This window comes from Drosophila subobscura, chromosome A (genome assembly GCF_008121235.1).
Source record: "Drosophila subobscura isolate 14011-0131.10 chromosome A, UCBerk_Dsub_1.0, whole genome shotgun sequence".
Taxonomy (NCBI): domain Eukaryota; kingdom Metazoa; phylum Arthropoda; class Insecta; order Diptera; family Drosophilidae; genus Drosophila; species Drosophila subobscura.
In genome coordinates, this window is record NC_048530.1 from 20,763,828 (window position 1) to 20,901,343 (window position 137,516).

The following is a 137,516-nucleotide window of genomic DNA, read 5'->3' on the forward strand; positions in this document are numbered from 1 at the left end:
ACAGTTGCATGGCTGCCTGCTATGACACTATTAAGTCTGCTTAACTTTAATAAATTTACAAAATTTGGGGGCTCATTTTCGAATGCATTCGTTCCCCGAAATGTATTACAATAAATAAAATTAACTTTATTGCGATTCATATACAAAAAAGGGAGCCCAAACAACAACAAAAAGTTAACTAAATACAGAAAGAAAGGTTAACAGGCAAAATTACTACGAGTATATGCAAAATATTTTGTTTAATTCGGTTTTGGGTTGGGTTTCTTTTCGCTAGGAAATTTTGGGACAGTGCGAAAGGCATGCGCGTGCAGGTATACAAAAAAAAGCCCTCAGAGAGAGATAGAGAGGGAGAGAGAGAGGGCTATATAGATAGATTGTGGAGTGGATTGGATAGAGCTAGTCGGAGCTGGAGCTTTTCATATGTACGTATTTATATACAGAGCCGATATCCGAGCAGAGATCTACGGACTTCGACAACGTCCAACGATGGATCTCCTCTCCTCCCTCTCTACTTTCCGTAGTTGGCGCACCCGCCGCTGGCATACTCGGGCTCCTCGCAGGTGAGCGTGTGCTCATCGAAGACTTTGTCCTCGCCGCAGCTGATGAGACGGGGATAACCCTCCACGCAGGTGATCAGGCGATGGCAGTCCCCGGAGACGGGGAAACGTGGGAAGGGCCAGAAGCGAGCGGCCACCGAATTGGGATCCACCTTGGTGGGGCACTTGAAGCCAACGACAGCTGTGGATGCAACACAAACACACAAGAAAAAACAGATCGTAAAGAGAGTGCGGGGAAGGCAGAGTTAGAGCTGATCTTACCCTCGGGATTGCAGTGGTCGAGGAGCTGGTCGGGCCAGTTGCAGCCATGGATGCGCTCATCGTAGGCCAGGCCGGCATCGCAGTCCTGCTCGTGGGGCTCGCCGTGGGCGCACTTGATGTACGTGGTGGCACAGTCCTTGGACACCGCATACAAACCGAACTGATACTCACAGCCCGGCGAGGAGATCGGAGTGGCTGTGTGTGGTTGTGCGAGGGTAAATTTAAAGTTCTCCACGTAGAACATAACGTCTCTACTCACGATCCCACTGGCGACCCTTGCAGTCGACGGCCCAGTTGTAGTTGCAGTGATTGTGGACGGCGCCCTTGCCATCAAAGAGCAGTCCATTCTCGCAGGTCTCCAGGGTGAGGGTGCCATTGGTGCAGAGGAAGAACTGGTCGCAGTTCTCCGTGTGGGCATACGCCTGTTCGCCGTACTTCTCGGGGCACTCGGGTGAGCCCACGGCCAGGGCATGTCCTGGTAAATGGTAAATAATTCAAAGTGCATTAAAAATCGTTGAAAAGTCAGCACCGATCTAAGTGGGGCTAACATTTCCGAATATTTTATCGACCCATTTTGACAGCTGCGTTGACAGTTGCGGAAAGTGTCAACAGCATGTGCCATCCACTTTCTTCCGGCCTTCCTTCCGCACTTGGCAGCGCGGTGGCGGCGGAGGCGGAGGCGTGCAACTGGTTTCGATGGGAGTGCAAGTGACGCCACCGACACTCGACACTTTCGCGCATCTTCGCGGCGCGGCGGGGCGCGTCTCGCGTCTAGCGGCAAATGTGCGGCGCCGTAACGTGATGTAACCAGCGGGCGCTTGGAATGCCGATGCCACCATCGAGATCGGGTAACAGGTTGATTGCCTACCCAAAGCCGACAAAAACAAACACAGACGCACACTCGCACACTCATGCTCATACTCATACTACAATGTGTGCACGAGTGGAGTATATTTAAATCTTCGAAGATTTCCGGTAATTTGTCTGGGACAAAAAGTGTGTTGGGAAAACTCTCTCGAGTTGAAAATGCCGAAACGAAAGTTAATCGTTGGTGCAACAAACGCCAGATGATCCCAACTGATATAATCTGTACGCAGATCGTAGCACGATCATATGGAGATACCCATCTGGATTCTAGAGTGATCTTTGAAGCTGCTTCTAACCTTTTGCTGCCTGAAAACTTGTCGCGTCGGTTGGGCAATATCTGGATCGTATCGAGTGATTGTGTTTGCAAGTCTTTTGTTTTATTTGTATTCTTAGCTAATTGTTAACTGGTTTGACGGGCCCCAGTTCTACTTTGGCATTTGTTTTATCGCAATTCCTGATATATTTATTGAATACTTGTGTGGCTGGAAATGATCAGAGATTTGGAATCGACAATCAGTTTCATAAGGTTGAGGATCAGTTTGAAGCTTGAGGATCGTTTGGCCCAACCCAGGCCCAGCGTCTGCGTTGCGTCTGGGTCATAAAAAGCAAAAGTGATCGAGCGCGCATGATCTGCATGCCAAATCAGCCATAAGCCACTGTCCCCGCAGGTGTCTCAGGGTTAAGTGTCTACCAATTGGAGCAGTCAGGTAACTAATCTTTGGCCTAGCCTTCGCTCCAAACCAGTAATTAAACTGGATTTGGATTTGATATTTTTCTTATATCGGCCTGCCACTGAGCTGAGAACAAAAGAGCCTAACGGTGGCTGGCATGTGTGTGTGTGTGTGTGTGTGTGTGTGGATAGGGTAGGTCCACGGTCTACGGTCTGGCGACCGTCTATGACCACTTCACGCGATTGCAATTGGAATTTTTGAAAGTAAAAGCAAACATGCTTCGTAATTGAAAGGTTGCGCTAATTGCGAATGCTTGGGGGAATGGTTATTATTATTATGTTAGCCCCCAAGGCCCTTGCGGCATATGTACTTACCAGCTGTTATCCAGGACAGCACCAGGATACTGGATACCAGAATTCTCTGCATGTTGAACACTTTGTTGTGGCTTTCTTGGATCGTTTGGCAAATGGCGGAAATTCAAAAAAGGAAATGCACCCACAACACACACACTGAGAGAGAGAGAGGCACAGAAACAATAACAACAACAACAACAACAAAAACTCAAATATTCAACACGCGCAAAAAAAAAATGTGTCGAAAAACAAACTGAAACTTTCGCTCCAGGTGGCTTGTACGTTTTAACGGTTACGCGTTCCAAACTCAACTGAAAAGATTTATACCGGACTCCAAGAAGAAGAAGCAAGCGGCGGTAGCGGTAACGGCAGACAGCGACAGCGACGTCGACGGCGACAGAAAAACAGAAAAACGAACGAAAAAATACAAAAACAACCAACAAGCGACAAACAAAAGTTTTGCAAAAGCTTTGGGTTTCGCGTTGCTGTTGTTGTTGTTGAGATTTTTGGTGGGTGGCTGAGATGGGAAGTGGAGAAATACGACAAGAAACCTAATTGCTGTTGGTGTAACTGTAACGGTTATCAGCTGTGGTGTTGTTGAATCTATTGTTGTGTGTGTTTTAATGTTGATAGAATTTCTTTCCTTCTTGCTGTTGGTGTAACATTTGTTGTTGAAACTATTGCCTATTGATAATTATTCCTATTATTTTTAATGCTGTCGCTGTTGCTAGTGTTGTAATATTGCCACTGCCACCACTGCTGCTGGTGCTGCTGCTGCATGCAAAACGTGATTTGGGGTAAGCTTCCAGCAGGCAGGCATATGGCATGCACGAATATGTGATTGAAAGTAAAAGGCAAAGCTCGAGCAAAGCGCAGGCAAGCTTCATTCATGATCGGCGCCTGTCCCGTTTCTTGCCGATTACCGTTACATTGTTAACTATTGCAAAACTTTTGGCCGCTGCTGTTGCTGTTGCTGCTGCTGCTGCTGCTGCGGTTATTGCATAACCCAAAAATCTGCTGCTCTGCTCTGACTGCAGCCTTTAAGTTGTTGTTGTTTCGTTTCGTTTTTTGCTCTGCTGCTCTTGTGATTTGTTTCGCTTGCGGCAATCCGCTTTGCCCACTCAGGTAATTAACGGCTCTTTTGTGTGCCCTGTCTCAACAAAGGGTTAATAGATCACCCTCGGCCCCCCACCGCCTGACCGTCTGTGCTGCAGTGTTGCGTCCCAAGTGAAAGGTTTGATTGATTATTCGACACGCAGATGAGCTCCCCAGATAAGCATCCCACTTATCCCACACACTTACATATGTGTCCATTTCCAAACAATAGATCAACAAAATACAACAGGATTTACCATAGTTTTGAAATAATGTTTTAATTAAACAAAAAATGAAGTTAAAGTGTGTCTTTGATCCACTAAAATGGCAGACCAACAGTCTTAAGTTTTAGATACAAAAAGATATAGAAAAGTGAAATAGATGATAGATATAGAAAGATAAATATTATTCTGAAGAGTGCTTAAAGCAACGCAGAAAGTTCAGAGCGTAGTCTTAAGGTATGATGAGTTCTTGGATAGCTTTTGGGAATAGTTATGCCAGAAGAAAAGACTCTTCGAAAAGGTATAGAACTCCCAGCAATAGTTGCAGAAATCGAAAAGAGAAGCAAGAAGAAAGTTATGCATAAATTATGTCATAGAAAAATGTCGAATTGTCTTTCAGCAAAAAGTTACTTCAGTTGAATAGATAAGATAGAAATAGATACAACGATTTCTTAGATACGAAAGAGAGAAGGAAGTTGTTTAAGAGAAAACAATTGTAGTGCTTAGAGCAAGTGAAATATCCATAGATGTAGTCAAAACTTAAAGACTACAGCATCAAATGATCAGAAAGATCTCATAGCCAAGAAGGATGTCAGAAAGAACTAAGGGAACGAAGGAAAGAATAGTAAAGAGAAGTGAAAGTGACAGAAAGTGCATAGATAGAATATAGAAGAGGTTGCAGCTGTGGTTTATATAAAAAAAATCAGTTTATTTTCTTGTATAATAATTAAATGAAAGTCAGAAAGAGTGAGGAAATATATACACAACAATTTGGCAGTAGATTCAGTTGGGCACAGAGTGATAGACAGAGGGGCGGCAGAGGTAGGCACAGAAAGTGAAGAAAATAGCTGGATAGAACGGGATCGAGAGAACGAGACAGCCAGACAGTCAGACAGTTGGACAGAGGATTATAGTTTTACTGCTACGTTCTATAGGAAATGGGCTAGAAAAACTAACTTTAAGTGACTACGACGCGAATCCATTTTTCTCAGTGTCTATTTTTGTGTGCATGAGTGTGTGACTGTGTAGGTGTTGGGTGTCATGTGTGTGTGTGTAGGTGTAGGTGAAGATGGATAGCAGAGAGACAGAGAGAGAGAGAGAGAGAGGAAGTGGGAGACGCGCATGTGGAGCTTATATCGGCGGGCAGCGCTGAACAACAGCCGGCTTAGTCCTTCTTATCATCGACGTCCTTGTACCAGTCCTCGCAGCCGGGCACATTCTCGGGTGCGTCACACATCTCTGTGTTATCGTTGTAGACCTCGCCCAGCTGGCAGCCCAGATCGCGCGGATCCTCGCCGTTCAGGCAAACGTAGAACTTTTGGCAATCCGTGGGATGGGGATACTTGGGATGGGTCACAACCTGACCGCGATCATCGGTCTTTGGCTGATCCTTGGGGCACTCAAAGCCAGTCTCAGACATTCCTTTAATAAGAAAAACAAAACCAAATTATAAAAGTCAGTCAAAAGCTCAACTCGGAGAGGCTCAAAGCTCAAAGGACTTACTCTGCTCGGGATTGCAGCCCTCACGCTTGGCCGTATCGGGCCACACGCAGGTGCCCGAGTACTCATCGAAGTGCAGGCCGACGGTACACTTGGTCTCCAGTGCGTCGCCCTCGATGCAGTTGTAGAAGATGTTGCACACAGCCGGATCGGGATGGGCAAAGAACCCGTTCTTGCGCGGACAATACTTGCTGGACTTGGGCTCCTCTATAAATGGCAAGTCAATTAAAACCAGTTCGATGTGGCTGGACATCAGCAATTTATCTTACGCAATTCCGTACGATCCTCGCAGTCTACATTGAAGGGCTGATCGCATTTGTTGAACTTGCGATTCAGGGGATCGAAGACCAAACCGTCTGGGCAGAGTCTCGCCTTGGGCACACCATCCTCGCACACGTGGAACTTGTCGCACTGAATCTCATCGGCGAACTGGCCATTGGGCTTGGGGCACTCGAAGCCGGCTCCGGATACAGCTAGATCGAGGAAGAAATAAATGTACAGACGGGAAGAGTTCAGTCAACTTGTTTTTCACACTTTCACTTTTTCCATGGCGCGGAAAAGTGTAACGAACAAACGTGATCGACCGATGATCGGAACAGTCGATGGCAATTCCGCCATTGCGGTTTCCTGCTTGTGGGTTGGGGAACTTTTCAACAGAGTAACTTAGCGGTGGGGGAAATGTTAACGTGGGACATTTCAACAGAAGCTGCTTGGGCTTAGGGGAACATTCGAGAAGTAAAACGATTCTTGAATCGAATCTCGATTTGAAGACTCAAAGTCACAGTCGTTGGTGCATCTCTAGGCAATGGCTGCACCTTCATGCAGTGACGACTGCAAAAGTTTTGTTGCATAATCCACAATTTCAGCCAGACAACGACACGACCGCTTTTTAGGCTTGGCAGCAGCCAGTTTTCCGAGACCACCGGAGACCGAGCAGACCCAGTTCCAGTGCCAGTCCCAGTCCTAGTCACCAGCCAGCCGGTTTTCACTCCTCATCTCGTTATGCCCCGCCTCGAAGTCGTTTATGGATCTGCCGTCTGTATCTGGGAACTCTTCTCGAAAGGTTGGTCACTTTAAATGTCATTCGTTCGTTTGGGCAGGAAAAAAAAGCGCTTAAGCGCTTAAGCCTAATCTTGATTTGGTGTCAATGTCAAAATAATTAGCAACAAGTTGCGATTTCTGCGGGTGGTTTTAGATAAAAACAAATAAACAGACAGACAAATCGGACACTCGACACCAGCGACAGCGCGTACACCGTTACCGAAATTTCCTTCCTTTCGATGCCATCCAACTGCGATCATCGGTTACCGTTTAGCGATTCTGTTCAACACTCACTTGTCGCTGCCAGACAAAGCGTCACAGCCATGGCACATAAAAATAATTTCATTTTGTGGATTTATGCAGATTCCAGGGTGGTAAAGTAAAGCAAAAAAAAACAGCACTCGGTTTTTGTGACGGCGGGTCCTTTCAGGAAGAGGGGAACTGCTGAGCAACTGGATCGCGACTCAAGCGGTGCGATGGTTAAACTTAAACTAACAACGGAACGGCAGAGAGGCGCACTTTTCAAGACTTTTTCACCGGCCCGGGAGGCGCTGCGACGACGACGACGCCGGCCGCGGCAGAGCAATGGCAGAGCGCCACTGCTATGACGTGGGGCAGGGGCAGGTGCCGCCACTTAACCTGGGCCGATGGAAACGACTGGGGTGCGGTAGGGTAAGGGAAGGCAAAGTAAGGAATGGGAAGGTGGCAAAGAAAGGCGAGACAAAGATGTAATGAAACCAAATAGCGCTAAGAGCAAGCCGAGCTTTGCACACCCTTCCGCCTCTTGCCAACTGAGCCAGGCAGCCCACACGGCTGCGCAAGGCGTGTCAGTGCAGCAATTGGGTAGAGTATTCCCACAAGGAAGTAAATCAGCTTGGGTCGAAGAGTGCACACTCATGCGTTCGCATGACTTACGAGCAGGTACGTGCACACATACATATGTATGTACATATGTATGCATGTACATGTGATCAATGCAGCTTTGGCTGAGGGGAGACAATATGTGATTTGCGAGAGCGACTGCGCCCATGCACCTTACTCTCTCTCTCTCTCCCCAACACATTTTCAATGCAGTAAACTCCCGTTAGATTATTCTCTAGGAAGTCATGTTGTGCGAAAGGAGAGTGGCGATAAAAGGCGAGAGAGCTAGAGAGCGTAGCCTGGAAATCCATTGCTCTCACACGCCAAGACAGTACAACTCCGGGTTAGGGTATTCCAAGCATGAACACTAACCGCAAGCACATGCTGTGGATGTGGCCGAAAGAAAAAAAAAAACGCCAGCAAGCGACGACATTCATATGCGCCAACGCTACCAGCGGTTTGATGGGCCGCATGCAAATGTCGTTTACAGCAATAAAAACCCAAATCACAAAAGCCCCAAAACGAATTAAGCCAAAACGAACAATCAACGCATACGATAACCAAAAGAAAAAAGCAAAAAGAAGTGAATGAAGGGTGCAGCCTTTCCATTCCCGAACCGGTGCAGGCCTTTCCATTAACAGATGACCGCACAGAGTCCAGCAAATTCACAGCCTTGAGGAGGATCTGCTTTTTGTTTTATTTTTCGAGAGGGTGAGATGAATCGAGAGGGAGAGAGGGGCTCCTTGGCTGGTGGAAAAACTGTGTCACAGGGGAAATCGAAACGAAATGTCCGATAGTTGGTAATATACATAATATATACATATATATGCTAAATATACGACACGCAATGTTCCCAAAACCAGTTGTCCTTGAGAGATGCGATCCGATACGAACCAATACGATGTGGCATCTGTTAATGCGGCGGCGGCGGCGGCAAAAACCAGATGAGATAGAAACTAGTTTAGGTTCAAACTTAATTAACCGGACACTTTTACTCTCAATCGACCAACCGACCGACCGACCGCCCGGCCCGATGGATGCCATGCCGTTGATATTCTAAGAAACCAGCAAAAATCTAAATTTCAATTGGCAAATTAATTTGTAAACTAATCACGAATAAAAATCGTATTAAACGAACCGCTTTGGTTTGCGTTTGCAGTTAGCAGAAAACCTACAACAACAAAAACTACAGCTCGCATTAATACACACACACATACATACACACAGATGTACGCATTTCGCTTCTTCCATCCCGATGGAGACACAGGCCAACCGGCACATTGGTTGCCCCATCCCGATGGAGAGAGACGCTGATTTATCAGCCTGGAGCGAAAAAATAAAATCATTTAAAGATTTGGTAATTCAAGGTTTTTACTGGCAACATCGGCTCGGATGGCTGGGATCGTCTTCCAGTCCGGTTTGTCCAATAATGTTACGAAATTAACGAAAAGACAAAACAACAGAAACCAAAAGGCATATTTGGTTTTATTATGGTTTATGGGTCATCAAATGTTGGCATTTAAATGGAAATGCGCCAAAAATAGTCTCTCCCCCCCCTACTCTGAAGACAAGTTTCCGATGCATTTTGTGGCATTTTGGGTTTGGTAAAGGCAGGCAATTAAGAGGTCATTCAATTTTAAAGACAAAACGCCATTTGTTCACGCATGCACCGACACACACCCACACACGCACACAGCATAATAACGGTAAACAGGTATGCAGTTTGCATGTTGCCGCTGAATTCACAGCATGACAACAGCTGGTGGGGGCGCTGTGGCATTGATGGCATAAATTAAAGACAGCAATTAAACAATTGTACATTGTGCATTCTTAGTTAGCTTTCTATTTCCAGTGGCAGGTTCTTTGGGTTTCACTTACCCGCCCCCGAAACGAGCAGCGCATATATTAACTAACAGCAATCAGAAATGGTAAGGCTTTCAGCTGTTAAGTGCACTTAACATGTGCGTAACAGTGTGCTGTTAAACGCCAAATTGGTTGCTAGATCTACGAATTATGCTGGCTATGATTTTCTTACTTGAACAAGAATGTAAAAACAGCATTCTTTTCCCCGGCATAACTTATGTTCTAATAGAGGGCGGTTAAGTGGGCAAAGTGCGTTTTCTCCTCTATACATATGCAGTATATTTTGACAATGAGCAGGTATACTTCGGTATATTTCTGAGGGTCAGGCGAGTATATTTGCTTGAAAAATCCGCAGTCACACTGGTCAAAACATTAAAGTCGCATTTTTACATGGTTGAAAAATGTTAATTTAAGTACTTAAATTGCCAATATTGAACGTTTAAAGAACGCCAAGAGGTGGGTCCACTAAGATAGTCACCGAATCATACATGACTAGAGTGCAACAGAATCTGTGAAACCAAAAACGAAGTGAACAAGAAAATATCAGACACTCATTTTGTGGGGTGCATTGGATTTATTGATTTTCTTGCATCAAAGAAAGGGAATGTGTGTGCGCGTACTGTGTGACATCTGTTCTGATTAGAATTCGACCCAAAGACCAATATGGAATGTGCAAAAGCGCACAAAATGACTATTTAAATGTGCAATCGAACAGAAAAACAGACAGCCGACACCAACACACAGTCAGTGGACACGCACACACACACAATAACGGAGAGAAGGTTTTTTTGCTGAGCATTTGGCCAACTGGTGACATCATCAAAGCAACCAATATTGGTTAAGGCAACCGACGGACATAGCCATAACCAAAACCGAATTGATCATTCATTAATCATTAATCATCGTGCACCACCCCCTTGCCCTTGCCTTGCAGAGTAACGCGCTACACAAGCCGCTTCGAACCGACGACATCCCTCCCTCAGGTAGCACCAATCCAACAAATTCCAAGTGCAATCCACAGAGAGAAGAATCCACGAAGTAGTTGAGTAAAAAAAGGGCCAACAAACAAAAAAATGGATCGCAAGGCTGAGCTGGAAAGAAAAAAGGCCAAATTGGCGGCCCTGCGCGAGGAGAAGGATCGCCGGCGGAGGGAGAAGGAGATTAAAGACATGGAAGAGGCGGCTGGACGCATTGGCGGCGGCGCTGGCATAGACAAAGATCAGCGAAAGTGAGTTTTCGTTTTTGTTTCTTGCGTTGTGATTCCCAAAGTGCACGCTGAAAGTTTTTGCTTCTGCCTTCCCTAGAGATCTGGATGAAATGCTTTCATCGCTGGGCGTGGCACCTGTCTCCGAGGTGCTGTCTTCTCTGTCATCGGTCAACTCAATGACGTCGGAAAATTCCAATACACAAACACCCGACGCCAGCCTGCAGGCGACGGTCAATGGTCAAAAGTGAGTCCCCACAGAGCCAGAAAACTTCTGTTGTATTTTATTGCTTTGTTTCTGCCTTTAAAGCAGTGGCGGCAAGAAGCAACAGCCCTTGAATCTGAGCGTTTACAATGTGCAAGCAACGAACATTCCACCAAAGGAGACGCTGGTCTATACGAAACAAACACAGACGACCAGCACCGGGGGACATGAGCGTGATGGTGCGTACACACAGCATAAGAATAAAGCATAAGGATAATCATAAGCATAAGCATAAGCATAAGCGGGAATCCACTGTACCATGTACCATGTACCATGTATCTACCGACAGTAACCACTATCCATAGTTTGTTTCCATCTATCGTGCTGCTGTCTTGTTCTTGTTCTTGGTTTGCCTTGAATGTCCTTTGTACTATATTCTCGCTCTGTCTCTATCTCTATCTGTCTCTCCACACACACACACACACACATGTGTCTCTGTCGCTTAAAGTCTGGCTGCTGCATGCTAACCTTTAACCTTCCCTCCCCACCCAACGCACACACACACACAAATTCGGCATTTTGCGCTTTAGAACGCTTTCCCCCTCCTGACCCAGTCCCACAAAAGACAAATCATAAACGAGCAATCCATAGTGAAATAAAAAATAACAAATACAGTTCTTTCTTGCCACTCCTCGCCTCTGTCAGGATATATGGAGGATTGGTGGCGTCCACGTAAAGGTACTAATCTTAATTATAAGCAAACTTAACCACCACACACACATGTCAGCATCTATATCTGATCAGCACCAGCGATTATTTTGGTTTATGTAATGGTGCAAATTGAGTTACCGAACTTCAATTGGTTTGGCAGATCATTTGGGATCGTATAAACATTGTTAAATCATCAGTTTTTCATTATCTCTGACCCGCGGAACCACCCACAAACCATCATTAAATCATTTTTGATTTTCGTTCCCATTCCCCATGCCCACAACTCCACGTTGTTAGCGCCCAATTAGAACAATTTTTGTAGCGCATTTAATAATTTGTCTATTTAATTTCTCTCTCTTTCTCTCTCTCTCCCCCCTTATCTGTTATTGGCACGCACGCAAAAAAAACTGCAGCTCATGCTACGGATTACTATGGTGAGTAGCCAACGTTCCTATCCGTAATATTTGTGTTCCCAACAAACTTTTCAGACTCTCTGTGTAGACGTAAAAGCAAAGTAACAAATCGTTCGAAATCGTATCGTATGCGCCTCTTAATATAATACTCTATGTAGAACCTATGTCTATATCCCATCTGTCTGTATCCTTCCTACATGTATCCTATATTTTGTGTGTAGTTCTTGTTGCGCTCTTCCCAACACCCAATGCCAATCGCCTTGCGTTGCCTTGCTTAGATTATGACTGATAAATATATACAAATATTTTATTGTATATTTATGGTATTTAGCATATTGGTTTTATGTTTTGTTTTTGTAGCCTATCGTAGTTAATGCCTTCCTTCACTTTGATCTTCGTTTCCGATCGTTTGATTTAATTTTGTATCCCCCTCCCATAACTGATATCTGATCCTTAATACATATATATATTCTATGACATATCATCTATGATTTATATATCTATAATTGATTTGTTTTTTTTTTCAAATTAGCTCTAGAGCCCACATCGCAACAGATTCAGTTTGTATCAGAGCCATTTGATCTCAATCGTAAATCGTTAAAAAAAAAAAAACAGAAACCCGAAAACAAATTGTTAAACTCCACCCAATTTATAAGTTGTGTGTGTTTTTTTTTCTTATTTTATTTTTATGAATTTATATTTTATTTCGTATAAGTAGATAGATGGACTTTCGTATGCATTTTTCTCTCTCTTTTAAGATCATCGAATTTTCTGCATTTTAGTTTATGTATAACAGTTCTTGTCTAGGGCTATATTATGTTCGTATAACAGCTATAATTGTATGTTTTTTTTCTTAGTTTATTTTATGACAGCTTGCAGAAAGTTGAGAACTAGTCGATGATTATTTTTCACCCAATTCCTCCTAGGTCTATGATAATTTGTAAGCCAAAACACCAAACATTTTGCATGTGTAAGAGATGCACAGAAGAATGGAGAGTACCCCAGTTGATAAACTTATCTATATATAATTTACTGTATGATAAAAATCTCTCTTTACCCATGTCCCCCCGCCCTGCCCTGTCCTGCCTCCGCTAACCTATATTTTTTTTGTGTGTACCCATTCACCATATAAGGCCAGGCTTGTGTGCTCTTTATATACATACAATATACCCAATATATTCATATATAATCGTATATCTTTTCTATATGTGCCCGCCCATGTGTGTGATCTCTCTCTCTCTCACTCTCTCTGTGTCTCTCTCTCTCGCATTTTACCAAACAGCAAAATTCAATTAAAAGCACACACTAAAAACATTTTTCCTTCTCACTTCTTATACGTTATGCATTTAGCTTAAAAAAAAACATTGACTATTCGATCTCTTAATTAATTAATGGGCGGTATGCAGAGCCAAAACTATATTTTGTTTTTACTCTCTTTCGTTTTGTTTTGTTTTTTTTTTTTTTTGACAAAAATCACAACAACAACAACAACAAATCATAAGCAAAAGTAACCAAATCAAAAATCAAAAAAAAAAAAAAAAAACAACCAACTAGAAACAATGTATGTAAAAATATCATTTATTTCTTTATATTTCTTCAAGATGAATACAATCTTAATCCGGGTTTAGAGTGGGAGGATGAATTCACAGGTAGGTACAGGCCTCCACCTCCGGGCGGCCTATGCCCATATTGAAAAAAAACAGTGACGGAATCGACATGAAGCAAAATAGGAACGTACCAAATTCTATTCGCAAAAAGAAACAATAAACAAAAGTCAAGTCAAGTCAAGAAGAGAACTCAAATGATCATCGAGTGGTTGTCAGTGTTGGAAAATAGTGGTTTACGTAGAGAGTCAGTGTTGCGAAAGAGTCAGTGTCGAAAGGCAAACATTTACACAGACACACGCACAACACACAAATCATTTGTGCTTCCATGTCCTGCGTCACGCCCCACCTACTAGGCCCTCCTTCTTCGGTGTGTGTGCCTGTGTGTGTGTGCGAGTCAATCATCCTGCAAACCGCCCCGTCGTGCTGTTAAACCCATAATTTTCCTCAACTATATACTAACCGCCTCTCATTCAAAAGCAACATCAAAGGGTTAACCCCTTGCGAAATGTGTCACTAAGACTGGGGGAAACCCTCGAAGGAAAGCTCAACTTTCGTTTAGCCAGTGCTTCTCTCTCGCTCTCTCTTTCTCTCTGTCTTCACACACACATCCACACACACTCTCATTCTCTCAGATGTTGTGATGAAGCGTACCCTCTCTCTATTCAATTTACAGCACAGTAACACAGATAACAATCGATCGCAAATCGATCATTAATCGGCAATTAAACTTAAAATATTTCAATATACGATGTATTATATTTAATGCTAGCATAAAAACTAAATAATTTTAAGTGCAACAAAGCAAGCAAATTATAAACTGGGTGGAGAACAACAACAAAAGCAGAAAAGCAAACGATGTGTTAACGATAAACGATAACGATGGCTGGCGATATACATTTAGAGTTAATCGAAGCATTAGAGGCGTGCAAATTGTTATATTTTTTATTTGTATAATTGGCTTTGTATATTAATTAGGTGGATAAACGAATCACACCATACCATACCATACCATACATTTCCCTGCATAAATTAACATTGTAATATATATAGATAAATATATATATATATTTTTATGCTGCGTTCGTGTGTCCTTCAAGAACTAAGGCCACGACGTGTGTACACGCAAAGCACCCCACTAATCACCCAATCCAAATAGCAGCTCCAAGCACACTTCACCCCATCCAACACTCCAGACAAACAGCTCCAGAGACGTGCTGCCCTGCCGCCAAACTAACTTTACCCCCCAACTCTCGTGCTCTCTCCCTGTCTCACTTCTTACTGTATGTGTCTGTCATTTGTGTCTGTCTCTCTCCCTCTCTCTCTGTCTTTCTCTCGCCTAACCGCAAGCACCCGTAAGCTTCAGTCCCACACCACAAACTATAAGCATAATCTGATCAAGCAGATCGCATCGAATCCCTGCCGAAAAAACCGAAAAAGACAAAGCCAAGAATCAAAAAGAATTTATGCCAGTAAAGAAAATAAGCAAAAGAAAAAGGATGAAAATGAAAAGATGAAAATATGAAAAGATGAAGCAAAGATATGTAGAATTCTGTTCCTGTTCTGTCGATTGTCATATTCCTCTAGCTGTGTTAGTTTTATACCTTAAACAGTGCTTGCATTTGATGCCCAAGGAGATGACGAAGAGAGCTCCCTGCCCCATTTGGACAATGGATTCTCGTCGAAGCTGCCACCCGGCTTTCTCACCCACGGCCTGCCCACGGTGAAGGATGTCGCACCGGCCATCACACCACTCGAGATCAAAAAGGAGCACGAGATCAAGAAGGAGGGTGAGTGACGTGATGACAATCACTTTAAGGAATATTCTCTGATCAAAAATCTTCTCTCTCGGTTAACGTTTCAAGTCAACGAGCTGTCGGAGGAGCAGAAACAGATGATCATTCTATCGGAGGACTTTCAGAGATTTGTGGTGCGTGCCGGGCGTGTCATTGAGCGGGCCCTGTCGGAGAACGTGGACATCTACATGGACTACATTGGCGCCGGGGACAGCGAGGAGACCAACGATGAGCGCTCACACGCTCGTCTCTCACTGAATCGAGTGTTTTACGATGAGCGATGGTCGAAGAACCGATGCATTACCAGCATGGACTGGTCCACACACTTCCCAGAGCTGGTCGTGGCCTCGTATCACAACAACGAGGAGAGCCTCAATGAGCCGGATGGCGTGGTGATGGTGTGGAATACGAAATTCAAGAAGCGCACACCCGAGGATGTCTTCCATTGCCAGAGCGCCGTGATGTCCACCTGCTTTGCCAAGTTCAATCCAAATCTGATACTCGGCGGCACGTACTCGGGCCAGATTGTTCTGTGGGACAATCGTGTGCAGAAGCGCACGCCCATACAGAGGACGCCGCTCAGTGCGGCGGCGCACACACATCCCGTCTACTGTCTGCAGATGGTGGGCACCCAGAATGCGCACAATGTCATCTCAATATCGTCGGACGGCAAGCTGTGCTCGTGGTCGCTGGACATGCTGTCGCAGCCCCAAGACACCCTCGAGCTGCAGCAGCGCCAGTCGAAGGCCATTGCCATCACATCGATGGCATTCCCGGCCAATGAGATCAACAGTCTGGTGATGGGCAGCGAGGATGGCTATGTCTATTCGGCCTCGCGGCATGGCCTGCGTTCGGGCGTTAATGAGGTGTACGAGCGGCATTTGGGGCCCATCACGGGCATCTCAACGCACTACAATCAGTTGTCACCGGACTTTGGCCACCTCTTCCTCACCTCGTCCATTGACTGGACCATCAAGCTGTGGTCCCTCAAGGTATGCCAAGGGAGATGCAAAATATTCCAAGTATTTCTCTTATATTTTCCCTTCCTTTCTCTGCTTGCAGGACACAAAGCCGCTGTACTCGTTCGAGGACAACTCGGACTATGTGATGGACGTCGCCTGGTCGCCCATTCATCCCGCACTTTTCGCTGCTGTCGATGGTAGCGGTCGTCTTGATTTGTGGAATCTCAATCAGGATACCGAAGTACCAACAGCCTCGATTGTCGTTGGCGGTGCGCCGGCGCTCAATCGTGTCTCCTGGACACCGTCCGGACTGCATGTCTGCATCGGTGACGAGGCCGGCAAGTTGTATGTCTATGACGTGGCTGAGCATCTGGCGCAACCGTCGCGGGATGAATGGTCACGATTTAATGCCCATCTCGGCGAGCTAACAATGAACCAGGGCGATGAGGTCTAGTAGCCTTATCCAACGACGACGATAATGATGATGAATGATGATGAAACGGATAGTCGATGCTCGATTTCTGTAACCTCCTCCATGGAAAGACTTCCTTCCCCAGCCCCTCCACCCTCTGCAGCCTCAAGCCCAAGTGGAATGTATTTTATATATTGTGAGAGTGTGTGTGTGTGTTTTTTTTTATATCCCTTATCCATTATGTCTGTGTGATCCCGCTCCATACTTGTGTATAGCCCAGAACCAATCAACCAGAAACGAAAACATAAAACAACAAACAAAACCAGCAATAATGTGCATTAGAAAGAGCATTGAATGAAATTCGAAAACAAAAACAAAAAATATTAAAAATGGATTACATGGAATACATATATGAAGAGATAAATTATGTAAAACCAGAAAAGGGAAGAAATGAAAATGGAAATGAAAATGCAAATCATTTGTGAAGTAGTCCAAGGTCTCAGCCCATCCTTGATTGATATTGTAATTTATTTTTGTATTATTAGTTACTGGTTTTATTAATTATTCAAATTCTTAATTCACAAATATCTGTGTAGACTTCGCTTATTATTTTCGTGGAACTAATGAGAATGAAGCGCAAGCAGATCAGATCTATGATTCGAGAGAAAGCAACATATAAATTAAATACTATTATATATTATATATTCGATACAAAACAAATTAAGCTTAAATCGGAATGTAGAACGAAGGGAGAGCTCCAGCTTCTCGCAATTGAAAGACACAGAGAGCGAGTGCGAGAGCAGCAGCATGTAAATGTATTAGAGCGAAGAAGCCTATTTAACGAGATTAAATAAAAAGATAATATCTACTATATACGACAGACACTGGCGCCGCCCCAGATAATTGTGTATGAGTGGATCTGTGGTACAGTGTTAGCTGGCAACGCCCGCCATCCAGATGATTCCATTGCTCTGGCATGCCAGAGTGCACTGTGCAACGGCACATTCCATAGCGTATCAAGACCGCACTAAAAGCTCGCCAAGTCGCGCTCTCAAAAGCTTTGCACTTAGCTTGCGCTCTCAGGTGGTGCTGAGACAGCGGTAGTCGCCTCTTCTCTCCCATAAGTAGACAAGTGCAAACGAGAAGACAACACAACTAAATGCACGAGCGGCTACATCGGCAGCAGAACAAGCAGCAGCAAGCAAGCAGCATATAAAAACAGCAAAAGAGAAACGTTGCGAAAGTTTGCAAATCACATTAAATTAGAACAGTATTTGCAAGAATCTCAATGGATTACAAGGTAAGGGCTGTGGCAGTGACCATTTATGAATTATGTACCTCCAAGTGGCATTCCTACACACTCCTCCATATCGATTGGCGCACAAATGAATAACAAAAAAACTTATGCGTCATCCAGCCAGTGCCGACGGTTGTGGCTGCCGCCCCCTTTGATGCGGCCGCCGATGCCCAGACACTGAGGGCCGCCATGAAGGGTTTGGGCACCGATGAGCAGGAGATTATCGATGTCCTCGCCGGTCGGAGCAACGCCCAGCGGCAATTGATTCGTGCGGTCTACGACGCAGAGTTCGAGCGGGATCTGGTGGATGACCTGAAGAGCGAGCTGGGCGGCAAGTTCGAGGATGTGATTGTGGCCATGATGCTGCCGCCCGTGGAGTACCTGTGCAAGCAGCTGCACTCGGCCATGGCCGGCATGGGCACCGAGGAGGGCACCCTCGTCGAGATCCTGTGCACGAAGAGCAACGAGGAGATGCATCAGATTGTGGAGGCCTACGAGGACAAGTACCAGCGTCCGCTGGCCGAACAAATGTGCAGCGAGACATCGGGCTTCTTTCGCCGTTTGCTCACGCTGATCGTCACCGGTGTGCGGGATGGACTCAACACGCCCGTGAATGCTGACGAGGCCAAGGAGCAGGCCAACCAGCTGTATGCCGCTGGCGAGGCCAAGCTGGGCACCGACGAGGAGGTCTTCAATCGCATCATGTCCCATGCCAGCTTCCCCCAGCTGCGGCTCGTCTTTGAGGAGTACAAGGAGCTCTCCGGCCAGACCATTGAGCAGGCCATCAAGCACGAGATGTCCGATGAGCTGCACGAGGCCATGATGGCCATAGGTACGAGCACCACACTCATTTTATCCTCCCATATCCCGAAACATCTCTTACATGTCCATCCCCCCAGTGGAGTGCGTTCAATCGCCGGCGGCCTTCTTCGCCAATCGCCTATACAAGGCCATGAATGGCGCTGGCACGGATGACGCCACGCTCATACGTATAATTGTGTGCCGCTCAGAGATTGATTTGGAGACGATCAAGCTGGAATTTGAGCGCATCTACAATCGCACCCTGCTCAGTGCCGTGGTGGTAAGTGACTGAACCATTTCCCACCACCCACACTCCCTGTTAACGTCTTGCATTTCCGTCTTCCATTTCCATTTCGGTGTTTGTATTGTGCTAGGATGTAAGTAGTTGCCCCTCCAAATTGCCACGATTGTTGCCGCGGTTTGAAGTGCTCTAATCCCCAGTCTCCTCCACTCTCATTCTCCCCTTTTCTCTCTTGCAGGCGGAGACCTCGGGCGACTACAAGCGGGCTTTGACAGCCCTGCTGGGCGCTGCCTAAGCCACTGGTGCGGAATCGTTTATGCTTATACGTAGTGTGCCTTCCTAGGAGTAGCGCTTTTAATATCTGCAAATATTCTTAATCAGTTAATTCCATCTTAAATAAACTAGACACAATGAAAATGTTTGAATTTGTAGCATATGTAGTTGTAGTTGTGGATGTGGGTTGGTTGGTTGGCTACTTGAAGGATAACTTGTGCATCTGCTTGGAGAGCACCGGCAGGTAGTTCTGCATCTCATCCGGATTGGTCCAGAAGGCCATCGAGCTCTTGAGCTTGTCGCACGGTGCCTCCCGGTGCACAACCTCCTTGAGTATGTAATCGTTCTCGATCTCATGATGAAAGCGCGTATCGTTCATCCGCATCAGGACATCGTCGATGCGCAGGAAGTGACGGAGAAGTATGAAGAATCCCGAGGGCATGACACGCTGGAAACATCAGCAACAACGTCAAGCAGCAATCAACAAGCTGACAGTAAAACACTCACAATGCGCACACTCATCACCGAGATGCCGTGATCGTGCAGCTCATCCTCGAACAGGGTCAGATCTGTGTAGAAAATGATATTCTCGCGCTGCATTAACTTGAACTTGTTGAGCGTCATATCGGTGGTCTCCGATCGTATCTTCTCGTTCATGGTGCCCTGATAGGTGGACGTGAATGTCCAGTCGAACGGCTTGAACTTCTCCTCCCTTGTCTGCTCCGGACTGAAGTGCACAGAAATGAGTAAGGAATATGATGAGTCGCCCTTCCACTCACCACCGTGTATGTCGCCACTCCTGGGCACAGGCAACCTCCAGTGGTTGCGGCTGTTTGCCATTGTCGATCAGGGCCAGGGCATCCATCGGCTGGAACTCCATCAGAGCGCCGTCCTTGTGCTGCAGCACCAGTTTGTTTTTATGGAACACCATGTCGGGCAGGTGGGGCAGATCCAGCGAGTATTGATAGTGGCAGAGTTCGCAGCGAGCGGCGTCGTCCTTTTCGCAGCACTTGGTGCTGCCCTGCTTGCAGATGCTCTTCAATATGTGCGACTTTTCGTAACTTATGTTCCAGTCATTGAAGCGAATCGACTCGCCGTCAACCGGCAGGCGGGGTACAACGCACTGCGAAAGCGCGCGAAAATTAGTTTTCGCCAAGATTAGGCGACTGAGCTCCTGCCATTACTTACATCGTTGTCCATTTTCGTTAGCTGTAAGTTTATATTCGCCAAAATCAAATCCGAAATTTTATCTTATCAACAAAAGACGGCAAAGTGAATATGGGTACTCCTGCAACCGATTTGAAGCTCAAATCAGTCGCAAGCCAATACAAAAAATACCAACTAAAAATCGACCTAAACGTTATTGCTAATAATTAACATACATTTTTTTTATGTTTCTATACTATGAAAAATTTGACAAACATTTCCAACTATTGATTTTTGGCGAACCTAAATTTGATTGGAGTACCCCAAATGTTTGCGATCGATAGGTGGACAAATAATGCGCAACTGCATTTTGTGACAAAGTGGCAACTAGAGCTGCAAAATTATCGACGTTGGAGACACTGCTGAGACTCTTACTAACATGAAATGCTCATAAATTTCAAAAACCAAATCGAGAAAGCATATGCTTTATGTGTTTAGCGCCAATAAATGCAGTAAAACATCGATGATAAAAAAAAACCTCGATACATCGGACAATCGTTTGCCTTAGTGGCAACCCTGCCAAAATCAACAGCTGCAGCCGCCGGTAATATTTGTTTTTGATTCAACATTTCGCCGTCCTGCCACACACAAACACCGAAGCCATTGAATCACCTCCCGGTTAGAATCAGGATGTTTGCCCTGACACGTTTGGCGCGTTGCAGCGCGATTCGGAGACGCAGCCTGGCGGAGATCTCCACATATCTGCAGCCGCAGAGGTGCCGGTGCCAGGCCAGCAGCACCAAGGCAAGGCTCAACGAGCTGGACGGCCCCAGGCTGGGCCAGCCCACCAGTGTTAGCCATCCGCATCTCATCCAGCCCCACGAGCTGGTGCCGGGCCTGGCGCTCGACGAGTTCCAGCAGCGGCGCAACAAACTGATGCACAAAATACAGTCCTATGCGAGCACCTTTGGCGACAACTACAACGGCCGCTCCACCAAGAATCACATGGTGAGGGAATGCCTCCACTCAGTCGATCCCTTTCCATAGCCCGGTCTCGGCTCTTTGCAGGTGATTGTGGGCGCCGCCTCGAAGAAGTACATGAGCGGCAAAATTCCGTTTGTCTTTCGGCAAAATTCGGACTTTTACTACCTGACTGGCTGCCTGGAGCCGGACTCGATTCTTGTGATGACCATCGACCAGGGCGCCAAGGTGGAGTCCATGCTGTTCATGCGCCCCAAGGATGCGCATGCCGAGCTGTGGGATGGCCCACGCACTGGCCCCGAGCTGTCCGTGCCGCTGTTTGGCGTCACCGAGGCCCACGACCTCGGACAGTTTGAGACGATACTCGGGAAGCTGGTGAGCGGCCTGCAGCCGCATTTCTGGTTCGATATGAAATCCTGCGACCTGCAGCACGTCAGGGAGGGCGTCATCAAGACGAGCAGCACGGAGAATATTCAGCTGCTGCCCGTGCACACATTTCTGGAGGGTCTGCGCCTGCTAAAGTCGCCCGCGGAGATGGAGCTGATGCGTCGCACGTGCAGCATTGCCGCCCAGTCCATCAACGAGGTGATGGCCGAGACACGGCCCGGCCAGTCGGAGCACCATCTGTTCGCGTCCGTCGACTACAAGTGCCGGCAGCGCAACGCCAGCTATCTGGCCTATCCGCCGGTGGTGGCCGCCGGTCGGAATGCCACCATCATCCACTATGTGGACAACAGCCAGCTGCTGGGGCCGCAGGATCTGGTGCTGATGGACGCCGGCTGCGAGTATGCCGGCTACACCAGCGACATAACGCGCACGTGGCCGGCCAGCGGCAGCTTCACGGCGCCCCAGCGCACGCTCTACGACATGGTGTCGGTGCTGCAGTCGGACATCATCCAGCTGATTGGCCGCATGGGCGGCGAGACGCTGGACCAGCTGTTCCAGTCCACCTGCTACCGACTGGGCAAGTATCTGCAGGAGATCGGACTGGTGCCCAAGGAGTCGGATGACTACAAGACGCTGGTCAGCCAGGGCTACAGATTCTGTCCGCATCACGTCTCCCACTACCTGGGCATGGATGTGCACGACACACCGAATGTGCCGCGCAGCCGAGCCCTGGAGCCGGGCATGGTCTTCACCGTGGAGCCGGGCATCTACATCGGGCAGGAGTGCACCGATGTGCCGCCCGAATTCCGCGGCATTGGCATACGCATCGAGGATGATCTGCTGATCAATAAGGACAGCGCTGTGGAGGTGCTCACAGCTGAGTGCATCAAGGATCGCCGCAGCTTGGAGCAGCTCTGCCAGCAAGCCGAGGCAGCCACCGACTCAGCCTGAAGCCAGCGAAGACACACACGAAATTCCTAGTCAGAATCTGCACTTTTCTGGGTGTGAATATGGAAAATTATAATTGGAAATTGTATAAATGAAATGTCAGCTTAGAGCTTGGCAAAGATTGGCTTCTCGTCCTTCGTCAGCTGAGCGGCCACGGCCTGGGCAAAGTCCTCCGACTGCAGGTTCAATTTGTTGTACCAACGCTGCAAGAGATTACAAAAAGAATTGTGTACCAATGGGTTATGGGTGGGGCCGTTGGCAACGTACAATATGATCGAGCCCCTGCTGGTTGGTGTGCTCCAGCGAGTAGACCATGCTCGCCTTTGTCGTCTGCACTGCAATGGGACTCTTTTGGGCTATTTGCTCGGCCAGGGCCAGGGCGCCGCTCACCAGCGACTCCTTGTCGGCGAAGACTCGGCTAACGAGGCCACAGGCGTGCGCCTCGGCTGCCTCGAAGCGGCGGCCGGTGAAGCAGAGTTCACGGGCCAGCGACTGGCTGCCAATGGCCTTGGGCAGTCGCTGGAGCGTGCCCACATCTGCGGCCATGCCGATTTCGACCTCCTTCACCTGAAAGAAGGCGTCCTGCGTGCAGTAGCGTATGTCCGAGGCCGTTATCAGATCAACGCCAGCGCCAATGCACGCCTGATGGACGGCCGTGATCACGGGCTTGGGGCACAGCTCGAGGGCACTGATCGAGTCCTGGTACAGCTTGATGAAACGCTCCAGGATGTGGCCCTTGCGAGCACAGTCATCGGTGTCGGCCAGCAGCTGGCCGAGGTTCATCATGTCGCTGAGATCGATGCCGGCCGTGAAGTGCTTGCCCGAGGCAGAGAGCACAATGGTGCGGCAATCGGGATTCGTGGACAACTCTTCGAAGCAGTCTTTGATCTCCCTATGGGCGGACACTTTAAAGCATGTACATCTAATGACCCTGGAGGGGGATTACTCACAGCCACATCTGCTTGTTGATCGCATTCAACTTGTTGGGCCGATGCAGTTCCACATGAAAGACGAATGGCTTGGGCGTCGTTATGGCCAGCGTCTTGAAGGCTGTGTGTCCTGCCGGAGAGTCGGCCGCCTGGGCGCTGTGGGATGTGTTGTGGCGTTGGGGCTGCATCGCAGTAGTATATCGGCCGCTGGCTGCCAGAAGATAAATGTGAAACGGGGATATGAGCGCGGGTAAAAGTTCAGTGGTTCAGTGGCACTTCGGACTTTGAACCGCCGCTGTCCCTTTGGACTTGGGGGACAATAGTAGCGTCCTAGGGACACGACAATGTTGGTTATCCTATTACACACCGGTCATGTTGGGTGCTAGCCGGGTCAGCTTGTTCAGGCGATACACTGACATGTTGAACGAATTAACAAATTTTAAATGTTTTCTTTTGTGCGGCAGCAATTTACACAGTTCTACCAGGGTGGCAACTCTGTAGTGTCGATTAATTTTCTTTTCTGGTATTTTGTGCACTCAATGTTTATTTTCTGATTACTACTATTTACAAACAAGTGATTCAGAAATGCTTATAGTTAATTATAAATAATAGTGTTCTATATAATAAAAGTGGCTTCTTGGTCAGCACGAAAATACAAGTATTGCCCTTTAGAAAAATACCAACTGACCAAAAATACCAACCTAAGCTGCATATCGACGTTGCCAAAGTTATCGGCTGAGCTCGTTCATTTGGTTTTTCTATCCAGCAGGAGTTTGCAGGTGTTACTTTAAGTTGTGTTAAATAAAAGTGAAATACATTAAACAACAGGTAAGTCATACGCCTTTAACTTATTTTTCGTGTAGGTTGTGTGCAGATATCAAGAGAGGGAAATTAGGTGTCAGAAAATAGCCAAATCTCGGTCTTAAAGTTCTAGGAGTTCCGCGACCGGCGAAATTTGCAAAACTGCTGACAAGTCACTTAGCTTTTTCGGGGGACATTTGTTTGTTTACTTAATAATTTCGACAAATAGGCATATAAAAAGAGCTGCAGGTCTACAGATCACAATATCTCTCTAAACTTTTGTCTTGCGGATGAAAATTGTCGACCCAAGCTCGGGCGTTTTATCCGTGTGCGTGCGTGTCTCTCAGCAGGTAATTTCGCCAGTTGCTTTTCCTATATTAGGACTATAAAGGATTATATGTGTGTACATATATTACAAAATTTGAATGCTGAATCAGAATTTGAATACTTATTTAGCACGCTTTAAAGTTAATTTCCATTGGCAGAAGAAACATCGAAAAGTTCCATAAGCACGCTGCGCAGTCTGCAGATCTGCCGGCAAGGCGGCGCCCCTGCCCGCGGTGTCTCATGCAAGTCTCAAGTCTCAAGAAGCTCAAACATAAACACAGCTTACAGCTGCGCGACGGATTCGTGAACTTATAAACAAGCGCCAGCCGGCGCCTTCCAGTGAAATTTGATACACCAGGCGGCCATATTGTTTACATTTGGTTTTGCGTAGCGGATGCAATTCGCAGAAAATTTACAGTTAACCAGAGCTCCCACCCTCTGAGAATCTGATTTGATTGCGAAATATTGTTGAGCCCCGCATTAATTGTTTATACAAAAAGCCAGCGCTATTTCTCAGGCATATATTACGGCTGTTATCTATATTATCAGAACAGCCGTTTAAAAAAGATTTCCATTTTCTTTTTTGTTTTTGCAGCTGTGGCAGCACGAAATACCAAAATACAATTTCTGATCATCGCTTCCCGTGTGGGACAGATATATCGATATACCTGTAAATCTCTTCATTTTTGCTTTGGCGCGGCGACGCTGTTTTCCCGGCAAAAGAGAATTTGTGCTAAATATAATATAAATAAGAAAACTACCGATTGCGGATAAAGGAAACATGGTGAAGTGCTTGCTGTGTGGCTCCTCGGTGGAGAATGTCCGTGACTACGGGCCATCCTTCCATTACGACAAGCTGCATAAGGTGCATCGGAATTGTCTGGTAGGTCCTCAACTCCACCGCCGATCCACCCTGACAAAAACAATAACAAGCGCTTTGATTACATTTCTCCGCATTTGTTTTTGCTCTATTTCTTGTGTGTTGCTTAGTACTTGAGCTCGAATCTGGTGCAGCGTGGCGATGACAACAATGGAATCTCACGTTTCCTCAAGGAGGACATTCTGGCCGAGGTGGAGCGTGCCAAGAAGGTGATGTGCCACTACTGCGGCAGGGCCGGCGCCTCGATTGGCTGCTGCAAGTCCACCTGTCGCCGCAGCTTCCACTTCAGCTGCGGCCTGGAAAACCTGGCGCGCAATCAGTTTTGCGGCTCCTATAAATCCTACTGCCACTCGCATGTTGGCAAGAGCAAAGTGCGCCCACCGGCCGACGAGGCATGCGTCATGTGCCTGGAGCTGGTGGTGCCTGAGAAGGAGAAGTTTAGGCAGGTGCTGGCGCTGCAGGCTCCGTGCTGCCGCAACGGATGGTTTCACAGGAAGTGCGTGCAGGAGTACGCCCACAATGCCGGCTACTTCTTCAAGTGTCCGCTGTGCAACAGCTCGAGCAAGTTCATGGACGTCTGCCTCTGGGGCGTGTCGGTGCCCAACAGGTACGTATGTGAGCAGTTAATGGCATGGCAATTAATCCCTTCCACTCGCTCCTTCTCGCCCGCTCCAGGGATGCTTCGTGGGAGCTGGAACCGAACGCATTCCGCGATCAGTTGGTCCGCGAGGTATCCTGCACCGCCTCCAGTTGCATTGCCATCCATGGGCGCACCTCGGACACGCGCAACATTTCGTTTTGCCAACTGTGCGGCTCCAATGCGGTGCACAGCTACTGCGTTGCCCGCACCTACGCGGAAATCTGCCAGACGTGCAGCGTCGTGGATCCGCCCACTGATGACTCCGAGGACGAATTCGAAATGTTTGCCAGGCGCGAAGCCCTCCGCAGTCGCAGCCCGATTAACGGGCAGAATCGCAGTCGCTACCATGACAAGCTGCGTGCTCCGAGCTCCGACGAAGACGCTGATGATGATAACGAGGATTGGGATTTCATTGGCGGCCACATATGTACACAACGCTCCACGATAAGACCCGTGTCGTCCAACACTAATGCTGCGTCCCCGCCGTTGGCTGCACCGGCCGCTGCCAGTGTCGCTGCTACTGCCACTGTCACTACCACTGCCAATGTCCGTACAACCGATACTGGCAGCATGAGAACTGACACATCAAGGGAGCAAGCTGCCGCCGCAGCAGCACCACCAGCGAGCGCCCCGATGCTGCGCACACAAACACAGCTTGGATCGTTGACACGCGCTCGCGCTGGATCGAGCCGCAACGTTGACCAACCCATCAACAACTCGCCCCCACAGGCCACTGTGACCTCTTCTGCTGCTGCTGCTGCACGCCAGAGGAACGCATCGCTCCGCCGCACCATGTCGACCGAACGTGAGACTGGAGTACAGCGCATACGACAACGGCGCCGAACGCTGAACTCTGAGCCGATCAACGGAGAGCTGCGTCGTCGTACTCTTCGCCGCCAGGGTGAAGCTTGTCTTCGCGAGAGTTCAGCAACGGAGATTGGTGCCGCCAACATCTCGTGTGTCGCCAGACGCACACGAAAGCGCACAGCCGCAACGGATGCGGAGCCAAAGAATTAAATCCATGAAAGTGGACGATGTCACATTTAATTCCTATTTAGATAATATCCATAATGGCAAGGCCATAAACATAATATTAATTTTGTTTCAGTTTTATTATTTTTTTTCTTTCCTTTTTTAATACTATTCAGTATTTATCTTCCTTTCTGGATCTCCTATGAACTTGAAATGAAAGAACTTTAATTAAGTTTTCCAAAAAAAATATATAATATTGCGAAGATTCGCAAGTGTAAACCCATAAAAAAAAAATAAAGGGAATAACAATATTCTGCAGAGTTATGGAATTGGGAAATCTTTAAAAATATTTAAAATCCCGCCCTAGCGGCCATTGGCATGAATATGATCAAATTGTACACAGGCTACGTGGCGATAGTGCAGCATTTGCAAAAACGACCACCTCTGGTCAGACTGTTTGATGCAGAAATATCGATGACAACGATTACCACTATCGATGTTTCTCCAGCTCCACAGACTATAAATAAGGTTATTTTTTTATATGTGTTAGTGCGTTAGTAATAGTTTATCCAGAATATGATTTAAGGACTGAACCAGACGCCCCCGAAATCCGTTCAACGTTCCGCAACAAATTCACAGCTTCGCAGGAATACGATTCGAAACGAAAACTGATGTCACGCACACAGAGCGAAGCTAAAAACACACAAATTAAACAACAAGTCTGTCATTGAGTAGGTAGGCAAGTGTGTGTGCCAGTGTACATGTATGTTCGTGTCAGCCGTGTCTAATAAATGAGTGCAAATCGGGCGAACATTCTAATTTTTCCATTTTCTGTGTTATAATAACTACTCGTGGATTCGACAATAACTAGTGCATAAATTCCGCTGTGCTTCCTTCCCTCTCTATCTAACGAAACCAACAACAATATGTCTTTCACACACACATGAAACCGTTGCTGATACGAAGCAGCACCAGCAGCAGAGCCCAAGGGCAGCGCAGCAGCAGAGCCAAAAAAAAGAATCATTTTAATCCAAGAAAATTGAAACCGCAACGCAACATCCAACCAACCACACAACTTACATAAATTAGAATTTAGTACATCAGCACTAATAACAATAGCCAGCTTATCACAAGAGAGCAGCAACAATTAGGAGCAGAAAAGAAGCAGCAGCAGCAACAGAAAAAGAGAAGTTGGAGCAGACACAGAAGCAGAGGCCAGTGGCAGAGAAGCACTATCAGCAGCAGCAGAGCAGAAGCAGAAGTACAAGCAGCAGAGAACAGTTTATCTCAAATATTCATAAAAACCAAGCCGGGAGCCGCCTAAGTGCGAGCGAGAACAAAACAGCTCCAATACATCTCTTGCTTCAGTACGTGTGTGTATGTGTGTGTGTGTGTGGGAGCAAGGCATAGAATTTGTTTTTGCAAACAATTATTTTTGCATTGTTCAAAGCGGCAGCTCTAACTGTAAATAGCAGCAGCGGAGAAATAGTAGACAGCAACAGCAGGAGCAGCAGAGAGCAGAAAATGGCACGCGGCTTTGATCATCTGTTCAAGCTGCTTATAATCGGCGACAGCGGTAAGTGCAAAAACGAAAGAAGAATATGACAGGGGGAGAACCGCAATGATTGTAAGATTAATATGCACTCTACACACGCACACTCTCTCTCTGTTTCTCTCCCCCTCTCTGTCTCTCCTGTGCAAAGGGTTTTATAAATAAATATGAATTTATATTTAATTTTTTCCTTGTCCCCAATTTGCCAGCATCCCTCGTCCAACCCGATCAGCTGTTTTTAGCAATGGTTTTTTTCCGTCTGTCCCCGTTTTCTTTATTTATTCTCGATGGAGATTTATGGAAACGACTAATCTGCATATCAAGTGCATCAAAAGTGTCGCCCTTCTGAGATTACATTTCTTTGTCGCCGTGCCTGTGGCTGGCGCTGGGCCGTGACTAATGGTGACACATCCGCAGGGCAGGATTCGCACTTGATACCCAAGGAATGCTGGTGGTTTCTCAATTGCTTACTCTTTTTCCAGCTGCATGTAATTAGATCATCTGCTCGGGATAGAAAAATAATGAGCCACAACATTTCCAAACACCCTTCCACTCTCTCCAAAGAACATTTTTCCTACAAATTGTTTGTCGAGTTTTTGCGAGTATTAATTAACGATTTTTCCCCCCTTTTTATCGCCAGGTGTTGGGAAATCCTCGCTGCTGATTCGATTCTCAGATGACACATTCTCGGGCAGTTATATAACCACCATTGGAGTGGACTTTAAGATCCGAACGGTCGACATTGACGGGCTGCGGGTGAAGCTGCAGATATGGGACACGGCCGGACAGGAGCGATTCCGCACCATAACGAGCACCTATTATCGGGGCACCCACGGCGTCATCATCGTCTACGATGTAACGAACGGCGACTCATTTGCGAATGTGCGCCGATGGCTGGAGGAGATCCAGAACAACTGCGATGTGGTCAACAAAGTATTAGGTAAGCAGAGTCTGGAGTCTGGAAACAGCTTTTGTTAACATTTAAAATGTTTTTAATTGCGTAGTGGGAAACAAGAACGATGATCCCGATTGTAAGGTGGTCATCACCGAAGATGCGCAAAGGTTTGCGAAACAAATGGACATCGAGCTGTACGAGACATCCGCCAAAGACAACATCAATGTGGACAATATGTTTCTGTCGATAACGCGGCAGGTGCTCAACCACAAGCTGCGCACCACCTCCAATGAGCAGCAGAAGGACACCATTAACTTGAAGAACAATCCCGGTACTAAGCGTAGAAAATGCTGCAGTTGAAAGCGCGTCGTGGGCATGGGGAACTGGCACCAAAAGCTGCAACAGGACCGAACCAGGATCGGTGGCGCCCTCGCTTGCGGAATCAGTTAAATAGTTGTGGGGAGCGCATAGTATATAGAATATAATGTGGGTTATTGGCGTACATTATGGTACACACACACATACACATAGACATAGCTAACACCAATGCACCAACAGCGACACCAACAACAACAACAACAACAACAACAACTAAAACCACAACAACTTCAACACCAACACCCACATAGAGACGAAAGTGTTTTTTTTTCTGGTCTGTTTTTGGTTTTAAAATCCTATTTTATTCGGAATCAAATGCCAGTTAGCCGTTAAAACTAAAATTTATATGTGAAAAGCGCAATTAAATGTATTTAGAAATTTATATACATACAATACAATATTTAATATATATACATACAAAAAGAAAAACAAAAAAAAAAAACGAAATTGAAACAGATGGCATATTTATATACACAACAAAATATACATATTTATATCGCGAAAATTGTATTTACAATTGCATCAAGCCCCGAGCCCAACAACAACAACAAGAACACAAAAAGGTCTCCAATATCTCACGAAAGCAGAAAATCAGAACAATAAATTATACATGTGAAGTTTCTCATAGCCGGACAGACAGACGGACACGCTCGCAGTGTGGGAATTATTTTTGTATGGAAAAATGTCCGCAATGAACAACAATTTCATTGTATATATTTTAAGAGGAGCTGCAACGCCACCACAGCCGATACTTTTCTTCCCCACAAGCAAAGAACATGGGAGCATTGATGTTTCTACATGTATTCAGGTTTTTTTTTTTTTTTTCTACTTTTACATTTACAAATGTGCACCACATTATTTTTTGAATGAATTTGATGGGTAGACAAATCAACAAACAATACCAGTACCCAAAATCATATAATTTACATTGTATTCCAATTGTTTGGTATTGAAAAAGAAATGGCACAAGCAAAATTTCGATTTCCAATCAATAACAAACAAAATGGAATAAATCGAACTACTATTAAAGCAGAATTAAATAGAGAAGAAACAGCCTGCCATGGGGGCGAACACGGTGCCGTTGTTGATGTACATTTACAGATTTCAAAATTTGTATTTAATTGTGTTCTAATAATGCAACTGATTTATTTGGATAACTTCATCAACACAAGAAAATGTAAACTCCAAGAATTTTTGTAATTTCCTTCAAAGTTGATATTTTAAATGGGTATGCATTGACTGTATGTGCAGTACGTTGAAGCACCATAAGGTAGTTGGATAATGACAATAGTTCGTTGAGTTACTAAAGTGCTTCATGACATCCAAGATTGTATTTGATTTAGAGCCAACAAATTAGAAAAAGTTCATTGATAAATCCGATAAATCCAACATTCATTCAGTGATTTTTGCATTGGATTTTAGCCAAGAAATAATGCTGATTCTTTTTCTGATTGTGCTCTAATTGCGAAATATATTTCCCGCCTCTCGATCATTGATATTCGAATTGTTTTGTGGCAAAATAACGTACTGCATGCATAAGCCCAGGTGTGTATTTATATCCAATTAGACATTTATTTATGTATTGTGTTTAAACACCAAATATAATTATTTAGTTATTCCCTTTTGGCTGCATAAAGACTTTTAGAAAGTGTGGCAGTTCCATAGTTAAAGCCTATACATAGACATACCTACATACATACATATATATGTGAATCCACTGATCAGAATGCGAAAAAAATGATATATATTTATATATGTGTATATATTTAACGACTACAATAAAGAAAACAAATTAAATTTTGTAAGCCAAAAATTGTTCACATCTAGAGATGAAAGAGACGGTTCATACAGAACGGAACCAGCTGAGTTCCAACTCTGTTATCTTTGCTGGCAAATTATTAATCCTTTTGGTAATTAATTTTCATATAATTTATTAATATTTATTTGTATTACTTTGTTTCGAAAGATTTCTGTTCGTTTTCCACTGTATTAGCGACTAGTATGAGAAGGAGAAAAAAAAAAAGAGAGAGGGAGATTGGGATAGACAGGGTGTACATATAGCGATTGAGTTGACTGTATTTGGCAGGCAGTGCGGCTGAACGCTCCACGGCTCTGTGTTACGTTAACGGTAACGGTATTCAATGATACTTGGCCACGGGAAAGGTGCGCGTCTGGCGGCAGGAGACGAGTGCATCACCCGACTGGCCGGGCGGACAGCGGCAGACGGCCAAATGGGCCTTCGGCTCACAGCTGGCGCCGGTTGCGCACTTTCCGATGCAGGGATCAATGCACTGATAGTTGATGCAGGCCCTATGGTCGGGGCACTCGTTGTTGCTCAGGCACTCACCCTAGATGGAGACACGAGGAACACAAATGAGAGAGATGCGGGAGATGTCCGATATTGCTGAAACTTACCCGAGTGCAGTGTGTCAGTGGATTGCCCGTGTGTCCGGGCAGGCAATTGCAGACGGGACGTTCGCGTCCAGTGTTGTCGTGTCCCGGCACACAGATGGCATTTGTGCCGCACGGGTTCGGGTCGCACAGGTCCTCCTTGGTGAACGGGCGACAGCGCACAAACGGATCGCCAGTCATGTCACGCGGACAACTGCACACGGGCGTCAGGCCACGCAGATTGCAGTCGGCGCCCACGCCGCAGGCGCCCTCGCAGGTGTTCTTGCAGATGCCGTAGAAACAGGCGGGCCGACCGGCCGGACAATCCACATCGCCATAGCATTCCGGCCGACACTCAGTGTACGCACTGCCGATATAGCCCTTGGGGCACTCGCACACCGCCCGATGGTTGGCCACAGTCTTGCAGCTGGCGCCCGAGCCGCACTGGCCGCACGATGGCACGCACTTGAAGTTGCTGCACATGTCGCGGCTGCTGCAGTCACCGTCGTGTTCGCACTCGTGCCGGCAGCCGCTCAGCGGATTGCCCAGATAACCATGATGGCAGGAGCATGTGGGCACGCCATTGATGATCTCGCACTTGGTGTTCACGCCGCAGGGGCTCGGATGGCACTGTTCCTCTGAGGGAGAAAGAGAGGGAAACAAGTATGTAATCTCATTCAATTAAGTTTAATTTAATTTTAATGGTAACATTTTATTCTTCTGCCTGTTGTGAAGAAAAGTAAACATGCCGCTGCGACGGTTCCACACTAAGCTTTTTTGCTGTGCATGTGCCGACTGCGCTGCCCGAGAGCTTTTGCTTTGCACGGAGACAGAGAGAGAGCAAACGACGCTGCCGGCGCCTCTGCTTTTATTTGATCGATTTCATATTTTCTAGGCTCTTGAATTTCGTTCTCAAACTGCTTGCTGATTGCTTCTCAAAGGCTACCGCGAAATCGTACGAAAATGTGGAAGCACCCGAATAATGTGGGAGGAAAGAACGGATAATGGTGCAACTTTGCCCATTGAAAATGGAAAACAAGGGAATTGCTTGCCCCATCCACCATCTCATCATCATCCTCATCATCATCATCATTAGGTGTGTACCATCAATGGCGGAAAAGTCAAAGAACAACAATTGGCATAAAAGTAAAAGAAAATAATAAGTAAACCCCAAAAATATGCGCATAAATGGACTTTTGCTATTTGATTTTGATTTTCTATTCATGCTGGCTGTACTTCAAGCTGAGGGCTGAGGACTGAGGGCTGGGGTTGTGGACAACCTTAGTATGACAGGGCACATAAATCACATGGCAAGGCATAAATCAGGCATTGGAGGGGCAGCAGCGGCAGCTATGGAGTAGGCAATAGGGAAGGGAATACAAATTACCGCCAAGTAGGCGACTGGGAGCAAGTGGGCTTTAATTGGGGGCAAACTGTTATGCTGCAATGTCTGTAGTGCTGTACTCTCAATGAGAATTATTTGACTAAAGCTCAGCCGCAATGATCTCTTTCACAGCCAGAGCCAAACTCTTTGTGCGCATTCGAAATATCTTTTCTGTCTTCATATTTCCGCATTTAATTTGCTAACAGCATACGTTTATCGGTGCCCTGCAATTTATACACATACTTTCATACATACATATGTATGTATGTACATTCGTTTAACCATAAACGGATGTCGACTCAACGCCTGGGGTCTGCTGTGCTTTGGTGTCTGGGTGCTTGGGGTTGTGGCTCGCCTTCGGCTTCGCCATTCGGTTGTGCTCTCTCGCCCACACGCCCTTGTCCTTGATCTTGACAATTATGAAACAAAATGCTTAGCTAATTACCATAACATTACAAAGGCCCCGAGAGCGCTGCTGGTCGGACATGGGGCGGACACTGACACTGTTGTGTTTGTGTTTATTATGGATTATTATTATCATTGTTATTATTATTAAGCGCGAAAATTTTATGCAAGCCAAAACCCACACGAACAGCCCCAGCTGCTGGGCGGGGCACCAAGTTTTGTTTTTGTGTTTCTGATTTTCTGTTGTCGTTTCGTTTGCCTTCTTTTGGTCATCGGATTGTCAAACGTCAGAGCAGAATACACAGCGAATGCGATGTAGTCATACGAATTATTGCTAATTATTAGGGGAGCTCTAAAAATATGTTCATTCTGACACAATTTTAGGTTTCGTTGCTGACTGTTTGCTATTTGCACTGCTCACTGTACCTCACTGTAAGCGTTCTAGCACAAGCTTAAACGCAGCGGCGGCCGTTCTTTCGTCTATTTATCCCCCTACTTCGCTGCTGCAATTTTTATTGCCTCTCGCTCTTAACTTAACAGCAGCGTATGCATATCTGCTCAAATACTCTCTCTTAATCGCGCTCTCTTGCTCGCTTTCTGCTGATCTTCATCCGATTTGACCTACTCTTCGGCTGCTATACATCAATAAAGCTTTGGCTGGCTTTGACTATTATTTTCTTATATTCTTTCTTCGCTTTTTTTGCACATACATATGTACATCTCTGCTTAAATTGATTATTCACTGGCCTTGGAATTGCGGAACCAGTTTTTGCAAGGCTAAACTGCCACTTGATGATTTCCTTCTTTAGATTGATGGCCGGGCAGGGAGGCAGGGAGAGCGGGGTACGCATGTACATATGTGGGTCAGCAGGTTCCAGTTTTGCAGCACAGAGAGGCGGCTTAAGGTAACTGGTTCTACGAATAATAAGGGGATGACAGACACTCACCTGGATCGTTCAGATGGCAGGCATGGTAAGGGTCACCATTGTAGCCCGCTGGACAACTGCAAACGGCCACATGGTTGCGGGCCTGCAAGCAGAAACAAGAAGAGAAAAATGAAGCACCAGAACACAAAGAGAGAGAGAGAGAGAGAGAGCGTAGAGTATCCACTTACATCACAATTGGAGCCAATGCCGCAGGCACCCACACAGGGATTAACGCAGCGATTGTCCTTGCACTGCAGGTCGCCGCGACAATCGACGTTGTCCAGGCACTCGCCGCGATTGCAGTGCGTGAGCGGATTACCGCTGTAGCCGGGCGGACAGGAGCAGACCGGACGGCCGCCGGCAGCCTCCTGGCACACGGCATTCACGCCGCACGGATTACCGCTGCATCCGTATGACTGTGCGGCTGTTTGCGGATAGGGGGAGGGCACAAAATGGAAATACAGGTGGGTAATGCAAATGTACGTGTACGTGCAAGTGTGTGTGTGTGTGTGTGTGTTTGGAGTGCTGCTTCTAAGCTATTCCCCTGTGTGTGTGTGTTAGGTGGGTTATTTTTTAGGGCAATTAACTAACTGTACGTGTGGGTATACACATATATACAGGTGCAAGAGAGAGAGAGAGAGATTGTCACAGGGCTCTTTTTTTGTATATACATTTGTTTGTTGGTGCAGTAAAAACTTGGTTATGCTGTAAAAGTTCTGTGTAAATACCACGTGTGTAGACCGGATCTCTATAGACAACCCGCTGCAGGGAGCGACCATCGCCGTAGGTGTAATACGTACGATACGAGCAGTTGAGACAACGCTTCTCAATCTTTTTACCTATTGCCAGCTGGGGCAATGCCACTGCGATTGCCAGCACCATGAACGTCAGCCCCAGTAGGCCCCGCTGCCGCTGCTCCATCTACAAACAAAAACAAAAATCATATTAAATAAAGTCACAGTCAAGTGATGGCAGCTATTTATATATTTTATATTTGGATTGAAATCTATTGGCATCGCCTGATCGTGGCCAAGCTGTGCTTGAGGCACACAAAGCAAAAACATTGCAAACCATTCAAAATCACTCTGTGGGCAGGCACTCGAGCACCGTCCATCCATGTGTCATCCAGCGAGAACAAACAAGAAACAGTAAAAATAAATGGGTTCTCAGTCAGTCAGTCAGTCAGTCAGGCAAACATTAGTTTGGACTGTTTAATGGCATTTCAGCAGCCGCTTGACACCAAACTTGGTTTAACCCGTTGGGTTAGAGAATGAGATAACGATCGAACGGGCGATGATATGACACTGCCACTGAGACTGCCACTGCCACTGCCTCAAGGTGAGGATGATGACACATCCGTGAAGATAAAACTCGTTGTCCGCTTCTTTGGAAGTTCAATTTCCACTTAAATATGAATCAATTCGATAATACAATGAGATTATGCAAATTGTTCCGATTGCCTTATTAATTTGTACGAACCCAATATGGACTGAGCCCGAGATTCGCTTTCGTCTTAATTTAGTTCTCGATCGAGCACTCGTATAAGGTGCGATCAGGTATGCCCAGAGGAAATTGGATTTCTTTATTGGAATCTTTATTTAATTATGGTAATCGCGTAATCGGTTCTGAAATGTGAAGGGTCTTGCTGTGCCCATAAAAGCATCATCGATGCTTGCCTTTGGGACTACTTATGATGATGGATTTGTTGACTTGTTTCAAGTCTTTCTGCGGCATAACTTCAGCACGATCGATCTTCGCCTATGAGCAACAAATTTTGAGTGCTTTCTTGGATTCTATTCAGGATTATTACTAATGATTCTTGATTGATGTCTGAGCAGCGCACAAACCACGCAAATATTCTCTGTGACAGTGTGTGTGCCAAATTATTAATTGTTTGCCGAAGACAAATGGATTTAAACACCGATTGAGACTCTACATAGAAGCTTCTTCGGTTAACAAAGCGGGGAAATACTTCAACATTTAGTTGGAATTCATTTATGGAGTGGACTTTTGTTCGTTGAGTGCTGTAGAAATGTTCTTGGACCGCTCTTGGAGTTTTATTCTTTTGCCACAGCGATCATCTTGTGTTTAAATCACAGAACGATCGAAACACTGAATCACAGGCTTAGCCGGAAGCCGCAACATAAAGCCAGAAACATTCCAACAGATTTCTTTTTTAATGGTAAGTAAATTTATATATTTTTTTGTTGCTTTTCAATAAATATTTTGTATATTCCATGCACGTAGTGACACTCTTTACGACGACAACTCGTAGTCCCCTCGCTCTTTGTGCGTAATTTGATGTATCAAAAAATGAATAAATGAAGTAAAGATTGGATTCATTTCCACTGGCTGCGACTCACCATTTTGCTAGACACGCACACTAAACAAACAAAACGAAAAAAAAATAAACAAAAATTGCAATTGGAAGATGAGTTTATGTGCCACTTGTTATGGCTGTGCTTGATATGAACTGAAGCGACTTCTAGTTGTATCGGGCCTATTTATAGGAGGCCCAATGACCAGAAAACAGCTGAGCAACGTTGGCGTCATCGTCGTCAACGCCGTCAACATCCTCCCTCCACTCTGCTCCAGGTCTCACAATCCGAATCCGATCCGATTCTGGCCTGGGCTTGGGCTGTTTGTTGACAAACTTGGTACCCGAGTCGGAACTACTTTTGTTGCTTTCTGACTGATCGTTTTGTTGTTTGATTTTCAGCTAAAAGTCATTTGCTGTATCTTTGCGGCACATTCAGTGATTGAGTCAGTCGCTCACTCGCTCATTCATATGTTCGTTTGGGCATCGGGCGCTATTTTTGAGCGCGTACTTGACAACTTTTGCGCCCCACTCTGGCCCAGGCATGAGCCGAGCTGTGTGCGTGGGCCGTTCCGTCCGCTTGCCTCAGCTCTGAGCTGTCGTTTCGCGCTGCAAGATGAAGCGCGGAGAATGTCCTAGAAGGGCATCCAAGTTGAGCTTTGGCTTGAGCTTTCCTCACTGCATTTTTAATCGCAGAAAGTTGACTTCAATGGATTTCTTCCTTCCTCTTATAATGTTTGTTTTTTAAACCAAAACCAATAAAACTTTTTGTTTGACGCATTCCACACACTCTTTTTTCAGTTTCAAAAATTGTGATATTTAGAGAGAGATTTTTGAGATTCTTAACAACATTTCGAAGCACATTTTGAGCTCTTAAAATAGCTTTAATAATTTATTTTACTCACAAAAATGGCAGCTGTCAGTGTGCAGTCTTTGTGGTTTATCGTTATAATATTTATACAATTTATAGAATTTTTACTTAATTAAACTATAGTGCATTTTTCACTCCTGCTCAATCTCCAGCTTAAAAATCCACTAAAATTATAGAAAATAACATTCAAATATAAATAATTACTGCAAACACTTTGGCATAGGGCACGCCCAATTCGGTTTTTATTCGCTGACTAGTTAGTGGCCCACACCTGTCGTTACAAATATAGTTAGAGCAACCAATTCGCTGCAGATGCGCATTATTAATTGTACCTACAGATAAATAGATACAGATACAGATACAGATACAAATGCACCCACAATATGGTAATTAAAACAAGTCGGAGAAGCGTTTTATATAATCTCGCATGGCAAACAAATTGTGTGTCAGTTTTGCTACATTTCGATCCGTTAACAAATTATTTGCCCACATTCGCAACTTAATTAACTTTTGACTCCAAAAATGAAAACTGTCGGAAATGTGATATGTGAGAGGGGAGCATATAGAATTTCTCATTTCCGTCGGCCCAACAAATGTCAGCGCATAAAACAAATACAATTAAATGCGAACAAATCTGCGCAACAAATAATTTAAATATTAAGTTCCACTCAAAATGTCAGGCCATAAATGTTGATGGTAATTCCATTCCGTGAAGTTCATTTATGTCGCTCAATTATGTTGAATAAATGGTTAAGAAAAAGAGCGTAAATATTGCATTAATGATTCTTTAATTATTGCTAAAGCGGAAATTAAAGAAGTCTCCAGAATTAAGGCTAAAAATAAAGCCTGCCTAAACGGACTCCTACCGAAAGTAGATTCGGGTTCGACTACCCACAGGCCCAATTAAATTTAACATTTCTACCTGTACGTGTATGTGTATGGCTGTGTGTCTGTGTGTGTGTGTGTGTGCAGATTTCAGGACTCAGTTCTAGCCGTGGGTTCAGAGTTAATAGGCTGGGTGGGTCACCCAGCCCCCCCCAATCACACCCAATTGATTTCCATTTGGCCGCATTTGTCATCCGAAATGAATCGATATGGGGGATATTATAAATTGAACTGACAATTGCAAAGTTTCCTTAACTGCAGAGTGGCACCGGCGGAGATTACAGGTATTGGGCTGGATGGATTTTGGGCCAATTGCCTATAATTGAATGAAAATTGACTTGTCCGCTTGCCGTCGTTTGGGGCGTCGGCACCTGGGAACTGACAGGCTGCTGGCAGGCTGGCAGGCTGGCAAATTTAATTATGCCCTCCTGGTCGAGCAAATCTTTTGGCTTACGCAGCTCATTTGTCAAATGCTCAAGGTCGCGACAGGCTGTCCTGATGGATCAGTGGACCCCATCAGTGTCGTGTGTACCATTTCTTTTCCTCTGTTCCTCTGTTCCTCTTTCTGCTTGCTGTTCATAATTTATGCCGCCCAATATCAATCATATTCAATCATGATGGACTGCTTCTTGCGTATTGGTCTATTCTGCTGTGTCTCTAAGCTTACCCAAAGCCCATTCCCAATCCCATTGCCATTGCCATTGCCATTGCCATTGACAAATGTTATATAATCAATTTGGCATTATTAATTTGAATACACGCCACCTGTGAGCCAGCCACAAACTCCCAAATGGATGCTGGATGGGGTCTCTATGGGCTCCGGTCAGTGAAACAGGTTCTCCCAAAAAAAGAGTCCCCAGCGACAAGGAACAGAGAAGCAGAGAAAGTCGCAGCTGTTGATACTCTTTGTTTGAATTGGAACAGACAAACCTGTAAATAACTGTAAAGCTCTTAAGAGAATCTCCGACGCCGCTAGCAACCTGCTCTCTCCTCTAGCAGGTAGAAAAGCGCCAGAAGGAGATGGCAACATTTGTTTGTTGTTGCTGACAAACGGTTGGCACGCAAAAGAGAGCGTGGGAGGTGAAGAGCGAGAGCGCAGTCAGCTCATAGAAAAAAGCACCACTGCATTGGTATAAGTGCGCGTGAATTCTGCGTCATGCAGAAATGCAGAATCAGCATTTTGTACAGCTTACTGATCCCCGCGCACACAAGAGGCAAATCATACAAATAAACAGTTGGCGTGAAAAGTATATGCCTCTTTATAGATGCATAATGGTGATGCATCAGTTGACAAGAAAACCAAAAACCGGATGCCAAATATGACCTTTTACTCTAAATATCAGCTTAAAATTAATCAGAAAAATTTAAATACAAAATATGAGTTTGGAGTACCAAAAGTATATCCAGCTTTTGGTGTTTAAGTTTAGAGGACTCTGTGAAATTTAACACACAACTTTTGTGGACCAGAAAGTGTACGTAGTTTGGATGTTTGTGAATAGACCGATAGCAGGCAGGAGCCAGGAGGAGGCACCTTTTGTGGGTGGTTTAATTTCCATTCGAATCGATTAAGTGGGTGCCAGCAGTGGTGTGAAATATACGAGGGCCGAGAAGGCGCAACAACTTTTTCGGTCTAATTTGCAGCAATTTGCATAATTTGCGGTTAAAGGAACGAATTGATACCCGCACGATGGATGGATGGGCATTTTGGCATTTTGTGTATAAAAGGGTCTGGCCCAGCTGCGGACTGCTTAAAGTACTGGACCCGGGACGGCATGGTGGACTCGTCGAGCGCCTTCAGATATCACTGGCGGATATGGCGACTGATTGGAGCGCATCCGGCAGACCCGCAGACGTTGTGGGGTCGCCACTACACAGTCTATGCGATAGTGTGGAGCATAGTCTTTCGGCTGGGCCTGTGGCTCTCGCTGGTGGTGAACTTTATGCTGTCGACGTCACTGGAGTCCTTCTGCGAGAGCCTGTCGGTGGCCGTGCCCCTGACAGTCGAGAATCTGAAAATGTTCAGTCTGTGGCGCATGCGGCGGGAGATCCTGCACACCCACGACATCCTGCATCATCTGGATGGCCGCATTGGCTCGCTCACCGAGCAGAAAATCATTCTCGAGGGCATTGAGCGGGCTAAATATATATTTATGTGCCTTTTCCGTGCGATCGCCGTGATCCTATCCATCGCCCTTCTGTTTCTCTTTGTGTCGAAGGAGCGGCTGCTGCTGTACCCCGGCTGGATACCCTGGGACTACAAGACATCCTCCTTCACTGTCTACTTGGCAACGGTCATGCTGCACAATATCGGCTTCTTTGAGAACGCCATGATGGTGGGCAATGTGGACACCTATCCGGGCTCCTATCTCATCATGCTGGCGGCCCACACCCAGGCACTGGCCCATCGCGTCTCTCGCCTTGGCCATGATCCGCGTCTGACGCGGGATCAGTGCTGCGCTCAGCTGCGCCGTTGCATAAACGATCATCAGCTTATTATGAAGTGAGTATTAGCTGTAGATCAGTGGTCGGCAGGTAGCAGGCACACAAAGAAGAAACGAAGTCAAAAACGTTTCTTGCTTCTCTGCCGCTGCAGCGGCTCTCTCGAATCCACACGAAGCTTTTGCGCTGTGCGTGCGCCGACTGCGCGGCCCGTGAGCTTTTTCTGTGCGCAGAGCAAGAGCTGACGACGCTGCCGGCCGACCTCTGCTGTAGCTGTAAAAATCGACTTGCTGTTGATCCTCTCCATATTTTTAGTCTCTTTCAGTCATTGGAGCACTCATTCTCCATGTCCTGCTTCCTGCAGTTCTTCAGCACGGCCAGCGCCCAGTGTGCCATTTGCTTCTTCCTCATCTTTGTGCGGATCGGCATTATGCGGTCCGTGAACATGATATTTCTCTTCCTCACCTTCACCTTCCAGACCCTGCTGCTCTGCTACAGCGCCGAGCTGGTGTGCCACGAGGGCGAGAGTCTGATGAGAGCCGTCTACGATTGCAATTGGCTGGATCAGTCGGTGGAGTTTCGTCGCATGATCATCCTCATGTTGGCCCGCAGTCAGAAGCCGATGATCATGCGTGCCGGCGTTATTGTGCCCGTTCAAATGAAGACCTTCCGGATGGTGAGTATATCGTTTTTCCCATCACTCACAAACCATAAATATATCGTGACAGGTGTGCAAGGGCGCCTACAGCATGCTGACACTGCTGAACGAAATGCATAACTCGGAAGACGGTTAAAGGCGACGCAACACACACAAAATATGAGCAGCAAAATCGATTCAATAGAGCTTTAGCAACGTAGAAAAGATTTCAGTTTAATTAAATGCAAAAAATAGCAACAAAATGTCACACAAATGGCCAAGAGAAGAGCCTGCGAAGAGCAGCTAAAGTTATAGTTGTTTCTTATAGATTCACCAGATATTAAATACAGGTCTTAAAGTTCTTTTTTTCAATCCACACTTTATAACATTTTAAATCTTTTAATCATTTTCAGCGGATAGAAAGCAATCTTCGATGGCAGCTTCAACGTTCCCTTTCCAATTGCTCAACGATTCTTCGCTTGGAAACTGTTGAGGCAAGGGTATGGCCATGGGGGGGATCCTTAACCGGACTTCCATTCATGCCAACAGTCGGAAGTGTGCATTTTATGAAAATGTCAACCGCTGCCAGCCACCGGAAGCTGTTTATCTCTTCGCCAGTGTTTGCCCTTTTTTGCCCTTACTCGCACGAAATTCGATATCCATTTGGGAGATTGGAAACGTGGGGGCAGGCTTATAATTATTGCTGCATAATCCAGTGGCTCATTTTTAAATGCTGGCATTAACAGCAAATGCCGTCTGTCACCTGAACCACAAAATGCGCCACGGCCCGAAACCACTGAAGCTCCTTAATAGACATTTTAATTGACTGCGAGCAAAGGTGCAGGAGGCCATCATTCCCACTTTTATTTTATAATATTTGCCAGACAAAAAAGAAAACACTCGGAATGCCGTCTGGTCTTTTCACAATTAAATGACAGCGAGCGGCGCTTAATTCGGTTTCATTGCTGGGCTCTGTGGCAATCGATTGCCAAAGCCCACATAAGTCACTTAATGGATATGCGATTAACGACTTAAACTGCTTAAACGATGTGCGATACTTGCAATCAGATACCCGAACACATGAGAAGCTGTCGCTTGCCAAATGGATTTTGAGTATTATTCGATTCAAGTTGCAATGAAACCTTAAACTGATTGGAATTATTATCCGTGCAGCCAAAGTTGAAGCTTAAAGTAGGCAAACTTCTAGCAAAAACTACACAAAATAATCAGGGGCAAGAGCACATCAATAATCTTTTTGTTAAGTCTTGATTTGAATTGCACAAAAGACACACCAAAGCGCAGATCTGGGCATAATTTTATTGAACATTCCAATCAAAAACACAAAAAAAAACAGGAGGAAAACCATAAACTTATAATACAAAATGAATTGTTTTAATAGCTAACAAAGTGCAACCGCATACATGTGTAAATGTAATTGTTTATTTGGCGAGTCGATTGGAAAATGTAACAAATATTTACACACACAAAAAACAAACGCGAAACTTTTGGGCAGCAAACAGGAGGGGGCAGAGGAACAAACAGTGTTCGAGTGGGAGCAGTCAAAATCGATGTGAATTCTCGTGATTAAAACGCCGCAGCTGCAGGGGCACAGTAAATGATAGACTCTACGGCAAAGGTGCCAGCGATTGTTGCTCCTGTTTGCTGCCATCTCATCGAGCGTTGAAGGGAGTTGCTTTAGGGATATTTGACAATATTGTTGCCGCCACCTGGTGAGTGTCCGCCACTTGTTGACTGCTGCTTGGGGCTTGTTGCTGCACTTCCGACACCCACACCAGCTCCAGCTCCTGCTCCTGCTGTTCCTGCTCCTGTTGCTGCTGCTGCTCCTCCTTTTGTTGCTGCCGTGGCCGCCCCTGCCGCTGCCGGGTGATACAAATGCGTGCCATAATGCACGGCACCCGGATGACTGAAATATGGTATAATGGCTGGGGAGGCGCCAGTCATGCCAGGCACTGTCGAGGGCAGGGATACGGGTCCAGGAAGCGGAACTTCTTCGTGGCCATACGGCATATGCGATACATATTGCTGCTGCTGATGCTGCTGCTGCGGGGCATGATAAAGTTGCTGCAGCAACGGCACTGAGCCCGGCTGATAGTGATGGAAATGGTGGAAGGGAACGGGTCCGTGCCCATGTCCATGCCCGTGGCCGGGAGCGCCAGCCGCTGACAATCTGACAACATGAATCGGTGGCGTTGATTCATGCCCCAGATTGTAAGCGGCCTTTGGGTTATTATTGCTAAAACGTGGCAATATGGCAAATTGATGTTGCTGCAGCTGAAGCTGATGATGTTGCGGCTGCTGCTGCTGCTGCTGCTGCTCGGCGGGTGCCTGCACGTAGATTGGATTGTAGTGCACGATGGGTAAGTGCTGGGCGGTTGGACGTGTTGCTGTTGCCGCCTCTGCTGTTGTTGCTGCCACATCTCCTGCTGCTCCTGCTGCTGCTGCTGTTGCTGCTGTTGGCCTTGCTGCCACGGAGTCCGTGGCTGGTGTGTACTTTTGCTGCTGCTGCTGCTTCAGTCGCGGATATGCTGAAAGAAACAACAAAAAGCGTTCAACATCACTCTCAATGCCCCGTCCCTAGGCATTTTTGCAGTCTGTGAAATTAGCGCCACTAATTGCCAACGATGTGCCGATGTTCTGCCATTTTGTTTGGGTCAAAGTACAGTTCCGTTGTGGCAGCTACCTCGCGGCTAACTAATCAGAAAAGGGCATACAAGTTGCGCGGCCAACGCTGCAGTTGCTTAATGATGCAAGCAGGAAGCTGCAGGCTGAATGTTGCCTAACAGAGAGGTACAGTCCCAGCCATGGAAGTACAGTCTCTGCCAGGATGGCAGGGTTGGGAAGTACAGTCTGGGCTGAGTTTGGGTTTTTCTACGCTGCACTCCGCTTCGGTTTGTGCGCCTGCTAGCTGCCTGCCTGCCTGCTGCTTGCTCTTAATATTAAAGCTCTTAAAGTACAGTTGTGCTCGTTTCTTTTTTGCTTGCTTACCGTACAAAGTGCCGCCTGGCTGTTCGGCATAGATAGCTGATGTTTGTGCCTGCGGTGGTTGCAGAAAGATGCGCTGCAGCTGCAGCTGTGGGTGGTGCTGTGGCGCCTGTGCCTGTGGCTGTGCCTGATAGATGAGCTGCTGGTAACTGGGTGGTGGTGGTGGTGGCGGTGGTGCAGCCTTCGCATAGACCGCCTGCTGCTGGGACTGCTGCTGATGCTGCTGCTGCAGCTGTTGTGCGGCGGCAAGCAGCAGACTCGCGGGTATCTGGAAGTATTGCTGCTGTTGATGGCTCGGTGGACTCGGATTTGGTCCAGCTGGGGTGCCAATGCCTGTGAGTGGTGCACTCGCTGCGTCCGACTGATAGTAGGGCCTGTACAAGCCCTGATGATCACGTGCCAGCGGTCCAAGCAGCTGCATAAAGGACTGATGATGCCTCGGGCCAGGCGCTGCCGTTGATGGTGGTGCAGCGCTGCTGCTGGTGGTGCTGCTGCTCGGGCTGGCGGATGGTGTGGGTGGCGCCACCAATAACTGATGTTGCTGCTGCTGGTTCTGCTGCTGTTGCTGTTGTTGCTGCAGCTGCCGCATGTAGGAGAGTGGAATGGCAATGATGTACTGCACACGTGGCTGCTGCTGCTGCTGCTGCGGCTGCTGGAACTTGTGCTGATGGTGGACTGGCAGAGTTAATTGATATTGCTGCGGTCCCGCCCGCTCATAGATGGCTCCACCCTCGGCTTCCACTTCGCCGTAATTGAAAATCTCCCGTTGCTGTTGCTGTTGCTTCTGCTGCTGCTGCTGCTGCTGCTGCTCCGCTCCTAATGAAGCCGACTTAGTGGCGGCTGGCCGCTGATAGAGCTCCACTTGCGGTGGCGCGGCAAAGCTGAAGCGATGCGCCTGCTGGGCGAACTGCACTGAAGGCTTATGCCCAGCACCGGACGGTGCATATCGAATGCCGTTGCCACTCTCTGGCTTATCGTAGTAGGTCTACAAGGGGGAGGTGGAAGCGTTGCGTTAATTAAATGCCTTTCTGATGTGCGTCTGCTGGGGCATACTTGCGGTGCCGCCTCCGCTGCCGTGTAGCGTACGGTTGTGGGTCCAAAGATTTGCGTTGGCGCCTCATAGTAGCTGGCCGATGGATAGATGGGCCGGAACGGTGTCTCCTTTGTGGGCCTGCCCGGAAAGATGGCTCCTGTGGATAGAAATTCGCTTGAAAGTTCGCTCCTCAATGGCGGGACAACTGGCGCTTACCTGTCTGATCCGCTGAATCACGTTTCTCCGTTTTGCTCTTGGCATCCGCCGTGAGGCTGGGCGTCAGCTTGGTGGTGACTGCATCCTCGATTTTGTCCGCGGCCGCCTTGGGCGTCAGCGTCTCGATCTCCACACCGCCGCTGACCGCCACGAGGCAGTACCCGATGACAGCCAGCACCTGCCGAATGGGAAATCAAACAAAATATTCCATTTTATTATTAATCATATTTAAAAACGCAAACAAACAAACAAACAAATCAACTTAAATATAAATTCGCAATTTCATTTCTTTCTCTCCCTCTCTCTCTCTTTTTCTCTCTTTTGCCATATTTATCGTTCATTTGGCGCATTAAATGTCAGGAAAAGGAGCTTGATTACAAATATTTGCTCAGTAATTTAATAATAATTTAATTGAATTGATTTATAAATGCAATTATACAAATTTAATTGTGCCAGCACCGCCCCCCGCCCCTTCTGCCAAACACTCAGCATGCAACGGGCTGCGATTGTTTGCCGCTTTTGTGGCCCATTATTGCTATTATTATGCCACGGCACACACGATTAATAACTAATAATTATGCTCTGTACCCGGCGCCAGCAGTTGTACAATGAACCCACGCCACACAAAAGGTAATTATTTCCCACATTTAAGTTTTCATTGCAGTTTCAGGCTCAAGTTCCTCTTTAAATTCAAACAAAAATGCCACAAGAAATCGCATTTAACGGCGTTCTAAGCTTTCACGTCCGTTGCTCTCTCTCTCTCTTGCCGATCTACTTTGCGCTCTCATCTAAATTCGCCCTCCCCTTCGCACGTTCTGGCTGTGCGTTCTCCACGTAGCGAATTCGCCCCCGCTTGTTCTCGCTTTGCCTTCTCCTGTCGCAGTTGACGTTCCCCTGGGTGCGAATTCGCCTAAGATCGCTCTCCCCTCCGTGACTGGAGTAAGCATGGCTGCGAATTCGCCCTCGCTCGTTTTTGCTGTGCCTAGATATCAGTGTTGCGTACAAACGCAGACATGCGTCAAAAATGCATAGTTATAAGTGGGATATGGCAAAAATGTGCTGATGCTGTTTAAATTGTATGCACAATTGTTCCATTTGCTTATCGGAATCTGGATTACGGACATAATCGAACAAAAAGGACACTATAGATTACGATGCAGCAAAAACTGATTGTTAATTAATCCACCGCTTATCTGAGTCTCTTGTGTGTGTGTCTGTGTGTGTGTGTGCCATTCAGTCGCGTGGAAATAATCAAAAAATAATCGAGACACCACACAGACACATATTATCATGTCCATATATTGGATAGGAGCAAACATTCGGTTAGCTCGCTGCCAATTATTAAGTACACTCCCAATCAAACGAATAGACTCACGAGTTTTCAAAGAGAAAAAAAGTTTCTAAAAATCCAGCAACGAATGATAGTGGAGCAAATTAATTTTTCCATTAATCAAGATTCTTTTCCTTATTTAAAAAGTAAAGAATTCGACTTCTAAGTGGAGAGGTTTTTTTTTTATGAATTATTTTGTGTAAATACCCCAAAAAAAAAGGCCCGTTTTAGCGATCACCGAATAGACTCAATGATGCATTTTTAGCAAAATCTTTCAAAAGCTTTGTATTAAATATTTTTTTTATGATGTTTGGAGCTTAACTAATAATGTTTGTGGAAAATTTTTTTGGAATTGCTCGGTAATGTCCTTCAGGACATTAAAATGAAGGGGATTTCGAAGGGTTCAATTAAAGCTCGCTGCAGGCCTGTCTGATGCAATTATGTAATGGTTTAACTTCCTAAAATTGTTGACAGGACTCATATCCTTTACGTAAAAGCTATTCCCATGCGATCCCTGCAAAATTCTGATCAGGAGAGAAAAAAAACTTCCAAATTAGGTGAAAATTTGAGTCTTTCATCCACTTCTTTATCAATTTACCGTTATATTTCGTGCGAGTATCCTGGTGAAAGTAGCACGACCGTGTGACAAAAATGTTGCAGAATCTCACCAAAGGACTTTAAGAGTAGCTTTCCTACTGATTTACTCAACATCCACGAAACAAATCGGGTGTCAAGTGCGCCATAAAAGCAAATGGAACCCAACACCAGTATGGTCCTCAAAGGACTATTGTAACGAGTCAAAAAATTTTCTTTTTTTCTTAGATCATGAAAGAATAATTAAATCGACCTATTCTTTTCAAATTAAAACTTTTTTATAAAAAAAACGGATACAAAAAATTCGGTTTCCGGTGTCATGACACGCGCGACAACAATGCAAGAATCCTTGCGAGACCCAGTAAGAGGATAACTTTTGTCTAATTTCAATAATACCACAATGCTAATAACATTTTTGTCACACGGTCGTGCTAATTTCACCAGGATACTCGCACGAAATATAACGGTAAATTGATAAAGAAGTGGATGAAAGACTCAAATTTTCACCTAATTTGGAAGTTTTTTTTCTCTCCTGATCAGAATTTTGCAGGGATCGCATGGGAATAGCTTTTACGTAAAGGATATGAGTCCTGTCAACAATTTTAGGAAGTTAAACCATTACATAATTGCATCAGACAGGCCTGCAGCGAGCTTTAATTGAACCCTTCGAAATCCCCTTCATTTTAATGTCCTGAAGGACATTACCGAGCAATTCCAAAAAAATTTTCCACAAACATTATTAGTTAAGCTCCAAACATCATAAAAAAAATATTTAATACAAAGCTTTTGAAAGATTTTGCTAAAAATGCATCATTGAGTCTATTCGGTGATCGCTAAAACGGGCCTTTTTTTTTTTTGGGGTATTTACACAAAATAATTCATAAAAAAAAAACCTCTCCACTTAGAAGTCGAATTCTTTACTTTTCAAACAAGGAAAAGAATCTTGATTAATGGAAAAATAAATTTGCTCCACTATCATTCGCTGCTGGACTTTTAGAAACCTCTTTTCACTTGGAAAACTCGTGAGTCTATTCGTCTGATTGGCAGTGTATACATAATTGTAATCCTATTTTGCATTATTCACCCGTATGAGCGCCATTATGCCAGTTGTTGCCGTTTGTTTATGAACAGCAATACAATTTTCTGTTGATTCACACTTTTTTTCTTCTGTTTTGTTTGCCACGTAATTTTGTTTTCCTGCCGTCACTCTATTAAAATTCGCTTTTCGCACAACAAACAAAACGAACAAAAAAACAACAAAAAAAAAGCAAAAAACGTGCACAAAAAATGCAACTGAAAACCAACAAATGAAGCACTTTTCACAGTTATAAAATATTTATAAAGGATATTTGTGTATATTTTATTTTGTAGGCAAACTAAACGAAAATAAAATAAAACTGTAAACGCATTACAGTCGCGCCCCGTCTCGACGTTGGCAGCTCGCGTGTTGGCTAACAAAGTGAGAGTGAAATTGGTTCGCCAGCTTTGTGGCATTTTATACTGCTGCAAGTGGCAGTGGCAGTGGCAGTGGCAACACAGACGGGGGCAAGCACCTGGCGGTGTCGCTGCAAAATCCAGCTGAGCCATTTGTGGAGCAACAGCTGCAGGCACCATCGTGGCCATCGTGGCCATTAACCGATTACCATTAACCATTAACAGATGTGGACAGCCAGACCCAGACCTTGCACATTGTGAGTGTCCTTTTTGGACTGGCCACAACTGGATTTGATTATGTCTTCGAAGCTGTTTTCAGCTGAATCACGCGTGGCGTGTGCACTTGTCTGCTTCCTACAGTCCCACAGTCAATGCCTCATTAAATGCACACTAATTCTGCATATTACAATTAACGATGAGCCCCAATTGGCATTAACTTTGCACTCATTACGGCTGCGGGTGGGGCAGGGGCAGGGGCAGGGGCAGGGCCAGTTCCCCCTTTTTTTTGTTGCTGAACGAACCGTTTACAACGGACGATGATTTTACGAGTGTTGCCTAATAAAATCAAGTGGCTTTCCGTAAAACTTAACTGTTACTTCGGCAATAACAGCAAACAGAACAGCATTACATTTCCCCCCTTTAGCACCCCCGCCAAATGTCGAATAAAAATCCCCACCCCCTAATTTGCTCGCCAGACATCAAATGTGTGAGTGTGCGGCAAGTTTAAAGTCCCCCGCACACAGTCTTTAGCCTTCGTTCCGGGCCGGAAATAAAGAATATGCCGAGTGGATGTGAAAGTGGCAGTGGCAGGGCAGTGGCAGTGGCTGTGGCATGCAGCTGCCGTGGCAGTGCTTAAAAGGCTTACCTACGGTTACCCCACACACCGTGACTGAGATCCTGCGCTGCCTTTTTTGCAGCTAACATTAATTTAATTGTTCTACGGGGTGCTGTGTCGGTACTAACAAGCTGCCAGGTTGGACAGCTAAAAGTGTTATAATTAGTAGTATAACAACAGGGACTTGCTGGTATGGTGAGAGTGCTGGCAAAGTGGCTGGGATGACGTGTGATTAGATCAGAGGTGGCATAGGAAAACATTTCAGGCAGCGTAACGGGGCTTGTAAACGGTGTATCGGCAGCACGTTGAGCTTTTCTGTGTGTGAGGCTGTGCGCTTTGTTTACACGCTACAGCAAGCAGCTTTGATCAGACAGAGGGCAGAGTGAGAGAGACATAGAAAAGCTCGTCTGGCTTTGGCCGATGCAAAGAGATCAGCCGCAGCGGCAGAGAAACATCTTCGTAGCTGTCGCAGCGGCAGAGAAGCAAGAAACGTTTTTGGGCAAAGCTTCACCCAAATCGAGAGAGTCTCTTCCTGGTGATCGATCTCTATCACTTCTCTCTTTGCGACTGCCAAAAGTGCCTGCCAGACTGATGTACGACCATCCACGTTTCCATGTTTGCTTAGCAGCTTTAAAGCGAGTCCAGTCCATCACATATGCATGCATTCCTGGAAAGAGTGTGCGCTGCCAGCGCATAATCGAATTTCCAAAATGTGTAGCCACAAATAATTGCATCAGACTCGGCATAATGAAATGTTTTAATTTGTTCAGCGAAATATCAACAAATTGGCATGCCAGCGCTTACAAATGTATTCTACGAATTCATGATGGCAAATGGCTGGGTTCTGTCATCAAGCCAATATCGAGTATCAAAGCACAAATGCACGCTGCAGGTCTGCGATGGCAGTCTGTCATTTGGTTCGGCATAATTTATGCACAACAAATAATTAGTGTTGCAGGGGGTGGGGGGAGAGCTTTCAGTTCGAGTTCCAGTTGCAGATCCAAATCGAAGTCCCAGGAAATGGTGATGCGTGCACAAACAGACTTATGCAATCCACAATCGAAACTAAATCAGTGCGGCCAAGTCAATTGGAACGGGTTTGTCGGTGGGCGATTGGAGGAAGTGCCCGAGTAGCCGCCGCATACGAGTAGATCTCTTGGCCAGCGCCAATTATTGTCACGGAAATGCGCCTCAGGTCGTCGCATTTTGGGTGAAATGCTGCAGCACTCTCTTGCACTCCCTCTCTGAACTGGTTTCAATGCATTTTCATCGGCCAGCCTTGGGGATCTTCCAGCCACTTGCCGCCGCGTCCAACGCTGACTTTAGCCATACTCTGCGCATAGCTAACAAATATTTATTTACACATTAAAGCATTGTTTTGTGCCACTAATTAGACATTGTCTTGAACATTTCTTTAACATTTTTCAATTAATTTCATTTAGTTTGAGCTAAATTAAAAAGCTATTAGCCATAATGGGCGCTGCAAGACATAAGCAAAAGTTCAACAAAATACAAATACAAATACAAATGCTACCCTTTCCAACACTGTTTGGTGTTTGTGGATGGCAGCCACCCGAATGTGACTTCCTTCCCATGTGCACAAAGGTGTGCCAAAAAGGGATCAAAGTGGGATCAAATGAATAATTGTTTTTGCTGTGTACACAGCATTTTCTTGTAGCATAAGCATTTGCCATGGCTTACCAGTAATCTCAAATTGTAATTGGCCGCAAGTTATGCCGCTTTTCGGCTGCTTATAAACTTTTGTACACAAATATTATGCACATATATATTTGTGTTTAGTGTAAATCTTGCAGAGCATTTCGGCAACGCAACGCAACGCCTCTGGCGGAAGCGTCCAACCCGCCGGAGTGGTTTGTCAACGCAGGCGAAAGAGAGAAAAAAAACTCAAGCCAAAAACTAAAGCCAAAGCTAAACCAAACCAAACCAGATTGCGTGCCAAGCAGAGTCGTGTGGCAGGCAGCCTCCCCAAAACAGTTAAAAGCAAAATTATTCATTACAATTTCCGCGCTGGCGAGAAAAAACGCGAGCGCGCTCGCGCTCATAAGAGCCCCCGACCAGACCAGGCCAGAGCTTTAGAGTCAGCGACAGAGCAGAGAGAAAAAGTTGTTCATGGAAATGCTTCAAATGCTCATTTGAATCTGCCAAGTAATTTTGCTTGCGGTCTGCCGGGGGGGTGGGGTGCATAGTGTGGAGAAATGTCTCGTTTTCGGCGCTGTTTTAAACGCGCTTCGCCCCACGCCCCTCGCAACGCTCGCGGCAATTGACTTTGAATAAGTTTTCGCTGCATTGAAATGATGCCAATTTCTTTGCTGTTGCCTGTTGTTGCCCAACTGTGGCTGTGACAGTGGCTCACATTAATGTAAGGCGGCAGAGAGGGAGTGAGGCGGCTGCTGCTTAAAGGTAAAGAAATACACTGAAAAAAAAGCACTTTAGAGTTACATGCTAGTCGTTTGAGGGCATCAAAATGTGCACAAAACTGCGCTCAAATTGCCTTTAAATCGAACCCAATATTTCAATAATAAATGTTGTATTATAAACAAATAAAACAATAATAATTCCATGTGGTTAGAGCATCCAACTGCTGGCCTTTTGTGGTTCTTCTCGCTTTGTTTTGTTTTGTTTTGTTTTGCTTTGCACATTTGTTGTTTTGCTTGTTTTCATTTGTTATTTGTAATTAATTTTGTAAATTCTTTTCCTGTTTTACGCAGCTTTTGCCCGTATCATGAAACTCCAACCTCCAACCTCGCCCCCCACGGATCCACTTGACTCTTGAGCCGCCGAGTCGAGAAACTTTCTTTAATTTTAATCAAAAAACTTTTGTTGTTGTTGTTGCTGTTGCTTTTGCAGCTCAGCTCAGCTCAGACTCTGTTCTGTTCTGTTCCGTTTTGGGTCTGGCTGTGGGCGGCTGGAAAAAAGCGTTTAATTGGACAAGGGAATACACACTACAAACAATCAAGCAACAAAAAAGCAAACTGAGAACTGAAAATGTTTCGTAAAGAATGAAAATGAAAACAGCGAGTGACAACTAATTTAATCAAACACAAGAGGAAGGAGCCACAAACCACTAAGTGGCAGTGCAAGTGGAAGATGTGGCAATGGTTGAGTAAAAAACAGAATGCAAATAGGCGAAATCGAGGCATATTTGCAGAACTAAATGGCAGACAGTGCGCAAGTAAAGGCTGGCAAGGCGTTGCTGCATTTATGAAACATTAACATCAACTGGCAAATTAGCTAAAAATCTGTGCTTTGATCCCCTTCAGCGTACTGGAAACGCATTAAGCCACACAAAAAAAAGGTTCTTTAACAAACAAAACAAAACAAATGCACAGAGACATGACATTTATGTTAACATAAATCACAGGAATCTGCAACTGACGGAACTTTCACTTGAATACAATTAGACCGAAGAGAGCGGGCCAGTGGGGCATATGGAGAATGGCTTTCAGGGGACGCACAAAACTGCCAAATGCACAGAAAAAGGTTGCCTAATAAACACGCAGGACACAAAAAAAAGAAGAGCAGAGAGCCAGAAGGAAATTCAACGACCAGCAGCAGAAACAAAACGAAAATTGTTCAGTCGAATGAAAAACTATTTAAATGCAATTGTTGGCCAAGCGTCGATTTGTTCACTGAATATTTTTGTGTGACTGCAGCAAGCGAGGTGGCCGCTCCCTTGAAGGGGCATTGTTTTAGTTGGTTTTGGTTTTGGTTGTGGGGCAGTGGCATTACGAAACCAGTTAGCAGATAGTATAATTTCCGCTATCAGCGTCTGTGTACGGAACGACAAGAAATGCAACAGCAGCAGCGCAGGACAACAGCTGAAGCCAAAGAATAAGACAACACTGGCAAACACTTGCAGCTACGGGATACCCTTGAGCGAAGACTACAGCCAACAGGCATTTTTTTTTGTGATTTTAAAATCATTTTTTATTCATTTATGGCCTGAAAAAATCTTGCTGGAAATTTATTGAACATTTTTAACTTGTTTTGTTTAACATACCCATAGATATGCCAGCAAATAGCGGAATGCAAGCATTTATACTGAAATAATGGCAATTGGCTGGCAGCAGCAGCAGGCGGACAGCGGCGGGCGGACAGCGGCAGGCGGACAGCAGCAGCAGAGGGAGTGCGAGCATGAACTATGAATAAGTAAGCAAGTGGCTGGTTAGATGCTTGGGAGGGTTGGGAGGTTGGGTGCGTGGCATTGAGTGGCTGCAATTGGTTCCATTGAAGTGTAATCGTTGCATCTGGTCTGCGGGTCTGGCCATTCCATGGCACAGTAAGCCGTAAAGCTTATTACTCCCCTCCTGCTGCTGCTGCTGCTCCTCCTCCTCATTGGAGGCTCTAAGGAACGCAGCCTTTCATCCTATTTTGCATGTAAATTCACATGCACTTTCCTCCTGCTTCTGCTCCTGCTCCTGCAATAGGCAATCGAATTGTACATGCAACTATTTTCAGCTGCGCATTGAAAGATTCTTTCAAAAGATTTCCAATGCTTTGATATTTTATTTGTTTGCCTTAAAATATTTGCCTGTTCATTTGCAAAATTGTAGAAAATTTACTTTCACAGACTTTTGTTAGAATTTGTTGTCTAGAATTTTAAACTCCTTGCAGCTCCCCAGATGATGAAGATGCCATCAAATATTCTTGCACGCCGCTTGCCACTTCAGGCTGAGTTTTCCTTTGGTCCAGTGCCAGCTACGAGCGGAGCTGCATAGAAAAATAATTGAGGCGGCCTCAGCCAGCAAGCAGTGCCCCAGGGCTCAGGGGCAAGGCACGCACAGAGTCGAGTCTGAAATTTAGCTGAAGCTGAAGCTCATTTGTGAAATGGATTTTTATCTGCGACTGGCAAAACTGAACCCCACAGCGCTCAGGTTGTAATTGACGCCCACAAAGCAGGCAGCGGCACAAAGTAGGTAAAAAAAATAGGAGAAAAAAAGAACTGAAAATGCTGCTGGCAATTGGGTGGCTGCTGCGCTGGAAAACCGCGGCACTCCGGCCATGGACATTCCCGGACCCAATCCCAATCCCAATCCCAAGCCCAATCTCCAACCCAATCTCCATTCAACTCGCCCGCTGCTACCATCACTTGACGCAGTCAAGTGTGCAACACTTTGGGGGCAATCGCAGCATGCGCGGCGGCAACTTTGCATTTTTTTGTTTGTTTTTTGGTGTGGCATACCCTAGGCAAGGAGCCTGCTCAGTTGGGCATTTAAATGTGAAGAAATTTCGAGCTCTTTCTAGGCAAATTATAGCAGCAAAAAAATTAAAATAAATATAATTCATGGGTACAATTTTTAGCCAATTGAAATTTTATTTTATTTTAGTTTTTTTATATATCCCCAGGGCAAGAATCACTCACAGATCTCCAGGGGTATCCTGCATTTGGGCATCCAACTCAGGCTTTTCCTTCTTGTAACTCTTTTCCTCTTTTATTTATTTTTTGCCTTCATTTTTCAACTTCTTTTTTTGTCTTTATTTTTTGAACAATTTTCTGTATTTTTTGTGCAAAATGTTGTGTATGTTTGGAGTGTGTTTGCTTTGCCGGCTGGCGAGCTGAACCGAGTTGAGTCGAGTTGAGTCACTCACTCACTCAGTCAGTTAAGTTTCCTGCCCCAGCAATTATATCATTTCCCCAATGCCAAGTGGCTGCCTGTGGCGGCCTTGCCTCCTGCACTCGTGCGTGAACAAATTTCAGCTAATTTGCACATTTTTCATATTTTATACATTTAACACAAAATACGAGTATTATTTTCTGTCTGTCTGTCTGTGTGTCTGTCTTTCGCTGCCCGAATTTGTTTCCTTTCTGGAATGATTTCGGTTTCGGTTTCTGTTGCCTTTTCCTTTTCCTTTCATGTTTTCAGTATCTCTTTTTTGCCAAGATCGAATTTGTACTTCCAGTGGTATAAATATCTGTTGCCAGGAAGAGGAAGCAAGTGAATTGAAGTGAATAATTATATTTGTGCATCTATGCAAATCAAGGATGTATAATTGAATCAGGAAGTTCAGCGATAAGACTAGGGTTAAGGGCAAGAGACTTACTTCCAGCTGCTGCCATAAATGGACTCAGCTAACTAGGATCGATGCTTTGGGAAAGAAAAGTGTACAAATATGCCACCGAATTGATCGAAATAAAATGAGTATTCCATGGGGAATATGATCAGATTTAATACCCTAAAAAGAGCTCAAACGAATACCAATTTTGGAGGCTGAAAATATCTGTAACGCAAGTACATAAATATGCCACCGAATTGATCGAAATAAATGAGTATTCCATGGGGAATATGATTAGTTTTAATCCCCTAAAAACATGAGATCACAATGGAATCTTCAGCTTATTTGTTACCATTTTTATTTTCATTATTTTTATGGTTCGAGCTCTCGCTCGCTGCTCTTGGCGCTGAATATTTTTTCTGCAGTGCCTGGAGAAGTTTGTGGGGTGTTTTGCCTTGCAAATTACGCACATTTAGGATACATTTAAGTTACTTCCTATATTTATTTTTGTGCTGCCAGAGCCGCGCCCAGAGCCGTCGTGCAATCTGTGCCTCTTGGTGTTAATGTGATTTTTAGTTAATTTTCTGGCAATCTTGTTTGGCAGGACTCATTACTTTTATTTGATTAAAACGAGTCGAGCATTTTGGGTGTCTCCAACTCAATGGAGCGCAAGTGAATGAAATTTGAGCAGCCCACTCGTGCCCCACCGAGTCACGTATGGTGTGGGAGGAGGAGGAGGAGGGCCCACATGTGGCATGAGTAATGAGTTTTAAGCGTAACGCGACAACGCCACAAAATAAATGAGCAACTCCCCCATAGCCAACGAGAAGGAAAAGCGACGAAGCGGCTAAGTGTGGCGGGAAATCGCTTTGACACCCACACGAAGACGCAGACGCAGACTCCACTCGATTGGAAATCCTTCAATTGCCCAAACAACATTTCGATTGAAATGCACACTCAAAAGATTAGCCAACAATTGTCTAAGAAACATTGAGACACATTTGTGTGGAATATTTTACAATTTCAGTGCCAGACATGCATATGTCAGAGACCGAAGGGAAGGTGGCAAATCCTGCCTTGAGTTGAGCTGAGTGGTGCAAATGCTTATTCAAATTTTCATCTCAAATTTTATGCTTACTGTGGAACATTTCTTGTGCACACATTTTTGGGCATTTTTTGTTTCCTTTGGCATATTTTTGGGGGAATTTGTTCATGCTAATCAAGCAGTAGAATTTTGGCAGTACATTTTGTAGTCTCAGCATTCCAGTTTTCTTTTCAGAAAAACCACTGGAAATAGTGGGTGGAAATGTTCCTTATCGCAGTGCGTAAATTCCAAAATGCTTTCACTGCACCCAGTCGCTAGCCCCTCACGATATTGTTCCATGTGGCTCTGGTTAATGTCCGGGCCGATGTCAACACGATTTATGCAAAATTTGCAAACTTAATTTCCTGTACATCTTCCACACAAAGAACCAAAGCAGAGCGGAGTGCAGTGCAGCATGCCCCACCCTCTGTCCCTCTGCCCTGTCAGCTAAAATGAACAATTGCAAAGCGAAGAGCGCAAATTCAGTTTACGAAATCATAAAATTTGCAAAGCAAATGGAAAGTGCGAAGAAGCCGACTCCCCCCCCGGTTGGCTAAGTTCCCCTAAGTTATCTAGCTACACGGGCATGGCTTGTCCCTCCTCCAAAGTGTATTCCCAATATGGACTGAAAGTGGGGGGAGCTTTTTCGAGGCCAGCGGAAGTCAAAGTTCGAACGGAGCAGGGCAGCAGCAGGCCAGAGCGATAGCTGGAGAGAGTGGCAGGTGGAGAGTGGCGAGTGGATAGCGGATGTGGAGTGAAAGTTTAATGGCAGGCACGTTGAAAGGGATCCTTCTGCTTCTGCTACTGGTGTCCTGCTCTGCGCTCTTCTATCTGGCGTCACCTTTTTACATATTTAATGAAATTATTTTCAACAATTTATAATTGCCACGAGCAGTCAAGGTGGCCACCACGGCCAGTAGTCGTCCTTCCTGCCTGTCCGCCCGCCTGCTGCCCTTGTCTGCGTTTAGTTGAATGCGCCCCAGGGAGAATTTTGCCAGCAAACAAATTATTATTAAGATACATACTATGTAGGTAGGTACCGTAGGATATGTAGATGCGATACTCTTACCTTTACTCCGACGCCTAGTCCCAGGGCGCTTGTTAAGTCTCCATCGACATTGGCGTTGACTCTGCCATTGCCCCCCAGTTCAAGCAGCTGGCTAATATGCGATTACAAACACCAAGGGGAAGCGCCGCCATGGACTTGGGATCATTTCGAGTGCGAATTTGTTGAACAAAGTCCAAATATTTGTGTGTGTGGATAATTAAGTTGTTAAAAAACAGCCATAACGAAGCACTCAACATAATTTCTAGTTAAACAGTGTTAAGCTATTGAGCTATTTTAATAGCTGTTGAGAATAATAAGAAGCCAATGAGGTTACAGTTAGGTTACAGTTAGGTTGTCGACGAAAGCGAAAGCTGTGACGATCAGCTCAAAAGTAGCGGCGCAAAAAGTAACGGGAACATACGGCCCCTGCAGGCAGCAGAACATCTTCGATGCGAGCGAGGGAGCGCGATTGAGTGACAGAGCGTTGGAGCAGGTAAGCGCTGCTGCTAAGTTGAGAGCGAACCGCAGCGAGAGCGCAATAAAAGTGCAGCAACGAAGAAGGCGGGATAAATAGACGAAAGAACGGCCGCTGGCGCGCTCAAGCATGTGCAAGAACCGCGATGCAGAGAAAGCAAGCTTGCGGGGAGGTACAGTGGGCAACGTAAATAGCGAACAATTGTGAGAACTGAAAGGCATGTGCGAGAATATAAGTTTAAGGCGGATGATATGTAGATAGATTTGTACATATGTATGTATGTGCATATATGGTTATCCAAAAATATTTATGTACATTCGACTTGTAATTGTATCCATATAAACGCATGCATATTTGTAAATTCTCGTGAATCTATTAATAAAACATTGTTTTGGTTTTGTAAGGCTAAAAGGCTTTCTGGTTCTCTTTGGCTTGGCACGTAATTCATTCGTTTTGTGAGTGGCAGAAGGAAAGCTTTTGAATTTTTAATTGGACATGCACTCGTGCGTGGGCATGCCCCCCGCCCCCGCCCTATCGCCTTGCTTTTGGAGATGCCCGCCAGCGTGGAAAAGTGTTGCAATGATTACAATTTTTGGTATCTCTGTGTCCAAATCCTTTTTTGGTCTCGTCTTGTCTGCTGCTTATCATCTGACAGGCCCCGGGCTTGTGGCAGAGAGAGAGAGAACCCTCATCAAAAATGAGATACGTCACATTATATCGAGCTAAAATCAGTTTACAAAATTGTTGTTGAGGTCTTGGGACTGTGAGAGCCACAGAGCGAATGGCAGAACAAACATGCACGAAAAATCTATTCCGTATTGACCCATTTTCCCTGTCACATCTCGACTCACCAGGGGGTGTGGGTGAAAGGGAAAACTTCTGTTTATCATTAAACTTGAACCAAACCCAAAAAACAGCCATTAACACGCTCACAAACGCACTCCCCACCCAAAACAATCGAATTAATCAAACTTAGCTAATATTTTGTATTTTTCATCCATCCATCCCTCCTTTTATGTCAGCTATTGTCAATAATTTTTGGGACTCGTGCCTGCCAAAGTGTTGGACAGTCATTGAAATAGTTGCTCGGGGGTCCAGGAGCCATTACCCCAAGTTCGAATTTTATTTGAAATTGTTTGGCCAAACTTTTGGGTAATCGGCCAAAAACATGACACGATACATTCCTGCTCAAGAGTAATTCCTTTTTTTGGATGATGGACATTCTAGAATCTCTTCAGAACAGTAGCTAAAAAGTTGGAAGAAGGGATAAATGCAATTAAACAGGCAAAGCCTCACACGGGTTAAGAAATGAACACTGATGCCTAGAACTAGTATTTGGTTCTTAATTTATAATAATTAAATTAATTAATTCTTGTAGCTGCTCAAACTGAGCAAGTGAATATTGATTTCCAACGATTATTCAAGCAACTGGAAGTGTATCAAAAGCTTCGAACCCGCGAGCAGCCTTCATTTCATGTTTTTTTATCGTACTTCCAGATGTTTCCCTTTTTTGCCCGTATGTATGTACATACATACACATGTACAGTTTGTGTGTAAAACATTCGAGTGCTGTTATTGTTATTATTATTATTGTTGTGTAATATTCTCATGATTATTGTTATGGTTTTTGCATTTTAAAACAAATGAGACTTGAATGTGTTTGTGTTTGTGTGGCAAAAATTGCAAGGGAAATGTAACATTTTATGTTCCTTTAACTGCCTGTCCGCCTGTCCGCCTGTCCGTTGCCCATCAATTTTACTAACTTCCCAAGACGGCAAAACACGCACACGCACACACACATCCACACAGTTGTGGAGGGGAAGCATGGGTGAGCGCAGAGCGCAGAGCGGGAAAGACAAGCTCGAAGAACATAAAAATCAAATTTCCGCATAAATTGTTAGCTCAACATTTATACATCTTTTTGCGGAGCAGCATCAGGGTATAATATTTACGTGGATACGAATGTCACGGGAGGGGAATTGGACATTTAAATGGGTGAATCTTGAAGTACCCAAAATAGTAACAAGCCATGAACATATTTAAAATGTATTTAAATATATTCAAAATATTTAATCCACATAAAGTATAGAATTTAGAAGGTAAAAGTATTTTGTGTAATCCATATTTAGTCTCTATTGAGTCTTAATTATATTTTCATTTGTATTCTATAAAACAATCCATTAAAGCTGCTTCTCGGTCTTAAACCTTTGCCGATTCTGAGCAGTTAGGGTATGCAGACAGCTCGTGTTACCCTTTGGTTTTTTGTTTTTTTACATGTTTGGTTTATTTGTGCGTGTGTGTTGCAAATTGAGTAATTATTGCCTGGCAGATGATTTAGCGGTGATTCCCCAGAATCTGCCCATACCCACAGAGCACCAGAAAGCGCCCTTAAAACAACACAAAGTGCGAGTTTGTTTACCCATTTGAGCAGAATTGCCAATGAAGCTGATGCCAATGTGGGTATCGAAGATAAATAAATAAGTGTATGTGTGTGTGTATGTACTGTGTATGCATATTTTATGAATTGAAATTTTCAAGTTATTTTACAGGGCGATTCGAGCGGTGGCCTACGTATGCTTCTGCCTGAAGCAGAAACGAAGATAAGCTTTGATGGCTGCAGATCTACACACACACATACACTTGTGTACAATTAGAGCAGTGGGCGGCAGCATCGTAAGCTTAGGAACAGATCTTGGGCAGTGCAGTCGGCACACGCGCAGCGCAAAAGCTTCGTGGGACTTCGGAGAACCGCAGCAGCGGCAGAGAAGCAAGAAACGTTTTTGTTTTCGTTTCTTCGTTGTCTGTGCAGAATGCAATGCAGGTAAAAGCTTGCACGGATCAGTGAAGTAATCATGTAAACAAAAACAAAAAAATGACGTCACTCTCTGCGCTGCAAAACCAAAACACCCTCCATGGGAGTGTTGGGTAGATCGAAAACTTAAACGAAACTGAAACTGAAACCGAAACGGGAACGCAAACCCCACAAATGCCTCCAGTTTCAGCGATTAGAGCGCGATGCCGAGTGACCTTGGGACGGCTGATAAGGCAGGGAACTAGCAAACGAATAAGAAATTACAATTTGAGTTGTAGACTCACTGCGCCCAGTCGGTCAGTTGCCTTTAAGTTGTGCACAATGAAGCTTCTATTGGTGGTCTGTTTCTCGCTGGCCATATACCTCGTACCTGCCCAGGCAAGCGCCATTCGTGGCATCCGCGATGCCTCAGAGGATGTCGCTGCTGCTGGTGCTGCTGCTGCTGCCGCTGACGTTGCCCCTGGCGCTGACTCCAATGAGAACGAACTGAATATTGACACTGAGGAGTCGGAGGAGGCGGTCACCGTGCCGCTGGGTATCGTGTCCATCAAGGCCCGCGTCATAGCCAAGGATCGGGCGCTGTGCCAGCAACTTTCCCGCTATCATCCGCACTTTCCCAAGTGCCACGAGTACTGCAAGCGGCAGGAGCACTGGATAGGACAGTGCTGGAGGGAGAGCTGTCACTGCATATCATAGGATCAACCGTATAAACTCTGGCAAAGAGATGGTATCTGTGCCATTTATCTGTCAATAGATTTGTGTGTATTTGTGTAACTCGCTTAACTGTATTCCGCATCCGTTCTGCTCTCTATTAAATTTGGAAATTCTGTCTTGAAACTTAGCTTTTGCCTTCATTTCCGGCTTGGGCTTTGGCTTTTGGCTAATTAATCAAGTTTACCCAAAAACTTTTGCACGGCAGGAAGCAACTGAACTTGTTCATTTCCAATTAGTATTTGAACTTACAGGCCATCCCACAACTGGCAACACCTGCTGGCCCGGGTGTGTCGGGGAGTCTACTGCTTGGCCCACCTCCTCGCATTCCACTGAAACGAACATTTTTTGGCACAACTTTGGCAACAATTTGCCTCACAGAAAGCTGCATTTTTAAGTTGTTCTCAACAATGAAAAAGTAATAGAGATTTTTGTTTGATTGGAAATAAAATAAATCAAATAAAACGAAGCTTTGTGCATGTACATAAATATGTACATAATATGCACATTGTACATCGTTTCATGTACATAAATACGAAGCATTCCTCTTACTTGATAGCTGCTTCTATCGCACTCTAATGTGTGTCTGTGTGTGCGTGTGTATTTGTTATCAACTCTTTTATGTGCCTATTTTATATAAATTTCAAATTTGAGCAAACAAAAACAATAAAACGCCACAAACTAAATGCGCCGTGGAAACAAATCCAAAAAGTGCCAACTGCCAAAGGAAATTTAAGGCTTTTGTTATTGATTTAAATATGCTTAAAGTTCGCTTAATAAATACTGGCATCTGCTGGCATCTTTCCTTTTTGTAGCTGTGGATCGAGGGGGCAATGATAAACAATGAATATAAACAATAATGCCAGGCCATAATCCATAGAGCCGAAAGTGATGCATCTGCAGGAAAATACATGGCTGGTTGGTATCGCGCCGTAATATGATCTTTGGGGTGTATCCAGCATTGCAGATCGAAGCAAAAAATAACTCATTTGAGTATCTGCTCTGGAGATAATTGGATCAGTTGCCTTTGAAGGCTGAGCGCGTCGGGAAGGTTGCGGAACTTGATCAACAATCAAGTCAGAGCGCAAAATCGAACAACAAAATTAATGGCACTTTTGAATTCCACTAGATTCCGATACATATCAAAATTGAAGTGAATAAATGTGTGAGTGAATGAATTTAAAGCCGAGTTAAGTCCCCTTTCACTGGCTTTGTTTTCACTTGAAGTTGCTGGACAATCAGTGCTGCACTTGAGATATTCATCTCACAATGAACTGACAACTAATTTGGATAAATGTAGAGCACACACACACATGCAAGCACATGCTTAAGACGAGAAATATCTTTGTTTGACTGTGGAGCAGGACAGCAGCTGACAGCCAGCATAATTATCGTTATCCTGAGAGCTTATCGGAGCAACACAACAGCACAGCACAGCACAGCACAGACAGCGTCGAAGGACGAAAGCCGATTTGATAATTAATCGTTTTGACCTATGACCGTGCCTGTCCAACGTCCCGTCCCCCACACAAATGTACGTTCTGCTGCGTGTACACAATCGCTCAAAGCTGCTCAAAAACTATCCTAGTTATCTCTGGCATGGGGCATGGTGTGGCCATATTCGAGCACTTGTCGACTAATTGGGTTACACTTGAGTCAACACAGCGATTATGGCGTCTTGAGGGTGTGTGTCTGTCAGACACACACACACACACACACACACACACACACACACACACACACACACACACACACACACACACACACACACACACACACACGCACACACATGGATAGTGGTGTATGCACACTCGCATGAGTTTGGACAAGATTGTCAAACAATTACACGAGTTCGCAATTAATTTGTCTGCACAATATGAGCGGAGCTCAAAGCCCACACACTACGCACACCCCCCGCCCCCGCTCTATTACAAGCATAATCTCTCGGAGTGTTAACCGTTACATGGGCTAGCCCCATTGCCCTGGGAAGCCAACAGATTTGCCACTAAAAATTAGCTGGCAAAAAGTTGATGGAAATAAAACGGCACAAATCGGGCAAGCTGCGCCACAAATTCACACGAAATTCTGCTGCTCAGCCATAGGCATTTCGGAGCCAAGAGCTTGATCTTTGGCAGGGTTAAGACTTGACATGTGACAATGAAGTGCACCCGCCGGAGTAATAGGGGGGGTTATGCGTACATCCTTTTGACTTGGCCACTACAACTGTACAGAGGATGGCTGCTGTGCCCACTGGGCATATCGATACACACACTCCTACATGGAATACACACACACAAGCAGACACATGGCAATCTGTTGTAATCTATTCAAATGACAATCAAGCTGTGTGTGTGTGTATTTTGACATAAGCCTGCTTCCTGCTCTGCCTTTTGACACTGTACTCCGCTGCTCAAGCCGGGCCCTTCCTTCCGCCAAATATGGTTTGCCCTTTGCCACCCCTCCCGTCAGCAGCATCATTTAGATAATAGATTCAAATGCGATTTATTTGCGAAATGGAATACATAAATTAGCCAATATGCAGCAAGGACAAACCGATTCGTGCAGCTTCAAGGAGTAATACAAATTGTTTATTTTATGTTTATTTTGTTGAGACATTTCCAGACATTTCCCCACTGCCATATACATAATTCTGATGCGTTCTAATTTTCTATATTTGATTCGAACTTTTGTCTCTTTTTGCTAATTGAACAAATTAATTTTTTGTTGCACTTTTACGGCGGATAAACAGCTGGAATGATTCCGTTTTTGTTATGAAAGAATTGATTTTGTTTTCAGCTTACATCACAGCAAATGATTGATAGATTCGATTATGATCACGTGTGCAAACCCCAAGCCAAATTGGGAACAATTGAAGGGTAAACCAATGTCGGTGCTTCTGCTGCTGCTGCTGCTGCTGGGTGGGCTGCTGAATCCTTTCGATTTGATTTGTGGCCTGCTCTGGGTTGTGCAGACAAATCAAAAGTGCTCGCATTTTGTAATTTTGATCACGTTTCGTGTAATTAAAACTTGAGGCTGGCTGCGACTGGGAGCAGCGAGCTGGCAACTACAGCCCGTCCGGCGGCGGTGTGTGGCGGACAAATCAAAAAAGTTACCCAAGATTTCCTTTGGTTGGTAATTTTTAATTTCATTGTGCTGCTGCTACTCAGCCCACCCACCAGCGGAAAGTTTTCAACGAGCCAACGAGCCAAACGCCAAGAGCCAGGACATTCCGTACATAAATCAGGACAGGCAGCCGGGCGGGCGGGCGGTCGGGCGGTCGGGGCCACCTGCTAGTGGAGCGGCACAGATCCCGCAAAAGTCACCCGGCTAACTATGCAAATGAGTGTGAAAAATTGCTTAAGTGAATTCAAAGTTGTAACATCAATTTGAATAGTTCACAGATTTAATTTGTCAAAGCAGACTGTGGCGGGAAACAGAGCCTGCGACTGTCCGTCCGTCCGCCGGAGCATCGGATCACATATCCAAATGAAATCCATGAGTTCTGGCATCTACCGTGACTCATTACCAGTAATTAGAGTTGTCTGGCCACTCTGTCAAACGATCTGGCAACGTTACGTACTCCCGATCGATGGCAGCTTGTGGATCCGCGAGCGAGTGAGGGAAAATACATGCATATATACATATGTACATACATACATATACACGCATATGTACCTTCCATCGCGCCCAGCAGCTGCAGCAGCAACAACAACTACAGCCACAGTAACGGTAAAACTCGGCGACGATCGCTGTCTGGCGAAAAAGCAACAACAAATTATTCTGCTGCGCAGTTGCTGTCGCTGTCTGCTGCGTAGTTGTTGTCGCTGTCTCCCTTTTTGATCTCCTTCTTCCCACTGCCATACACATTTCAGCTCAGGGACAGACCACAGACGGCGCTTCATTTTCGTTACATTTTGCACGCGTGAGAGAATTGTTTTCCTTCATTTGAGTACGGCTGCTGCAAAATTATCAAAATGGATCTATTGGACCTGAAACTGGAGAATATGTTGGAGTACGATCCGGACTTGAAGAGCTTGAAGGGAAACCCCCAAATGTTGTACTATCGCCAGCCGACTGCACGTGAATATCCGCTGGACCTGAACAAGGGCTATGCTGAGTACATACCACGAGGGGATAACTTTCTGCGCGCCTTCGGTGTGGTGCAGCACCATGTGATGCATTTGCGGGAGCCGCGCCAGCTGCTCGACCAGACGCACTTCTGCCTCAATCGCGGCACAATGCTCAAGTTCATGGGCGATCGCACTCATAGCGAATTCAACTTTGCAGCCTGTCGCTTCAAGGGCTGCATCTATGTGCGCTCCCTAAGGGAAGATGAGCGTAACTTCAAGCCAAAGAAGACCAGAACGCATCCCTACAAGGCACGCCAGTACGTGTTCACAAGTGAGTCCAGCAACCAGCAACCAGCCTCCAGCATCCAGCATCATCCATCTGATTTTGATCGTTCACATAGGTTCTCCTGGTGAGCCGCCAAACTCCGATGCTCCAGTGGATGAGCGCAAGCAGTTTTATGGAGTGTTCTCCGCCAAATTGGGAGACTTTCGGCTGCTCTACTCCGCTGAAGTTAGTGGTGTGTGGAACAAGGAGCCACTCGGCGATCTGTAAGTCATTATTTGTAGCACACTCCACACACTCCCACACTTTACTGCGCCATTCCACAGCAACGATCCCGAGGTGCTAAAGAGATGCCGCCTTGCAACGGTCCGGCTTGAGCACACAAATCAGTCCGAGCCTAGGCCTTTGTGGCTGATGCAGTCCTATTTGGGGGGCATCGGTCAGATAGCCATTGCCAAACCAAATAAGAGCGGCCTTGTCTGCCGCCCAATCGAAGTTGTGTCTTGTGCCGAAAAGCTAGGGGTAAGTAGAGCCTCGTCCCCACCCCTCCGCTCGTTTCATGACGTTCCGTCCATTTCCCTGCAGAAGTGCAAATTCAACATACAAAATGGCCTCAAACAAATGCACGGGATTCTCGCACAGATCGGCAGCAGGCTGGCCAACGAGGACAATCCGGAAATGGAAATAAAATTTAAAATTCTTGGTGCCTCAATTCTATTTGAAGATCACCTTCAGTCGGTGAACCCGCCAGGCAATTTTGATCAGAAGTTCATCGATTTTACCAATCAGTTGTACGTTCCCAAGTAGGCGGATTCATTCCGCGCGAGTGACAGGCACTGGAGTGCATTTTTGTGTTGGAATTTTGAAGCATTTTTAAATGAGAAATCTAAGCAGTTTATTTTCTTTTATGTTCAAAGTTCATCAAATGAAACAGAAACATTTTTTTTTGTGTTATTGCGAGCTGGCTTGTGGCTTAACAGTTCTAAGTTTCCCACTCCATTAAGGGTACGGAGAGAAACCTATTTTATGAGCGAATGTTCGAGTTAATTGAAAGAATTTTGCATTATCGAAACAAACTTTTCATTTATCAGTTTTCGAAATAAATTAATTAATCTGCTATTAATAATAATAATAACTATAATATTAGCTCCTGTCTTGGGTGCACGATTTGCTGGAAAATTTGCTTAAATTTAGTTGCAAATCTGAGGTCCGAGGTCCAAGTGTGTGTTTGGGGGCAGGGCGTGTGCGTATGCATTATGGGCATCATAATTCTCTCATCGATAGCACAATAAGCTCGTGAATATTAGAGTAACGGCCCCACACACACACGCACACAGAGGGACGAGACGGTCAAAAGCTGATTGGGCTACTGAATGGATGTGTTTAAACTTTAATAGGATGACAGTGTGTAGCAGGCAGAGGCTGGCTGGCTGCCTGGCCGATGATGAAGATATTCTTGGTCGTGCACACAGTGCGTTTCATAGCTCTAGGCTAGCTTGATTGTTTGTTCCACTGTTGGAACAATGTTTCAAAGCATGCAGTGTAATCAAATGATTAGAATTTTTAAATGTTTTCACATAACAGCTGCATTTGCAGCTGCGAAACGCACTGTAAGGAAGGCGGGGCCGGCAGGCAGCAGAGCATGGCGATGGAGGAGCCGCCTCCGCCTCCGACTCCACTTACACCATCATCATCATCATCATCATCATCCTTCGCTCCTGCTGCTCTCCTGCTGGGGCTCGCTCCATGTGCTCCTTGTGTGTGGTCTGTGATTAAAATGATATTTTCAGACAATGTCAAACAGCGTGTGACTAATGGGTCTATGGGTTGTCCGAAATGTCTGTTATTACTTGATAAATCTTGTCGGTCACACATTTTGGCATGGCACAATGGCCAACACACACACACACACACACACACACACACAACACACACTCCCATGCACATGTGTTTTGGGGGCGTCTGTGTGTGTGTTTGTTTTATGCAAAACCTTGGGTCTTCTGCCAGCCTCTGCCTGGCTGCCTGGCCCTGCTTGTCCGCCTTCTGCTCTAATGACAAATGGGTCAAAAATTTGCGGCTAATGACACAAAATATGTTTGTTTCTGCCTATAAATTTTATGCATAAATAAACCGAAAGCGAACAGCAAAAAAAAAGTACTAGAAAAACAACATTGGCCAAAGAGGAAACTACTTATGATTGAAGACCTTCGGCCGCGTACCCTTTGCAACTTTGGCTATGGGGTCCAGGCCCGGGGCCATTAATCAATGGCCAAATAAACATAAAATTTGCCTAAATTGACACTAGAGTTGTGGCAGGAATCGATTTGCTCTTTCCGCCAGTTGGGTCCGGCTAGGGTCACCGCTTGGTAATGGTCATATGGCTGTTATGCTGCAATTACTGTGATTAGTTCCTTATTGAAATAACTGTAAAGATTTTGTGCCAAAGCTCCTAATCCGGCCGTTTGCTTTCTGTGCATAGGAAAAGATCTCAGGCAGCGCAGTCGGCACAGGCACAGCGTAAAAGTTTCGTGTGGAAGCGACGCAGCGGCAGAGAAACAGCTTCGTGTGGCCCTTGAAGCAATTGCTCGGCTGCCGCATCGACACCAAAGCAAGAAACGTTTTTGACTTCGATTCTGTTGTCGGTGCACACAGACGCATAACGGTGTCCGATCCAAGCGAATCGCGTCCTAAGCAACACGTGCTAGAAAGAGATGGCAAACGTTCTGCATTCTTCGTTTGTTGTTGTTTACATGAAAGCTGACACGCGAATTGACCCTCGAAAGGGAGATGTGGTGGAGATACAGGATAGGAAAAGAAACAATGCAAAGCAAAATCTTGAATCTTCTTTCTTGCCTTCCACTGCTGCTGTCTAGTATATTAAAAATGAAAATCTATTAGTAGGTAAATTGTAAGCAGCTCCCAGGAATCCACAGTATTATTTACTTTATTTAGTTGGTCAATTCTAAAGCAATAGCTTCGATACAAAGTAGCTAACAGGGAACATGGAATGTGGCTTATTTGTACGAGGATGTGGTGCAGGCTAGCATCTACGTAAATGGAGCACTGCAAGGGTTAGACCAAGACAAACATAATCGTAACAAAGCAAACGGTCAGCAAACGGCCAGCCAAGAGAACAGAAAAAAAGACTCGAAATAAAAACTGGTCTACACGGACTCAGGGATGCCCTTACAAATCCTAAACGGTAAAAGAATAAATTGGGTTTGGACTTGGAACGCATTCCAAAAGCATGAACTAAGACGGAACTAGACGGCTGAAAAAATTTCCATCCCTTTATCGCACAGACTCCTCTTTCCAGAGTATTCTAAATGTATGCACATGGGGACCTAAACAAATATGCAGTGAGCGTGATAGCGGGAGGTGGAGTCATGGAGTCATGGCGCAACAGGAATTGCCTTTATTTGTCTTCATTACACTGTCCTCCCTGTCGCTGGCTTAGTGAATAGTTTTTGCCAAAAATAGGAAGCAAAGGAGAAACCTGAAAACAGAAACAAAAAGTTCAAATACGCGCACAGCTCGAACAACAATCGAAGTTTGGGACACACAGACGCCCACAAATACACCCAGCCAGACATACATACTCGTGTGCGCTTATGCATGTAAATATGTAGATGTGTATGTGGTGTACTTTTTTTGCCTTGTCTAGTTTTCAGCCTTTCTGCTTTGCTGAGCATTTTTTTGCGTGGAATTACCCTTGCAGCGGGTACTACGATTTAGTGCTAGATTATCATTCGTTTACTTCAACCAGACTCTTTGCTCTTTATGGGTGTGTACCTTAGAGAGTATGCTGAGTTTGCGATCAATTGCGATCCCTAGACAAAGCAAAAACGAGCGAGGGCGAATTCGCATCTTCACAGCCGAAGGCAAAGCCAAAACGAGCGACGGCGAATTCGCTGCCAGCTGAGCGCAAAGCCACAACGAACCAAAGCGAATTTAGACGTGCGCGCAAAGCAGATCCGCGAGAGAGAGGGAGAGAGAGAGAGAGAGAGATGCCGAAACAGTTTCAATGGCAGCCTGCGACGTAAAATTTTAAGGGCATATAAAGATGGAGCATTCAGTTTTCGAATTGTTTTTGTGCTGTTGCTTTTTGTGCTGCCTTGCGCTTCCGCTTCTTTGACTGTCCAGATTAGACAACACTGTGGAGTGCCCCCGTCCCTCTGCACGCAGCCACCGCACCAGTCGGTTGTGGCTGTTGTGCTGGCAAGTTTTTTGTGTGGCTTTCTGCTGGATAATCTGCCACCCATCCCACATGTGATATGTGAACGAACTTTTCGCATTCCTTGCGATTGGAATCTGCATGCAAATGGGCTCAGGCCCGGGCTCTGACCAGATCACATCACACACATGAAAAACTCTTCAACTTTATGCAAGTTTATCAAAGTTTTCTTGGCTTTCTGTGTGTGTGATGCGTGTGTGTGTGTGCGTGCACCCTCCACAAACAAATCAAAGAAGTTAAGGTGGGAATATTCATGGGTTTGTGGCGTGTGGGTTTGATTATGATTCAAATATTTTCTACATTTTCGCTTTAATTGGCTTGGCCACTGCCCACTCCACTCCACTCGCCTTCATTCATCTCGTAAAAAGGAAAAGCCTGCCTGCCCCGTGCCACTCTGCTCGCATTTGTTGTCAGCATAAACGGCATCAGCTGAAGTGGCCGCTGGACTTAGTTGGCATAATGAAATACCCCCCACACCCCCAGTCAGCTGCTGTCCTAAGTCAACAAACACCTTTGGGCGTCTCTTCCACACATATTAAAAGAGCGCAAAGGAGAGAGAGAGAGAGAGAGAGAGAGCGAGTAGATACTATTGCTCACTTCCGTTTTCCGCTCGACTCGGCACACCTTTTCGCGGTAATAAGCTGCAATTTTATTATTACATTTTGCCGCAGCTACTTTAAGAGTTTCCCCGCAGCCCAAAGACCTCTCCACCACTTCCCCCAGCGAACTCTCACCACTCGCCACTCGCTACTCCTCCACTCGCCACTCCCCAGCCACAGGCCAGCACTGCGACAACGCGCTGTCTGTGCGTGGTAATTTCAGATAAATGAGAATACATAAACAAAGAACTCATTAAATTCAGGAGGAGCCGACCTGGCCACAAAATAGCCACAGACACACGGGTACAGCCACGCTGCAGCCTCGCTTCGGGCCAGCCCTTTGGCAGCTGTGGACTTTGCACCTGAGCCCTGGCCGAAAGTGCATTTTGCATGCCACAAGCTGAGCTTCAGCGGGCCTGGACAGCACAAGGATGTGTGTGTGTGTGTGTGTGCCCCGCTGCTCCCGCTCATTGTTTGATTTTATAATAATTTCGCTTATGGCATTCGGGCGATTTGCACTTAAAACTTTAAGTTCTCCATGGCTATGGCCCTGGCCCTGGCCCTGGCGCTTCATTAGCATTCAGACAGTGGGCTGCCAGGGGATGGAGAATAATGAAGGGGGGAGGGGAGAGAGAGCTTCCCTCGGCTTCTTCTGATGACTTGTGGGCAGAAAGTTGCCTTTTGTTTCGGTCGCGACTTTGCATTGCCAATTAACTGAGAGACGCGCAAGGCCTAGCGGGGGGTTGGCTACGGTTCGCCCTCGAAAGGAGAAAGAGAGAGAAAGAGAGAGCAAAATGGCAAATTGATTTAACGGCTAACGGTTAACGGTAAGCACTGCAGGACACACCCCCTTCGGCAGCCAGGAATCTGCGCCCAACATTCCTTCCGCGCGGGGGTCGAAAAATGTCGAATAAAGTTCTGAAATTTCAAATCAGAAATGGCGAAAAAATTATTTGCAGAATTTGCAGTTCAGCTCCGCAATGTCCATAAATTCAGCATCTTTTGTGTGTGGCACAAAAGTGAAATTTTCATCCAACAATACTCAGGGCAGGGAATGCCTTTGATTATTGATACAACTGTGGCGGCCGGGGGGGCGGGGGCAGCGGCTTTGGCGGCTAAAGAATGGAAAATGGAATTATTTTGCGAGTTACAACGAGGGGCAAAAGGAAGCAAAGGAATAAGCAAGAGAAACACACAAAAAACTGGAAGATAGAATTTTCATTTTCATTTTCATTTCATTTCCTTTTGCCCGGCTCTGCTTGACAATTTATGAACTTGCATTTGTCTTGTCCTCTGGTTTATCTCTCTCTGGAAATGCTCGTTGGGTCGGGGGCGACATGATGAATGTTGCATGTAGCACTTGGCTTACACGCTGCCCCTTTGGGAGAGTCTCCACTGAACGCACTCTCCAGTCTCTGCCCACTCGGCTCTCTCGCTGCAACTTTCAACTGTTAATTATTATTTATCCATAACAATAATTCGAATTTATTGAAATTTTGCAATGCAAATGGAGAAACAATCAGCTAGCTGAGCGATGTGTACAAAATTGACTCAAGCTCTGCATACTTTTTGGCCTGGTTCTGCGGCTGAAATGTCAAAGAACTGAATCCAAATGGAGACATTCTCGCTGCCAACTTATTAGCTGCTCCGTTGAAGCACTTTTGCGCTAGTGCCTCAAATGAATGCCCCCATTTGAGGCACGAACTCTTTGCCCACTGCACATGTTTAGCAAGGCAATCGAATGCAAACAAAAATAAAAACCCCCCAAGAAGGGGCAGAAGAAGGGCACTGGCAAATGGAAAACATCAGCGGCAATAGAGTCAGAGAAGTCGCAGTTGGTAGTGGCAAAAGACATGGCACAAGACTCGAGACGTGCTTCTCATTTCGATTGGGATTCTGCATTCTGCATTCTGCATTTTGCATTTGAACTGACTGCCTGGCTGCAGCTCTGCCGCACCTCGGGGGCTGCGGAGGCTGGGCTCCCTCCTCGGCCTTTTGCCTCTAGCTCATCCTTTTGCGTCGCGTGTTTGTTTGTTGTAATTGCAATTGATTTGGCATCGCGTGCAACCTGAGGGATTTGCCTTGGCTTTGGCTAGATTAATATTTGCTCAGCCCCGTGACTGGCTGGCTTGCCTGCTCTCTGGATCTGCCTCGAGCTCTGCCTGTCCCTCTGGCCACTGGCTTTGCCTGCCTATCCTCTGCCTCTGCCCCACTACTCCTCATTGGCCCAATGTCTCCTCGTTCAGTTGACTCCACTTGATTTGGTCGCTGGCTCTGTGATTCACTCATGCCAAATACTTGCGAACAATTCAAATAGGATTTGTATTTGTTTGCCTTTTGGCTGAGTATCGGTATCGCTCCTGCTCCTGCTCCAGCTCCTGCTCCAGCTCCAGCTCCTGCTCTGATTTTCGCAAGAGCTCTTCAGCTGCAAGGTGGCTGGCAACAGCAACAACAAAATAAAAGAACGCAGAGTGTTGGACAAACAGAGAGCGAGCGAGAGAGGGGTGGAGCGAGTGCGAGAGCGAGTGCGAAAGCGATAGCTAATTTGATGTGCTCGAGAGCTGAAAGTACTGCTAGTCGTGTGTATCTTTGGGATACGCCTGACACTGCTCTGCCACTGCGCTGCCACTGGGCTGGCCCTGTCCCGACTGACACTAGTGTGGCGTGTGGCATGTGGCGAGTAGATGTATCTTTGTGGCCAGGGGGCGTGTAAATATTTGGTCACACGCGGCGTATGAGTGATGACATGACATGGCATGGCACTGTCTGTGTGTGTCTGTCTGTGTGTGTGTCAGCCTGCTGGTGGTTGCGCTCTGCCTGTGAAGTTATTGCAAATAAATGTAGCACATAGTTTCGCCACAAAGGACGAGCGAGTGTGGCAGAGATTCCAGCGATTATTAAACAGCAAAACTGGCAAAGTAATTACAAGTTTCCATTTCAGTCTGCGAGGTGCAAGTGGAAGCCCTGCAGCGATCAACTCAAAGCGGAGTTCGGCTCTCAATTGGCATCAAATATCTGGGACATGCTCGCCTGCCCAAGGTGGATTCTTCTCGCTGAAAGTCTCTCGCTAGGGCCAAAAGGGACAGGGACTGGGACAGCGACAGCTCCAGAGAATGTGCACATGAAATCTCTTTCTCTTTCTCTGGCACTCCCAAAGCTCAAAGCTTGTAATCCCGGCGGGTGACATCATTTCATATGCAGCCAAAAAATAAAGACTCCTTTTTCTCTCGCTCTCGCTCTCGCTCTCTCGCTCTGTCTCTCTGGGGGCCTGGCTGCCATAAAGTATTGTTGAAAGTTGAGAGCTCGCTTAGAGATTTGGTCGTCAGTGCACAGTGCTGTAGTTGACATAATTATATTGGATAAAATATCGTTGCACATTCCAATGGCTGCTCCACGCACACTCCGCCTGCTGCTGCTGCCTCTTGCAGCTGCTTCTCCTGCCCCTTCTGCCCCTCTTCTTGGCTGAGTGCATAATGATATACGACAACAATGTGTGCGTGTTTCCTGCCCCATGGTCACTCCTGCCTGCCTCCTGCCTGCCTCCTGCCTCCAGCTTGCTGTTCAATTTTTTAATACCAAAATTTATGACGCATTGCATGCGTGTGTGTGTGTGTGCGTGTGTGTGTGTGTGCGTGTGTGTGCATCATATTATTTTTGATTTAGTAAATCAGCTGCTGCTGCTGCTGCTGGAGCCAGCTCTGGGTCTCTGCCCTCTCCCATGTGCAATTTTTCATCTTTCAACCAAAAGATGGCCAAAGAAGTGTGCAACATTGTTGCAAGCACTCGAAAGTCAATGCAGGAGAGGGCGCAGAGCCTGCGGCGAAGTGTTTGTCTCATGGCTAAACCACTTGAAGACTCATACAATGTGCCCGTAGAAAAAGTAGACAGAAAAGTTGGAATTTAAAATGTAAAGTTACTTTTCTTGAAGGGTTTTCTGGCTGGGTTTGTCTGTCTGTCCGATGCTGTGTCTTGCCAATACAATCCCTGACCATATGCTAATCATATTTCGTGCTAATTATGTTTGTTCCTAGAGGGCATTGGCACTTCCTGGCCGAGCAACTGTCAAAATTCATTGAAGTTCATTTGAAAATGCTTCCAGACTTTGTCGCAGTCTGCACTTGTCAAAGGCAAATTGTTTACGCATTTTAGTTTAAGGAAAATCTGTGCTTTTCCGTGCTTTTCCTCTCGTGAAAGGGTAGCTCAAGCCCATGGGGCTTATGGCTGCTTTTGCCTTGGATTTTCCTGCCGACTTTATACCAATAAAAGCTGCTAAATAATTTCCAAATACTTGCTGAAATTTAAACGATTTTTGTGATAATTTTTGTTACATTTTAAGCTAATTTAAACTTGAATTCAGAGCTGAGTTTCGTTGTGCAAAAAAAGGAGTAACTTCCCTGTCCTCGCGGCCTCTATTTGTGGCTTTCACTTTCCGCAACTGCTAGCCCCAGCCAGAACTTGGCTGCAGTTTATGGGCCGTGTCACGTAGGCAGGCAGCCCAGCCCAGCCCCGTCGAGGCAGTGAGCGAGGAGCACCCCGACAATGAACTGAAAAGGAGCGGCAGAGTGGAGCCAAAACCAAAAAACTGTAAATAAATATTTAAACTATTTGTAACTTTATTAACTTTGCTCAAGTGGCGCAATTTATTGCATACCAAAAAAAAAAAAGGAGCGGAGAGAGAGGAACATGCAACATGCAACTTTGGTGCAAATAAAAACAGCAGCAAAGGCAGCAAGCAAGGCGAAAGAGCATAACAAAGCGGAGCCCAACAAAAATAGAAAACTTTTGCCCGCAATTTCCGTGTACGAATGAGGGAATGCCCTCACATCGGAGAGCTCGCTGCAGCGGAGTTGCTTTCTTATTATTTTAGCACTAATTGAAAGCACATTTAAAACATTCATAATACGATTTCAAATATGTATAACTGGGACTGATAAGTGCTTATAAATTATGGTTTTATGGAGACAAGCAGCAGTGCGGAGGAAGACCCTAAAAAAGCTGCAGCTGCAGCTGCCTGTCGGCTGTGCCCGCTCTGTCAGGGTGCTCCACATTAAATCGTGTTTGGGGCAGGGTGTGCAGCGGGTTGTTGTTGCCGGGGTGGAGTGGCTTCAAGCACGAGCATAGTTGTTTAAGCTGCCAGCCTGGACGTGTGTGTGTTCGCTCCTATTTGCCATTCCGTGTGGTTTTTATGGCCAAAGTTCGCTTCAAGTGTGTGTCCGAGTGTAGGTCCATGTGCAGGTCCATGTGTTTGCTAGAGACTTTTGTTCGCTGCATTATTGCTTAGTTTTTTGTGTGTTTTGTGTGTTGTGTGCCGGCAACATTGCGTATACGCCACATCAACCAGTGCGACTGTCGAGTGTCGCAGCCTAATTGGATTGACCTTTGGCCCACACTCCACCATGTCTGCCGCTAACTCTCATATTCCCTCTGTGTGCGCATTTTTGTCTCCACTTTTGCTGCGAGAATTAGCTCCAAAATGCAGCAGCTTTTGTGTCTGGCTGCGCCCCTGAGCAAAACACTGAAAGCAAAGCCAAAGCAGAGTCAGCAAGATTTCTGCTCACAAATGTGGCAAAATTCGGCTTAAAGTTCGAACAATTCTAAAGGAAATTCGGATGAAAATTCCGATAAAATACTGCACGAATTCTGTTTAAATTCTGAGCTGAATTTTGGATGGCAGATACTTAAATTGATGCGTTGCCCCTGCCCTTTGCCACAGCACCCCTTCTCTCGCTGCTTCGTTCCCTTCTTTATCCTTTCGGCAAATTGTCAACCATCAGGACAATCATCAATTGCTTCCTGCAACGAAACATGAAAGGTTTACCCCCACAACCCACGCACCCCACGCACCCCTTTGGTGGAGGCCTGACAGGCGCGCGGCCAGGTGGCGTCTCTGAATGTTGCGAGCGCCTGCGAGGGCCGCCTGCGATTGTGTTATGCAAATAACAAATCTACTTTTTGGCATTTTGATTGCACGGCAGTTGCCGTTGGTGGCTGTTCCTGTGAATTACGTGAGCGCAACAGGTTCCAGCCGGCAGGCAGTGCCAGTCCCAGTCGCCCCTTCCAGCTTAGACATTGAGCCGCGCACTTGCCGCTTCCTTTGGGGCAACAAAAGTGAAACTGAAAGTCATCACTTTTATTTCATACAATTTTTATTAGGTCTCCATTCATATTTCATTCACTTAGAGATCGGCAGAGCGGAGACCCCCCAATCAGTTCAGAGCCCGAAAAAAAAACTCCAACTCCTTTCCCCCTTCTCGTGCTCTATTTACTTTTACGACACGTTTGGGCCGTGGCCCAGAGCAACAATGCCATTAAACTTGTAGATGTCCCAGCCCCAGCGCCACCTGCCCCTCCGCCCCTCCGCCCCCCTGCAACACTAGCAACAGCGACACAAAAAAAGTGTCGCAATTGTTACATAAATTATTCAGAGGCTGCCGGGCGCAGGGACAGACACAAAGCGAAAGAGATCTCTGCACTGGTCCAAGTTCTCTTCCAGCCCAAAGAGTTCTGCAGACACGTATGTAGATGTGTGTGTGTACATGTGTGTATGTATGCGTGTGTGTTTGTGTTTGTGTGCGTCACTGCATACATATTTCATGCAGGATGTCAACTCAATGTGTTAGTTTCATGTTAATTTTAGCAGAGAGAAAGAGAGGAGGAGCGAGGGAGCGAGGCAGAGCGAGCCACCTGCCAACCCATTCAAAAATGGCAGCACCAAGGACTCGAGTTGCGTCACAAGGCAGGACACAGACTCTTAAAAATTAAAGGCAATTACAGCAGTGCCAAAAGCCAAAACATAAATGAGTCGCCGCGAAAGGATTGAAGTGCCATTGGCTCTGGTTGCAACTGGACCTGAACTGACCCTGCTTTGTGGGTAGTTCCGTTGATTGGACGATAATCAAATCGAAAACAAATGGCAACCCACTCAAGGACTCTCACACTGAGCCAATATTTCAGGAGCAGCAAAAGTCGTTGAGCAATCTTTTGGCAAGAGAAAATAGAATGCAAATCGTTTGTCACACCACAGAGCCACCGTAGGGGTATGTAGTATACATGTAGAACTACATATACATGTACATATACACCGCTATGTACACACAGACATCTGGCACTTATTTATTTCGCATTACGCATTATTCAGATACGAATTGCTCAGCTGACAGAAGTCGACTAACCCAAAGAGTGTACACACATCCTTGCCGCTACCCTTTTCCCCAACCCCCCTCTCTCCCTGCTCGTAATTGTATGTTGACTTTTGCTGTTCTCGGCAAAAAGCGAGTGGGGTGGCGGGGGGCAACGGGGACAACCCTTCAATCAATCACCAGCGCTGACAGTTACGCAAATATCAATCAAAAATAAATCGCATCTTGTGTGTAGCAACTTGTTTGCCCAGGTGGGCGTGGCACACACACACACACACGTCGCAGACCGCAGACAAAGAAGAAGCAGAAGCAGAAGCAGAACTTGCCATTGGATTAGTGGCAAAAAGGATACAAAAAGTGAGGCAGCAGATGATTAGATGTTGATGGTAGAAATTGGCATGGAGCTGGCAGTTCGTTCAGTTGTCTGTCCGCTTGTCCGCTGTCCGTGTGCCTGTCCGCATGTCAACTAATGGGCTAAGAACTGCTTTTGTTTGACATGCCACAAGTCACAAATCTTTCTCAGCTCAATGCAGAGTGTCTGACAGTTCTTGGACTGCCTTTAAAGTTGCCTACAAATTTCAGTGTGGCTGAAATGTGGAGTGGCGTGTCCTTTTCTGATGACTCTCAATTAGCTCTAAGCACGGGGGGCTTAGCGCGTGCTTCTCTATCATTTTCTGTGCCACTTTCATCTCTCTGAAGCGCTCACTCCAGCGCCTGTGCCCCTGCGATTTATCTTTTTAAGCCATCGAACATTATTTTGGCCTGCCAAATCTGCACAATTAACACACTTTGTGTGGCATTGTCTCCATTCCTTCTTCTCTTTACTTCGGGCAGCAACTGGAGTGGCAAATGGTGGGGCAGCAACAACAATTCCACAGCTGATGAAGTCAATGCCATTGATAATTATGCTGATGAACTTGCCCATGGCCTGGAGGGCATGGCAGTGGCAGGGCCTGCGGGGACTTGGGCAGCAGCTCCCAGTGACGCATTGCCTCATTAACACGAAAGCCTGCCGCATGTGGCACGCGCGTAAAGCTGCCATCTGGGCGCAACGACTGTGCAGATACCCTGCCAGAAATATTAGCTAAGAATCTGCGCAAAATTCAGTCAAATGCAAATACAAATTGTCTCTTAATTTGTGCGTTTATTCCGCACAGTCCCAGCCTCTCCCTCTTCCGCCCGTCACGTCACGGCTTTCATTTAACTTTTCTCTTTTTTTTCTGTTGGTTTTGGCTGAGGGTTTCCATCCTCCTCCCCCCCCGTTTGATGGCCTCATCAAAGGCGAACATGAAGCGAACTTATTAAGCAGCTTTCATTTTTAATTATGCCTGCCTCAGCCGTCCCCAGCGCCCCTCCATGTGCGCCCCTGCCCCGCCCCAAGGCTGTCACAAAAAATTAGAAAATCATTTTCGGGAGCCAACACCTAACGCCCAGCGCGGCCCCTTCGGGCTCCCAGCCAAGTGCAATCAATCAAGTAAAATTTAATTAAATTCTTAAGAAAAATATACAAAGATGATAATTTTCCTTCTTTCTTTCATTCTTTCATTCATTTTTGTGTTGTGCTTCCCTTTGCTTGCGCTTCTCCTTCCTTCTTGGGAGTGATTTTGATGTCCTGTATTTGTGGGGCGCGCTTTGAACTTGGCTTTGATGGCGGCTCAAGGAAGCCCCACCTTGAGCTGCCTGCTGCCTGCATGGACACTTGTCTAATTGTTTTGGTGGCTGATTTGATTCCTTCGCTTCATTTAATGGCGACAATCAATTGTTGACAGGTTGCATGGGTGGCCTGTGGCTGGGGTTGGGGTTGGGGTGCTGCAGGCCTGGCAATAAATTGCAGCAGTTGCTGCCAGTCCATGTCCAAGTCCTAGTCCATGGAGTTCCCTTTGATATTATGCGCATAAATCATGAAAAATCTGAGCATGTGTGTGCGTGTGTGTGTGTGTGTGTGTGTGTGTGTGTGTGCAGCTGCATATCTTGCACGGCTCTTGGCGCTCGGCCACTGCCATCCGTCAAAGTTGTTTAAGTGTTTCTCTATGTTAATGCCATGTGATACCCGTGTCGTATCTGTGTCTGTGCCCGTGCACAGCCCAGTGCAATTACAGGTTGCACACACACACACACACACACACGCACACACACAAACACACAGAGACAGCGGCTACATTCAGACACTCACTTGACAGGCGGAGAAGAAGGACCCAAAGGAATTTTCGAGTGCCATTTACATCTATGAGTGCAGGCTGCCATGCAGATACTTGCAACTGTGTGTGTGTGTGCTCTGTGTGTGTGTGTGTGTGTGTGTGTGCCTCGGCAACTGGCCGGCACATTTATCACACATTGTACAATGCCATTTAAGCAGTTTGCCATTTACGAGCACGACGAGCAGCAGCCGTAGGACTGCGACAACGTTTCTCATTCTCTGGACAGCTCCTGCTGCTGCTGCTGCTGCTGCTCCTCCCACTGCTGTGCGACATCCTGCATTTAGTTTTCATTTTCAAAGCACAAAGCAGCGAATTGCAGCCTCGCTTCAAGCTTTCCCCCGCAATCATCACTTTCGCGCTCACTTTTTGCACCCTTTGCGCTCTTTGTTTCGCCTTAACCTTTCATTGCGCTCATTCGGATCCCATTAATGGCACTCATGCTCAGCTGGCAAACCATGCCATGCCATGCCACGCCACTGCTGTCATGCACTTGCCACGAAAACTCAGTTGCACTCTGGGCTGGCTGTCGCATCATGCCAAAATGCCGCAAGTTCAGTTGACACTGTAACGGACACGGGAAGTGTCGTCTCGTCAGCACTCTCTGTCTACTAAAGGTTGGCCGGCTAGGCTCAGGGAAAATGGGGTGGGTGTTGTGCTGCGAAAACGAACTCCGTCACCTAACAAAATCGTAGACAGATTTACGGGAACTGGGATCGGAATTACAAACCCGGACGGAACTTAAGGTCCACTACCTACTGTGAAGAGCAAGGTGGTTGTGCTCTTCCCTCTTGACCCACCCTCCATGTAGAATAACATAAGAATATGCCATTATGGTTCTACCCAAAACCTTCTGCTGCTGCGCTATGTGCCTTAGGAACCCCTCCCAAAAATCAGATTAGAAATTCATGTTAATCGTTATAATTTTACTTTGACTTGTATAACTTCATGTTGTTTGTAACCCCCATTATTTCTACCCTAACCCTTAAAACTATTTTTACTGCATGTGTATATATATGTGGGGCTAATTTAAGACATAGGAATTCAAGAGAATGATCAAATATGAATAAAAATAATATAATCAAAATATAAAGTAAGAATGAATTAATTAAAGGAATTAAGTGGCATAATTGTAGTGATTGTAGTTAATAATAATTCATTTTATATATGGTTAAGCATGCATGTCTCACTGTGTAGACGCTATTCTCCTGACCCGGAGTGTATGTGTATATATGTGTGTCTACTTACAGACTTTTAAACAGCTGCTGGTGTCGTTGGGCCCAATTTCACGTTTGCACTAAAACTGTTAAAGAAATGTAGAAATATGCAAAATAACAAGAAGCGTTATGAAGAGGTATTTTACCAATACCCTTCCATGGACACAATGAGACCGATGATGCACCTTTTAAAATCTATTCTTAACTAGGCATAAATTTCATTTTTTTTTCTTCTTCTATTTCTAAGTTAACGTCTAGGAATATTTAATATTATTAAACAATTTTCTTTTCTATTTTTTTCTTCGATCCATAATTTTTCATTAAATTTTCTTTTCTAGATTTTGTGATTTATTTTTCTTCCCTTAAGTGGCTTTTAGAATGTCGGCATCGAACAATTTTAATAACCTGAGAGAAGGAGAGAATAGGTGACATACGGTCAGGTGGGTCTAGTTAAATGCGCATAGGTGTATGGTCAGCCGCAAGGGCAATGACCGCTGAGCTAATTTTTCCACACCCTACATGTGCAAGCACCAACATTTTCTTTACACAAGGCGCGGTGATATAATATTTCAGATGGTTTTATATTGTCGTTGTTGTTGAGCGGCTTAATTGCGCGTGAGATATATGTATATAAATAAACGGCTCGGTCCCGATCGCCAAGTCCCTCCGTTTCTATGCCTGCAGGCAAGGTCCGGTGGCACCAAGAAGAAGGACTGATGATCGTCATGAAGCGGACCCCCCCTCCTTGAGGGTGGTCAGGCCAGGTCAGCAATTTTCTGCCACACGTGGATCATAACCTATGTATGTACAGTACATACGTGAAATTATGTAATAAGGTCACTTTTTCATTTTCTTTGCGTACCTTATCCAGGGTTTGGTTTTAGTTTTTGTTCTTTGCAGCCACAACACTTTTCAAATGGTTTTTATTGGGTTTATGTTCCCTTTTATGGTTTTGCAGAATTTTCACCACGTTTTTCTTTTTATATGTTCTGTACGCACATTAATTAAGTCTTCCAACTTTGAATGCACTTTTTGTTCTGTGCAGCATGCACTTAGCCTAACTATTTTACCCCTCCAAAAGCTGGGTATGAGAGAGCTAAGAAGGTTCTCGAAGGGCTAGCCGTAAGCTATGCTTGCGGAGAGAAAAGCTCACATGTGAACGGCGCTCGCACGTGCAATTTCGAAAGAGAGAGCTTTTCAAGATAAAAGCTTCTGATCTTGCATTTGGGCTCTCTATGGAATGCATGTACAGTGGGGAAGGTTCAATATTTTTGCGATAAAATAAGAAGACTGTAAAAAAAAAAAATTCTTAATACAATTTTTGTCCAGACATTCTAAATTTTGTATTTTTGGTCTGCAACCTTCACACCCCCCCGCCAGATTTTATCTTAGGGTTTTGACCCAAGATAAAACTGAAACAACAACAAGGAAGGGTGCAGACTTTTGTCTCTAGCTACCAAATATCCTTAATGTGAAATTTCCCCAGCTCTTTACCGTTCAAGTCTTCCAGTAGATAAATCAGTTGGCCACATTTCTGCTTTACGCGAGCCTTCACTCCAACTGGAGCTAGTTTAGCATTAACGTTATTGGTCGCGCTACTCAAAGAAAAATTTCTCTTTATTACTTCTTGACCTACCTCAAACGAACGAGGCTTGGATCTCAGATCGTAAGTGCGTTGATTTCTCTCGTAAGCTTTTGTCAGGTGTTTCTCGATGTTTGAGCGAATCTTCTGAAATTCGTCAGCTCTTGACAATTTTCCCTCGCCCTCGTTGAGTAATTCGACTTCTCGCAACATTTTGTAATCTTGGCCATGTGAAATCATGTGCTGACCAAAGACCACGAAATAAGGTGCCATACCAACTGATTGGTGTATTGATTTTCTCAACGAACAGTTTATGCTACTAAGGAACACATCCCATTCACGATGGTCAGTACGAACGTACGCTCTGAGCGCGGCATTAATCGATCTGTTAACCCTTTCCGCGGCATTCGACTGTGGAGCATACGCCCCTGTACATAAGTGCTGAACACCGTACTTCAAAAGGAATTTAGAAAAATCACTACTTTTAAACTGCGTACCGTTATCGCTCACTAGCACTTCCGGCACTCCATAACATGAAAATATCTCTTCCCTCAATAGGTCAATCACTATCTTGGATGTAAATTTCTTGACCGCCTTTAAGAAGGTAAATTTTGAGAAGTGATCCAGGATGATAAATATTCCTATATTGCCCTTTCTGCTTCGAGGAAAGGGACCAATGAAATCAACGTACAACCGTTGAAAGGGACGTTCGCTAACTACTCTAGCGCCCATAGGAGGTTTGAGAGAGCGTGTGGGATGTTTTGTGGTCTGGCATACATCACATGCGGAAATATAATCGCGGACGTCTATTACCATTTTTGGCCAGTAAAATCGTTGCCTTATTTGGTCGAGGCATTTGGCAATCCCACAATGTGCAGAGGAAGGTTGGTCATGCGCAGCTTTAATTACGCCCTGTCTCAAGGCTTCGGGAACAAATAATTTCCAAGACTCATCGGCTTGGTCAGAATCCAACACGGAAAACCCTGTACGATAATATATGTAATCGTCGATTACTTGAAAATCTGGGAGTTTGGAGAGCACGACTTTCTCTCTGAGTGATCGATACTCCGGCGACTGAAACGCATCCGACTTTAAATCGATTTCCGGTAACACTTCGCATTCCAAAACCGCTACTTCCGTAACACCTTCGAATGAACGAGACAAAGCGTCAGCCACTACATTTTCGCTTCCTTTCCTATGCTCGATTTCGAACGAGTAACCTTGTAATTTTATTGCCCATCTGGCTAATCTACCGCTGAGATCTGACTGGTTCATAAGCCAACGGAGGCTTGCATGATCCGTAACAACTTTGAAGGGATGACCATCGATGTACATGCGGAATTTTTTTATGGCCAGTACTACCGCCAAGCATTCGAGTTCCGTTACCGTGTAGTTTCGCTGAGCCTTGTTCAGCTTCTTGGACATGTAAGCTATCGGACGCTCGCAACCTGAGTCGTCACATTGGGCTAAAACTGCACCTACCCCATGAAGAGATGCATCGCATTGAACTACAAAAGGCTTGTCGTAATTGGGATGAATTAAAAATGGAGCTGAGCATAATTTACACTTGATATCATCAAACGCTGCTTGTGCCTTTTCATTCCATTCATACGACTTTCCACGGAGTAGTTCAGTGAGAGAAAAGATAACAGAAGAGTAGTTGGGAATAAAACGTTGATACCACCCAGTCATTCCTAGAAATCTCCTTAGTTGCTTTTGAGTCTTCGGTATCGGGAATTCATCCACGGCTCGTACTTTCTCTGAATTAACTTGAAGCGTCCCCTCACCCACAAGATACCCAAGGTAGTCCACCCGTTTCAGACAGAACTGACTCTTCTGCACGTTTATTGTCAGTCCGGCCTTGTGTAATTGAAGAGCAACTTCCGATAAATGTAGCAAGTGGTCTTCAAAATTGCTTGAAAGCACCAATAAGTCATCAAGATATACCAACACATGAGATTTGAGTTGATACGGAATTACAATGTCCATCAACCGACTCATCGTGTGTGGCGCGTTTGTCAATCCAAACGGCATTCTTTTAAACTGATAAAGCGGCCTATTTGGTACTGTGAAAGCTGTTTTCGCACGAGATTCTTGGTCTAATCTAATCTGCCAGAAGGCATCCTTAAGGTCTATCTTTGAAATACAGTGAACCGGCGGCAACCTACTTAACAAGCCATCCATGATTGGAATTGGATACGCATCTCTGACTGTAACTGCGTTGAGTTTGCGGGCATCTAAACAAAGTCGCACCTTACCAGGTTTGATGTGCAGTGTGACAGGAGATGACCACGGGGAGCTCGGAGCTTCTTCAATAACGTCCATACTCAACATGCGATCGATCTCTGCGCATAAAGGGTCTCCTTTGCTGGAGACAAAGGGTAAAATCTTTGCTTAACTGGCTTGCTGTTAGCCGTATCAATGTGGTGCTCTATTAGGGTTGTTAACCCCAGTCCATTCTTTTCGAAAGACGGAAACAATTCGATCACGTGCTGTAACTGCTTATTTTGAGAAATCGACAAGGCTAACTTGAGCAACTCGTGCTCGGATTGAAATGATAATTCGCTTATTGTCCATGATGATGATGGAACGATAGAAATGCCAAATCTTTTCCAAAAGTCCATTCCACATATTATATCCTGTTGGATAGATGAAACTATTAGAAATTCAAAGTCCGAGTGTATTGAATTGTAATTCAGAGGAACTTTAATAAAACCAGCTACCATCTGAGTCTGACCGTCAGCAGTACGAACAACGCCTTTCATTTTTTTTGTCAGAAGATTCTTCGAGAGAATTTTATCGGCTAATTTTCCTCCGATGACGCTTTTATTGGCTCCGCTATCTAATAGCGCAAGGTAACTCTCACCGAGTATCTCAACTTGAGTAAAAGACGAATATCGCTCGCTTTGTGAACGACCGAGGAAACAGTGACGTGACGTAGGCTTCTCTTTCGCTTCCAAAATTCGCGCATTCGTTCCGCTGAACGAGACAACACCGCTAAAGGAGGTTTGGGATAGTTTGGGAGGTTTCGGCTCTACGCTTCTGATATTCTCGAAGTCTAACATGGTATGGTCTGAAATGTGGAGGGATTGGTATGTCTGAGGATGATTTGGATATGTCTGGTTTAAGTTCACGTCCGGTAATAAGATGTATATGTTGAGCATCCGAGACTAACGTCGGATGTCGCGTCTTGTTAACCGACGGACATCCTGGGATACGTTTTCCGTAGTCGATTTACACTTTGCACAGTTGAGCTTGTACGTATCAGGTACACCACAACCATAACAGAAAATACGACGAGGTTTTAGGCATTCCTGGTATTTGTGGCCCTGTTCTTCGCAATTCCAGCATTTACTAAAATCGGAAGATCGGAGTGCATAAACTTCGTCAAGGGAGTCCCCTTCTTTTTCGGAATTATCTTCAGCTTCTTCGTCATGACTTATGGAGTTCACAAACCTCTTGCTATTCACTACTTCGTGTCGCGAAAAGGCTTTGACTTCAGATTTCGAAAGAATTCCTCGTGCTTGTGACACTCTTTGCGTAAGGTTGCCAAATCTGGAGTTTCGATATGAAGCAAGTCGAGCTTCAGTTCCGACTTTAAATTCTCGCGAACCTCTATGGTGACGTCACCATCCTGCATAGGCTCTCGTAAAGAGTCTGCGATAGATAGCATCGCATCTAGAAAATCGTCAAAGCTTTCATTACTACCCTGTTTACGCCTACGCATGGCTGCTTTGATCTCTCGATCCGAACGTTGGTCCTGGTATCTCTCTTGCAACCGGCTGCATAACTCATACCAGTCAAGGTTATTCGTGGTCCTATGAACACGCCAGTAAAATGACAAGGCTGAATCAGTAAATAAGAGACTGGCAAACTGCGCCAGTAAGGTAAAGTTTCCATTTAAACAATTATTGGTAAGACAATTCACTCTATAAATAAAATCTTCGATGGGAATATCTTTGGAAGATCCACTGAATTTTATACGCCACTTGGAAATGATATTTGAGATCTTATCAGGATGTTCACTAGGAATGTCTGTGACATTCGCACGAGCACTAGATGGGCGTGGCCTGTAACTATTGTTACGAAGATTACTAGCGCTGCTCATTCGAGGGAAGGATGGAGCAATATCACTCTCCCATTCCAGCTGGGGCTCATCCCTGAAGTTCCTAGAAACATTTGTCAGGTTCAGATTCCTCAGCTCCGTTGTTATTTTCTCTGAAATAACTGCGGTCATATTTTGCTGAAATTTAGTCATGGACTCTGAAATAAGTCGTTGGATATTTCCTTCGGAAAGAACATTGGATTCCGGCACACGTCTAGTCTGGCCAGGTCCTGGTCGTGGGTTAGGTCGTGCACTTGAGGCTTTTTTGGGTATTTCGTACCTGTGACCTTGTTTTAGGACGATTTTTCGGAATTGCTCCGGTGTACGAAAAATTCGCCGCGGCAGTTTCCCCACTCTGTAAATTCGATTGAGATTGTGAACGCAACGGTAACGAACACAGCTGCCTACAAATCGGGCATGTCTCATTGGATGTCAACCAATCCGATAAACACGACCTGTGGTATTTGTGTTTGCAATGGGTTTCTACAATGTCGGTGTCCTGGCTAGTATCATTGCATATAGTGCAGTGTACGACTACCTCGCCAAGATTAACATTTATATTGTCAATACTTCGCCTTACCGCCATTGTAACAAATTATGATTAAGGAAAAACGATATAGTCTTTAAGACCCGAAAGATTTTTTTTTTGATTATAAAATTCGAAAATATGGGCAATGATTGTGAGGGTCTCCTATCAGGCACCAGCACAGCAGAAGGAATGTCTTCGGTTGTTATAACCTTAAGTCCGTAAGCAGAAAAAAAACAAAATTTAGTTGTTGATCCTTTCGAGAAAAAAGAGGAACAGGACCGAATTTTCCAGTCTGAACAAGTCTCAATTAATCCCGAGAGAATAAAGGTCATTCATCTTCGCTACTAGGTATAGAACCAATTTACTCAGAACTATCGTTCCTAGTATCCTGATGAAATGATATAATGAAGTCTACTGTGATCTTCTTCTATGCAATATATCCACTGGTCTGGGTCCGACAATGATCAGATTCCCAGCTGTTCCGAGCTGGATATATAACACAAAAACTGAACTACTTTAAAATTTGGATCAATATTGGGTTGCGGAAGGGATTGGGAAGGTTATTGGGGAAAACGTGAGGGAACCTATAACCATAGAATATATAGTTGGTAGGTACGGCCATTCGGGCCCCACGTTGGTAGATACGGACCATTCGAGCCCCACGTTGGGCGCCATTTATTATGTAACGGACACGGGAAGTGTCGTCTCGTCAGCACTCTCTGTCTACTAAAGGTTGGCCGGCTAGGCTCAGGGAAAATGGGGTGGGTGTTGTGCTGCGAAAACGAACTCCGTCACCTAACAAAATCGTAGACAGATTTACGGGAACTGGGATCGGAATTACAAACCCGGACGGAACTTAAGGTCCACTACCTACTGTGAAGAGCAAGGTGGTTGTGCTCTTCCCTCTTGACCCACCCTCCATGTAGAATAACATAAGAATATGCCATTATGGTTCTACCCAAAACCTTCTGCTGCTGCGCTATGTGCCTTAGGAACCCCTCCCAAAAATCAGATTAGAAATTCATGTTAATCGTTATAATTTTACTTTGACTTGTATAACTTCATGTTGTTTGTAACCCCCATTATTTCTACCCTAACCCTTAAAACTATTTTTACTGCATGTGTATATATATGTGGGGCTAATTTAAGACATAGGAATTCAAGAGAATGATCAAATATGAATAAAAATAATATAATCAAAATATAAAAGTAAGAATGAATTAATTAAAGGAATTAAGTGGCATAATTGTAGTGATTGTAGTTAATAATAATTCATTTTATATATGGTTAAGCATGCATGTCTCACTGTGTAGACGCTATTCTCCTGACCCGGAGTGTATGTGTATATATGTGTGTCTACTTACAGACTTTTAAACAGCTGCTGGTGTCGTTGGGCCCAATTTCACGTTTGCACTAAAACTGTTAAAGAAATGTAGAAATATGCAAAATAACAAGAAGCGTTATGAAGAGGTATTTTACCAATACCCTTCCATGGACACAATGAGACCGATGATGCACCTTTTAAAATCTATTCTTAACTAGGCATAAATTTCATTTTTTTTTCTTCTTCTATTTCTAAGTTAACGTCTAGGAATATTTAATATTATTAAACAATTTTCTTTTCTATTTTTTTCTTCGATCCATAATTTTTCATTAAATTTTCTTTTCTAGATTTTGTGATTTATTTTTCTTCCCTTAAGTGGCTTTTAGAATGTCGGCATCGAACAATTTTAATAACCTGAGAGAAGGAGAGAATAGGTGACATACGGTCAGGTGGGTCTAGTTAAATGCGCATAGGTGTATGGTCAGCCGCAAGGGCAATGACCGCTGAGCTAATTTTTCCACACCCTACATGTGCAAGCACCAACATTTTCTTTACACAAGGCGCGGTGATATAATATTTCAGATGGTTTTATATTGTCGTTGTTGTTGAGCGGCTTAATTGCGCGTGAGATATATGTATATAAATAAACGGCTCGGTCCCGATCGCCAAGTCCCTCCGTTTCTATGCCTGCAGGCAAGGTCCGGTGGCACCAAGAAGAAGGACTGATGATCGTCATGAAGCGGACCCCCCCTCCTTGAGGGTGGTCAGGCCAGGTCAGCAATTTTCTGCCACACGTGGATCATAACCTATGTATGTACAGTACATACGTGAAATTATGTAATAAGGTCACTTTTTTTCATTTTCTTTGCGTACCTTATCCAGGGTTTGGTTTTTAGTTTTTGTTCTTTGCAGCCACAACACTTTTCAAATGGTTTTTATTGGGTTTATGTTCCCTTTTATGGTTTTGCAGAATTTTCACCACGTTTTTCTTTTTATATGTTCTGTACGCACATTAATTAAGTCTTCCAACTTTGAATGCACTTTTTGTTCTGTGCAGCATGCACTTAGCCTAACTATTTTACCCCTCCAAAAGCTGGGTATGAGAGAGCTAAGAAGGTTCTCGAAGGGCTAGCCGTAAGCTATGCTTGCGGAGAGAAAAGCTCACATGTGAACGGCGCTCGCACGTGCAATTTCGAAAGAGAGAGCTTTTCAAGATAAAAGCTTCTGATCTTGCATTTGGGCTCTCTATGGAATGCATGTACAGTGGGGAAGGTTCAATATTTTTGCGATAAAATAAGAAGAAAAAAAAAAAAAAAAATTCTTAATACAATTTTTGTCCAGACATTCTAAATTTTGTATTTTTGGTCTGCAACCTTCACAACACACAGAGAGGAGCAAGGGGTCGCCGCCTCTCAGCCACAGCCACAGCCACAGCCACAGCCATGATCCACTTGAAATGTTGCCACTGCACTTAAGCGTCTTAAGCGGCTTGTGGGCACGGGCACGGGCACGGGCGGGCAGCAGGTGACAGACAGCGGGGATACTGCCAGAGCCTACGGAATGCCACTGAATCAATTCACTGGCACTTACCAGCGGCAGCGGCAGCCCTCGGAGAAGTGTGAAGCATTTGGCGTTATTTTATTATCCCCATCCTGACACCAGCATCCTTATCCTGCTGCGGGGCGTAACACTATTTGGCAGTGGCTCAAGAAGTTGCGAAAGTCGTCACCCTCTTTGTGTGGCCACCTGCTCCGTGCTCCCCGCTCCCTGCTCCCTGCTCACCCGTGACAACATCATTATTGTCGCACTCAGCTGCGCCATTTTGGAGTGCTGCAACTGCAGCTTGTCCCCAGCTTGGCTCAAGTACGGAATGCAAAACGCCAGCGGCCATCCATCCCAGACTCAATCCCAATCGAAGCGCTGTCTGTGCATTGTCCATGGGATACTCACGGGCAATCGTCACTTTCTCGCTCACTTTTACGGCAGGTTTACAGGGAGCGCTGGGCATGTGATATAATATTGAAATGACAAGCGGCAGAGTGCAGTTTTCCGGCAGTGAGGCTCCAGCTGCTGTCACCTTTGGCACTCTCTCTCTCTCTGTCTGTCTCCTGGGTCTCCGTAGCTGTCGCTGTGGCATCTAAATGCTGGCTGTAAATGACTTAAGTGCCTGGCATTTGTCTACTGAAACGTGTCCCCTGCCCCTCGCTCCTGTCAGCGTCGTCACAGCTATTCACTTGGCTTTAGTTGTAGTCCCCCACTATCAGTGTCCTCCCCTCTCTCTCTCTCTGCTCTTGTCACACCTGTTAAGTAAGTGAGAAACGTAATGGCGGGAATGGGGTCAGGTGTGTGGCATCTGCTGCTGCTGCTGCTGCTGCTGCGGTTGCACAAACATCAAACTTTTGTTGGCCAAAGCCAAAGCCAAAGTTTTTACATCAAATTCATTTGGTCTCGCTTTTGTCTCCCTCTCCCTCCGTGTCGAAGTGAATCCCCAAATGACTTGCCAACTTTCCTTCACGCCACAATAAGCCGAAATACATGAAGAAACATGAAAAACCTGTGCCTCGTCCGTCTCTCTGTCCGCCTGTCCAAAATGCAATGACAACAAAATGTTGTTAAATTATTTTGCACAATTTTCGAGCCACATTTCCACCTCTATTCTATTTGGTCAGCACTGCAGAAGCGAATGAGCCGCTTACCGCCTGCCCCATTGTTGTGCCACTCCCCCGCCCTAGGCTCCGGCTGGTTCCTAGATTCCCACACAAATCTATTATTGTGTGTGGCCGAAAATTGAAAGTTTTCTGGGCCATTGTTTGCGGCCTGGCCTGACTTTTGGTGCAACTTCTCGCTCCTGCTGCCTGAGCTCCTGCTGTTCCATTGTGCTCTCTCCTGGCCACTGCCTACCATTAAGAGCCAGTCTTTGGCTGGCTATCAGCTGCTGCTTCAGCTGCCAAGTGTTAGACTTTCCTTGCAGACAACAGAACCTAGAGTTGGGGAGCAAAAACTAAGCGCTAATCATCTGATAGTCGTACCTGGGGCATTGCTGTAGAGTGAACGCAGCTCCAGCTTATTGGTGCCTGTTTTGTGCTCACTTTTGGCTGCTCAACTAATGTCCTACCTTCTGGCTGAGCGACCTTTGGCGACCCCACACTCTTATCGAGTGCCTAATGTCTTGTCACACGATTTGAAGCTCCTCCTCCTGTTGGTCTTCTTCATTTGCCACATGGCAGGATTTACTTCTGGTTTGGCCCCTCCGTGCGGTCCGTCCTTTTGGCGGGCTGCCATTTTCCAAATAATTACACATTTACATTTTCATAGACGAAAAATCAACTTCATTTCACTTACATAGGAATAAAGTCAACAGAAAACTGAGCACTATGGCTGTACGTTCAAGCGGGGGGAGAACTGGCAAGGGACTGGCACTGGCGCTGGCGCTGGCACTGCGACTCACGACTGCACGGGTATTGGTTCAGTAGCCGGAAACGGAAGTCCGACGAAGCGATGAGATGAGTTGGGACCGAGGCTGAGGATGAGCTGAAGGAAGGAGCTGTGGAATAAGTGTGGGTGGGATGTGGGAAGCGGCAGCGGGTTGCTTGCTCTGTGTGGGTCCATTGTGGCGGTTTTATCTGGCCAATGTTTGCGCGTTGATGTTGATGGCTATCTTTAAAAAGACATAAATCATTTGGGCCAGCGGACGGGGGCCCTCAGTCTCAGTCTCAGTCTCTGTCTCAGTAATTAATCATGCCCCCAAGGGCGCTGACTTAATTCCACGACTCGTCTCGAACTTGCCTTGCCTTGACTCGACTTCAGTCGCCTGGGGCTCGACTCGCTCAAGGCGAACTCGATTCGCCGCGAGCTTGATTCGCCGCGAGCTCGCCTCAGATCCCACATTCCTTTTGGAGGAATCTTCTGCCAACTGTTTTGCCACTTCAATTTAATTGCTGGACATGGACATGGACATTTGCAATGGAATGCAATGGGAAATTCATGTAACGATTTTCCAGCAAATGTTTGCAAATGTCAAATGCGATTTCAAGCTAAATTAAATTCCCCTTTTCGGCCGCAACTGGCCGAAGAAACCGCAGAAACGGTTATTGCAGTTGCACAAGGCCTGACTGAAGGACTCAAAGGGGAAGGTCCAAGGCGGTTTCCGGCAGGAAATGGCGACCGCAAATGGTTCAGATATGCGTGTAAGCGGAAGTGCTTCATTGTTTGAGAGTGTTTGCTTCACACACACACACACACACACACTCACACACTCACAATCAGTTATAGAGCATAAACAATTATGTCATTCATTATTTAATATCTAATTATCAAATGTTTCTCTGGCTCTGCGGCGAACTCCAATTAAAACAACATGAAAGGCGTCGAAATGAGCATGGAAGCAGCTGGCAGCTCCTCCCTCCGCCCTCCTCCCTGCGCGACCCTTGAACCGCATATGACAAGCAATTGAAACTGCAAGTGGCCACGCCCACTGGCCAAAAACATCATTTGAGTGTGTGTTGCCTTAATTGTGGCTGTCGTACTCGTACTCGTTGTTGTTGCTGCAAATTTATGTGCCGCACTCAGTAGTGGTTTGGGCCCCCAAGAACATTTCTGGTTATTGTTATGACAGGCGAGCCACCAATTAGAGTGCGGCCTAAGGGAAGATGTATGGGCATGAACGGGGGGAGTGTGGTGGGGTGTGGGCTGTGGGCTGTGGTGGGGTCTTGTGTTGGGGTCAGCGAATACAATTACAGAAATGAACTTCAGCTGCGCGTCGCACGCCTAAAGGTTGCTCACTTTTCGATGGCTTCATTTTGCATGGATATCATAGGGAAGGCATGGTGGCCGCTCATAACAGCAGAAAGGATTCTCCTCTGCATAATTTCACTGCTGGCAGAACCCAATCCAAACGACACCCTGGATTTGCATGAATCATCTGAAAAATAACGAAAGAAAAGCGACTGAGCGTTACGCCAAGCGTAATTGAATCTTCCTGATTGACACAAAGAAACAAAAAAACACACGCACCCGCTCCCATTTATGCTGCGATCCCTAGACAACGCAAAAATGAGCTAGGGCGCTCCCGTTTCCATGACAACAGGAGAGCGCAAAAGCTAGCAGAAGCTACAGCCAATTCGCTTCAATGCGAACTACACAGCGACGCCCAATTCGCTTCAATGCGAATTCCACAGCCCAAGCGACCTAGGCCGAATTCGCTGCCATGCGCTCCATACCCAGAGCGAATTCAGATGAGAGCGCAAAGGAGATCGGTGAGAGAGTTTCAATGCAACCAACGACAGAAAACGTTTTGAAGAGAGAACCAAGACGACAAACGATCTGCAGCAAGTAAAATTTATGTTTCCACTCTAGTTGTATGTCAACACTTTAAACTTTACTTATAAAAATAAAGTAAAACTAAACCTCGTTGTGACATACTTTCGATGTCAGTGCTAGCTGCAGTTGCAATTAGTCAACGCTGCAGCTTCACTTTTGTAGCTGTAACATTTGCCTTGCCTTGCTGTTCACTTTCTTGCAGTGTATGGCAAAGGCCCTCCCAAAGATATTTGAAGCGCAAGGCAATAATTTCCAAACGGCGACTCATTTAATGTCCACAAACAATTAGAACTTCCTCAGGCTTCTCGCTCCTGTTCTTTCTACTTTGTACTTTGTTGTACTTGAGTGTGTGTGTGTGTGTGTCCTGCTGCGACGGACAAATGGCGCTTTAATTTAAGAACCAAGCATGTTACCAGCCAGGCATGGTCATCCCCTTCATCATCGACCTCTGTCGCAGCCGCTCTCTTTGCCTTTGCTTCTGTCTTTGCCGTTGCCTCCGTCGCAGTCTCTGCTGCTGCCTCTGCCGCTGCCTCTGCCTCTGCTGGAGCCTCATTAGCGACGGGCCTGCCTGTGAGGCTGTGGCATGGGCACACAAAAAAATAAAACTGTTGAGCGACCATGCCCAGTTCGAAACAACAATTTTCTCTTTGTCTTTGAGCATTTTTCCATCCACTTTGAGATCTCTGTGTGTGTCCGTTGCGGCTCTTAGGATTGCCGCAGTGCAGAGAGCAAGTGCAGCAGAGGCCCAAAAATGAGAAGCTACTCGGAGTTAATTCAGGTAAAATTTGCTCAAATTTGGGAACTTATTTCAGTCAATCTTCAGGGACATTTCTGCAGAGTTTCTGCTTTGATTGGAGCCCGAAAAACCAAATACCCGCTCCAAATACGTGATAAAAAATGATGCCACATGCAACTTGCTGGCAATAAATCTTAAATTTATTACAAAATAATTAAAATTAATGAGCAAAATTGAAAATGCGCACTCGCGTTTGTCTTCCTGCTCTTTGCTGCCTGCTCCCGGCCCTCCGCTTGCTGTGTGCCCCGAGTATGTTATGCGAATACAAAAATGAAGCCATAAAACTTCACCAGCCAATTGGCAGCCATTATGGATGACACAGGGAGAGAGAGAGAGAGGGAGAGGGTGGGAGGGAGGTAGGCAGAGTATGCAAAAGTAATTGCTAAAAACTGTCTGTACGTGAACGTGAATATTCTATGGATGCGTTTCCGTTGCCGTTTCCGCTTCCGTTTCCGCTGAGACCAAAGCAAACGAAATGCCCTGCTAAAAGGGGTTCTGGCTGGAAGGGTGGCCCAACCCCCTAGCGCCATTACAATTGAAGAGCCGCTTCCCCCTTTACACTTGAGAGCGGCATGTGTGAAAAGTAAATATTATTCTTAGCAGCTTCGTTTGTTTTAATGAATTGCACTTCAAGTGAGACGAAAGTTTAAACAAATGCCCGCACACACACACACCGTTACATATCCCATACACATGTACATCCATTCATTCACTCATTCATTCATTCATCCTGTCATCCATCTATCCATCTTCATCTGTCTGTCAAGTGAGCAATCGAGAGCCAATCATGGTCATTTAGCACAGCAGAATTACATGAACATCAACGGATGTGAGTCCGCTCCACACACACACACACACACACACACACACACACACACACACACACAACAATGTATGTAGCTGTGTGTATTTTTTATAAATTGAATTTGGCGCCAGTAAGTGGAAGTAGCAGGACATGAGGAACATGTTCATTGGGCAACAATTTTGCAGCAATTTCCATGTTGCAATATTTGCAATAAATTCACACGACACTCCATGAGACAAAACTCAATTACCCCAAAGCAGGGCAGGGCCGAGCAGGTCAGGGTGCAGCATCAATACCAAAGAACCCAGACCGAGTTCAACCTTTATGCATGCCTTGGAAAACCTTCAATCAACAACGCAGCAAAATCAATTAACAGCAAGAAACCCGGAAAACTAATCGGCAAAATCCGTTGAAAATTACCACAAAAATATTAAGCAAATATTTGCACGAACCAAATACTGCAGATATGTACATGAAAAGTAAATCTTTGGCCAATATTAACTAACTTGCCAAATGATTTTGCCGACCATTTTTTTTTTTTTTTACAGCCTAAACAAACACAAGGCCCGCCGCCGCTGCCGCTGCCGCCGCAGCACCCTCAACATTTTGCGTTTTAAAGCGACCAAAGATATGTCGGAACACACTGGCGCACACGCACCACCCACCCGCACGTTGTTATAAACAAATTCACACATTTCGAAATTCGAACTTCGAAAAAGAACAAAATGGAAGCGGACAGGCGGCAGGCAGCAGGCGCTCTCTCTCTCTCTTAAGTTGCTGCCGAAGAGAGCGCGCGCTCGCTTGCTCTTAGATTGGGTCTGGCTGTGGCTGCCACTGTTGCTGGTTCATCAAATCGTTCGCAATCGTCAAATTGTCTACACTGAACGCACGCTGGAGTGGATTGATCGATGCGACTGGACGCTCCCCTTGAGTTGGCTGAATATTTGATGGCATTTATAGAGCTCATAATTAGCGGAGAGATGGCCAAGGAGTCAACAATTATCTGTGCGCCTTAGCCAGACCCCACTGTGGCTGTGGCCAGTGTTGCTTCCTGTTCCTTTCTGGCTCCTTAATTTTCGGCAATTAAACGTTGCCCACTTACGGCCGCTTTTGCCACCCAGTGATGAGACCCTGTCACGCGCCTTTCGGTCAACTCGGGCAACGCGCTAACTTAATTGCAACAAATAAATCATAGAGAACAGTTCAGTGGCGCTGCGTGAGGGTGGTGGTGCGGGGTGGGGCACTGGCCGCTGGCGTGCGTGAGCAAAATTCCAAAGAATCTCGGAAGAAGAAAGCTCCGTCTGCGTGGGCACAGGGGGGGTTGGTTGGGTGGTCGACTTTAGTTGCGTTTCGCACATAAATGTCAAGTGCGTGTGTTGCTCATGTTCACACACACACACGCACACAGAGCCACACGCTAAGTAGCTTTGCACACACAGACAGAGACAATGCAGCGCTAAGTCGACACACAGGCACAGAGGCAGAGGCGCAGGCAGAGGCAGAGGCGCAGGCAGCAGCGGGCAAGCTCAGAGTTGATGGAGAGAGAGAGACACAGGAATTCAGGAACATGACCAGCGCCACCTCTCCCCGTACTCCCACTGCCTCTGCCAATCCCTTTCCCCCCTCCAGCGATGATGAATGCCCATAAACTCGCCATAAATAAAATTGTTCGACTTTGCCTGCGCCTCTCCTCTCATTTTTTTGGTTTGTTGTTTTTTTATTTGTTTGTTTGTGTTTTTGTAGTCCTCCTGCTGGAAGTGATGCCGGAAAGCGAAATCCCACGCTTCAACAGTTTAAATGACTTAATTCGCGCTTCAAAGTGGGCGTGACCGGCGGAGGCGACGCGTTTTTTTGTTCAACCAAAAGGATTTACCCAAACAGGACTTTGAGGCTGCAACAATTTCGGCGAGGGCAAAGGATTGAGATATTTACGGAATCAAAGGCATGGAATGCTCAGGCTAGCAGAAAATCCGAAGGCCACACAAATTATGGGAATCTGGAAATGCTTTTTATAATTCTTTTGCATTCATCTGTTTTATTATTAATTAATTATTCGAGGCAAACAAATTTTGAAATGTACCTTTGCCATTCGTTGAACAATTGAAATTATTAGTAGCTAATTTTGTTAAGAAATAAAAATTCTGCTTACGAGCAGCAGTGAACAGCCGTTGCTGTTGATCTGCTGTTGACTCTGCTGTTACTGCTGTTGTTATGCTGCTACTGCTATGTCTGTTATTATTTATTGTTCTGCTGTTATCTTGCTGCACCTGCTGTTGCCTCTACTGTTATTTATCGTTCTGCTGTTGTTCTGCTGCTACTGCTGTTGTTGCTGTTATGTCTGCTGTTATTTATCGCTCTGCTGTTGACTCTGCTGTTACTGCTCTTAATGCTGTTAATCTGCTGTTAATCTGCTGTTGATCTTCTGTTCCCCGTCGCTGCAGAATCGAAATCGCCGCATCAGCACAATTTCCTCAAATTATTCCAAAACTGGCATCAATTATGTTCGATTATGCACTACGAATTGCTCGCTTATTGCCATAATTTCTCTGCATTAAGCAATCGATCATGGGCACTGCCACAAGTGTGTCTGTTCTCCGGATTTATTCGCCCATTTTCCGGCTGCTCCCTCTCCTGTGTCTCTACTTCTTTCTCCTTTCTCACTAATTGTTTTTTGGGTTGCCGCTTTTTTATTTGCTCTTTGCTGCGCCTCCTTCGCTGCCTCTTTTTTTCCGTTTATTTTGCGTTTCGTGTGCAAAATTTGCGGCCAACATTCATGCGGCGGATTCAGTCTCGCAAATTGCTTCAAAGGTGGTTGAGTGTGTGTGCTGCATGTGTGTGTGCGCTGCATGTGTGTGTGGGTATGTGTGTGTGTGTGTGTGTGTGTGTGTGGGAAAGAAGTGCGCTCTGGTGTCTGGGTCCCATGGCTTACCCAGTCACGATCCTTGCGGCTTCTCAACTTTTTGCTGCCATTTCCAATCAAGCGAATGGATGAAGCACTGCCCCACCACCCGCGCAACAATTCTCGTAAAATCTGCTGCTACGCCGTCAAGGGCTTGCTCGGAGCTTAAGCTCGAACCAGGCTGGGCTTGTGAAGGTTGCAGACCAAAAATACAAAATTTAGAATGTCTGGACAAGAATTGTATTAAGAATTTTTTTTTTTTTGGAACAGTCTTCTTATTTTATCGCAAAAATATTGAACCTTCCCAACTGTACATGCATTCCATAGAGAGCCCAAATGCAAGATCAGAAGCTTTTATCTTGAAAAGCTCTCTCTTTCGAAATTGCACGTGCGAGCGCCGTTCACATGTGAGCTTTTCTCTCCGCAAGCATAGCTTACGGCTAGCCCTTCGAGAACCTTCTTAGCTCTCTCATACCCAGCTTTTGGAGGGGTAAAATAGTTAGGCTAAGTGCATGCTGCACAGAACAAAAAGTGCATTCAAAGTTGGAAGACTTAATTAATGTGCGTACAGAACGTATAAAAAGAAAAACGTGGTGAAAATTCTGCAAAACCATAAAAGGGAACATAAACCCAATAAAAACCATTTGAAAAGTGTTGTGGCTGCAAAGAACAAAACTAAAAACCAAACCCTGGATAAGGTACGCAAAGAAAATGAAAAAGTGACCTTATTACATAAATTCACGTATGTACTGTACATAGGTTATGATCCACGTGTGGCAGAAAATTGCTGACCTGGCCTGACCACCCCTCAAGGAGGGGGGGTCCGCTTCATGACGATCATCAGTCCTTCTTCTTGGTGCCACCGGACCTTTGCCTGCAGGCATAGAAACGGATGGACTTGGCGATCGGGACCGAGCCGTTTATATACATATATCTCACGCGCAATTAAGCCGCTCAACAACAACGACAATATAAAACCATCTAAAATATTATATCACCGCGCCTTGTGTAAAGAAAATGTTGGTGCTTGCACGTGTAGGGTGTGGAAAAATTAGCTCAGCGGTCGTTGCCCTTGCGGCTGACCATACACCTATGCACACTTAACTAGACCCACCTGACCGTATGTCACCTATTCTCTCCTTTTCTCAGGTTATTAAAATTGTTCGATGCCGACATTCTAAAAGCCACTTAAGGGAAGAAAAATAAATCACAAAATCTAGAAAAGAAAATTTAATGAAAAATTATGGATCGAAGAAAAAAATAGAAAAGAAAATTGTTAAATAATATTAAATATTCCTAGACGTTAACTTAGAAATAGAAGAAGAAAAAAATGAAATTTATGCCTAGTTAAGAATAGATTTTAAAAGGTGCATCATCGGTCTCATTGTGTCCATGGAAGGGTATTGGTAAAATACCTCTTCATAACGCTTCTTGTTATTTTGCATATTTCTACATTTCTTTAACAGTTTTATTGCAAACGTGAAATTGGGCCCAACGACACCAGCAGCTGTTTAAAAGTCTGTAAGTAGACACACATATATACACATACACTCCGGGTCAGGAGAATAGCGTCTACACAGTGAGACATGCATGCTTAACCATATATAAAATGAATTATTATTAACTACAATCACTACAATTATGCCACTTAATTCCTTTAATTAATTCATTCTTACTTTATATTTTGATTATATTATTTTTATTCATATTTGATCATTCTCTTGAATTCCTATGTCTTAAATTAGCCCCACATATATATACACATGCAGTAAAAATAGTTTTAAGGGTTAGGGTAGAAATAATGGGGGTTACAAACAACATGAAGTTATACAAGTCAAAGTAAAATTATAACGATTAACATGAATTTCTAATCTGATTTTTGGGAGGGGTTCCTAAGGCACATAGCGCAGCAGCAGAAGGTTTTGGGTAGAACCATAATGGCATATTCTTATGTTATTCTACATGGAGGGTGGGTCAAGAGGGAAGAGCACAACCACCTTGCTCTTCACAGTAGGTAGTGGACCTTAAGTTCCGTCCGGGTTTGTAATTCCGATCCCAGTTCCCGTAAATCTGTCTACGATTTTGTTAGGTGACGGAGTTCGTTTTCGCAGCACAACACCCACCCCATTTTCCCTGAGCCTAGCCGGCCAACCTTTAGTAGACAGAGAGTGCTGACGAGACGACACTTCCCGTGTCCGTTACATAATAAATGGCGCCCAACGTGGGGCCCAAATGGTTCGTATCTACCAACGTGGGGCCCAAATGGTCCGTATCTACCAACGTGGGGCCCGAATGGCCGTACCTACCAACTATATATTCTATGGTTATAGGTTCCCTCACGTTTTCCCCAATAACCTTCCCAATCCCTTCCGCAACCCAATATTGATCCAAATTTTAAAGTAGTTCAGTTTTTGTGTTATATATCCAGCTCGGAACAGCTGGGAATCTGATCATTGTCGGACCCAGACCAGTGGATATATTGCATAGAAGAAGATCACAGTAGACTTCATTATATCATTTCATCAGGATACTAGGAACGATAGTTCTGAGTAAATTGGTTCTATACCTAGTAGCGAAGATGAATGACCTTTATTCTCTCGAGATTAATTGAGACTTGTTCAGACTGGAGAATTCGGTCCTGTTCCTCTTTTTCTCGAAAGGATCAACAACAAAATTTTTTGTTTTCTTTCTTTCTGCTTACGGACTTAAGGTTATAACAACCGAAGACATTCCTTCTGCTGTGCTGGTGCCTGATAGGAGACCCTCACAATCATTGCCCATATTTTCCAATTTAGAATCAAACAAAAAAATCTTTCATAGTCTTAAAGACTATATCGTTTTTCCTTAATCATAATTTGTTACAATGGCGGTAAGGCGAAGTATTGACAATATAAATGTTAATCTCGGCGAGGTAGTCGTACACTGCACTATATGCAATGATACCAGCCAGGACACCGACATTTTAGAAACCCATTGCAAACACAAATATCACAGGTCGTGTTTATCGGATTGGTTGACATCCAATGAGACATGCCGATTTGTTCGTTACCGTTGCGTTCACAATCTCAATTGAACTGTAAAGAGCTGGGGAAATTTCACATTAAGGATATTTGGTAGCTAGAGACAAAAGTCTGCACCCTTCCTTGTTGTTGTTTCAGTTTTATCTTGGGTCAAAACCCTAAGATAAAATCTGGCGGGGGGGTGTGAAGGTTGCAGACCAAAAATACAAAATTTAGAATGTCTGGACAAGAATTGTATTAAGAATTTTTTTTTGTAACAGTCTTCTTATTTTATCGCAAAAATATTGAACCTTCCCAACTGTACATGCATTCCATAGAGAGCCCAAATGCAAGATCAGAAGCTTTTATCTTGAAAAGCTCTCTCTTTCGAAATTGCACGTGCGAGCGCCGTTCACATGTGAGCTTTTCTCTCCGCAAGCATAGCTTACGGCTAGCCCTTCGAGAACCTTCTTAGCTCTCTCATACCCAGCTTTTGGAGGGGTAAAATAGTTAGGCTAAGTGCATGCTGCACAGAACAAAAAAGTGCATTCAAAGTTGGAAGACTTAATTAATGTGCGTACAGAACGTATAAAAAGAAAAAAAAACGTGGTGAAAATTCTGCAAAACCATAAAAGGGAACCTAAACCCAATAAAAACAATTTGAAAAGTGTTGTGGCTGCAAAGAACAAAAACTAAAAACCAAACCCTGGATAAGGTACGCAAAGAAAATGAAAAAGTGACCTTATTACATAAATTCACGTATGTACTGTACATAGGTTATGATCCACGTGTGGCAGAAAATTGCTGACCTGGCCTGACCACCCCTCAAGGAGGGGGGGTCCGCTTCATGACGATCATCAGTCCTTCTTCTTGGTGCCACCGGACCTTGCCTGCAGGCATAGAAACGGATGGACTTGGCGATCGGGACCGAGCCGTTTATATACATATATCTCACGCGCAATTAAGCCGCTCAACAACAACGACAATATAAAACCATCTAAAATATTATATCACCGCGCCTTGTGTAAAGAAAATGTTGGTGCTTGCACATGTAGGGTGTGGAAAAATTAGCTCAGCGGTCGTTGCCCTTGCGGCTGACCATACACCTATGCACACTTAACTAGACCCACCTGACCGTATGTCACCTATTCTCTCCTTTTCTCAGGTTATTAAAATTGTTCGATGCCGACATTCTAAAAAGCCACTTAAGGGAAGAAAAAATAAATCACAAAATCTAGAAAAGAAAATTTAATGAAAAATTATGGATCGAAGAAAAAAATAGAAAAGAAAATTGTTAAATAATATTAAATATTCCTAGACGTTAACTTAGAAATAGAAGAAGAAAAAAAAATGAAATTTATGCCTAGTTAAGAATAGATTTTAAAAGGTGCATCATCGGTCTCATTGTGTCCATGGAAGGGTATTGGTAAAATACCTCTTCATAACGCTTCTTGTTATTTTGCATATTTCTACATTTCTTTAACAGTTTTATTGCAAACGTGAAATTGGGCCCAACGACACCAGCAGCTGTTTAAAAGTCTGTAAGTAGACACACATATATACACATACACTCCGGGTCAGGAGAATAGCGTCTACACAGTGAGACATGCATGCTTAACCATATATAAAATGAATTATTATTAACTACAATCACTACAATTATGCCACTTAATTCCTTTAATTAATTCATTCTTACTTTATATTTTGATTATATTATTTTTATTCATATTTGATCATTCTCTTGAATTCCTATGTCTTAAATTAGCCCCACATATATATACACATGCAGTAAAAATAGTTTTAAGGGTTAGGGTAGAAATAATGGGGTTACAAACAACATGAAGTTATACAAGTCAAAGTAAAATTATAACGATTAACATGAATTTCTAATCTGATTTTTGGGAGGGGTTCCTAAGGCACATAGCGCAGCAGCAGAAGGTTTTGGGTAGAACCATAATGGCATATTCTTATGTTATTCTACATGGAGGGTGGGTCAAGAGGGAAGAGCACAACCACCTTGCTCTTCACAGTAGGTAGTGGACCTTAAGTTCCGTCCGGGTTTGTAATTCCGATCCCAGTTCCCGTAAATCTGTCTACGATTTTGTTAGGTGACGGAGTTCGTTTTCGCAGCACAACACCCACCCCATTTTCCCTGAGCCTAGCCGGCCAACCTTTAGTAGACAGAGAGTGCTGACGAGACGACACTTCCCGTGTCCGTTACAGGCTTTCTACACTTTGTTTTTACTCCGTTTATGATGAGGCGGAGTCGGCGGCAGGATAACACACACGCTGAATGGCGACAATCAACTCAATTTTCGGCAAGAACGATTCAAACAAATCCCCAACAAGGAGCTGGAGCGGGAGCCGCCGCTTTGCTTAAGCCATTCTGCCACTGAAATTGCCGTCGCGCCTTGTCTTCGACATTTATCTCAAAGCCTTTTGCGGCTCTCAGGGGCGAGCGGGGCAGTTTTCACGTGCCAGCAGTTTTGCATATTTCATATTTAGAATTTGATGCCGCACTCCCGCTCAAACATATGCAGGCAGACAACAAATTGCGGGGTGGCTGCAGGACTGCCAAACTTGAGACTCGATTTTGCACAGACTTTTGGCTTCGATCCATCACGGCCCATCTGTCTGTCTGTCTGTCTGTCTGTCGCTTGTGTGTATCTGTCGCTGTGTCTTTTGTGTTGTGCCTCACATTTGCATAGACAGCGAAAAGTATCTTCAACCTGTGCGAACAGCCAACAATCTGCTGCTGCACAGATGCGCTGAGAACTTTTGTTCAAGGCTGCTGCTGCCACGATTGAGAGCAGGGTTAGGAATGAGTTATTAACAGCCATAGAAAGGTGTATCTGCATCTGTTTATTTGTGGGCTATTGGCTGGGATATGTTCGGATTTGAAGTAGGAAAAGGCATCACAGATTTATGCACAAAAGTCAAGAATGGAAAGCAAATAATTGTAGGCCAAGGAGTGAAGTGAAGGCAGGGACATCAGGCAGCGAGACATCGAAGAGTGGCATCAAAATGCGTAGAATCAAGCAGCTTCCTGCTGAGCAACTGTCAACAAATGTGCCAAGGAGACTGGCGACTGGCGTAGCTTTAAGCAGATCCAAGCTGCAGGTGCCAGAGCGGAGACTGCAGTGTGAGGAGACTCCAGAAATATCACAACTCACATTTTTGTGTACACGTCATTGTGCATGCGAGATTATCATTTGTCATAAATCATACATAACAATCTTTTCATAAATATTTACAAAGGCCAAAAGGCAAAGGCAAGGGCAGAGTGGGAGCTGCAGGGGGTTCGCGCTGGAGCTGCACACGTGTGGGGCTTAAAGCTAAGAAATACTTGAGATAAAAGAAGGGATGGGAGGCTGTGCCACGCAGTGCATGTGCAGTGCAGCAGGGGGAGCAGTGGGAGGAGCTTTAAACCTACAGTTGGCACAGTGTTGAGTCCTGGGGAAGGACACTTACAGTCACAGTCGTAAGCATATTCATTTTCATACACTTTTGCAGCATTCTAGCAGTGAGTTCTCTGGCATTTCTGCCCAGTCTCTGGTGCGGCAAAGAGTTCACTGTACAACGACTGGGAATGGCAATGGCAATGGCAATGGGAATCCATCCAGCTACAGAGTCGCAGCCGGAGAGCGAGAGTCGTGGGAGAGAGCCAAAGAAATTGTTTTCACTAAGTCACTCATCATCGTGGGGGCTGAAAGCTCCCCCCCCGCACAGCACCCGCGCTGACAATGAGTAATGAGCGGGGTGGCTGCTGCCTGCTGGCTGCTAGTGTTGGGTAGTGCCATGTGTGCCAGGTGCAAGTGTGTTGTAAAAGTTATTTTGCTGCTGCTGCTGTTGCTGTTGCTGTTGTCTGTTTGCTGCTGCCTGTCATTCGTAGCTTATGGCTGATGAGGCGTGTTATATGCATTTTATTTGATACGCTCCCTGCCCCCAGCACTACTCCCCCCCCCCCCTCCACCTACACATCCCTCTCTGTGTGTGTGTCTCTGTGTGTATCTTTCTTGCTTGTTCCTTTTTCTTGCTGCGGTTGTGTGTGGCTGAACGATACGCTGAAAATTGCATTTTGAGGTTTTCCCTGGCTGGGACTTTTTGGTACTCTGATGTGGTTTCGGCTCTGCTCCTGCTACTCCTGTTGCTGCCGCTGCTGCTGCCTTGCTGGCTTCTCCATTGACTCTGCTCTCTGTGGCTTGCTCGATGGGGCATGGCATGGCGTGGCGCCTGGCTGCTGCTGCCAAATCATTCATTTGTTATTCCTGCCACATATCGCTAATGAGCTGGCAGAAGCGGCAACACCCGCCACACCTGGCGGCAGCCTCATCAATTATAAGGCACAACCTCCTCCACCGGCAGAAGCTTCTTCTGCAGTCAAATGTTTGACTCTGAAAGTCAGAGACAGAGCAGAGAGCGACTCTGAGGGAGAGGCCAAAGTGAAGCTCACAAATCTCCCACGGAATACCCGCGAAGATCGCCAGAAAGCAGCCCTAGAATCTATGTTCAGAATGTCCTTTGACTGCTGTTTGTTGTGTGACGGCAAAGCAGCCGCCATGGCCATGGCCAGAGCATAAGTGGCACGGGTCAGGGCACACGACGCCAGCAGCTGTGGCAGCAGCAATGAAGTCGCATGTTCTTGGGCCACACACACACACACGCGCATCCTTCTCCGAACTGATAGCCGAGAGCCTATGCCCCCATTCGACTTGATTTCTTTTCTGCCGCTCGCTCGCTCTCTCACTCCTTCTAATCGATAAATGATTTTGTTTAGTTTTGTGCACTTAGACACATTAGGAAGGGATGGGGCGGGGAGGGGAGGGAAGGAGCTGTGTCCTTTATGTAAAGTTATGCTCCGAGGAGGGGAGGTTGCTAGGATTTTTGCTATCAAAACGAAGTCGAAGACGAAGCCGAAGCCGAAGCCTATGCGTTGATGCCACATGACATACCTAAAAGGATTTGGAGCTAAGCAGCTTACCGAGCAGCAGGGAAGGGGCGGGGAGAGGAGAGGCACAAAGGCACACAATGAAAATTATTCTGCATACTTTGCATGTGGATTATAAGCAGAGAGGGAGAGAGGGAGAGCGGGAGAGGGACAGCGAAGGAGTTGGCCAAACTCTGACTGCAGGCAGCTGTCGCCGCTGTCTGATGATCCCTGCTGCTGCTTCTCCCTCCTCCCGGCATGCCCTTAACCCATATTTGCATATGTCAAAGGACGCCTCACACGTCTCACCTCAAGTCGGATGCCGTGTCAAAACTTGGGGCGTCGCGCCTGCGCTGCTGAGCGGAGAGCGGAGAACGGAGAGTGTGGAGCCATCTGTGCCGCATCCTTCATTTTCTGTGTGGCTGCTCCACAGCTGCCCGACTTCCTGCATGTAAATTAGACCCATATATTTGGCTCACTTTGTGCCTTGTTTTGCCGTTGCCTTCCCTGCTTTTTCTTCTTCATTTCTGCTTGATAGTTTTGCTGCTTACTCGGCGATTCCTGCCCGTCCTGCCTGCCCTCTGCCGTTTCTTCCTTCCTGCCAGCCTTCTGCTTCTGCTTCTGCCTCCTCCTTTTGTCGTGCTGCCTGCCTGCCTGCCTGCCTGCCTGCTTGTCCTTGTTATGTAAAACTTGAGACTTTTCATAGTCTTTTGGGTTCTGGCACTCCCCACCAGCTTCCAGCAGGCAGGGCAGGGCAGGGCAGGGCAGAGCTGCAGCTGAACCAGCGCCAGGCAATGGATATGGAAATGGTTCTTGGGTTTCGGTTTCTGTTTTGTGCTGCTCGTGCCAGCTGTCTGTCAGTTGTTAACTCAACTGCTTTGCATCAAAATATCAATGCGTACTTTGGGCCATAGGCATAAATTACGGCCTGGGATTTGCCAGTGATACAAGCAGACAAGCAGAGAGACAGGAGCGAGCGGGGAGCTGGCGCTGTAAGAGGTGCTGGGCAAGGATTGCAGCTGCCTGATTGCCACTTAGGACGAGGCAATCGCTCGGGCACGGTCCAGCTCGTGTTTTATGGCTGAATGGCAGGGCAGGCAGAGCCATGGAATGTCCTTTGCTGTGATGTCCTTGTCTCTGGGCATGATTGAATGGCAGAAGAAGTCCCCGGGAATAGTTGAACTTTGCCAAGAATATTCTTAGCTTAGGCTTTTGATTTGCTTTGCATTTTGCCAGCAATCTCTAATGAAGAAACTGCAAAACGGCATAAGAATCAGCGCGAGAGAGAGAGAGAGAGAGAGAGCGAGAGCGCGTGTGTGGAGTGCGGTTAATTGCATATTACGCATACGGCACGTTGTCTGCTGTGGCACAGAACCCCCCAGCAGCCATCAATTCATGTATCTGCGTAACACGCTGGAGTTGCCAGCCATTTGTGTGCGAAATTGTGTGCCAAAAATCAAATGCCGTTTGCAGGAGCTGGAAATGGAGATGGAGCTGTAGACGAAGTCAGGGAAGGAGCAGCAGTTGGCCCTGCAGCTGCTACACCTCGAACCCACAGCCCCACGTTGATTATTTGTCATTTTGTGTTTGTATTTTTAGCCTGAAGGATGCACAAGTCCTGGGTCCTAGGTCCTATGTGCTGTGTCCTTTGCCTGCGTGTGCAAGTGTCTGCTCGAGTGTGCCGCGTGCACTTTGACTCGAAAATTGCCTGTCCTGGCCTCGCCTTGCCCCGCCTTGCCCCGCCTGACTAATAGCTGGATAAACTGCATGCCACGCGCTCATAATGAACGATGTGAGCTGCTCCTCCTCAGCTGTCGGCGTCTGCAATTTGTTGCTCCTTGCTGTGGTGCTTGCTTGCTCCTCCTTCTGGGCTGTGTCCGTGTGTCCCTGCTTCACACGACATTAAACGATCATAATTGTAGCATATTTTTGTGCATTTAAGCAGCGAGCAGCCAGCAGCCAGCACATTTACGGCTCTTATTTGCCCAAAGCTCACAGCTCCCTCGCACACACTCTGCTTCCTTCCTGTCTTCCCATTGAGTTGTAATATTTACTGCATTTATTTTGCATAAGTTTGCCGTCCTTCCTGCCACTCAGTTCTGGCTGTTTTGCCTCGAACAAATTGAAGTTTTCGTGCTGCCACGTAGCATCGCTTAGCATCGTGTTAAGTGGAGTGCCCCACAACGAACTTCTCCGGCTTAAAGTTCCATCATTTGCCTTACAATTCCTGAACCTTAAAATGCCTTAATGTTGGCTGTAAAACTGGCAACGAACTCCCCCAGCCAGCGGCATGACAGACGAAAGTTGCGGCGCGAAGCAGCGCACTGGGCGAATGTGTTAACGCATTTGCCACGCCCATTCGCCCACATAAAATCCTGACGTTCAATTGCTCCTTTTGGCTAAAGGAATTCGTTGTTCTTTTGCCGAGGGAGGCGCACACACGGGCCAGAGGTACACGACAGATATGCGTATGATGAAATACAAATTAAATTTCCATGGCACACAACACGGCAGCACAAAAATCAGAGATATGAAATGGAAGAGCGTAACGAGCAGTGGAAGCAGGAGCCTGGAGACTGAAGGAGACAGCAGCCAGGCGCCAGGGAGCCAGGGAGCCAGGGAGCTCTGCTGCTGGAGTTCGAGCTGAAAGCTGAAAGCTGAAAGCTGAAAGGAGTGTGGCAGAGTCGTCACTCAGTTGCATGCCACACGGGGCGGGGAGTGTGGAGTTGTTCCCTCTTTGCGCTTTTGTTCAACTTCAAAAATTGGAAGCTGTGAAAGCCGCAATTGAAGGTAGAATTTAAATGGGAAATCCTCGCACCCTTCGCTCCCTGCTCCCCTTGATCCCTGCGTAAAAAGGCGTATAATTTGCATGAGATTTGATTTCACACCATAAAGACACCGAGACACCGAGAAGACACCAAAGACAGGCGAGAAGCCAAAAAGTTTTCGGCAAAAGGAGCAAAGGGAAATGAAATGAAAAGCCTTTCAGGCGTTGATGCCAAAGGGCGGGGCAGCGAATGATTCGAATTGGTTATTGTTTAAGCCGGAAACTCTGCGAAATTATCACTGAGAAAAAAACAACACAACAACTTGCTTACATTTTATTTATTTAAAATTGTTTATGGAATTTCTCATAATTATTTATGCTGTCAGACAGCGAACTGCTGGAAGCTACCCCAAAGCAGGAACCAGGATACTTTCTCTAGAAATTCTTTGCCAAATTGTCCATCGCTGGACACTCCTGGACACAGGCAATCCTTGCCCACAAATACACATAAGAATTTATTAAAAAATACATTCAAAATTTAACTTTCAATCGTCTTAGCTGCAGCGCGAAATCCGTTGCCTTTTGCTCCCTACTTTTGGCATTAACTTTTGTTATTGGCGTGAAGTCAAAGGCTGTTGCCCACCAATTGACAGTTACAGATACAGAAATAGATGTTCTGCCAGTACATAGAAAAACAATAACAAAGAAATGGAAGGGGCAGGGGAAAGGGAAAGGGAAATGGCAGGGCGTGGCAGCAAGAAGGGAAACCAAAACCAAAACCAGAAACCAAAACCAAAGCCAGAGAAGACCGCAACAAACACAACAATAAATATTAATAAATTTCACATGATCATAAAAATAAATTTGTGAATCCAACACGAACACAAAGACACACACACACACGCACACTCGCACACACACAGATGACATTATATGGCTTAGCCATAACAAGGCAATCACATTATTAGGCAACGAACGAAGACACAGAGAGAGGAAGGCAGAGAGAGATGGAGAGGGGTTCGGTGTGGAGTGGAGAGTGGGCGGAGCACACCTCTTCTGCTGCTGCCCTTTGCCGAGTGGCTGTCTGTCAGGTGCTGCTGTCTGTTTGCTCCACTTCTTCCGGGTTGCGTCTTTTGTTTAGGCTCCACCACAGCACAGCACACCCCTGCACACATCGTTGTAATGGTAATATAAACATATGCAATAAGGTTATCTTATTACCCTGTGCCAAAAGCTGATAAAGAAGTGGCTGCTAGGGTGGGGCACGCACACACAGCACACACAGCACACAGCTAAATCGAAGCAAATAATTTCACACGCCCAACGGCAGTTCCCTCAAGCAGCCAGCCAGACAGCAGCCATCCTCCACGTAGTCCCACAGCTCATAACCCAAAGCATAATGCTCTCAGGCCTACAGCAACTGGCATGCCATGCCACACCCCCCATCAGCTTCAGGCCTAATGTGCTGTGGGGGGAGGAGTAGAATCAATATATACCAAGATCTATGCGGAAAACTCCACGCACAGCGACGCAAACTCTTTTTTTTTTAGAACAATTAAAGCCAAAGCCAAAGCAAAATTTCAATAATTATTAAGTGAGTAAGGAAGCTGCCAACTCGCTGCAAATATCTAAATATTTGTGCACAAAAAATGCATAAAAATAGCTTTGAAAATCCACAAAACCTGCGCCAAGCCCCCTGCGAGTGGCGAGTGGCGAGCGGCGAGTGGCGAGCGGCGAGTGGCGAGCGGCGAGTGTGTCCACCACTTCATTGTGTCCCGTTAAGTGTCTCTGATTGTGACAAGCCTGTGTGTGTGTGTGTGTGTGTGTGTGTGTGTGTGTGTGCGTCCTGCCTGCCGCTTTAATGGTTTTTGTTTGCTTGTGTCCTGCCTGAAGTACCGTCAACATAGTTAATCCCACCTTTCGTGTGTTTGGGCTACGCCCCACCATCGCTCGACCATCGACCATCATCGGACGAAAAACAAATTGAAAGAGCTGTGTGCCAGGCAGCAGCAAAAGAACCTCAAAAAATACCAGTGTAACAGGAAAACAAAATATACTTCAGGCGCGAGGTGTGGGTGGTTGGTGTTGGGGTGCAGGAAAATGCTGCGACCAAAAAAAATGTGGACCAAAATCGATAAGAATGTAATTTGCCATAATTCACAGAAATTTGCTCGGCATATTGGCTTTCTCTCTGCTCTCAGCTCTGCTTTGCTCTTACATTTCTCTGGCCTGTGTGCATGTGTGTGTGTGTGCATGTGTGTGTGTGTGTGTGTGTGTGTGTTTGTCCTTAAGAGCAAAAGATGATGAAAATTATGAATGGGGCAAGGGCTGTGTGTGTGCTGGCATTAAAATTACACCTTCTGGCAGCCACCCAAAAAAAAGAGGAAAAGGTAAAGCTCAAATGCAAACACACCCACACAACACACACACACACACTCACACACACAGATACAGGGAGTCTGTGCTGGTGGTGCTGTTATATGCATTAAAATGACATTCACATTACTTATTTATGCATGGGAAATTAATTTTGATATGTTGATTTCTCGCATGAGCAAATCCAACATGCCACACTGCCACACGGACACAGACTGCACTGTGCAGTGTCCGCATATATGTTCATGTCCTTATATTGAATTATTTATGTATCTCTTCTCTATGCCATTTACTAGAGAGAGAAGACCGAATGGGCAGCAGCACTGGGAATCTTGAGTGTTATCGGGTGGCGTTTCATTTACCATTCAAAAATCCTGCCAATAGTTTGTGCCAGCCAATGGCCCAATCCTGGAGTAGGCTTATATTTTCCATTAATTGTCAGCGTGGCCCTGCGGCACGTGATTGAAGTTTTGGGCTTCCCTTTTTTGGTTCGATTTTGGTGATGCCTTTGGGCCATTTTAATCACTGAATTTTTGTCATTAGCCATGCACGAAGGGCCTGAAAGGAATGGAGTTGGTTGGGCGCATGTCCCAGCAGGATTATGCATAAATTGAGTGCCAGCAGAGGGACTTGGGGGAGACCTTGCTCTTTGTCTCGCTCCCAGTTGGCGTTTCCGTTGCGCCGTTAACTTCCTGCCAGCCATGGCCCATGGTCCAGTACAGTCGAGTTGCTGAAGACAAAGCTGCGACACCACCCGCTGGCTCATCTAATTGTTTTTAATCACTTTCCAGTTGCCCAAGCTCGTCCACAAAATGGCTCTGGGCGCACTTAGATTGGCCAAATAATGATTATACGTATAGCATAATAATTATCATTCAGGACTAGAGTCTGAGCTGGAGAGGAAGCTGGGGATTGGGGTCTCCGGGGGGGTCTCCTGGGGGTCTCTGGCATTGGCACTGCTCATTAGATAAGACGCTCACTCCGCCTCCCCAACGGGGAGTCAGTCAGTCAGCGCAGTGGTCTGGCCTGCCAAATTCAGTGTGAAGATGCTTATTATCGTGCCACAACTCGTTGCATGCACCGAAGTGCAGCGTTCGGATGCTTTCACTTTTTGTGGCAAGCAAGACCAAAGGACCAAAGTCTCGTCCTGCTGCCAGCCCAAACTTTTCCTGCTCCAATGCCTTATTCTGTGTTTATTTTTGCATAATTTCAAGTCCTCGCTGCCTCGCTGCCACTCGTTCTGGGGCAATTAAGCGATAAGCTAGCTAAATACACAGCACCATGCTGCCACCCCCTCTCCGGTTGTCGCACAAACATTTGCAATGGAAAAGACACAACATTTTCCATGTTGTTTTGGCAGCGGGAAACGAGACTCAGACTGGAGCTATCTATCGAAGCGGAAGCTACCCATTGCCAGAGTTCAGTGCAGTTGTGGGCAGATTATTTTGGAGTAAAAAGTTGAAGATTTAAACATGGAACATGAAGTGAAGTCGCTGCGATTGTTGTCTTGCTTTATTGGAACAGTTTTTAGATATTATTTCTATTCATTCTTTTTTTTCACAGATCTGCTTGCAGCTCTCCGCCTCTGCCAGGGTACGACTAGACTGAAGCCGCGTTGCTCAGGCGGAGGCCGAGGCGGAGATGAAGACAACCACTTGGAAACTCATTTGCTGAGAATTATAATTAGACAATTATTTGGTTTTTCATTTGTTGCCATTGTCGCTGTTGGTTTTGCGCTTAGTTTTCGCATTATTCTGGCGATGATTATGGGCCACATAATTGGAAAACAGTTTTGCAATAATTGCAGCCGCTCGTAGTCAAATGAGGACATGTGCAGAGGGATATGTGGCGCAGTTTTAATTGGTTTTTTCATGACACTTATTGAAGCGTGGCAGGAAGTGGCCAGTTTATCGCGGATGGCAGCTGCTTTAGCTTGAGGTCTCAGCTCAGTCTGCTGTGCCTTCGTTCCATCATTAAATTGTTGTTGGCGAAGTTTCTGCTCAACGGCGCACAGCAGACCGCAGGCAGGCTGCCCGTGCAGCGATCCTTTTGCGTTTAACCGCAAGGCAAATGTGGCCCAGGACATTGGAGCAGCTGTTTAGGGCCCGGCCAGAAGCTGTAAGCACTGTGTGTGTGTGTGTGTGTGTGTGTGTGTGTGTGTGCACACTTCAACTCATTAGCGCGTAAAGAATCTTAACGCTTCAAAATGAATTAATTTTCATCCAATTTGGCGTTGTCACACACAAAGTGAAAGCGACCAAAGGAGGAGATAACAAGAGGGAGGAGCGGAGGCAGGAGGCAGGAGGAGACAGCGACAGCAGCAGCGACAGCAGCAGCGACAGCGACAGCGTCAGTGAGTGGGAACGAGCCTCAGACTGAGATTGACATTGAGTCGCAGGCTGGAACTGTGCCACATTGTCGTCTTTTGGGCTCATTATGCACCTGCCGCTGTCGCTGCCTGTGGCTCTCTCTCTCTCCCTCTCTCTCTCTCTCTCCCTCTCTCTCTCCCTCTCTTTCTCTCTCTGTGCTGCTGCTGCTGCTGCTGCCACACAAGGGCCTGTTGTACGCGCCTCCTGGCTTTCTTTACTCTTTATTATATTTTATTTTCTTATTTTATTTTTATTCACATTTTCACATTTTATTTCGCTTTGTTTAATTTCTGTGCGTTCTTCTTCACTTCTTCTCCTCTTCTTTTCTTCTCTTTCTTTTTTTTGTTCATGGCTGATTTTAAATTTTCGACATGCCGTGCGCTTCCAACTACTGTCTGTGCGGGATTCTGTGTCCCTGCGGAGCCCCAGCCCCGCCCCACGCCACCGCCACCCCCTCCCCGCATGTGTATCCGCTGCGAGTCTTTATCTATGTGTGTGTGTGTGTGTGCGTGTGTATGTATTTAAATCCGATTTGAATAATTACAAATTTCAATTGTATGAAAAGCAACGGCAGCCGCCACGACACCGCCACCGCCAGCTCTAGCTACCCGCCCCTCGGCAGCTCCCCCCCGCGAGCAGCCAGCAATATGACGCCATATGGAAATGGCACCACTGCGCGGGCCACACAGCGCCGCGGCGTAGTCGAGTCATGCCGGTGGTGGTGGGAGGTTGGACTCAGGTGAAGCGTAGCGTGGCGCAGGGGCGGAGGGAACATAAGAATATTTACCGTACAATGGCATCCATGGCAGCGCGTCGCACAGTGCGAGAAAAGAAGTCAGAGAAAGGTTCAATTATATTTCTGCTATTATCCAGCTACAATAAAACAATGGCTGCAGCTTGTAGAATGCAATTTTCGTACGCATTATGAACAGAAATTCGGAGCAAAAGTTTGTGCGAAAAGTTTTCTCTCAGTGTGGCAGTTGTCGCTTCGCAGTCGCTGCCTTTCACAGTCGCTGGCTACGGGCTACGGCGATGAAAACAATAACAGCAACGTCAAGGGCTTCTGTTTCTGCCGAGTTAAAGATAAGATTATTACCCACCAAGCACACACACACACACACACACACACACATGCTGGGTTACACTCGCACACACTTTGGCTGCTTTGGATTTATTTTTGGTATTTCTCCATGTTCCGCCTCTCCCACGTTCAACGGTTCCTCGATCTCATTTTGCGGCTGTGCTCATAGCCCAACCGAAACCCAAACCCAAGCCCAAAACCAAGCCCAAGTCAAGGCAATTCAACGTTTTGCGGTTGACTATTCCAGACTTTGGTCTGTTGCGCCGTTCTGCTCTCCCTTTTTGGGAGCATTTTCGCCTTTCGTCAGTGGCTGGGCTGGGGATTAGCACTTGATGCCGGAACGGAACGGGCGACGATCGGATGTACCTGCTATATTTGCACGCTGCGAGAAGCTTTCATTCTTCATTTCATTCTTCTCTCTCCTTCGTTTCACTCTCTGCTTGCACTTGAGCATCTGCAGCTGGCAGCAGCTAGGCGCAGGTAGCCAAGAATCAGCGCCAATGAAGCACCGTTAGTTTGAGCACGCCCGCAGCTGCGCTGGCAGCTTTATGAGATTTCTCTCTACCGCACGCAGGTAGGCGGCGTGCATGGCCACTGCAATGGGTGCATGCGTGAGCGAGAAACAAAGAGAGCTTTTGCTGCGAGTGGCTTTAGTGTGAACAGACGTAGTCGCTGTCCGCTAACAGTCTCTGGCCTCTCTACGTTAACAGCCTGTAGCTGATCACCGCTAACAGAATGTTTACGCTCAGCGTACATTAACAGCGTGTGATTGCACTTCGCTAACAGCCAGTAGCCGCTGTAGGCTGCAGCTCTGTTAGCGCACTTTTGATTTCTCCGCTGATCCACAACATGTGCTGCACTGTTCATCAAATTTAATTCAATTAATTTTACACTAGATCTGCTGTGTCGTTTTTCATCTCTCATCCATTGGAGCATCAATTAGTGGCTGCCTCTCCACGCTCTTAAATGATATATTACCAGCTGCAGCTCCATCCACTTCATGGCCATCGCTGCCATCCTCTGCTCTCCACTCCGTGGCACTTATCAGCACTTGGCCATCTGTTGTAGTCCACCTTGGGACTCGGACTTGGACGGCGGTAAGTGGTGGTGGCTGGTGGCTGGTGGCTGCTGCCTGCTGGCGGCGAGTGTGGGTGTGGGGGGGTGCGGTGGACAATCTACTGTTAAATTACTTTAACTCGATTCATTTTGCAATTGGGTTTTTTGGCCATTCCATTCCATGCCATTCCTTTGCTTTGCTTTGGTATTTCTTTTTTTGGGTTTTCGGTGTTTAGTTTTTTTTCGGTCTGCTTTTTGTTCACTTGTTTGTGGGTAGAGCACACACACACACACACACACTGTAAGCCTGGCAGCGACAGGCAGAGATACCTGAACGGACTCTTTCCTTGCCGCTCTCCCGCCGTTCCACCTTTCATTCTGGCTTTTCTTTTTCGCTCCATGTACCAACGGTACGTGTCCCTGTGTGTGTGTCCCTGTGTGTGTGTGTGTGTGTTGGTCGCTGGCTATGAAACAGATAAATTGCAAAAGTTTTCCCAAAATATTTTCACAAGACGACGGCAAGCCCTAGGCGTTGGGTTCTGTGCTGCGGCTGCCTAAGGGTGGCTCCGTGTAGGTGTAGGGGCGGCTCTGGGGGTGCAGGGCAGCGGTTGCGGGGGGAGGGTAGCTGTAGCTGTAGCTGTAGGTGCAGGGTTTGCTGGCGCACAAAAATCTGCAATAAAAATTTTACCAATAAACTTTAGACGCACACATGGATCGGTCGGTCGGTCGGTTGGGGAGGGGGGGGATTGGGTTTGGGGCATGCCCCCCAAAACAGATGCGGATACGGGTGGCGTGGCGTGGCTGTGGAATGCGGATGTGGATGCGGATGCGGACAGGTGGAACTTTTTGTGAACTATACTAAATTATTGTAGTTGCTGAAAAAGTTTCCCCCAGGCAGAGGCCCACGCAAAAAATGCTCCAACACACACGCACACACACGCACACACACGCACACCCCGACGGGGGATGGCGGAACCCACAGGAAGGAGATGTGAGCACCTTTTGACATGCCCCCAGGGGCGGTTGGCTGCGGGTTGGGGCATAGATAACACACACACATATGCCAGCTTGCAGGGCCATAAAATGCGGTGAACTAATGCCCTCCCCGGGCCACAGCTACAGCTACAGCTACAGCCAGTTCCCCTGTTAACTTTGACTGCCACCAGTTGAGGGGCTCAACAGGAGGGTGGGGTGCGGCAGGGTGTCGCTGGGTGTGTGTGTGCAACATTTCATTGCACTCGAAAATGCGAATCTGCCGAGTGTCCATGTGACAAATGTGCCAAACTTCTGCTCTGACTGACTGGCGGTTGTTGCCACGATTTTGTGTATATTTTTTGCAACCCTCTGGGCTCCTTGTGGTGGGTCGACTGTGCGCTCAAGGTCGGCCCGCGGCTGGAGTTGGGCCATGGAAAGTTTGCATTCCAGAAAGTGTGCTCCCTGAGCGCAGCTTTGGACTTAATTTATTGATTTGGGCGAGTGTCCCAGCTGTCCACAGATGAGGACCAGAGCTGTGAGCCCCCAGCTTCTGCTCTTAGATCCGTCAGCCATCTATTGTCCCTTCTGCCATGGGGTTATCCCTCCTGCTTTGGGGCAACTCCTGCCGCTCTGCCTCCTCCCAGTGATTTGCCAGATTTGTGCACGCTAATTGCCGCCTCAGATGCGCGGCAGTTTGCATTTATAGGAGAATGCCATTCATTAAGTTTATGTCTGGATCTTGAAGAGGGACACGAAAACAAGATTCAGCTTGGTGGGAGTTGACGAGGGTGAAGGGTGGCACTGCCACTGCCACTGCCGCTGAGGTTTTACGTACGCCGAGAGTGAAAGAAAACTTTCTTTTGTGTTGGCAGCCAGGGCACGTACGCTTGTGGATACAATATGTCATAGTGCCATGCTGACGAGGGGAGCACAATGGGAGGGCAGGCGGGCGGGCGGGCAGGCGGGCAGCATGTGTCGCGGCAGAGGCACAGGCACTGGGACATGCCCAAAGGCGGCATCGTTGACAGCACTTACGATCCCAAGTGGGTCGCATAAATATGCCTCAAACTCCAGTCCCCCTCACCGACCAACCAGCCTCCACCTGAAGCATGCCATCAGCGGGGTGGGGAGTCTGCAGATCCTCGAGATCATCGGCAAAGTGCCTGCTTATCGTTTCGTCTCTCTGCGCTCTCTCTTTGGGTTGTCCTTGGACCGCTACTTACATCACGATGTGGCCGAAAGTGTCGATAAAACTTTCGCTAAGCCTCCACTTTGGGTGTCCTTGTGGTCGCCGTGCCGCTGTCCCTCACTGACGCTCTCGCTGATGGTCTCTCTGTGTGGCTATGCGGCACTCCGGCCATGTCCTTGCAGCACACACACACACTGGCCGGCTGACGAATTTGGCGCGGGCGCCACATTAACGCGGCTAATGGTGAAAGTTTTATGCCTGGCTTCAGCTTCGTAAACGTAATGTGCAACACTTGAGCAACAGCATCAGTCGCGGGGGTTGGGTTGGTCACCCACTTCCCCACTCTTCCCACTTTCCCTCTTTCGCTGCCTCTCTCTTTCGAGCTAAGAGAGAGCAGCAGCAAGCGGAGGCTGGCTTAAGAGAGAGTCTCAGGCGTCCACAGGCATCAGCAGCAGCAGCAGCAGCATCAGGAGCAGGCACCCAGCGCCCGAATGTCTGGCAGGACTTGGCCCCGTGTCGCCTCCTCAAAGAGCAGACTTCGAAAGCCTTTCGAATGAATGCCCAAGAACTCGGCGTCCTCGTCGTAGGAGGTTCGTGCGGCTGCCGACTCGCTGCTCGCTGCTCGGTCGCTCGTCCTCGTCCTCGTCCTCGTCCTCGTCGGCTGCTGTCGTGCCAGTGCCCATGGCTTCGCCGTGGCTCGACAGTTGGTTATGAAATCTGAACGTGTTCGCACGTGCCGCACGGATCTCGCAGCAGCTTCAACAGCCATCCACTCAGTTCAATTCAACTCAACTCCTCCGCTCCACTCAATGCAACTCCACTCGAACTTCAATCGAAATCGAATCATCTCAGACTCTGGTTAAAAAAAGCAACATACCACAACAAAAAACCCAAAAAAAGAAACAGCAAAAAAAACAAAATCAAAAATCAACAACAAAAAAGTCACAGAATAAAATCAAAGAAAAAACATCAGAGGATTGGACACACATTTCGTGCTAGAACAAATTGTTTGTGTTTCAACAAATTTTGTGTTTTCCTCAGTTCGCGCTTTCCCCCTCTCGCTCTCACACTCGGTCTGTCTCTGTCGCTCTCTCTCTCTCGCTCTCTCACTGTCGCTCTGTCAGTCGCGTCTCGTGTCTGTCGCTGTCTCCAGTGCCAAGCCATCTCTATCTCATTAATGGTAACCAACTCAATCAACAAGCTGCAAAATAAAGTTAACAAATAGAACAACAAAAACAAACAAAAACAACAACAAAAACAAAAAGTTAGCAACTAATTAGCGTATATGTAGGAGAGATCACCCAAGTTCAAGTTCGTTTTCTTTTGTTTGTATCAAAAGCAAATCCGTCGGCCAACAAACAAATCAAACATTTTCCTTCATTTTTTTGACAACTTTTTTTTGCGTTCTGTCAAAGTAGACAACATAAGTCAGTGTTTTGCGTGTTTTTGTGTACTAAAAGAATATAAATATCTATAAAAAACAACAACAAAAAATATAAATAAAGAAAAGAATACAAAAATCGGTGGGAAAATTGATGACCAGGCAGAGAGCAGAGCGAATCGAAGGCGCCGCGCTCAGAGATCAGAATTTAAGTAATAAATACCAAAGCGCGCATGTAAGTAAATTATTTTTAATAATATTTAAACAATAGTTAACAAGTAATTAAGGGCCTTAATTATGTTGGCAATTGTTGGCGCAATGTTTCCCTTTTGTGAGCGGCCAAATGAAGCAAGAAAACAAGTCTATTCGAGGCACACAAAGACTTGCTGTATATGTACATAAATTTGTACATAAATACGTACATATGTACATACAATTTATGTATAGATTATGAAGCGAGAGAAATGTTGCTGCGGGCGTGCGTAGCACATCTGTGGCTTGTGCTCAAGTTAATTATTATCAATTAATAGCTAATCACGATAAATGTGCATGAAAGCGCTTTGACCCAAGCACCCAGGACCCCAGCGAAGGATGTTGATGTTTTTCTGGGCGTGTGTCGGCAACAAATGGCAATTGGGGGTCTGACTCTGCCGCTCTCTGGGCCATACATCATCTACTACAACATCCTGTTGATTTGTCACACGCTGCGTAGGAGCAATGGCAATTAAGAGCCAGGGTTTCAGCTATGGAAATTGATAGCTCCAAATTGATTTTGCCCTTTGGCAGCCTTTGAGGCAACATTTTCTTGCATTAAAATGAGTTTTTTGTGCTCCTTTTGCCGCTGCCTAATCAGTGCAGGAACTGTGCCTCGCATTAGCGTTTCTTAATTATCAATTTAATGCACAACTCGAGTCGTTTGGCTGTCAGCAAATGAGAATATTTATGATCTGCCCGTGGATCTCTCTCTCTCTCTCTCCTGGAATCTGCTTCGCTGTCTGGGCTTTGATCTCGCAGCACGCTGCATGTGAGCTTTGCATGGCTGGCGAATGGCAGTTGCCTGCAGCCCCCCGTCAATAAATGGCATTTTATTATTTCCAGCATCTCCCCCAGCTGCTGCTCCTCCGCTAGCTCAGCCCTCCACCAGCTCCTGTTTGCTCCTTCCGCTGCCCATATTTCTGCTGGGTTTTGTTCGCTTTTCCTCCATTTCGTTTTCCCGCTTTTGTTGCTGTTGTTGCTGTTGTTGCTCTGCTCTTCCCGTATTGCCGTTATCGTTTCAGTTACAAAGCGGCGCGCACTTTACGCTGATTGCTCGCTGGGCGCAAACGTTCCACAGGACGCAGGACGCAGGACACGGGCCAGCACTTGCTTTTTTTCTCTTTCCTTTTGCTTTTGCTTTTTCGCTCTCTCTCTACCTACACTCTGTGTCTTTGTGTGTGTGTGTGTGGCATCGATATCATCGAGTTTATTGTTACTTCCTCTTGCAATTATCCTTGCCAGTCCGGGGCTCAGTGGCTCCTGTTTCTAGTCAAAATCGCAGTCACAGCAGTCACAGTCCCAGTCCCAGTCCCAGCGGCAGTCCACTGGCATCCTCTCGGCACTAACTTCATTTTGGCCTCGCCTTTCCTGGCGCTCCCTCTGCCCACTTCTTCCCTTGCTCTGGCTCGAGCTCCTCCTCTCTATTTCATGGCCTCTCCTCTGCTCGCCGTGCTGCAGCTGCAGCCGCTGCTGCACAAGGTGCACAGTGGGACACATGTCCTGCGGTTTATGAGCTGCCCGACAACCGACAACGCACAATCGAGCGAAGTTTCCACACTGCCAGCTGCCTCATTTGATGCAGCAGCAGCAGCAGAATTCCAAGGCGAGAAGAACGCGCTGCGAACAATCGCGCTGACACAACGCAAAACTCAATCAAACTGTCAACAACAATTTGGCTGCTGGCTTTACATTTTTCTTTCTCTTTCTCTTGCTCTCTCCTCTTTTATTTGTGGTTTAGCTGCCACGCCCAGACGCTGGACAACCCCCCCACCCCGCAATCTATAGACCTGCCATCACCCGAAGTAATAAAAGTGGAGCCAAATGCGCGGGGCATTTAATTAAAAGCATGCGAAAAATGCAGGGGGTTGGGGTTGGGGGGAGGAAAGCGAAAACCGAATTAAATTAATTAAAGTGCAGCGTCCAAGGAGAAATCTGAGCTGAGGCGGCACGTGAAACATTCTCTCTCCCGGAGCAGCAGCACTTGGGAGTAAAATCAAGTTAAGTTGAGAACTAGATTTGAGTCGGGGGAGGTGTGGGTATAGACAGGCGGGGAGGGGGTTGTGTGTGTGTGTGCAGTGCAACGCCTTTTAATGACCAACACTGCTGCTGCTGCTGCCGCCGCTGCTGCTGCTGCTGCTGCTGCTGCTGCTGCTGCTGCTGCTGCTGCTGCTGCTGCTGCTGCTGCTGCTGCTGCTGCTGCTGCTGCTGCTGCTGCTCCATGCGGTGTGGCCACAGCCAGCAGCCAGCAACCACTTGAAGTCTCTCCACTGCGCTCGCTCTCTCTCTCCCTCTTTCTCCCCCCACCTCCCGCTGTGTGTGTGTGTCCACTCGTTGGCATCGCATTTTTTGCAATTAGCGGAATTGTTTCACATTTGCTTCACACTTCTGGCGCGGCTCGCCCGGCAGCCGTTTCTCTGTCTTTGTTTTTGTTTCTGCCGCTGCCGCTGTCGCTGCTTCTCCCTCCGCCACTGTCTCTTGTTTTCGCTCTTTCTCCCCCGCTCCCCGCTCCCCGCTCCAGCTGCTTTTGGTTGCAGTTTATCTGTGGTTGAATCACCGCACTATGGGGCATTTGACCACTTTTTGTGGCATTAATTAATAACTTCCAAACGAAACATTATTTTTTGATTTAGTTTTTTGATATGAGTTTATAATAGTGAAAGGAAGGTATGTTGAAAAAATGGGCGTGGCACCGCCTTTTCTTCAGGGTAAAATCGAATTTTTATTTTATTTTTAAATTGAATTAAACAAATAATGATGGGAATATGTAAAGCAATGCCATATTAAACTAAAAAAGTTGTGCCCGGATTTTTAAAAATTTTAAAGTAGAAGATAATCGGATTTTTACATTGACTTCCTTGTATACGGCAAGCAGCTTCTTTTCTTTAATTTGTTGAATGTTGGACACAATAGCACTGCACGTCAGTGCAGATATACTGGAAATGTCTCAACGTTATTATAATTGCACGATTGAGCACGAATTGATCCAATCTGAACAGTTTTTACGATTTGTTTCAATTTTTCCGTGGAATTGTTCAATTTAATCGACAAACCGTGAAAAAAGTTCTTCAAAGGGTCTACAAATATCCCTTATCGGTCTCAAAGCTAGTGACAGGTATTACCACTTAAATGCAATGCAAATCGACATCTTCTTCCACAACTTTCTTCTTCACTGAGTTTAACATTGCAAACAACTCCGAATTTCCAAACTTTAGGTTATGTAACGAAAACTTAAATATCTCCGAAGACGCAGAAAAGCGCAAGAAAAAGTAACATAAATTGGATTAAGAATTGAAAACTCTACAATATCTATGCAGTTTATTGCTTCCGGCGGGAACCGAACACTTTGTAAGTCTATTCAAAGACAAATTTTCGTCATAAATATGGACTTGTTAAAAACTAGCCATTAAACTTATTATGAGGTTAATTTTTTTAATTTCAAACTCACAAACAACTTTTTAATACCTGTCTGAATCAAGAATGTTGTAAAAAATTTACTTAAATTGGTAAATTTAGCAATTTTTGCACTTTAAACTTCATAAAAAAAATCAGTTTTCCGATAACTTTATATTGTTCGTAGCAAACAGCTGACTTTAACAGCTGTTATCTTAACAGTGGTGCGCACTGTTAATTTTCTGGGTATGTAACATTACGGACTGATGTTATCCCTATGAATATCCGTTAAAAAAATATTACTTTTTTGACTTTTGACGAATGAGTTTCGGCCAGGAAAAGTGGTCAAATGCCCCATAGTGCACCGCAGCAACGCCCCAGCACCAACCCCAACCCCAACCCGAACCCGAACCCCTCTTTGGTTTGTCACTCGGTTGCGCCATCAGCCTCAGTCCATCCTCCCTCCACCCTCCCCCCCTGCGATGCGCTGTGTCCACTATTTTGGCACCCATGGGGACTCACAGCTAAATCTTTTAAAACACATCTAAAAAGGATGCGCCAAGAGCAGCAGCAGCAGCAGCAGCAGAGAAACAGGAAGCGGAAGGGGAAGGGGAAGGGGATATACAAACAGCTTTCTGCACTCTACACACTCCCCTCCCCCTCCCCGTCTCCCCCTCTCGCACTCTTCACACATGACTCAGCTGGCTGCACTTTGGTGGGTAACCCAGTTTTCTTTTGCTTAAAAGGTTTCCCTTCCCCTCTTCCCCTCCCATTTCCATGGCTTTTTCTTTGTTTTTGCGGCTTCATAGGTGGTGTCGCCACAATTCGGCTGGCACAAAGCTCATTTCGCATTTGCCGCATTTCGCAGTTTGTTAGTTTTCGTAAGACATCAAACTGAGTCCTTGCAGCCGCCAGGATATCACTCCAGAGTTCCAGTGCTTCCTGGCACAACCCACAGCACACAGCAAAGCCAGAAAAAGAACCAAACACACGCCGAAAATTGTAACAGACTCCAAATGGGAGGAGACTCAAGGCGCCGCACGAATGCCAGCCCGTGGATGCCCTAGCAGTTGGACAAGTCTGGCCTCGGCCAGCCGTGGCTTGAAGTCGGAGAGTTTCTGTGTGTTTTTTGGGTAAAAAAAATGTTGCCAGAGCAGACAAAATGAATGCAAAGACTGATCGCTGCTGTCAAATCTTTGCTCTCGGCTGGGTTTGGTTCCTCTTTGCCCGCTGCAGCTAAATGGCTGCTCGAATGCACTCTACCCGCCTCTGGCAGTGTATTTAAGCACGGCAAATGGTAAACAGCTTCCTCGTGCCGCTTTTTTCGCTTTCTCTTTACCTTTTTTAGCTGCTCGTTTTCTTATTTTTTTTGGGGCTGCTAACGAGCGCAGGCTGGCAATAGGCATAAGACTGTGGCTGTGGCTGTGGCTGTGTCTGTTCCTGTGGCTAAGGATGTGGCCTCCGCCTCAAACGAGTTATGCGCATTTGGCCGCGAGCCGAGAGATTTGCGCTGCTCATTCCCGGCCTGATGCGGCTGATGCTCCTCCTCCCACGCGCTGTCCTTACTTTTGGCAGCAGCAGCAGCAGCAGCAGCAGGTACCATAAACCTCAAGGCGTTCGTCATTTTGTTTACATAAAATCAACGCAGCGCGGCGACACACGCAATTTTCTAAAGGCGCATCATGGCAACATTATGCCATTACATTTGCATAATTATCGTTATGTGTGTGTGTGTGTGTGTGTGTGGGTGTTGTGTGTGCATGTGTGTGTGCCCCCAGCTCCCACACATTCACTTTTCTTGTGTTTTTTTTTGTCACAAGTAAATGTTTGCATTTATTTGCATTTCAACAGAGCCAAATAAATATGGAAAAAGGACTCAACGCAGGGCAGGGCAGGAAGTTTAGGAAAACCTTAAGGAAAGAGACAGCGAGAGAGGGAGAGAGAGAGACAAAGACAAAGAGAGAATGAGCCACAGGGAGCAGGTGGAACTGTGCAAACAGCATGGCGCATCGCATTCCCTTCCCAGTGGAGCCAAATGTCTTTTGCTCAACTTCAAATTGAATTCAAATTGAAAAACTTTCCAATACTGTGCGCAGCAGAGTTGCATTTGCCATGTCCCACCCGCTGGCGCGACACCTGTTGGCCGCAGATCGCCCCCTGGAATGGCAGCAAAAGAAATTTCCAGACAAAGCCAAAGCCAAAGCCAACGAAGCTGCAGCTGACTTTTGATAGCAAGAGAAGAAATTGTATTTCTACTTTTCATAAATGAAAAGAGTTAGTCGGACAGACAAAGAGAGATGGACAGGGAGAGATAGAGAGAGAGAGAGCCGTAGGAACATGGAACAGAAATAATCAAATCCCACAACCGCCTCCTGCCAGGCAGAGCTGCCAAAAGCAAGATATTTTCTGTTGCTGTTTCTGTTTCTGCTTCTGTTTCCTTCCACTTTTCGTTGTTGCTGTTTTCTTCATCGATAGTTGGGGGCAAGCCGAGAAAATTCCAATTAAGTAGCAGCTGTTCGTGGCTGGTTGGCTTTTTTGAAAATTGAACAACGTCCCAGCCAACGGCTGGCAAATGGACGTGGAAGGCAGCAGCAAAAACTCGGCCCAAAAATGTGTGCTCCACTCTCGCCCAATCTGCGTCGCTGTTCCTCCCTGTCCCTCTCTGCCTGTGGTTATATCTGTGTGTGTCAACGTCACACCCACGGCCACACACCTGAAGTCCAGGCATGGGTCAAGAAATGGGCATGGAAATGGACCAGCAATCAGCCAGCATTCTCGCTTTCTCGGCTTGGGTCTGGCTTCTCACTTCTCCGCTCCGCTTTCTCGGTATCCGCCGTGAAAAGGGCGTTGACAGGCGACAGGCATAAAAGTCAGAACCATTCGCTGCTACAATCCACTTCAGTGCACTCCGCCACTGTCCAGTCCGTGTCCGTGTCCGTATCCCTGTCCGTGTACGTGTCCGTATCCCTGTCCGTGCCTGCTCCTCGGTGACAATTGGCCAGGCCTTGGCATTATGCGTGCTCCAAGGAGCAGCATTCCACTGCCCGCTGTCCCTTTTCCTTACATATATGAAGGTCCATCGTGTGCCGTGTCCTGCTTGACGCCTGGCCATGAAGTGCGCTGGATAATCAGCTTTAAGGCAGAGCCCACATGCACATGGGAGCAGTGTTTTCTAGTGATCTTTCAGCAACCATAATGAGTAATGGGATCCTGCCCAATGCCAACAAATTGAGCCAGCACCCTGGCAGTGGTCGTGCAATTTGCTGGCTGGGTTTTGCTCTACTTCCATCTAATTATTTCCCTTTGCACATGCTGAAACACACCACACACACGCACACACACACACTCATTGTTGTGGTTTGGACTGGAAATATTTCGACGATTTGGTAATTGGAAAATGTTACAAATTTTTCGCAGATTAACAGCGGCAATAAAGACACAGAGGCAGCCAAACGAATGAGTGTGTGTGTGTTTGTGTGTGTGTGTTCTATGTGTGCGTCTGTTACAATACAGCAGCAACCCCGCAGCACCCCTCGCCAGCCTCCTCTGGCCGTTCTCTTTGCACTCATTTCACGCCCAGCGCACACAAACAAACACTTGTTGAAAAATCATAAAAATTTGATGTACTTAAAATTCTCATGCAGCCAGGGCCCTGCAGGGCAGGCACCAGCCCCACCCACCCACAGCAGCAGCACAATGAGCACAAAACACAACAGCAGAAAAAAAAGCGTAGCAGAAAAATGGCAGAAAATGTTTGAAAATTGCAAACAAGTTTTGGGCCAAACAGAAACAAGCAAGCAAAAAGTGGAAAACGAGAACAATAAAAGAATCCTGCTAACCAGACTGTCAGTCAAATTTGGTTGAAATGCAATTTCTGCGGCTCGAGCAGCTTTGCTGGAACAGCTCCTCCGAATGCAATCGAAGTTTTGCCTGGCAGATTGAGGCTAAGAGAAGTTCCATTGTTCCATTTCGAATATAAAGTGCGAAATGAAGCAGAAGTTAAGACTCAGCAGAGGAGATCTGGGGAGCAACTCGGTGGAGTGTCTGCCAGTCGCTGGCCCTGCGTTTTGGCCTAGGCTTCGATCTACTTCAGACTTCTACCTGTCTGAAGTGTGTCTAAAGCTCTTCAGTTCCTACAAAAAAGAAGTTGCATCTTGCCAAGGCAATTTAGCGAACAAGACAAAAGTTGAACGGCGTAAAAGTGTGGAAAATAGCTGCAAAAATATATAAATAAATTACGTTCCATATAAATGTAGATATAAATAAGAGCTGATAATATCCATCGAGTGCTTCGAGTGGCAGAAAACTGCGGAAAAAGCAGACCGCAAGGAGCAGAGAAAGGAGCAGACTTCCTTCCCGCACTGCCACTTAATAAGTGAAGGAATTTTGTGTTAATTGTTAGTGGAATATCGAGCAGTGGCATTTGTATTAGCATAAATAATATACAAGTAAGCCCGCAACGCCCCACCCCCCGCACGGGGAGGTGTTCTTTATGGCGTCTAGCTTGGGGCTTCGGGTCTAATTGGTCGGCCAGCAGCGCACGACATTCATGCCGCCCACATTGAAGTGCGCTCGCTCCTTAGTTATGAGTGGGGTGGAGTGGCAGGGGGAGTATCACTATCGTGCACTGTCCGCATAAATCTCAAAGTGTGGCGGGGGGTTGGGGCGGCAGTTGCTGCGTGGCTGCGTGGGGCTGCCGTGCGTGCCACCGATTGTTGCCTGCTGATAGCTGCTCTAAATGCAAGTTCCATTCGCTAATTGTTCGCCTTGTTTTGTGCTGACAATTCGCTTTTGGACAAAATTATTCATGCAAGCCCAGGCAACGACTACGACGACGACGATGATGAGACGCTGCTAATTAATTAATTAGACCCAAGCCCCCAGCTCAAAGCGCAGGCGAATACAGGAGGCGTGGCCCGTGATTTATGAGAAAAACACTTTCTCCTTTTTTTGTATATTTTTGCAAACATTTTCCAAACATTTTCTGCCACTTTTCTTGCCTTTTGTAATTTCTGCGATTTGTTTGCCTGAAAATGTTTCTCCTTCTGGCGTTTTGCAGCACGCAAAAATTACATTTTTATTGTTGGAGAGAGCGAGAGAGAGGCAGAGAGGGAGAGAGAGCGAACGGGCTGCGTGAGGCGCGTGCATCAGGTTGCAAAAAAGGGTCCGCCGCAGGCCCAAAAGGGGCACAGAGAGGCCTTAAGGTGGCCCCATGTTGTCGCTGCTAATTAGCCTCCACTTCGTCATTGTCCTCCGTGCGCTCGTCCTCGTTCCCGAGTGTACGGGCCACAGAAAACCTGCGGCAGCTCTTGTTCTTTATGGATGGACAAACAGAAATGGCAAACGAAGAACATGAAAAGGATGAAGCAACGAACGGACAGCTTGTGGCACAAATGGAGTTACAGATAAGCCAGAGAATCGGCAGATTAGGAAGAGCCCAGCAGAAGCTCCTCAGAGCTCGTTGTTCTACAGCAGAAATTCAGAACGATTAGAACTCAGCAAAAACTAATGAAAATAAATCAAAAATGTAACGATTAAAAGACTTCAAACGCATAGAAAATATTCGCAAGATTCTTTCCTTTTGCGTGTGGATTTCCCACCTGTCCACCCATCGAATTAGTTGTCCAATTATGTCTCCAAATCTCTACGCCAGCTCGCAGCCGCCTTTCATCTTGCTTGTGGCTGGGTTTTGTCTTTAAAATCATTTTTTTTGTGGCAATGTTCTTAAAAGCCGAACAACAGGCACGTTTTGGCATGGGTTGGCATGCCCTCAAGCTGGAGGGGGGGTGGTGGCACGGGGTGGGTGGCAAACACAATACAGCGCCACGCACCACGATGTGCTGGAGTGGGTGAATGTATCTGTGTGTGTGTGCTGTGTGTGTGTGTGTATCTGTAAAGAAAGCAAAAAGAAAAAAATAAACAAAAGCTCAGCCTCGTCCATTGTTTGCTTAGGCATGTACACACACACACACACACACACACACACACACACACACACACACACACACACACTCTCTGAATGGTGGTTGAAAATTTCATAATTTTCTGCCCTTTCTTACACTTCTCAGTGGCAAGTGAAACGAAATCAAATTAGACAACAGGAAAAATGGTAAAGAAATAAAGTTCTGATGACTTTTTGCCGGGCAGTGGGACAGCACGAAAGAGCAGAGAGAGAGAGAGAGAGAGAGCAGACCACAGAGGAGACAGAAGAGAGCAGAGAAACCAGTGGAGCAGCTCTTTGGTGGCTCAGTCCAGCGGAGCAGCCACAGGCCCAGTGCCGACAATTTGTCAATTGACGCGCAGCCAGGCGCTGGCAGCTCCTTCCGCTCGGCTTACCCTCAATGCCCCACATCCATGCAAATGCCAACCAAGTCAATTTTCATAGTAAGTTTTTACTGCAGTCCATCCATAGAACTGGCCGCGAACGCCACCCTCTGGGCACGGTCTTTAGAGCCGTTTTTGAATCCATCTGCCTGGAATAAATACATTTTGCCGCCAGCACCTTGCACTCCCTTTTGCTGGTCGCTGGTCCCAGGCAGAACAGGCAATGATCATTGCCGTCTAATTGAGAGCACTTTTCGGAGCAGCGTATCGATGAAAGACAGCAACCAACGGGCACGCCCGTGCTGTCATCCTCCTCATCTAGGGGCACAAAGAAGCTCGACTGCTGGTGCACAATTGTTGTGGCAAGCAAAGCCAGATTCGAGACCATAATTAGCGCCTACAACTTCATTTTTATACCCGGTACTCGAAGAGTAAATGGGGTATATTGTATTCGTGCGAATAACGGTTGTATATATATTCTTGATCAGCATCAATAGACGAGTCGATAGAGCCATGTCTGTCTGTCCGTCTGTCCGTCCGTCCGTCTTGTTTGTCGGCTATTTCTCAGAGACTATAAGAGCTAGAGCCACCAAATTTTGCATCCAGACTGCTGTATGCTCACACTGAAACCAGTGTATTTAAAAAATTAGCCCCGCCCCCTTCCGCCACCGCAAAAGGGCGAAAACCCACCAAATCTACAATTTTGAAGATAAAATAAATCTAAAAACGCCATTCTGTAGGGAAGATCACCGAATTGGGATCCGATTGGATCATTCTTATAGCCAGAATGAATAAATTATTTGAAAAATTGTAAAGCCTGCTTCAATCTTCAATTATTTCTCTTAAAAATAATGAACCTTGAAGTATGCAACAGAATTTTCTAATTTTTCGTCAAAAAAGTTTGAATTGGAATAATCCAATTGGCTTATTATTATAGCCACAATGAAGAAATTAATTTGCAGTGGCTAAACCCACCCCGTCCCGCAGCATTCACACTCTGCTTCGCGCTGTTTATGGCCTCTCCCCCTGACACGTCTCTGCCTCTGCCGCGCCTCTGCAGTGTGTGTCTCTAGGGGAGGGTGGCGAGCTAAAGGAGCGTGTTGGCGTGAGCAGTGTTGTTGATGCAGATGACAGATGAAGAAAAAATTTAAAATTTGACAAATAACCGCTGAGGTGCAGATGTAGTACTGAGTGCCGGGTATAAAAGTTGTGACGCATAAGAAGCGTCTCACACGTCCCTCTCGTTCTACACTCAAAAGTTGCCCCAAAGCAGGTTACTGGCAGCATTCGTCTCCTCTTTGGTTCCACCTTCTCTTGAGTCGATTAATCGCATTGGGTTTGACCACCCTTTTGGGGTCACGCCTTGCTGTTTATTGGCTGCTGTTTCTGCTGCTGCTAATTAGACGTCGAAAATGGCACAATTAATTCCAATTCCAATTCCAATTCCAATTTCCAAATGGCAAACAATTTGCATGCATTTTGCAGTTCTCTCCCAAGTTCTCATTAGTTCTCAGGCTGGAGGACGCTCCCTTGTCGCTTGTCGCTCTCCCTTGTCACGCCCATTTATGTTCATAAATTATGCAGTCAACCTCTGATGCTCATTGAACCCAAGCAGGCAGTCGGCTACGCTCCTAGGCCACAGCTTTCGGGGCAGCTGTCGAAATGTTATTTCTCTTTCCCTTTCTGCTGCTTTTTTCCGTTTTTTTTTGGGTTTTCTGTTGGGTTTTGCTCGGAGAAAAACCGTTTGATCCCTTCCGGCTTAGCCGGGCCTAAAAGTACAGCAGGACGAAAATAAAATTAGCAAAAAAGGAGATGCAGAGACAACTTTAAATTTATTACAAAACCCGATAAAAGCCAAGTCCAAAGCACAGAATTTATTTATTTGACTTTAACATTTTCTTTGGTTGACTTTCTGCTTTTTTTCTTATTTTTTTTGGTGGTGCTGAAGTCGGACCTGAAGTCGGTGTCTAAATAGTCGACACAGCATATAGCAAAGTTTATTTATTTGTTATGCAAGGCACCTAAGGATGCACAGGGTGTGGGTTGTACGGAGTCCCGAATATTTTGTGCACAAAAACTCACAACAAAAGAAGTGCTTGGCCAGGCATGGCATTAATTTCTATATTCAAATGTAGTTCAATAAATATTCGAGAAGCTGCAGCCTGAAGATGAACATTTCTAAACACTTTTAGCAAAGGAAAAACTATTCCAAACTCAATTCTGAGCTGTGAAAACCATCGATGCGGATGTCTGAAGCTGCACAATTAAATTTAATTATGATAATTATGGTTCCAAAAGTGCATAAAAATGTTTAAAGCTTGCAAAATGCTCAGCGTAAACTGAAAATTTGGACTCCGTGCTGCTTCCAGTATTGCTGTAAGTGTTGTTCCCTCGGTGTTGTCTCAGTGTAGCTGTTCTCCCTCGCTCTCCCTGCTCATCCTTGGGGCACTGTGTCACTGCCAACCCCACCCTAACTCGTTGTTTGTCTGAGGGTTGCCGTCCAGTCCATTGAAAGTTTTGTTTTTCGTCGCATCGGGCACGTACAATGGACTTGGCAGCCATCACACACACACGCACATGTGTGGGGTGGAATGGGGCTTGGGGTGCGGGAAGTTTTGCACTATTTGCTTATGTAGATTTCGGCCAACAGTTCACATTTATTTGGGGGTGTCCTAGTCCACGGCCCCAGCCCCAGCCTCATTGCCTTTGCCTCTGCCATTGTTGTTGTTGAGCAAACAGCAATAAGAGCAGAAAGTCAAATTTTGGGACCTCCAGCAGATCGGGTTTTATATGAAATATGAGAGATATCCCTTCTGGGGGTTGGGTTATATTTTCTCGTATATAAATATGTTAAATTCATGATATTTAAATTAGTTAGCCAGCAGTTTTGGTCCTCTGGCTGCCTCTGGGGAGGGGCGGAGGGGGGGAGAGTGGTGGTCCCTTATGGTGCCTTAGCCCGCTGCTGCCCCAAAAAGTAGGCAACACAAAAGGCAAAACCCCAAGCTGGGGTCCCGCTGCTGCACTCTCCGAACATTCAATTATAAGCCCGGCCTGAAAGCTTCGAATCTCTGCCGCTCTGTCTCCCGCTCATCTGCCATTAGCATTTCAAATGCCAAACATGACAGAGGGAGAGAGATCTCATCGGGCGGCAAACTTTTGCCATTTGCCTGCGAGCAGCAGCAGTGGCAGTGGCAGTGGCAGTGGCAGCAAGCGACAAACGACAAAGGGCAGCGGCAGCCAACAGCCGACAGCCCAAACAGCAAACAGGGGGAAAAACTTTTGCCATCATATATCTTGTCCGGGTGCTCCGATATGTGCGAGTGCTGCATATATTATAGCTATCTCTGTCTCTGCTCCATGCCGCCCTGCCACCCTGCCGCCCTGCCACTCCTTCCGCTCTTCTGGCAAAAGCTGCGTGGCTGGTCAAGTAAATGAGTTTTCCTGTGGCTTTTCCACTCTTCTCTGTGTGTTTGTGTGCTTAGACTTTGCCATTTGACAGATCAAAGACCCAACTAATACACAAGTAAACACACGCACACACGGACACACGAGCACAGACACGGATCGGATGCTGCAAAGGAAATTGATATTTAATTAAAGTTCACACACAGAGCTCCCTGCTGGCTGTTTTCCTTTCCAGAGCACTGGTCTTTCTCCTCGCTGCTCGCTGCTCGCTGCTCTGTTTTTCCATTCAAATTCAGCCAAAAACAATATTTGACAGCACATTGTGCAGATTTTATTAGAGATATTTCCACTGAAATGCATAAGGATTGGCCCAGTCCATTAACATTTTTGTGTGTCCACAGCAAGGCCATGGCAACATGGAAACCGAAGCACGAAGCTCTTTAAGTTTTGCACTTAAATTTGTACACCGAAGCCAGGCAATATCCAAGGCGTCTGGCAGAGCAACCAAAAAGAGTCCATAGATGGATCTATGGCAAGGGCAGCCTGCCCCTGTGGACGGATGTGTCTGGGGGCACGGGCGGCAGCAGCCACTCGCGGAAGCTGGAGACAAACTTTATGACTTTTATCTACGCTCAAGTTTCGAAGCGCCAGCCCAAAAGAGTCGAAGGAACACTCGTAGCGCCCCCCCTTGCTATCCTCTCATCAGTTTGAGTTTTTAAACACGCCCCACGGCCAACTGCATAAATATTTTCGCTGCCTCGCCCACTGCCGATGTCCGTGTCCGTGTCCGTGTCGGTGTTCGTGTCCGCCTCCGTTTCCTACTCTTTGCGCGCGTGAAAAACTGAAACATGGCCATTTTTCATATAAATTTATTTGGGAGGCTGTTCGTGTTTCGTTTTTTGCCCTGCTGAAAAGAGGAGGTGTAGTCGGTGGGCGGGCATGCTCGACATTTGCATATTTGCAGCCAAAGCAGCGCAACGCAAAAGTGTCATAAAAACCTCGACAGTTGAAAGAAATGAAGTCAAACAGCAGCAGCAGCAGCAGCAAAAGCAACAGCGAGCGATGGGTGTAGCGGTACACAGTCTGGACAGATAAATATATAGGCAATAAAAATGTTCTACAAGAGCGACTGGCACGAGGACAGGCGACAGCAGGGAGTGTGCAGATGACCAGCCTGGAACTTGGTAAAGTTTCAGCGATAAAGCGCATAAAAAACAAGCCAAGAGGAATGGCATTCAGTGTGCTGGGTCTGTGGGGGAATTTTACCTATTTTTATCACTCATTATCGCACACGGACAGTGCACAGAGCGAGAAGCACCAACGAAGCAGAGTTGCTGGGAAATGTGAGCCACGCGAGCTGGGGATCTGCAATCTGCACAAAGAGCCACTCAGATCGTTGTCTTGAATCAAAGGATTGTGGCAAAAGAGACGCAAACCAAAAGCTCCGCTCAGCCTCGTAATATTTTTACACAATCATCACTTTCATCATCAAATCCAAAACGAAGCGATACGAAACGAAACGAAACGTTTATTTGCGAAATGGAAAATCTGTGATAAATAAGCGCCAGTTGTTATCCGTTCCATTCGATATGCCAGCCCCCGGTTTCACTCCGTATTTTCATTCTGTTGGCAATGTTTTTGTTAAATCATTTTGTGTTGCGCTTTCTATTTGGTTGGTCGTTGGTCGTTGGTCGTGGATTTTTTTGCCGCGTGGATTTTTGCATAATGAAATTGGGAAACGACACACAAAGTGAGACGCGATGCCGACATCATCGAGTTACAAATTCGTTTACGTTCCGCGACTCCGGTTATGGCGTTCGTTCGCTCTCTTTATCGCCTGCCACACACACACTTTTTTTCACGTACTTTTGTCCTGCTTTTTGTTGTGTGTATCTTTCACGTTTTGTGCATGGTGTTGGGCGGGGTGGGCTTTGTTTTTCGTGGCAGATTGCGTCAGATATTAAATTTATTTACGCGAAATTCGCACTTCGGGCCATGGCTCTCCTATTGCACAAGGACCAAGCAACAATCGAGAGAGAAGCAAGCTGAGAAGTGGCTTCTATTTCTTGGCAATTTCCCGCTCTTCCTCTCTCTCAACGACAGCCACATGATATAGGGCTCAAGTTTTTGGGGCACACACAGAAATAGCGCAGAGAGTTCGCCTTGCCCCCGCCGCTATAAATATCCATCTTACACAAATAGCCGAGAGTTTTCAGCGTATCCTGCTCAAAAGTTTCACTTGCACTCCGCCGCTGCCCCGGCCAAAGAATTGCGAATGAAGTTAACTTAATTTGATTTCATTTGGCATTATAATCCAATGCTGAAAAATAATGCATAAATCAAAAGGTTTCCACGAGTGGCTGGCTGTGCGCTAAACTGATTGGATCTTGGCTTTTATCTTGGAAACCTTTTAAGAGGCTCCGCCAAGGGGAAGTAAAGGGAACTTTTTTGTATTTTTGTACAACTTTTTCAACGTTTTCTATACCATTTGTTGGTGTGTTGCCGTGTTGCCGTGTTGCGTCAACGCGCGGATTACCAACTCAAACATGCAGCCAATTTTTGTGCAACCAAAAAGGGGGGATCCACGGCAAAGGGGTGGGGATTATGTTTCAATTAGGCAATGGCCGAGAACCAAACAAAAAGCGCTGAGGGATCAGACTTGTTAGCCGCTGGCTGTCTCCGCCCCAAAGCCATGGATCAGCCAGCGAGCTGGGGGCAGGTCCTGGGCAGGGCAGAGTTAAAGATTCATGGCCTGAAATTAATTGGTTGGCGGCAGGGGGGAGTGCTGTGCGGTGCTGTACGACAGCGGAATTTAAATGCTGCCATTGGATCGCTTAATTTATGGCCGGAGCTGATGCTGCTGCTGCTGCTGCTGCTGCATCAAATATTTAAAAAGCGACAAAAACTCGGCGAATATGATATGCATAAATACGCAGGGCAGGCGGGCAGGACACATGCAGGATGTACAGGATGTATGTACAACATGCTGGGGCATAAAAAATGAAGCCAGGCACAAAGAGGGAGGAGGAGAAGGCT

The 137,516-nt window shown here is 45.9% G+C and overlaps 14 protein-coding genes and 1 long non-coding RNA gene across 41 annotated transcripts; 8 read left to right on the forward strand and 7 right to left on the reverse strand.

Moving 5' to 3' along the window:
• Positions 1-214: 214 nt before the first annotated feature.
• On the reverse strand, positions 215-2,872 carry LOC117903204 (protein obstructor-E). Its single transcript, XM_034815090.1, has 4 exons — positions 2,731-2,872; positions 1,078-1,293; positions 819-1,013; positions 215-738 (listed from the first exon to the last, which is right to left on the reverse strand). Exons 1-4 carry the CDS (start codon positions 2,780-2,782, stop codon positions 509-511), a joined length of 693 nt encoding a protein of 230 aa, XP_034670981.1. The 5' UTR covers positions 2,783-2,872; the 3' UTR covers positions 215-508.
• Positions 2,873-4,709: 1,837 nt separating this feature from the next.
• Positions 4,710-7,063, reverse strand: LOC117903203 (protein obstructor-E). Its single transcript, XM_034815089.1, has 4 exons — positions 6,861-7,063; positions 5,795-5,998; positions 5,529-5,732; positions 4,710-5,447 (listed from the first exon to the last, which is right to left on the reverse strand). The coding sequence occupies exons 1-4, from the start codon at positions 6,910-6,912 to the stop codon at positions 5,191-5,193; spliced, it is 717 nt and encodes a 238-aa protein (XP_034670980.1). The 5' UTR covers positions 6,913-7,063; the 3' UTR covers positions 4,710-5,190.
• Positions 7,064-9,619: 2,556 nt separating this feature from the next.
• On the forward strand, positions 9,620-16,971 carry LOC117903191 (cytoplasmic dynein 1 intermediate chain). 24 transcript variants are annotated; one of them, XM_034815051.1, is made up of 10 exons: positions 9,620-9,746; positions 10,225-10,518; positions 10,595-10,741; positions 10,805-10,938; positions 11,375-11,437; positions 11,824-11,844; positions 13,425-13,472; positions 15,062-15,217; positions 15,293-16,215; positions 16,286-16,971. In XM_034815051.1, the coding sequence occupies exons 2-10, from the start codon at positions 10,364-10,366 to the stop codon at positions 16,637-16,639; spliced, it is 2,001 nt and encodes a 666-aa protein (XP_034670942.1). In that variant the 5' UTR covers positions 9,620-9,746; positions 10,225-10,363; the 3' UTR covers positions 16,640-16,971. The 24 variants fall into 24 exon arrangements, with proteins under 24 accessions (XP_034670942.1, XP_034670944.1, XP_034670947.1 ...); XM_034815053.1 differs by having other exon boundaries at positions 15,065-15,217; XM_034815056.1 differs by having other exon boundaries at positions 11,405-11,437.
• A 744-nt stretch (positions 16,972-17,715) lies between these two features.
• Positions 17,716-19,319, forward strand: LOC117903200 (annexin B10). Of its 2 annotated transcripts, XM_034815085.1 has the most exons (5): positions 17,716-17,897; positions 18,015-18,726; positions 18,794-18,975; positions 19,070-19,072; positions 19,175-19,314. In XM_034815085.1, the coding sequence occupies exons 1-5, from the start codon at positions 17,886-17,888 to the stop codon at positions 19,229-19,231; spliced, it is 966 nt and encodes a 321-aa protein (XP_034670976.1). In that variant the 5' UTR covers positions 17,716-17,885; the 3' UTR covers positions 19,232-19,314. The 2 variants fall into 2 exon arrangements, with proteins under 2 accessions (XP_034670976.1, XP_034670977.1); XM_034815086.1 differs by lacking the exon at positions 19,070-19,072 and having other exon boundaries at positions 17,718-17,897; positions 19,175-19,319.
• Positions 19,257-20,535, reverse strand: LOC117903201 (TIP41-like protein). 2 transcript variants are annotated; one of them, XM_034815087.1, is made up of 4 exons: positions 20,398-20,535; positions 19,989-20,332; positions 19,717-19,936; positions 19,257-19,657 (listed from the first exon to the last, which is right to left on the reverse strand). In XM_034815087.1, the coding sequence occupies exons 1-4, from the start codon at positions 20,407-20,409 to the stop codon at positions 19,409-19,411; spliced, it is 825 nt and encodes a 274-aa protein (XP_034670978.1). In that variant the 5' UTR covers positions 20,410-20,535; the 3' UTR covers positions 19,257-19,408. The 2 variants fall into 2 exon arrangements, with proteins under 2 accessions (XP_034670978.1, XP_034670979.1); XM_034815088.1 differs by having other exon boundaries at positions 19,992-20,332; positions 20,398-20,533.
• A 401-nt stretch (positions 20,536-20,936) lies between these two features.
• Positions 20,937-22,768, forward strand: LOC117903194 (xaa-Pro aminopeptidase 3). Its single transcript, XM_034815077.1, has 2 exons — positions 20,937-21,363; positions 21,424-22,768. The coding sequence occupies exons 1-2, from the start codon at positions 21,046-21,048 to the stop codon at positions 22,672-22,674; spliced, it is 1,569 nt and encodes a 522-aa protein (XP_034670968.1). The 5' UTR covers positions 20,937-21,045; the 3' UTR covers positions 22,675-22,768.
• LOC117903199 (delta(3,5)-Delta(2,4)-dienoyl-CoA isomerase, mitochondrial) lies at positions 22,724-24,115 on the reverse strand. Its single transcript, XM_034815084.1, has 4 exons — positions 23,968-24,115; positions 23,622-23,811; positions 22,939-23,563; positions 22,724-22,874 (listed from the first exon to the last, which is right to left on the reverse strand). Exons 1-4 carry the CDS (start codon positions 24,017-24,019, stop codon positions 22,776-22,778), a joined length of 966 nt encoding a protein of 321 aa, XP_034670975.1. The 5' UTR covers positions 24,020-24,115; the 3' UTR covers positions 22,724-22,775.
• Positions 24,116-25,390: 1,275 nt separating this feature from the next.
• LOC117903192 lies at positions 25,391-27,400 on the forward strand. The gene is made up of 3 exons (XM_034815076.1): positions 25,391-25,611; positions 25,719-26,215; positions 26,284-27,400. The coding sequence occupies exons 1-3, from the start codon at positions 25,510-25,512 to the stop codon at positions 27,263-27,265; spliced, it is 1,581 nt and encodes a 526-aa protein (XP_034670967.1). The 5' UTR covers positions 25,391-25,509; the 3' UTR covers positions 27,266-27,400.
• A 319-nt stretch (positions 27,401-27,719) lies between these two features.
• Positions 27,720-30,478, forward strand: LOC117903207 (ras-related protein Rab-35). The gene is made up of 3 exons (XM_034815094.1): positions 27,720-28,796; positions 29,413-29,712; positions 29,777-30,478. The coding sequence occupies exons 1-3, from the start codon at positions 28,745-28,747 to the stop codon at positions 30,025-30,027; spliced, it is 603 nt and encodes a 200-aa protein (XP_034670985.1). The 5' UTR covers positions 27,720-28,744; the 3' UTR covers positions 30,028-30,478.
• Positions 30,479-30,899: 421 nt separating this feature from the next.
• Positions 30,900-37,532, reverse strand: LOC117903195 (adhesive plaque matrix protein 2). Of its 2 annotated transcripts, none has more exons than XM_034815079.1 (6): positions 37,515-37,532; positions 35,991-36,072; positions 35,340-35,575; positions 35,173-35,254; positions 32,461-33,074; positions 30,900-32,393 (listed from the first exon to the last, which is right to left on the reverse strand). In XM_034815079.1, the coding sequence occupies exons 1-6, from the start codon at positions 37,515-37,517 to the stop codon at positions 32,184-32,186; spliced, it is 1,227 nt and encodes a 408-aa protein (XP_034670970.1). In that variant the 5' UTR covers positions 37,518-37,532; the 3' UTR covers positions 30,900-32,183. The 2 variants fall into 2 exon arrangements, with proteins under 2 accessions (XP_034670970.1, XP_034670969.1); XM_034815078.1 differs by having other exon boundaries at positions 35,880-36,072.
• Positions 37,533-40,993: 3,461 nt separating this feature from the next.
• Positions 40,994-42,487, forward strand: LOC117903197 (putative odorant receptor 19b). The gene is made up of 3 exons (XM_034815082.1): positions 40,994-41,724; positions 41,979-42,339; positions 42,392-42,487. Exons 1-3 carry the CDS (start codon positions 40,997-40,999, stop codon positions 42,455-42,457), a joined length of 1,155 nt encoding a protein of 384 aa, XP_034670973.1. The 5' UTR covers positions 40,994-40,996; the 3' UTR covers positions 42,458-42,487.
• Positions 42,488-43,640: 1,153 nt separating this feature from the next.
• Positions 43,641-49,920, reverse strand: LOC117903190 (mediator of RNA polymerase II transcription subunit 15). Its single transcript, XM_034815048.1, has 5 exons — positions 49,561-49,920; positions 46,553-46,730; positions 46,357-46,493; positions 45,307-46,288; positions 43,641-44,846 (listed from the first exon to the last, which is right to left on the reverse strand). Exons 1-5 carry the CDS (start codon positions 49,573-49,575, stop codon positions 43,996-43,998), a joined length of 2,163 nt encoding a protein of 720 aa, XP_034670939.1. The 5' UTR covers positions 49,576-49,920; the 3' UTR covers positions 43,641-43,995.
• A 12,527-nt stretch (positions 49,921-62,447) lies between these two features.
• LOC117903209 lies at positions 62,448-62,967 on the forward strand. The gene has a single exon (XM_034815096.1). The coding sequence runs from the start codon at positions 62,501-62,503 to the stop codon at positions 62,873-62,875; it is 375 nt and encodes a 124-aa protein (XP_034670987.1). The 5' UTR covers positions 62,448-62,500; the 3' UTR covers positions 62,876-62,967.
• A 962-nt stretch (positions 62,968-63,929) lies between these two features.
• Positions 63,930-68,252, forward strand: LOC117903198 (decapping nuclease DXO homolog). The gene is made up of 5 exons (XM_034815083.1): positions 63,930-64,055; positions 66,763-67,291; positions 67,362-67,509; positions 67,570-67,765; positions 67,829-68,252. Exons 2-5 carry the CDS (start codon positions 66,865-66,867, stop codon positions 68,048-68,050), a joined length of 993 nt encoding a protein of 330 aa, XP_034670974.1. The 5' UTR covers positions 63,930-64,055; positions 66,763-66,864; the 3' UTR covers positions 68,051-68,252.
• Positions 68,253-89,734: 21,482 nt separating this feature from the next.
• Positions 89,735-102,983, reverse strand: LOC117903212. The gene is made up of 3 exons (XR_004649490.1): positions 102,790-102,983; positions 100,025-100,028; positions 89,735-89,746 (listed from the first exon to the last, which is right to left on the reverse strand). It is a non-coding gene; the product is annotated as an uncharacterized LOC117903212 (long non-coding RNA).
• Between the last annotated feature and the right edge of the window lie 34,533 nt (positions 102,984-137,516).

Excerpts from the sequence above, each read along its gene's own strand:
- LOC117903197 (XM_034815082.1), top strand. The coding sequence starts at position 40,997 with ATGGTGGACTCGTCGAGCGCCTTCAGATATCACTGGCGGATATGGCGA. Across the intron at positions 41,725-41,978 it reads GATCATCAGCTTATTATGAA|TCTCTTTCAGTCATTGGAGC; the intron begins GTGAGTATTAGC and ends CCATATTTTTAG. Across the intron at positions 42,340-42,391 it reads AAATGAAGACCTTCCGGATG|GTGTGCAAGGGCGCCTACAG; the intron begins GTGAGTATATCG and ends ATATCGTGACAG.
- LOC117903203 (XM_034815089.1), bottom strand. The coding sequence starts at position 6,912 with ATGAAATTATTTTTATGTGCCATGGCTGTGACGCTTTGTCTGGCAGCG. Across the intron at positions 5,999-6,860 it reads GCTTTGTCTGGCAGCGACAA|CTGTATCCGGAGCCGGCTTC; the intron begins GTGAGTGTTGAA and ends TCCTCGATCTAG. Across the intron at positions 5,448-5,528 it reads GGGCTGCAATCCCGAGCAGA|GAATGTCTGAGACTGGCTTT; the intron begins GTAAGTCCTTTG and ends TTCTTATTAAAG.
- LOC117903194 (XM_034815077.1), top strand. The coding sequence starts at position 21,046 with ATGTTTGCCCTGACACGTTTGGCGCGTTGCAGCGCGATTCGGAGACGC. Across the intron at positions 21,364-21,423 it reads GCTCCACCAAGAATCACATG|GTGATTGTGGGCGCCGCCTC; the intron begins GTGAGGGAATGC and ends GGCTCTTTGCAG.
- LOC117903190 (XM_034815048.1), bottom strand. Across the intron at positions 46,494-46,552 it reads TGATTCAGCGGATCAGACAG|GAGCCATCTTTCCGGGCAGG; the intron begins GTAAGCGCCAGT and ends TTCTATCCACAG. Across the intron at positions 46,289-46,356 it reads CAGCGGAGGCGGCACCGCAA|ACCTACTACGATAAGCCAGA; the intron begins GTATGCCCCAGC and ends TCCCCCTTGTAG.
- LOC117903191 (XM_034815051.1), top strand. The coding sequence starts at position 10,364 with ATGGATCGCAAGGCTGAGCTGGAAAGAAAAAAGGCCAAATTGGCGGCC. Across the intron at positions 11,845-13,424 it reads TCATGCTACGGATTACTATG|ATGAATACAATCTTAATCCG; the intron begins GTGAGTAGCCAA and ends TATTTCTTCAAG. Across the intron at positions 16,216-16,285 it reads TCAAGCTGTGGTCCCTCAAG|GACACAAAGCCGCTGTACTC; the intron begins GTATGCCAAGGG and ends CTCTGCTTGCAG.
- LOC117903192 (XM_034815076.1), top strand. The coding sequence starts at position 25,510 with ATGGTGAAGTGCTTGCTGTGTGGCTCCTCGGTGGAGAATGTCCGTGAC. Across the intron at positions 25,612-25,718 it reads AGGTGCATCGGAATTGTCTG|TACTTGAGCTCGAATCTGGT; the intron begins GTAGGTCCTCAA and ends TGTGTTGCTTAG. Across the intron at positions 26,216-26,283 it reads GGCGTGTCGGTGCCCAACAG|GGATGCTTCGTGGGAGCTGG; the intron begins GTACGTATGTGA and ends CGCCCGCTCCAG.
- LOC117903198 (XM_034815083.1), top strand. The coding sequence starts at position 66,865 with ATGGATCTATTGGACCTGAAACTGGAGAATATGTTGGAGTACGATCCG. Across the intron at positions 67,292-67,361 it reads ACGCCAGTACGTGTTCACAA|GTTCTCCTGGTGAGCCGCCA; the intron begins GTGAGTCCAGCA and ends TCGTTCACATAG. Across the intron at positions 67,510-67,569 it reads AAGGAGCCACTCGGCGATCT|CAACGATCCCGAGGTGCTAA; the intron begins GTAAGTCATTAT and ends GCCATTCCACAG.
- LOC117903200 (XM_034815085.1), top strand. Across the intron at positions 18,727-18,793 it reads CGAGGCCATGATGGCCATAG|TGGAGTGCGTTCAATCGCCG; the intron begins GTACGAGCACCA and ends CCATCCCCCCAG.
- LOC117903195 (XM_034815078.1), bottom strand. Across the intron at positions 35,576-35,879 it reads AGATCCGGTCTACACACGTG|CCGCACAGTCATACGGATGC; the intron begins GTATTTACACAG and ends ATCCGCAAACAG. Across the intron at positions 33,075-35,172 it reads CTGCCATCTGAACGATCCAG|AGGAACAGTGCCATCCGAGC; the intron begins GTGAGTGTCTGT and ends TTTCTCCCTCAG.
- LOC117903209 (XM_034815096.1), top strand. The coding sequence starts at position 62,501 with ATGAAGCTTCTATTGGTGGTCTGTTTCTCGCTGGCCATATACCTCGTA.
- LOC117903207 (XM_034815094.1), top strand. The coding sequence starts at position 28,745 with ATGGCACGCGGCTTTGATCATCTGTTCAAGCTGCTTATAATCGGCGAC. Across the intron at positions 28,797-29,412 it reads GCTTATAATCGGCGACAGCG|GTGTTGGGAAATCCTCGCTG; the intron begins GTAAGTGCAAAA and ends TTTTATCGCCAG. Across the intron at positions 29,713-29,776 it reads TGTGGTCAACAAAGTATTAG|TGGGAAACAAGAACGATGAT; the intron begins GTAAGCAGAGTC and ends TTAATTGCGTAG.
- LOC117903204 (XM_034815090.1), bottom strand. The coding sequence starts at position 2,782 with ATGCAGAGAATTCTGGTATCCAGTATCCTGGTGCTGTCCTGGATAACA. Across the intron at positions 1,014-1,077 it reads CAAGGGTCGCCAGTGGGATC|CCACTCCGATCTCCTCGCCG; the intron begins GTGAGTAGAGAC and ends AACCACACACAG. Across the intron at positions 739-818 it reads CGACCACTGCAATCCCGAGG|CTGTCGTTGGCTTCAAGTGC; the intron begins GTAAGATCAGCT and ends TTGCATCCACAG.
- LOC117903201 (XM_034815087.1), bottom strand. Across the intron at positions 19,937-19,988 it reads GAGTGGCGACATACACGGTG|TCCGGAGCAGACAAGGGAGG; the intron begins GTGAGTGGAAGG and ends TGTGCACTTCAG. Across the intron at positions 19,658-19,716 it reads CGGTGATGAGTGTGCGCATT|CGTGTCATGCCCTCGGGATT; the intron begins GTGAGTGTTTTA and ends TGATGTTTCCAG.
- LOC117903199 (XM_034815084.1), bottom strand. The coding sequence starts at position 24,019 with ATGTCAGTGTATCGCCTGAACAAGCTGACCCGGCTAGCACCCAACATG. Across the intron at positions 23,812-23,967 it reads GCTAGCACCCAACATGACCG|CCAGCGGCCGATATACTACT; the intron begins GTGTGTAATAGG and ends ATCTTCTGGCAG. Across the intron at positions 23,564-23,621 it reads ATCAACAAGCAGATGTGGCT|GGAGATCAAAGACTGCTTCG; the intron begins GTGAGTAATCCC and ends GTCCGCCCATAG.